Source organism: Malania oleifera, chromosome 13 (assembly GCF_029873635.1).
Source record: "Malania oleifera isolate guangnan ecotype guangnan chromosome 13, ASM2987363v1, whole genome shotgun sequence".
NCBI classification, from domain to species: domain Eukaryota; kingdom Viridiplantae; phylum Streptophyta; class Magnoliopsida; order Santalales; family Ximeniaceae; genus Malania; species Malania oleifera.
This window is the reverse complement of record NC_080429.1, coordinates 28,264,407-28,408,585: the sequence shown is the minus strand read 5'-3', so window position 1 is coordinate 28,408,585 and position 144,179 is coordinate 28,264,407. Positions and strand designations below refer to the sequence as shown.

The 144,179-nt window shown below is 36.1% G+C and overlaps 2 protein-coding genes and 1 non-coding gene across 4 annotated transcripts; all 3 read left to right on the top strand.

Annotated features, from left to right (window-relative positions):
- The first annotated feature begins 76,446 nt into the window (after positions 1-76,446).
- On the top strand, positions 76,447-116,157 carry LOC131146297 (FKBP12-interacting protein of 37 kDa). 2 transcript variants are annotated; one of them, XM_058095793.1, is made up of 14 exons: positions 76,447-76,682; positions 76,773-76,824; positions 76,908-76,969; positions 89,421-89,488; positions 89,598-89,634; positions 89,984-90,071; positions 90,249-90,313; positions 90,410-90,487; positions 91,066-91,113; positions 96,267-96,320; positions 112,127-112,288; positions 112,728-112,797; positions 114,705-114,760; positions 115,782-116,157. In XM_058095793.1, the coding sequence occupies exons 1-14, from the start codon at positions 76,656-76,658 to the stop codon at positions 115,941-115,943; spliced, it is 1,029 nt and encodes a 342-aa protein (XP_057951776.1). In that variant the 5' UTR covers positions 76,447-76,655; the 3' UTR covers positions 115,944-116,157. The 2 variants fall into 2 exon arrangements, with proteins under 2 accessions (XP_057951776.1, XP_057951777.1); XM_058095794.1 differs by lacking the exon at positions 115,782-116,157 and adding an exon at positions 114,946-115,049 and having other exon boundaries at positions 76,469-76,682.
- A 14,270-nt stretch (positions 116,158-130,427) lies between these two features.
- LOC131145772 (uncharacterized) lies at positions 130,428-141,035 on the top strand. The gene is made up of 3 exons (XM_058094961.1): positions 130,428-130,570; positions 140,444-140,606; positions 140,680-141,035. The coding sequence occupies exons 1-3, from the start codon at positions 130,428-130,430 to the stop codon at positions 140,836-140,838; spliced, it is 465 nt and encodes a 154-aa protein (XP_057950944.1). The 3' UTR covers positions 140,839-141,035.
- Positions 141,036-142,232: 1,197 nt separating this feature from the next.
- On the top strand, positions 142,233-142,428 carry LOC131147061 (U2 spliceosomal RNA). The gene has a single exon (XR_009134591.1). It is a non-coding gene; the product is annotated as a U2 spliceosomal RNA (small nuclear RNA).
- Positions 142,429-144,179: the final 1,751 nt, after the last annotated feature.

The following is a 144,179-nucleotide window of genomic DNA, read 5'->3' as shown; positions in this document are numbered from 1 at the left end:
GTCTGTAATAATTAAAACTCAATGGTCTGTAATAATTAATGCATTACATGCATGATAGGGTAGATAAGCTCAAGACCATAGATGGACATTAGGGATCACCTACGCCATATTTTTGGGTTAATTCTCAAATGCCTTAGACTAACCATAGAACCCCCCCTATACTACATAAAAATATGCCATATCTTCTTAAATTTAATCATCATATGAATAGGGTTTATATGCATAGGGGTTAGGACTGAAATGCACGTAAAATGCATCTTCGGTCGACCGAACCATAATGCATAAGGAGCATTCGGTTGACCGAACTAGTCCGTGGTCAACAGTTTGACCACACTACAGTCGACCAAACCTGACTAAGATAATATTGCTTGGTCGACCGAATCTCCCTGGGTCAAAAGTTGACCCTTCGGTCGATTGATCCAAAATGAGCTTCAATGCTCTGGTTGACCGAACATCCTCAGGAAAAGCCCCAACCTCCTGGTCGACCGAACTTCCTAGTTCAAAATGATACGGTCGACTGAACTGCACGGAATTGGAAATCGCCCTTAAACCATTTAAGTCCGGTCGACCGAACTCTTAATTCATTTTTTGCATGGTCGATCGAACTTTATCACTTGGTCAACCGAACCTCAAGTTCAATCGACCGGTGCTCTCGGGTTGGCTAATTTTACTGAGGTTAAAAATGTTTTTATTTTTTCTAACCTCACTTAAATTTTTCCTAAAATGACTAATATGTCATGTGCGGTTATAATTTTGGGGAATTCTATATATACCCCCTCATTTGCAAAAATTAGTCAAGGATTAGCAATCTTAATTAGCAAAAATCCTCTGAAATTCAAAAAATCCTACTTCGATTTTTAAGCCTCCTACACTCATTCTTACTCGATTTTATTACTTAAATCTCTTTGTAAGTGTGCTTGAGTGTTCATCTAAAAGGCTTAAGCTCTCTCTTGTTATTGATTGATTGAGGTTATTTTATTAGAGAGTAAAGCTTCAAGTTTCTTTATGAGACTTTGTTAATAAGTCTTCCTTAGGAATACTTCATTGAGCCTTTGAGTTTTGCATTGTCATTGCAATACTCAAGGAGTTCACATTGGATTTTGATTGTTATAATATTTTACAAATCATTTTCAAAATATCTCTTGTACTTATCTTTGAGAAATATAATTTAAGATATTTGCTTGAGTGCTAAAGATCTTTGTTGCTTTACATTTTGATTGAGATTATTATTTTAACACAAAGATCAAATCATTTTTATAAACTAAATCTGAATATCTCTTGAGGTTTATATTGTGAGAAAAATATTTGTTGAGATATTTATAGTGTGCTAAGGATCTTTGTTTGTGCATTGTGATTGAAATCATTATTTTGACACAAAGATCATATCATTTACACTCTCACGTACTAATTGCATTATTGGCATTATTTTTTAGAGTAGACACTAAGGCTACACTGAGCTTATCTTATCATATCATTTGGTAGTGTATTGATTACATTCGTACATAATCTTCTTAGTTGAGAAGCATATTTGTTGTACACAAATTTTATTGAGAAATATGTTGTATTCCAAGAGTGGTCTAAGGGGGCAGTAATCCAGCCCGGTAAGGATTGATTGTTAAAGGTTGAGGTCATCCCTATGTTAATTGACCTGATTGTAAAGGTTGATGTCAGCCCTATGCTAATTGACCTGGTTGTTTAGGTGCCGCTCCACCCATTAAGTGAGCTTATATTGGTAATCTTTGTGCTTGTTAGCTAAGGCGGGGGCGTAGGTAGTTTGCCGAACCTCGATAACATTTCTGGTGTCGTCTCCTTTACTGCTTGATTGTGCATGCTTGGTTAAATTTATATTGCAGTTTAAATTTTATTGTATATTTACATTAATTTATTTTATATGCACTAAATTAACCTTAGGCTTGTGTAATACTGATGTTAGTGGATTGACCTAGGGAATAAAATTTTTTTAATACCAATTCACCCCCCCTCTTGGGATTGCACCAAAGCTAACAATGAGATTTATGTTACGACTATATTACATGAATTGTATTATATGATATCAGAACCTCGATGGATCAATTATGTTTAGAGCACAGTACCGTTGCTTTTATGATATAGTTAGTGCCACCACACTTCTTAAATAGAGTGTAAGTGATTGGATGGTCAATTGGGCCATTGAAGAGTAGGATACCTTCCTGGGTTCGGAGCCAGGTAGGGGTGGCCAATCGTACTTATAGACGCGTTATGTTTGGCTTAACGTGGTAGGCCAGCCATTACTAAGTCCCACCTACGGGCTGCACAATCCGATCATGTAAGGTTATTACATGATACTATATGATTGTCCATCCAGGGAAAATCCTTTATGTATATATACAGGTATCAGATGATTTACATACACAGAAACTTATTACTATAAAGTATGTTTATGTTGAAAAGTATGTATTTTCAATATATATATATATAGGTGTGAGTACAGATTTACATGATATTATCAGTTAAAGTTAATTATTTGAAATATATATTCATGCTACATCAAAACTCATGTTGTCACACATTGATGATAATTTATTCCATCTTACTGAGAGGTGTCTCACCCTCATCATTATTTAATATTTTTCAGATGCCATGAGGAGCATAATAATAACCAGAGTAGCGCAATGGAAGCGTGGGTGGGGTAAAAGGTTTTATTTAAAATAAATATTTTATTAAATTAGGTTTTTTTTATGTATTTAGACTATTCTTTTAGCGATATGTAAATTGTGATGTTGAAAATGATATTGTTACTATATTGGAATAATTATTACTCTGGTAATTTGAATTTGAGGTCTTCCCCTATCTAAATCAGTGATTATTATAATATGAAATATTCAGCTTATTACAAGTTGTATAGTGGATTTTAGAATCCTTGAGTGTGTCTCAAGGTGTGGACGTAGGCAAGGAGTTGAACCACGTGAATATCGTTTGTTAAGCTTTTCTTCCCTACACTCTCTAATTTATATCTTGTGCATGGTTTACATTATATATACCGTGATATAATCATTTGCATCTTGCTAAGATTTTATATTTTGTAAAGAAAAATATAAATTCGCAAAAGAGTCCATTCACCCCCTCCTCTAGACTCGACTCTAGGGCCAATAAGTGGTATCAAAGCAAGGCACTTATATTATCAAAGTAACTTCTAGAGCAAAAAGATTAATGGCACACACAGTGGACACTTTTTTCCCATGGACAATCCATGTACATACCACTGATGTTCAATGACACCAACTATCCGTCATGGAAAAATCGTCTAACCATCTTCATTCAATCATACGACCTGGATATGTGGGAGATCGTCTCTAATAGAGACTTCTCATTCAAAAATAAAAGTGACATGGATGAAGACATTTCGAAGACAAGAATAGAACTATTAATGAATGAAAAGAGGTTAGTACAACTCAATTTTAAAACAAGAAATTGCCTTTACTGTGCTTTAAGTGATGATGAATATAATCATATTTGTGGATGTGAAACCGCAGAAGAAATATGGGATAAGCTTGAAGTCACATATGAAGGTACATCTCAAGTTAAATAGTCTAAAATATGTATATTAGTTAAATAATATGAGATGTTCAAAATCGATGAAGGTGAAACAATCACATCCATGTTCATTTTGTTCACATACATCATAAATAGTTTAAAAGCACTCAGTAGAACTTACTCAATGGAAAATAATGTATAAAAAGTTCTCCGATCTTTACCCAAGTCATGGCATACGAAATCAACAACTATTGAAGAAGTGAAAGATCTCGCCAAAGTCTCACTTGATGAATTAATTGGGTCACTTGTGACCTATGAAATTAAGAAAAACATGACTTTGGATCTTGAGAAGCCTAAGAAGGAACTAGGTATTGCCTTAAAATCATCTAGTTCTACTCACAACTTAAAGAGATGCTCAAAGAAGATGAAGATATAGAGGATGATAGAGCATCACTCACAAGGAAGTTTAAGAAATACTTAGTAAAGAGACAGCAGCTTGGAAGAGAAGAGTCAAGAAAAAATGATAGCATAAAGTGCTACAACTGAAAGAAGGCTGGGCATAAGATGACGAATTGTCCCTTAAGCAAGAACAAGGGGAAATTTCAACAAGGAGATTATAATTTCATGAATACTACTACTTGGGATGAAATCGATGGACTCTTCACCGATGACGAAGCAGAGGAAGAAGTACATTGTTGCCTCATGGCCAATCAACAAGATAAGGTAAGTTGTGATGATGATGATTATGCTCATGATGAATTAACAATTAAATGCATTGAATTATTTGATGAATTAGTTTTAGTCAAAAGAAAGAACAAAAATCTTGAAGAAAAATTGTCAAAAGGCAGACAAAAGGAACCTTGTCTTTGTCCCACCTTAAAAAAAGAAAATGTCTCATTTAAAAATAAAAATGAGGAGCTTGTTTCAAATGCTCAAAAAGACCATGTGATTTTTAAAGTAAAAGTAGAAAATTTAAAAGATCAAATTGAAAATATTTTAAAAGAAAATGTTCTTTTGAAAAAAAAAAATGAAGATTATGGTAAAACTATTCACGAATTCATGAGAGGAAAAGAAAACTTCAATTAACTCATAGGAGCCCAAAGAAATAGTCTTTACAAAAAAGGTTTGGGTCATAATTCCTCTTATAATTCCCTTGGTCATATTAACTTCTACGCCTCATTAAACAAAAATAGGGTAAATAAATCAAATCCTACACATGCAAACTTACCCCTTTAGAGGTGCTAGAGGTAAAGAAAGGAAACTAGAATGGGTAGTTAAAAAGACAAACCCTTTTGGGACCCAAGGAAGAATGGGTACCAAAATGAATTACCTAATTTTTTAGACTATTGCTTCTTTAGAACTTAGGATTAGTTAATTGATACAAATTAGGTAAATTTAACCATACCTAGGAAAAAGGGACAGTGATGACTAAGTGAACAAAATTAGAGACATTTACCATAATTTCTGTGGATAGGCGCCCAAGGTATCAAATCCCACTTTAGGCATGATAATTGCTTGACTACTATGTTGAGGACTTTAGAGAATTAAGCCAGTATGATGAGTTCATATGATAAATCCAATATGATCTTTAAACTGTATATATTCTTGTTGATTAGTTAACCTTTTATGAGTAAAAATATTGGCTATAGCTTATGGGATAAAGTAGCATGCACACCCTCACAAGCCCTATACTTGGGCTTGTTCTGTAGGACTAGAAATGAATGAAATAGTATCTGCTTTAGTGAGACATTAATCTCCACATGAATCCATAAGATATTATTCCTCCAAAATGTTCAAGTTACAAGTTAGGAACTTAACTAGCCTATTTTTGGGCGACAATAGAAATCTTGTAGTTCTGAAGTGTGAAATAAAACCACACAAACCTAAGTCATCTACTCTTGAATATAGCTCCAAAAGCATGCTCTAATGGACAAAAGGTGTCTTCCTTAGTCATATAAAATTGTATGATATCTAGTTTGGTATAACTTAAATATGCATAGTTGGTACATCTAAAGTATAACATATCTTATCCCTTGCATAGAATTGAGTCTTAGGGAAACTAATCATAACAACATAAGTATTGTGCACCATCCGACCCTAAACTCATCTTGGAACATTAATGTTGAATGCTTGATCAAAATTCAAGGGCATTCATAAGTTCATTCTTAAGGTATGAAAATCCAGTCATCACCTATGATCAGTATACGCAACTTTATTAGTGAAGCTTTCTCAATCATACATCTTTATACACGCACTCCCAATTAGAGATCACCCATTTTTCAAGGCTTGATGTAGGCTTAATATGTCTACCAACATCCTCTTATTCAAGGTATGAGCACTAATTATCATGATCAATTCTAAAGCAGACATCTACTTATTTATACTCAATTCTAAGCACCAATCAATCAACATTCAAATTGAGAAAATATAACCTCATTCTTCAATTAGATATATCTTTTGTTTAAACTAAAAATAGTTCATCTTTAACCTAAGAAGCATCCTTCCGTGCTCAATTAGAAGCATTTTACTATGGAATTCTTGTTTTCATCCATATTAACTCAAGATAGAATATTCCCTCTATGCCTGACCTGCAAGAAATTCCTTAACCATTGTTAATGCAAAAGCATTCTCTTCCATAGGAAAAGGTTTACCATATCACAATCAATTTGGTAAAGAGTTATCTATCCATAGTATCATATTCTTGCTCAAAATTGTGAGCATATTCTTAGTTTAAGGTACCTTCCCATTAGTGGTTACTTGGGAGAGTTTGTCTCCTATCACCAAGAGCATTCTTCCTTAAAGCTGCATATATTCATGAATGCTCATTACCTAGTAGTAAGGACATACTTGTCATGCTTAATCCACAAGCATGAAACTATTATTTTGAAAATGTCTACTTGTGATTACTCTAGAATTATAAACTGAATTGGCAAATAGCTCTCAGACTATATGTCACGACCTGCTATTTAACTGGGTTTTTATTTTATTTTATACTATAACATTTAAAATGCTCTGATACCAAACCGGATTAAACCCAATCATCAACCTAAGTAGTAAGAAGCAGAAATCAAATAAACATAACCATACGTAGTTATATAAAATACTAGAGTGCTAAAGTGTTTCCCAAAATATACATATATGTCTGTTTCCCAGAATATCCTCAACTGGCTAAGGCTATACAGAAATACTCCCAAAAATACTCACACTACTATCAGAGCAATACCAAGGCCCCTCTATTTGCGAGCCTGATCTGCTCGCCTACCTGAATCACCTAAAAAATGTTAAAGTAATTGGGATGAGCCAACGCTTAGTAAGACGAAATATGTTATTACTAGTGTGCGGAAAATGAGTTACAATACTATGAAAATCTGTTTCTATAAAATCAGGTGTAACTGGATCTGTAAATACAATACAAGTAATAGAAACCACCACCATTTCCATGTTGCTTAACATATCAGTATTTCTAGTTACTATTTAAAATACTTCTAATGTACATAAGTATATTCTCTGTCTCTATAAATCTGTATATACATAATAATAACTGAAAACTTCTATGTGGATAACTATGTGTTATGATTTAACCCCTCATGATAGGGTTGTGCGGCCCGTAGGCGGGATCTACCCTGGCTGGCCGACTAGGGTAAACCACTATACTCCCTCGGTCTGATCTGCTCTCTTAAACCCATATCTGATGGGGAGCCTGTCCACGTCAGGGCACTATACGATCAACCTACTACCACGTATTATCTAAATAGGTGGTTGCACTCTATAAACTGTATGTAGCTATGGTACCGTGCTTTGTAAACTGTATGGTCTAACAGGGTCTAATACTATATAATACATCTCTATAGACAACTATCTGTTTTACCATGATTCTGTAATAACTGTATAAACCATGACACTGTTGAAAATTGTATCTATATCAACCGTGTTTCTGTAATTAACTGTAAATTTTTATGTCATGGTACTGTAAAATTGTATAATCATGGTATTTCTGTAATTGCTGTAATATATATTCACTGTCTATATATTCTATAAAACACATTTCTAAAAAATACTGTAAAACATGTTTCTATACTATATCTATATTCTCAGGCCACACAGTAATTTTAAAACATATTAATCATACTTGATAAACTGTATAAATCTCTACTGTGAATAATACTCTGAGAGAACATTTATAATTTTATACTGAAATCATATTCAAATAACCTAGCATAACATATTTCCCTTACCTGATTCTTGCTAAAATCCCCCTACTGAGATGGGTCCTACACCTGCAGGGTTCTCCACTCAACACCCAGAAAACCATAAATCCCATAACAAAACATTACTATTTCTACGTCTATTACATTTCTTACAACTGCTGGAAACTTAAATTTTGAATAAAAGACCTTACCCTGGATTTGGGATGAATTCCGACTTCATTCCACCAACGATCCGCTCCTTCAAACTTGAAGAGAACTCCGCCAGGAACGTCGTGGTGGCCTCAGATCGTCGATCAGGGTGAATGACGAGGCCAGAATCGAAGAGAGAAGGGGGAAGGGCCATAGGAGAGAGAGAGAGAATAGGGTTTGCAGCTAAATTTCTGCGATTAAAATTAGTTTAGGGCTACTTATATTGCGGGATTCGTCAACGAGCCACGTCACCTCGTCGACAAGTCCTGTAGAAAGTTCGTCGATGAACCTGCACCTTCGTCGATGAATTTCAGACTTCTCAAAAATCCTTCTCGGTGTCTTCTCGTCGACGAGATAAGACCTCGTCGACGAGGTCTTGAAGAACCCTCATCAACGAGGCCTGGGGAAATTCCTTGGAATTATCACCTCCAAAATGCAATGTCGTCGACGAACGCTTTGGCTACCTCCTTCTGTTACTGATTCCATTTCCCTCTCTCTTTATTATTTAAATACCATTATTTTTCAGGTCGTTACACCATACTCAAATCTAATAAGCATCTCCTGCCAAGAAATATTTAACAGATTATTTGGATGCTGATCTGGAAGCAATACCAAAGTAATTCAATGAGAGGTTATCTTGACATATGACTAATCTGTCTCTGTATCTAGGATTAACTTTAGTATAATATAGGGTTGCTTTGAGAATCAAAAATTGAATCTTATATTCATTGGATCAAAAGAGATTTTCTCGATTATTATATTCATTTATGCCCAAAATTGAATAAACGGGCAATTCATCCTATCAAATATCTCAGAGCAATAATAGGTTCTCTAAATAAATATTTATGATTGACTAGGAACCTATTCATCCACACTCAACCATGAGCATCAATATGTTTGTGTAATGCGATTAGTTGTCAAGCATTCACCAATTTATTGTTGATTCAAAAAGAAGAAAAAATTCTTCTTATACTCTTACTTGTTCATTGTTGAAGTATCCTTCGTAAGAGTATCTATTCCATACTACAGTTAAAGAGATCCACTCATAAGCACTTAATCAAATATTTGATCAGCCAATTAGAATTATATACTCCTTGATATATTCTTCTAATTATTGCAAAATTATTCATGAGCATAGAATAAACTATGAAAGCCAATCTAGGACTACAGATGGTTTGGTTTTGCACCAAACCGTCGACAGTTTCAGGGTAAACCATTGACGGAAATCAACCAAGGCAAGTTGACGTTTTGGGTCAACACATATTCGCCTCGCCAACATGGAAAATGGTCTTAATAAGCCTTTAGAGCATTTTAGGCTAAATTAATATTTCCTCTCTTTTTTATGATGATCAAACGGGAAGAAGTAGGTTGGTGTATATTTTTTATTCTTTTGATGTATTAAGTACAAATCTATAGTGTTGCTTAAACTGTTCTAAATGGAAGATCAAATTTGTTACTTAAATTGTTATAAATGAAAGTTCAATTTGTCTTGCAATTTTGTGTTGAATGGAATGACCTTTCTAGTTAAATGTATTACATAGCTGCAATGGATATGAAATATCTAGTTAAATAAATTAATTATGCCCTATATGCATATAGTAAGGGGTAGCAAAATTTTATCTTATTCAACAATATGCATAAATTAAGGGGGAGCTTAAAATTATATCTAGTGAGAATGCCAATGGTTTGTCATTATAAAAAAGGGGAAGATTGTTAGCTAAGTAGCTACAGGATCCTAATTATCGTATTTTGATGTTATCAACCTATTAGTGGTTCTAAGTTAAACTAATCTTAGCATACCAAGTTATATAGTATAAGTGGCGAAATCATATAGATACAGGTTTAGATGCAAAGATCGAGTGGACATTCAATAGGCAAAGATCAAAGTGGACACTCACTTGGGAGATCTCAAGCACATCCGATGGAGCAAATGTAAAACCATATATAATGGGGAATGTTTGAGGTAGAACTGTTGTAACTCTTGCAGTACTGTTTCATGCAAATTTGTTGAGAAAAAGTTGAGCAAATTTATACACATATTAGTTCATAGAGTATGTAGAATATCACTTAATTGTTCAAATGAAAAATAAGTTTATACTTAGACTTTTCAAATACAAAACAATGAGTTTTATGAAAATATCATATACTCAACTTTGTGTTTAATATAGGACATGATCTACATATCATACATCTTAGTATACTTCGTTTGAATTGGGTTAAAATCATTCTGTGCACCTAAAGATACAAGAAAATTAAGTTTTTGAAGTAACAGGGCAAATCATTGCCAGTTTGACATAGGTGCATCGACGATTTCAGGCAAAAGCAAATTAGATTTTGGCCTGGAGGAAACCGTTAATGGGTTGGGGGAAACCGTCCATGGTTTGGTGAATCTGTCGACAGTTTTTGTCAGGATTCAGAACCCAATGGATATAAAATGACTAATTTTCAAAATATTAAATTGTTAAACTTATCCAATGGCCATAAAACGGCTAGAACTCAAGTTAGCCTATAAATAAAAGGCTTCTAACTTGTTCTAGCATGATTTTGAGTATATACATTTAGTTAATATCATTTATAGGCACTTTGTATTTTAGTTCATCATCTTAAGTGCTCACTATCTCTCTTACTCTTGAATCTTTGTTGTGATTCATTATTTTGAGAAATTAGTGTGAGGTTTTCATTGTACATAATTGACATCAGCTCATTTGAGGAGCATTGTCTACTGTTACATTGTGTAAATCATATTCAACTTGTAAGGGTTCTTTTTGAACTAAGTGATAAGTGATTTGTTGTCTTGCAAAGTCTTTGTGTGAGCAAAAGGGATTTGTTCTCGAGCAATAAGCTCTTTGTGTGTTAAGGGATTTGTTCAATTGGAAAGGCTCTTTGTGAGTGTTAAATGATTTGTTCCCTTGGAAAGGCTCTTTGTGAGTGTGAAGGAATTTTTTTCCTTGTGGTGTAAAGGCTTCTCCATCCTTGAAGGAATTTGTATAGTGGATTTGAGAATCCTTAAGTGTGTCTCAAGACGTGAACGTATGCAAGGGGCTAAACCACGTTAATATCGTTTGTTAAGTTTTTCATCCCTATACTCTCTAATTTATATCTTATGCATGGTTTACATTATATATACTATGATATAATCATTTGTATCTTACCAATATTTTATATTTTGTAGAAAAAATAAAAATTCACAAAAAGAGTCTATTCACCCCCCTCTAGACTCGACTATAGGGCCAACAATTAATCTCATCATCATCTCCTTAAAATATTTGCAAGATAGGAAAAAAATTAAATATTATATATATATATATATATGCATGTGCGAATGCGTGTACACTTATATATATATATATATATATATATATATGCATGTGCGAATGCGTGTACACTTCCACTTATATTCCACTTTTTGCTTTGGTTTTAAACTTTGTTGGTCTTAATGCTCTTATTGTTGTTATATTTTTGGGGGGGGGGGGGGGGGGAAGGAGGTAGAGAGTAGGGAAAACTAGCCTCAACTAGTTTTGTGCAAGTGACCATAGAAACCATTTTCTTTTTATTCAAAGATGAGCATTACATATAACAAACTTCAAAAGGAGTACATAGATATAATATAGGGATTCTACTTGACAAAAAGACAACAAAAGGATTAAAGGATCACATTTTTGTCAAGCCATGCTATGAAAGTTTGATCTCTAAATACCCCAATTTGGCCTATTTCTATACTAAGAAATTAGCATCCCCTAGAATGCAAACAAGTTCAACTAACTACTCCATCTTATCTATGATATTAGAAATGACTTTAGATGAATTTCTGAAGGCCCATGGTCCCTTAATTTCGATCTCTTGTGAGCCTAAGCTTCATTTTGCACCCCTAAACTAAATTATAGAGTAATATCTCTTAATAGCTTCTGTCTTTACAAAGTTAGAGTTTTTGATACTAGCCGGCTAACTTAGAGAAGATAGAGAACATCTCTTGTATGGTCTCTAAAGAACACCTCCTATGCTAGCTAGGTCATTTGATTTCCAATCCTCAAACTAGAGCTATTTGTGGTGATTGTTTTTTCAAATTTTTATATGGATGGAAACTATCTATCCAATTTATGATGATTTGTGCCACCCTATTTGCAGCTAGATATAAGAAACTTGTTAAAGATTAGGAGCACATAATTCAAGTTGGATTTACATCACCACGCAAGTATATATGATGATTGTTAAATCAAAAGTTTTCTCATCTATATACTCTTTGTTATTGAAGATGGACACTTTCCTTTCCTTCCAAATAGACTAAATTATTGCAAGGAACATGGTTTGCTTAAACCTCTTTGTGTTCGTAGAGCCTTGAAACATACCCATCCATCTATATATCAAGAGACTATTTAAAAGAATAAGGAAAAACCTATGATAACCTCCACCAATGGAGACAAGTTGACCAAATCTTCCAAGAACAGTTGCAACAAAGGAGTAAGTAATCAACAATTTTTGTGGTTTCTTTGCAAAAGGGGCATAAGGCGTGCAAGATAGGGGTAAGGCAATTCCTAGATTTCACTAAAGATTTATTAGAAATTTTATTATTTGAGGCCAATTGCTTGAAGATTTCCACGCTTTTTTGGGGGACAACTCCCCTTCAAAGAGATTTAGGATTGAAGGGTTCTTAAGATTTGTCCTTATGTTAGCTCTTCAACATTTGATAGAAAGACTTGGTTGAGAAGTACTCACCATTTGTACTATTAAATTTTCAAAATAACAACAATGTTTGGCACAAACTATCTTTAACAAAGTTGAGTGGCATGAAATTGAAATACTACTTTTGTAACGATCCAAAATTCATACCCTTTTTTTCTATATATATTAAAATTACTTTGATATGCCTGTATATAACATCATAGGCCCTAGGTAGGCACTGAGGAAAATTCATGTTCACAAGATAGCAATCCTATGCAGCGGAAAACATAAAGTCACACACCCATACTTACATTACCAGAATTTAGTACCTTCTCAAAACATTAATGCATACACATCTTTCCAAAAATCCCCCACCAGATCTCCACTAAGCTATTGATAAATACATCTCCCAAAACCACTTACCCTTCTAACAGGGCAGTATAACTATCCCCTTTACCTTTGAGCCTGATCTGCTTTTCTAGTTGGATAACCTGAAATATGTTAAATTACTGGGATGAGACAACTCTCAGTAAGACGAAATATGCTATTATCAGTGTGTGGCAACTGAGTTTACATGAATAATATTCTGATAAATAATTGAAACTAAGAGAGCATGTAAAATAATATACAATATAGCTCACACCTATGTGGCTTAAAATACAACTGTAATATTTGAGTTTTCTATTTATTTCTATAAATTTGTATACATAAAAATAACTGTAAAAACTTCCCTGAAAAACTGTATGTCATGATTTACCCTACATGACTGATTGTGTGACCTATAGGTGGGACTATACACTGGTTGGCCTAGCCTACTAGTGCTAGTCTAATTGTATGTATAAACATGCCTATAGCATGAAAGGCTCGTTCTACTTGGTCTGGACACCAGGGAGCACTTGACACTACTAGTGGCACAATCGGTTGTTCTATACTCTATCTGAGATGTATGGTTGCACTCCAAACTGAAATAGCTACAATACCATGCTTTGATGACTTATCTGATTTATCAGGGTTTGATATTATATAATACTATTCTATATATATGTATATCTTACTATTTCATCATGATTCTATATAACCACAACACTGTAAAACTAATCTGAATAAACTGTATTATCTGACCTTAAATATTTGTAATATCCGATCTGTATGATCTGTAATATCTAAACTGAATAAACTGAAATATCTAAGTGTTATGGTTTTGTAATTCTGGGAATCATGGTATTCTATGAATACTGTAAAATATCTATTTTTGTATATATTGTAAATCATAATTCTATAAATCTGGTAAAACATATTTTTGTGCATAAATGTTGTAGATCATGATATTCAGAAAACTGTATAAATACTGTACTAAACATATACTGACTCAAGTCACACAATTAATAAATAGAATTCGTATACTAAAATTTATATAACCGTATAATTTATACTCTGTATCTCATAATCAAATATTATAATTTACTGATAAAATTTCTGAATTTACTAGCATAGCATATTTCCCTTACCGAACTTCTTGAGAACTGTTTATTATTTTCCTGTTTCACGCTTGCAGGGTTCATAATTTCAGCGCCCTAAAATTACACTCACACACACATATATATATCCCCTATTAATCAAATGAATATCCAGAATAATTATCATACTCACATTTCTAAACTATAAACTATTTGTCATTTTACCTAGGTTCCTGAGATAACACCCAATGGGATCCCTAACCCATGCGTGCGGTGTTTGGAAACTCAAATCCTGAAATCACAACACCCTAGTTTAATCGTCCCAAACACTAGTATATCAACACCTAATACAAAATCTGGGTTAAGAAAGACTTGATAACTATGAAAACCCTAAAATATCCTACTTACCCTGATTTTTGGATGGTGCCTGAACTCCTCAAACCAAAATTTTGCTCTGGCTAAGTTGTAGAGAATCTTCCTAGGATCATCTTGGTAACTTCTGATCATAGAATCGAGGAGAAACAAAGCCGTAAACTTAGAGAAAAGTGGTAGAAATCGTAGGTAGAGAGAGAAATGTTTTCTTCGTTGGAAATGTGATTTTTGCACTTATATAGACGGATGGCCACGTGGCTTCATCGACGAGACACGTCGACACGTCAACCAACCAAAGAAGGTAGTTTGTCGACGAATGTGAAGAGCTCGTCGATGAACCAATGGGTCTGAATTACCCCCTCACGGTATCTCTTCATCAACAAGACACTAAAACTCGTCCACTAACACTACATGGGAGTTCGTTGATGAAATCAGGGCATTCATCCACGAACCCTACTTTGTCCCTTTTTAAATCTTCCTTCTCTCTATTGTTTAATAATTATAATTTGTGGATCTCTACATTCTCCTCTCCTTATGAAATTTCATCCTCGAAATTTACTATTTGCGCTATACACCATCCTCTAAGGAAAAATTCACTACTTATTTTATTAATTACCCTAACTTATGGCGGAGGAATACCGTGGTTACAATTATGATTCTAAGAGATTACAAATATACTCATAAAATAAAATTCTCCCAAAACCAAAACACTATCTATCCTATAACCTAAAATAAAACTTATATATTAATTACTATGTAATATATAAACGATATCAAACAAAACTTACTTTACATGAGCTATCGCTGTTTCTTTTCTGTCTAATACTGGTCTCCACTGAACAAATGTGAGTATTTCTATCATACCTCTTCCTTTAACTCCCATGAAGCCTCCGCCATCCTCCATAGGACTTTTACTAATGGTGTTTTCTTGGTACGCAACTTTTGTTCATTTCTATCTAAAATTAGCACTGGTGTTTCCTCATATGCTAATGTATCTCTAAGCTCTATCTCCTCGTAGTTGATCACGTGGGAGGGATCTGGGATGTATTTCCTCATTATGGAAATATGAAATACATCATGGATCCTGAATAAAGCTAGTAGTAAAGCTAGCCTATATGTGACTGAACTCACTCTCTCAAGTTTCTTGATTAGGCCAATAAACCTAGGGCTCAACTTACCCTTCTTTCCAAATCTCATAAATCCTCTCAACGATGCCACTCTTAAGAACACATGGTCTCCCACATCAAATTGCAACTTCCGGCGATGAGTATTTGCGTAGCTTTTTTGCCGACTCTGAGTTGCACTGATTTTATCTTTAATAAGTCATACTTTATCGTACGCTTGCTATACTAATTCTGGCCCTAGTACTCGTCTCTCACCCATTTCATCCTAGTATAGTGGATAACGACACCTCCTACCATATAATGCCTCATATGGTGTCATACCGATGTTGGCCTGGTAGCTATTATTACACGCGAACTTTACCAGCTGCAAATACTGGGTCCAACTACCCTCAAAATCCAGCACACATGCTCACAGCATATCCTCAAGAATCTGAATCGTCTTTTCTGTCTGCCCATCAATCTGAGGATGAAAGGTTGTGCTAAATGATAATTGAGACCTCAAAACTTCCTAAAAACTCCTCCAAAATCATGATATAAATCGTGGGTCTCGATATGAAACTACAGATACTGGCACACCATGAGATCGAACTATCTCCTGAATGTATAATTCTTCCAGTCTATTCATAAAATAACTAACTTTAATAGGAACAAAGTGGGTTATCTTCGTTAGCTAGCCTACAATCACCCAAATGGTGTTCTAACCATGCAGTGCCGGCGGCAACCCTGTAACAAAATCCATGGATATATGGTTCCATTTCTACTTGGGGATGTGGAGTGGTTGTAGCTGTCCTGTCGGCCTCTGGTGCTCAGCCTTCACCTACTGGCACGTCAAACATTGCTCCACAAATTCAGCTATCTCCCTCTTCATACCGCTCTACCAGAAAGATTCTCGAAGGTTCCGATACATTTTAGTGCTCCCAGGATGCACTGTATAAAGGGATCTATGTGCCTCTTCTAAGATAGCCCTCCTAATCTCAGCATATACAAGAACGCACAATTTGGTCCGAAATCATAGAGTTCCATCATCTGATATACTGAACTCCTCCCCCTGACCATCCCACACCTTATCTATCAGCTCTACTAATTCTACGTCATTTCTCTGAGCAACTTTAATCTTCTCCTGCAAGGTAGGCTGTAATACTAAACTAGGGATGAATGCCCAAGAATCGCCCTTTATTAGCTCCACACCGAACCTTTACAGATTCATTTGAATCGGATGTTGAACTTCTACCACTGATAATGTTGCATCCACTGATTTTCGGCTTAGTACATTAGTCACTAATTTTCGGCTTAGTACATTAGTCACCACGTTTGCTTTTCCTGGGTGGTAGCTAATTGTACAATCATAATCTTTAATGAGCTCCAACCACCTTCTTTGTCTCATATTCAATTCTTTTTTAGTGAAGAAATATTTCAAACTTTTATGGTTAGTGAAGATCTCACATCTCCCACTATAAAGATAATGCCTCCAAATTTTAAGAGCATACACCACTGCAGCTAATTCTAAATCATGTACCGGGTAGTTCTTTTCATACTCTTTAAGCTATCGAGATGCATAAGCAATAACCTTCCCGTGCTGCATCAACACAAACCCGAGTCCCCTCAATGATGCATCACTATATATAACAAATTCATCCTCTCCTAATGGCATAGATAATACCGGTGCAATGACCAACTACTACTTTAGCTCTTAGAAGCTCTGCTCACATTCGTCGGTCCATTCAAATCTCACATTTTCCCTCATGAATCGTGTCAATGGATTCGATAATCTGGAGAAGCCATCCACAAAATTTCTGTAGTATCCTGCCAGACCTAAGAAACTCCTGACCTTTTGAATGTTCCCCGGTCTCACCCAACTCACCACTGCTTCTATCTTTCTAGGGTCTACTGATATGTCGTCCCCCGAAATTACATGCAAGAGAAAAGTAACCTGCCTCAACCAGAATTCACATTTCTTAAATTTAGCGAATAGTTTCTTTTCCCTCAATACCTGTAATACCAGCCTTAGATGATTCTCGTGCTCTTTAAAACTTCTCGAGTAAACCAGTATATCATCAATAAAAACCACAACAAACAGGTTTGATTACTGATGGAACACCCGATTCATTAGATCCATAAACACTACTTGTGCATTAGTCAGTCCGAACAGCATCACCAAGAACTCATAATGCCCATACTTGGTTTGGAAAGCTGTTTTTAAAACATCCTCTACTTTAAATTTCACCTGGTGATATCCCGATCGTAGGTCAATCTTGGAGTAGACCTGGTCCCCTGGAGCTGATCAAATAAATCATCAATTCTGAGAAGAGTATATTTATTCTTAACTGTTACCTTATTTCTTTCTCTATAATCAATGCACATCCTCATAGTCCCGTCTTTCTTCTTTACAAACAGGACTAGTGCTCCCCCAAGGCGACATGCTAGGTCTAATAAACCCTTTATTCAAAAACTCCTACAGCTGGTTTTTCAATTCTTTTAGTTCAGTTGGAGCCATTCTGTAGGGTGCTTTAAATATCGGTACCAATCCTAGTAGTAGATCCACAGAAAACTCTATTTCTCGATTTGGTGGTAACCCAGGTAACTCCTCTAGAAAAACATATGAAAATTCCCTGACAACTGGGATATCAGTCTATTTCAATTCTTCTTTTGGCATCTCCTTTATATATCCAATATAACGACCCAAAAAATAATGATATTTAAATAATAAAGAGAGAGAGAAATGGAAACAGAAACAGAAGGAGGCAGTAGGCTTACATATGGCCTCGTCGACGAACACAAGGAATTCGTCGACGAGCACATAAGGGGACCTCGTCGACGAAGCCACGCCTCGTTGACGAGAAGATACCGAGAAGGGTTTTTTTTTGGACAGTCTGAAATTCGTCGACGAGGGGGGAAGTTCATTGACGAAATTATTGGAGGACTCGTCGACGATATGATGTGTCTCGTCGACGAATCCGACTCTATAAATAGTGAAAACCCGGATTTTTCAGCATTATTTGGCACAAATTCTTTCTTCTTTCTCTCTCTACATGCCTCCCTCCTTCTCTCTTCGGTTCCGGGCCCGTTTTACGCCAGATCGAAGATCTGAAGCCACCACGACGCTCCTTGCAAAGTTCTTTACAAGTCTGCTGGAACTAATCGTTGGTAGAGTTGGTTTGGATTTCGTCCCAATCTCAGGGTAAGAGATGTGGTTTTTAGGGTATTAAGTGGAGAACTCTGCGGGTATTGGGTTAGAGTACAGTAGGGGCTTTTCAAAGATAAGGTAAGGGAAATATGCTATACTAGGGTTTTAAGAATATTAACAGAGTTTTCATAGATGCATACATACCAGTTATTATGCAGTTTTTACAGAACGAATGTTTTAATGTTCTGTGGCTTGAGTAGATATTTACCTGATGTAAAATTTATATAGTACTTCAGCATATCATGTTATTTAGCATGTATATACAATTATTCACAGATGATTAACAGACAGATTTATATAGATTTTATTCAGTTCAGTATATCATAGTTTTTTACAGAATGCTATGTTTTCCTAAATACCATAACACACAGTTTATAAAGACCGATTATACAATTATAGCATCGAGATGCTACAGTTACTCAAATTTTACAGTATTTACAGTACAGAATTAGAGCGTTATGGTTATTTTGGAAACATAATGAAAACAACAAAGGTATATATATGTACTTATATAGTATCAGATCCCTGTGGAGATATTACAGACAGATACAGTTTACAGAGCACGGTACCGTTGCTATATACAATCACATATCTCAGATAGTGTGTGGGTACCGTCTAACCGTGCTCAAAGAGGATGCAGCTCCCCATTACGCTGGGTAGAGGGGGCTGGTGGTAGCAGCCAGTCCCGCGCTTAGGAGTGGATGTAGTTTGGCCGGGCTGAGATAGTATAGAGTATGATGATTTTCCTGGAGGGCCGACCAGGTTAAGTCCCGCCTACGGGCCACACAACCCTGTCATGAGGGGTCAAATCATGACATACAGAGTCCCAGGGAAAGAACACAGTTATATATATGTATACAGTTTTATAGTTTTTATTGTATGTAGTATGTTATAGCAGTATGAATGATAGAAAGCTCAGATGATACAAATGTTTTAAGCTTTTATACATGTGTTTTATAGATTTACCAAATCATGTAGTTTTAAATACTATTATTATAATTTTACGACTCGATCGCCACACACTAGTAATAACATATTTCCACTTACTGAGCGTTAACTCACCACATTACTTTAACATTTTTCAGGTGAACCAACTAGGCGAGCAGAGCAGGCTCGTGGATAAAGATCATTTAGTCACCCTAGTTATAGGGTAAGTTTTATGTAGGGTTTTGTATTTTTGGGTAGTTGACACTGGAGAGAGAGATGTATTATGTAGCTATGGTTGAAAATAATGAATTCTGGTATTGTATATACATGAATATGTGGTTATGTGATTTATGTTTTCCGTTGCATAGGGGTGCCCATTAGATTCAAATATTAGAGTAATTTGTTATAAAAAAAATAGAGAAATTTTGAGGATGTCACACGCAACATACCCCTAACAACCACCCTGAAGTAGCCTCCTCGCCTGAATAGCCAATACTAATTATGGTGAGGCGTGCACACGTGATCCCACGAATTTGAATTCTTGCTCACCCGGGGGTCTGAAGATCACTTCTTTTTTATGGCAGTTAATGCTAGCATAGTTAGGTGTCAGCTAGTCCATACCCAATATCATATCAAATCCTTGCATATCTAATACTACCAGGTTGGCTGGTAATACTTTTTCCTGAATACTTACTGAATAATTTTTAACTACTCTGCTATACCTCACTACTGACCTAGTTGGCGTGACAACTAAAAATTCAATATCTAACAACTGCGCCTCCACCCCAGATATTTTAACATATCCCGACGATACAAAGGAACCTGAGTCAAACAAAACAACAACTTTATATGGTAAAGCAGTAAGTGTACCTCTAATAATGTCTTTGGAAGCCTCGGCGTCTCTCGGCGTTAGTGCATAATCCCTCGCTGGAGCTGTGTTCCTGTGCTGGTGTAATGACCTGGAAAATTTTAATTAATAAAAATAATAAAAGAAGAGAAAAGGGGAAGAAAAAGAAATATTTTAAAGGGTGTTAGCAAGAACTCGTCGATGAACCAACTGGTCCCGTCAACAAGCGTTCTACCTTGACTCGTTGACGAGGCCATATGTCTTGTCGACGAAGAGTTACCAAGAGGGATTTCATATTACTAAAATTTGTCGATGAGTTTCTGGTTTCATTGACGAATGGTGCTCCTGAACTCGTTAACAAGTCCACATGTCTCGTCGACGAATCCCTGCCTATAAATAGAGATTCTTTTCATTTTCAGCGAGAAAAATCTGCATGTGGCCTCTCTCTCTCTCTCTCTCTCTAGAAAAATGGCCCTCTCACCTTCTCTTTAGGTTTCTGGCCCCGTTTCTTCTTGATTTGATGATCGGAAGCTACCACGAGACTTTTGGGAAGATTCTTTACAACATAAGCAGAGTAGAATTTTGATTTGAGAGGTTTGGGAAACATCCCAAAACCAGGGTAAGTGAGATAATTTAAGGTTTTATTATTATTTTGAGATATTTGGAACCTAAGAAGTGTTATATGAACGTTTTTCTGAGATTTGAGTAAGTTGGGGTTTTTAAAATATAGGGTCTCATTTTGTTCGGTTTAGGCAGGAAACCCGAGTAGGTAAGGGGAAATATTTTATAACAACATTTTTTATTAATTTTAAATTGGCTAATTTTGGGTATAAATTCTACATATTTAGGTAAAATTTTTTGAACTATGCTAGTATTGAAAATACTATTTTTAAACATATAATATATTGGGAAAAATTGTGTGGCATGAAAATAACTTTGAAAATTAAATGGTTACGAGTACTGTGGGATGATAATTTATTGTGATTGTGAATACTATTTGGGCTACGATTTCTACTTGGTTGAATATACCAGTTGATTGTGGATATTGGTTGTTGTGTATACTATGGTAAATCTGTGGATGTGTTGAGTGATTGGATTTGCTATTGATTTGTGTTGTGGTTCATGTAAATTGCGATATAGCGTTGACAGTAGTATGAGGAGGTCATTATATCATACCTGATATATACCGTCATATAACATTGACAGTGGTATAAGGAGGTCATTATATGGGCGTTATATTGGGAGGTAAACATTGGCAGTGGTATGAGGAGTTGGTTTACCTATTTACCATGAACAGGGTGGTTTGTGTTGCAGTCTGTGTGATTGATTAGTCCTATGTGGACCAGTCCTGTGTGGACATGTATGTGGTATGGTTGAAAGCCCTGTGTGGACCAATCCTGTGTGGACGTGTATGTTGTTTGTACTAGAGTCCTATGTGAACGTTACATTCTGTGTGGATATAGACCTTGTGTGGGTGAGAATGAATAATGTGTATATTCAGTGTGGAATGATTGTGATATGTGTGTAAATGTGGAACTTTGTGAAATGGTTATTATTGGTTGCGGGTGACTTTAATTAATTAAGTATTTTTTGGTAAAATTAAATTCTCCACCCGAGGGCTTGCTGAGGAAGGCGAGTACTTTGGTAATTAGTTGTGGATACTAGAGTAGAGGGAAGCCACTTGTATGGGTAGGTGACCTTCCCTATTCTCAAAAACTTTACCTGGATACATAACCCGAGGATTTACTGAGAAAGGTGAGTGCCCTAGTGTTAGCACTATAGCAGAGGGAATCTACTTGTATGGGCTGGTAGACTTCCCTATTCTTGGGAATTATCAGTAAAAATAATTGTGTTGGTGCGGATGTGATTAGGTGACAGAGAAGTTGACGATGGTGTGTTTATGAATGCGTTCACTTGGATGCTATGGATAGTGGTATACAACTGTATGTATATTTTGAAATTGTGTATTAAACACTTCAGTCACACACTATTATAACTTATTTCTTCCTTACTGAGAGGTGTCTCACCCTGATGATTTATCAATCTTTTTAGGTCTTCCAAGTGATCGAGCTTAGAAAGCTCCAGGGCGGGGTAGTTTTGTGAGTAAATAAAAAGAACGGATATGTATAGTTTTATGTTTAATTATTCTGGTCATGCAATATGGATAATGTGGTTGTACTTTATGGGTTTGCATGTGTAAATATAGAACTCTAGTATTTTTTGAATGGTATCAGAGACACGTGTTTGGTCTCTTAACACTCCGGGCCCCACATGGTGGGTCTGGGGCGTTACAGCTGGCCTCTTGTTAGCTTTGTTACAATCCCAAGAGGGGGGTGAATTGGTATTTGAAAATTTTATCCCCTAGGTCAATCCACTAACAGCAATATTACACAAGTCTAAGGTCAATCTAGTGCATATAAAATAAATCACTGTAAATATATGGCGGAATTTAAACTACAATAGAAATTTAACCAAGCATGCACAATAAAGCAGTAAAAGAGATGACACCAGAAATGTTATTGAGGTTTGGCAAACTGCCTACGTCCCCGCCTTAACTAACAAGCACAAGGATTACCACTGTAAGCTCATTTAACGAGTGGGGTGGCACCTAAACAACCAAGTCAATTAGCACAGGGCTAACCTCAACTTTTACAACCAGGTCAATTAACATAGGATTGACCTCAACCTTCACAACCAATCCTTACCAGGATGGATTACTGCCCCCTCAGGCCATGCCTAGAATACAATAGTATTTTTACAATATGACCGGTACAATGATTATGCTTCTCAATAAAGCTGATATGTACCAAATGTAATCAATCACATTCACATCAACAGTATAAAATATGTAAGCTCGGTGATGTGAATATTTGTGCAAACAACACTCAACAAGATGCAATCACTAGAATGTTCAAGAGTGTTCTAAACAAGCTATATCTTTGAAACAAATTATATCAAATCTCAATAACAAATCAAGGTTTCAAAGATGCTAATTAGATATTCAAACTAATTCAAAATATTTTCCTTCAATGAAATAAGCACAAGAGTAGTTTGAAAATATTATAACTTATAGAAAAATATTTTGCACAACAAAATCAAAGCTATAGGAATCTTGCAATGACAATGCAAAGATCTTTAAGCTTGTTAGTTTATCCCAACACAAGATTTATAATGTTCAAACCTGTGGGATAAACTTAAGTAATCTCCCCCAATATCAATATCAATAAACAATCAAGGCAATGGGAGTATTAGTAATATTTAACAAGCACTAGCACAATCAATATGTTCTCATAATACTAAAATGTATCAAGGGAATGAAGAACTGAGAGTATTTGGGCAAAATAGGATTTCAAAAATAGAGAGGATTTTTGCTAATGATTTTGCTAATTCATTACTAATCCTCACAAATGAGCTCATATATATAGACCAAGGCCTAATTATGACTGTTTAGGACATATAGGGTATTATTAGGAAGTTTTAAAACACATTAGAACTTTTAACCCAGTTTAACCCTTTTAATCTCGATAAATAATTAAGTAACCCGAGAGGATTCGGGTGGCTGAACTTTAGTTCAGTCACCCGAATAGACTCAGCTCAAAAAGGCCTTTTAAATGGTTTGGTCGCCCGAGGGCAACAGGGTCATTTTAGGTTCGATCGCCCAAAGCCTGGTCAAACCGCTAACTTCCCAGCGATTCGGGAGCTCGAGGTGTTTTGAACACTTGGGGTTCAGTCACCCGACCTCTCTCATTTTATGTCTATAATGTTCAATCCATTTCAATTTGATCCCCTGATTGAGCAAGTTATTATGGGGAGTGATTGTGCATTTGTGTTTGGGACCTAAGGTCTCACTAGGGTCTTACTAAGCTTACAGTATATCCTATATGTATGATATGCAGATAATTATTACAGACATTTTCTCCTAATTACTATTACAGACCCTCATTGAATTAAAATGAATTACAACATGAAAGAAGTCTTCAAGGTCTTCATGCTTTGTTTCAAGTGCCATTTCTTGATCTGCTAATAAAAACATGCACATACATTTGATAGCCATCAAATAGTAGAGTATTTGTCATTATCAAAATCGAGTGTGACCTATAAGGTCAACACCTCCACAGGGCACCTGATAACCACCCCAGAATGGTCTGTGTGTTAGTGTGTGGGTCGGCAGTCCCCAACATGATCGTGCCATATGGCCAAATCTCCCACATCAATAACAAATGTTCTCTCCCACTCTACATTCTCTCGGATGCCTCCAGCCACATCTAGGGCAGAGAGGATAAGACTGCCCACCCTGAGAACCACTGTGTCCCGTCATCTACCTCTGGCCTCCTCCATACTGATCTCCTCTCCATGAGCCCCGACTAGAACTCGCCTAAAAACCCAGAGGCGTAGGCCTCTTCCTCTGGCTCAGTACTCCCACATCTTTCTGTTCACTCTCCTCTACTACTGTGGCTTTGTCAACTAGCTCATAGAAATCTTGCATCTTCAGAATTGCCACTTGTTTATATATTTCTCACCTCAAGCCCCTCTCAAACATCCTTGCCTTCTTAACTTCATCTAGAATTACATAGGTGGCAAAGGGTGAGAGCTCAATGAACTTCGTTGCATACTGCTGAACTGTAAGATTTCCTTGGGACAAATTCAGAAACTCCACTACCTTATCCTCTCTGACAGTGGCAAGAAAATATCTATCAAAAAATACCTCCCTGAACCAGCTCCAAGTCATAGTCACTGGTATAAGTCTCTACTCCTCCAATAATCTCGTAATCGTCCACCATCTCTCGGCCCCGCCTGTCAACTTGTACGTGGCATAAAGGACCCTCTTCTCATCAATACAGTGGAGCACCGTTAGTATTTTCTCAATCTCTTACATCCAATTCTCTGCAACTGCGGGGTCAGCTCCTCTTGAAAATGCTTGAGGATTCATCTTCGTGAACTTTTCTATCATACACTCCTAAACTGCAGATGGGCCTCCCTGCTCCCTGAAGCTCTTTGCGGTCTTGGTCATAACCTGCTGAGCTACGCTGTGTAATACAACATCTGAATCCCTGCCTCCTATGCTAGAAGGCTCTACTCCATCATTGCCGCTAACATGAGCACTACTACCTCCAGGGTCCATCCTGCAATAACACCAAATTATTCTGAGAATCTGAACCTCACAATGCTATTCTTATAATTAATCTAACTAAGATACCCTCATACCTACTATTAAATCTAAGATTCTGAAGAATTATACATCCCCTAATTTGGAATGACATCTTTTTAGTTGTCTAGATTTGCTAAAATATCACAGCAATATTCAAAGTACATCCTATGATATTTCCATAACCAAATCATATTCACATTAGTTCTTTGCAAGACACATGTGACATAATCACTAAATTCTATCAAGGTTGTTTGTACAACCTTTTTATATATGTCATGAACACATGAATAGAGAAGTATATCATAATTCTAGGCTCTTCTGAGTGGAAAGGATTCAATCTAAAATTTTAAAATTATGTTAGCCAAGGGCATGCAAGATGTGACGCCCCGATTTTCGTACAATTTTTTTTTAATAATAAATAAATAATCACGTCATAAATCCACAACATCCACAAATCGGCCACGTCAACAATCCTACTACCATTTATACAACCTGACCCGCATTGGGTACCGAGTAAAAAGTATTTTATTATATTTAACCTAACAGCGGAAGACAATATACACATATCAGTCAGAATACAATACCCAGAGTATCAACATACATACAAATATTCACACTACCTTCCTATACTAAAAATTACTATTGAACTCTAGGGGAATTACATCTCCCCTAGTCCAAAAACTCACCCTGTGTATCAGGGTCTCAGCTCCCTACTATCACGGAGCTCTATCACCCGGTCGGTTTCTGTTCCCTAAAAAATTTAGATAAATTGAGTGAGACACATCTCAGTAAGAAGGAATAAATTATTTACAGTGTGTGGCCAAATGAGTACAATTATAATACACTTTACTTTTCAAATCACCATTTCATCTGAGAAAATACACTGATATTCACATACACATAATCATATAAATATACAACACAAGCTTTTATAAGCTTTAAAAATCATTTATCAAATTCAATGATTTCCAACACATATTTACCCGAGAAGTTCCTGAGAATAGGGAAGATTACCAGCCCATACAGGTAGCTTCCCTCTGTCTTAACATGTTATGTAGCCGGGTATGACCACATCTGATACCCATCAGGGCACTCACCTTACTCGGTAAGCCCTTAGGCGGAGAGTTTCACTTCGCCTTAATTATTTATATTATTAACTCACACTGTTCCACTTCTCAATTTTATCATTCTTTATTTCTCAATTTCCATTCTTTCTTTCATTTCTCATTTTAGCCAATTTAATCATTCTTTCACTTTTCATTTCCACTTTACTTTTTGGCTTATGAGTATCCTCGGTATCAAATACCAACATCGCGTCTGTAACTCATGGCCACCCTGAGGATCTTTCTATACACGGCATGCTTCCCCCCATGGTCAAGGTTGTGCGGTCCAAAGGCTGGATCTAACTACGGTTGGCCGACCCGGTTAGATCAAATATCATATCACATATCGCATCTGTAGTATGACTGGCCGACCTAATACCCTGATCCGAACTCAGGGGACCCAACAACCCTACATAATAGCATAGTCGAATGTCACGCCACACGCTCTAAGAGTCCGTGTGGTTGTACTAACACCACTCGCAACGGTACCGTGCTGAATATCATAACCATCCAACAAGGTTTACCACCACATACCCGCAATCATTATGCGGTATCGGCATTTCATCAATTATATTCTAGTATATCACAATTCAGTTCAATATAAATATTCTCATCATTTTTTGTGCACATTTCATCATCTCATAATATCATATATCATATTTCATGTATTTTTCACATTTTCCCAAAATACTCATTTCTCATGGAAATAATTTCCACTCACAAATAAATACTACATTTCATTATTTTCCAATATCAATAATTCACAAAATCCCATTTTCCAGGCAAAACATTTCTACTCATATAATAATACCATATTACATTATTTTTCACTAATCACATAAGTAATTCTCATCTCAATATTTTCTTAGAAATTACTTATCGTTATATTTTACACTCCAAAATACCACAATTTAACATCACTCAAATGCCACATAGTTTATCTGATATTTATATCATAATAATTTTCAGACAAAATATCATATGCTCATTTTCATATATTAATTCAAATAATAATTCTAAAAACACTGCTATAATTTATTCCCCTTATCAGGCTTACTGAGAGTCTCGCTAGAATCCAAAATTTCACGCCCTTGGCGCCCAAAATTTAACTCCTGCAATTTGCATTTTTCCCAAATTAATTAATCTATTCCTCCAAAATAATACCCATCTAGCCTTCCTTAGGCCCCATATACTTCAAATTAATACTTAAACTATTATTTAAAATGCCCACTAAATTTTCTAGATTTTGCCTGCGAGTCCCAAAATTGCACCCGCGGCGCTCACCCGGACCCTAAATTTCAGAAATCTTACTTCAACCCAAAATGCTCAATATTTTAGCATTTCTAAATTAATGCTAATTAATTAAAAATAAGCCCCTTAATAACCCCCATACCCCAAATTTGGGGTTTTGGCCCGACACCCCCACGAGAATTACGTCCCACTAGACTTGTAAAGAATCATCCCTAGATTCTCATGGTAGTGTCCGTTCGTCAATTGGGCTTATATTTTGTAAGAAATTAAAGAAAAAGGGAAAAATAACTTACCCTAAGGAATATGCCTACGCCGCTCCTACCACTGATCCGCTTCAGTAGAAATGACGGCAGCAGCGAATGGAGTCTAGTGGTATCTTCAAATTTTCGATCGGGCGAAAATCCGCCACGAATTCGAGCAGAGAGGGAGAGAGAACGTGGGGAGAGAGAATGAGCCTGCACGCGCACGAAAAAGAAAATAAAAGAAGAAGAAAAGAAAGAAGAAGAAGAAGAAGAAGAAAAATCTTGAAGAAGCCTGAAGCTTCCAGGCTTCAGGAAATAATAATAATAATAATAATAATAATAATAATAATAATAATAATAATAATAATAATATATTTAATTAATATTAATAATAATATATTTTTATTAAAAAAATAAAAATAAATTTTAATTAATTAATTTTTTTTCTTTTTCTTTTAAATCCTATTAATTAATTTATTATTATTTTTTATTTTTTATTTTTTTTTATTTTTTATTTTTGGAAATCAATCCACTAATCTTTTATATCTCTTTTTGAGGTTTTTACACAAGAGGTTTGTGTTGTTCTTGTATATGTGTTTGTATGTTTGAAGCTTAAGTTTTTATTTCCTTCTTTCATCATTTCTTTTGCATATAATCTAGAAAGATTGGATTGATGATTTTGGTCAGCGACATAGAAATATTAATTATGAGGGTTTAAGCTTTTTCATATTTATGTTATATTTAACTCATAAAAAAATAGACACGCAGAGTGTAACACCCAACCTGGGTCTGTCAGGGAGCACTGCATCTCTCCTCCTCTACCTGGACCAGACAACGGGAGAACGGGCCTTATCGGACTAATGACTGGCCCCACAGACCAACATGTCTCCTTTTCAGTGTGTTTTTTCCTCACTCACACACTTCCTAAGAAAACTTCTCAAAAGGTTACCCATCCCAAGATTATTCCAAGTCAAGCATGCTTAATCATGGAGTACTTATGGGAAGGCTCCCGAAAAGAAAGGTACACCTTATTGATATGGGTAGTAACATTAAATCCTTTTTAAGCCTTTCTTCCATGGGGTATCACATTCTCCCCCACTTACAGAACGCAACGTCCTCGTTGCAAACCCACATTTCCAAGCTCAGGCGATGTGAATCTCATCACACTTCCAACTAGATAATTGCTCTGATACCATTTTGTAACACCCCAACCTGGCTCTGCCTGGGATCACTATGTCTCTCCTCCTCCACCTAGACCAGACAACAGGGGGGCGAGCCTTATCGGACTAATGACTGACCCTACAAACCAACACGTGTCATTTTCAATGTGTTTTGTCCTCACTCACACTCTTTTGGAGAAAACTTCTCAGAAGGTCACTTATCTCAAGATTACTCAAAGTCAAGCACGCTTAATCGTGGAGTACTTATGGAAAGGCTCCCAAAAAAAAGGTGCACCTTATTGATATGGGTAGTAACATCAAATCCTTTTAAAGTCTTTTTTCTATGGGGTATCACACACGGTGTAAGAATGTAATAATTAACGAAAATGTGATGCTATTCTAATTAAGATAAAATTTAGGAATAGTTATTTCTAATTTTTTTTTAATACTAATTTTAGTAACCCAAATGTCTTGCTTTCTGATGACCCAAATGTTTTGCTTTTTAATTTGCCTTAAAATAGCATTGGTCTCCTTTATATATAATTGTTATTTTTATTATTATCTTTCACAAACCAAACATATCAGTTTGAGCTATAAGGAAGAAAACATATTCTCATCAAACTTGATAGCAAGTATTCATATTCAACTATTTAGCATGTTAATAACACATATATATATATATAGAGTAGGTTATGTACATGTTAGCATCTTGATTAGTTTATTTATTTGTTTATTATGAGAAGGAACTTAGGTCTCCGGGACCCTTTAGTCTCTTGCCTCCTTGCCAAATTTGGAGTGAATTGATTGCACTAATGGCACTCGGTATTCATGGACATTTTTGGGAGAGAGTTGAAACTAGGACCTTTTGATTAGTTTGAATATTAAGTCAATAATGAACAAGGAAAAGATAAATATGTGTGATTTATCATTGGACGTGCAAAATTTAAAGACGAAGAACATGATGTTATTACACCCTACAACCCACCCCACGCACACAGATAAAGAGACAACTAAGAAAGTTTAGAAGAGACATCTTGAAAAATCATGCTTTTAATGAAACTGACACTTGTCTACCCTTTCATATTTAAGAAAATATTATCCTGCTATGACCAAATTCAACTAAAAAACATAAGACTGTCTAGTGAAAAATCCCTTTAAGCATGTGATAAAGATTCTAAAGGATTAGAGCCACACATGCGGCCTTCTTGCATGTGTAGATCACCTTAACCTTTTCACCCTCTCGCTAAACTCTTTCTACATTGTTTTAAAATTTTTAACAAAAAAAAAAAAAAAAAAAAGAGACAAGTGTGGTTGCTACTTCTGTTTTCCTTCAATCTTTTTATTGTTTTTTATATTATTGATGTCGTTATAGGAAAATTAAAGCAAAATCAATGCAAAAAAGAACAAACCCAAAAGGAAAGTAGCTTCAATGCTTTTCATAACATGGTAGAAAGCATTCAATTTTTAAAATTTTAAAATTAAAACAAGAGATGACAAATTCAAACTCACTATTCTCATATTTTTCTATAATTTTTCTTGTCTACTTTTCCTACTTTCCCAAACCAACTTGACTGATGGGGCTTTGAAATGCTTCTATTCCTATTGCCTTTTAATTTTCTAACCACCCCACTAAATGGACATTAAAGGAACAAATAGATGCCCTGACATACCAATTGCTACCTCACCTAGCCAATGAAAATGTCATTTTCCCCTTTAATCAAATTCAACCACTCTATGGACAAACGTGTAAAAAGATGCATTATTTATTTTTATGAAAGGGAAAAGCTAAAATTGAATACCCAAAAAGCCTACCCACCTAAGCAATAGTGCAACACAATACCCATCCATGCCTTGCTTTACCAATGAACAAAATTCAGACCTGAATTGATTTTGCACATTCAACAAAGCTAAGGATTACCATAGCCGACAACCCCTCAAAGTCCCTCTCATTAATCATGTCCCCCCCTCCTTCCTTTTGCCTGCCCATCATAATTTTGAAAAGAAATGGAAAAATTCCTTCATGCCCATTCATGGTGGCCGCACGTGTGACCGGCAAATCGGGTAATGCCAAGTGTCCCCCAAACAGGGAGTGCTTGAAACCCTAGAGGCAATCACGGGGAGAGTGGACAGAAGAGATGAGGGTACTGTTTGGTCTTGTTTGATTCCATCATTGGTAATAAAATAGAATTGGGTCTCTTTGTTTTTCCCTTGCTTGGCCCCTTGGATGGTGAGGAGAGGAGTAAAGGTGTCTGTCTTTACCATATCTTGCCAAAAAGAAAAGAGGGGGTGGGGGTGGGAGTTGGAATTTTAAATTCCAAGTACAAGGAAAAGGAATTCCCACAGGGAAAATTGATCATGGTAGTGTAATATGGAAGGGGATTTGATTGAGCTTAAAGCCTTAAACATGGACATACCTCCCCATTAGCGACATCTGTTTGGAAACACATGGATTAAAGTCTTCTCTAAGTTGGGATAAAGGAAAACGAATTATTTAATTGGAGTTTGAATGGGGTAATGGGGACATGGAATATAGAGGAGGGGGAAAAATAATTCAAAGACAGTATTATTTGTTCTCCACTACTCCTAGGTGGTGGATAGTCCTTGGGGAGTGTACAAAGGCCTAATACCACTATTTGCTTGTCAAGGATTAGAGCTTCAAACCAATATTAATTTTTTTCTTTTCTAAAGGGAGATGATGGATATTTTGGTTTGGATTTTTTCTTTCTTTCTTTTCTTTTTGATTTTAAGGTTGTGGGTGATACAAAAATTTTGTGGAATGAAATTAATTTACATAGTGAGGAGTGAGATAATTTAAGAATGCACAATCGAAAAGAAAGAGGGAAAAAAAGAGAGGAGACAAATTTCATCTAATTTTTATGATGATTGATCTGTTCAGTAACACTTCACTTAATTATACTTTCTAAGGGCGTGCTCAAGATTAATTTTTTTTACTCTTTGGCTCGTGTTATCAAAATAATATATTCTTCTAAATAAAATATACCACCTAAAATAAGGCTAAAAGTAAGCCTGAGAGTTACGATAGAGTTCAGCCTCCCTATGTACATGTTATGATGGCTTTTTAGGCTCTGAGATGAAATTTATCTGTTATCAGTATTGTCACGGCAAGTTCACACAAAAGTATGTTAAATAATCCAATCATCACTATACACATTATGTTATATATATATATATATATATATATATATATAATAATTTTAATTAAAATCCTTAGGTAGTGTTTGGGAGCACAAATTTCACGCTTCAGATTTGAATTTATGCAAATTTGGATGAAACCCAATACAACTTTTATTGTACTTTGTCCAAATTCACAATCTAAATCATGAAATTCATGTTCCCAAAATATTATGTAAGAGTTTATATTTGTATTTGTACGAAAGTTCAACATTTGCATTATTAATTTTTAAATTTTTACTTTTTATTGAAATAATTCAGCATTTAAATTATAGAAAATTGCCCTTAATAATTCAGCATAGGATTGTTCTATTCTCTATCACTTCAATGTTTGGTTGCTTTGTAATTTGTATGAAGTCACAAACTAGCCCCCTTGATTTCAAAAATGGAGCAGGTCTTATTCTTCCTTCCACTAGTAATATAATCATGTTTTCTTCTACAAAACATTTACAGTTAAAAATGACTTAATAAAAAAAAATATACAAGATTTAATTAGAATATTATCTAGACAATTCTCAATTAAAGTCCTTAAATCAAGACTTATTTATAATATTAACTAGACAAGTCTTAATTATAGGCCTTAAATTAATGAATATGATACAATCTATTTTGTCAAAAGTAAAAAAGCCTTTAAAGTCAAACTAAAATATTCCAACAAAATATTCTATCTTATTAAAAAGAAGGTCCAACAAATATTTAAATTTTAAAGATGTTTCCAATATTTAACAATTATTATTTAAGAGAATGAATTATCCTATTTTGTTCGGTCACAAGTCTGTCTTAAAAAAAATTTTGGTTGACATAGATTCAATTATAAAATGTCATGGGAATGGATTTAGTATATTTATGTGATGTTGTGGTGGATCTAATCAATGTTGATGTGATCATTAGAATTTTGGTAGTTACTCATATGTGAATGAAAATATTTCAAAGACAATATTTTTTAGAAAACACCAAGTGAGCAGCTTATCTTCCCCGATATCCTATTGGGTGCTGTTAAGATTTGGAGAAAGACAATTTTCTATTTTATTATTCAGCATTACATGGGTGTATATATATACATGAGTCAAGGAAACAAGATCCCCAAATTACTCCTAAATATCTGCTCTATAATAATTACACAATAATTGGAAAATGGAAAGTGTAGATATTTCTCTAATACTCCCCTTCAAGTTGGAGCATGGAAATCCGTAATGCCCAACTTGCATGATAAGTCTTGGAAATGTTTACGACCCAAAGCTTTGGTAAAGATATCGGTAAGCTAACTGTGGGTAGGAATATGCTTAGTGAAGAAGAGGTCAACCCTTAACTTTTCACGAACAATATGACAATCGATTTCTATATGTTTTGTACATTCGTGGAAAACAAGATTCTAGACAATGTAAAGAGCCACTTGGTTGTCATGATATAAGAGCATAGGCTGGGAATGCCGTACACCAAGATCATATAAAAGAGTTTTGAGTCACGTAAGTTCATAGGTAGTGGAAGCAAGTGCCTAGTACTCAGTTTCGGCGGAAGAGCGAGATAATGTAGTTTGTTTCTTAGTGCACCAGGAAATTGGACTGGTGCCTAGCTGAATGAAAAATCAGTGGTGGAGCGGTGAGTGAGGGGACAACTAGCCTAATCCGAATCAGAATATGCTGAGACTTGAAGAGTGTTGGCAGTAGAAAAAAATAAGTCTTGTCCTAAAGATGCCTTAATGTATCGAAGAACACGTATAGTAGCATCATAATGTGGTTGTCTGGGCTCGTGCATAAATTGACTGAGAATATTGACTGGAAATACAATGTCGGGATGAGTGATGGTGAGATATATCAAACGTCAAACGAGTCGCCGAAACGAGCTTGAATCGGAGAGAAGATCACCATCAATATTATTGAACTTCAGATTTTGTTCCATGGGAAAGTGGGCAGGACGAGCACCAAGATGATCGCTATCAGTGAGGATGTCAAGAGCATATTTTCGTTGATTAAGAAATATGCTAGTGGGAGAGCGAGCAACTTTGAGGCCAAGAAAATATTTCAATTCGTCAAGATCCTTTAGTTTGAATTTTTGAGCTAGTATGACTTTGAATGTGCTAATATCGGATAGATCATTGTCTGCCATGAGAATGTTATCAATATAAACAAGTATAAGAGTAAAAGACTGACCTCGAGAGCAGGTGAAAAGAGAGTGATCGGCCTGAGATTAAGTGAAGCCCTCAACAAGTAAAATAGAAGATAATTTAGAGAACCAATTGCGAGAGGCTTGCTTAAGGCCATGAAGGGATTCTTGAAGACAACAAATATGAGTCTCCCCCTGTTTGCAATAACTTGGTGGAGGGATTATATAAACATTCTCATTAAGGTCACCATGGAGAAAAGCGTTGTTGACATCAAATTGAAGGAGATGCAAATTCCGAGTTGCAGCCACTACAAGAACACATCTAATAGTAACGATTTTAGCAACAATAGCAAAAGTATCATGACAATCCAAACCTTCTACCTAAGTGTAGCCCTTGGCCACCAAGCGAGCTTTGTGTCGTTCTATGGATCCGTAGGCCCAAAGTTTTGTTTTGAACACCCATTTACAGTCAATTGGTTTTTTTCCCAAGTGGAAGGTGTTGAAGAACCCATGTATTATTGGTTTCTAAAGTTTGGATTTCAGAAGCCATGACATCACGCCAATAGGAGTGGAACACAACCTGAGAATATGAGGTGGGTTCGGGATGTTGGGACATAAAAGAAAGAAAAGTCAAATGTTAAGTAGAGAAACGATGGTAAAATAAAAAAGAGGAGAGACAATGAACCATAACTGAGGGACATCTTGAAACCTGTGAATCCATGGAGGACTGTGGTAAAGTAGGGCAGAGATAATCATCCAAGTAAAGGGATGTGTGACAGCTCGTTTGGGCCGTGAAGAGGTGGGTGGAGGGAGTAGTGGGGAAAGGGGTGAGGGTGGCGGTGAGAAGGCCAAGTAAGAAGGATGGAGATATAAGGGGCTAGGTTCAGGTGTGGTTGATGGAGTAGGTAAAGTGTAGGAACGATGTATATCAAGAATGGGAATGGGAAGGATTGGAGGAGATGTAAGAGTTAGAGATATGAGATGATAGGAAAAAACATTCTCTTCAAAAGTGACATCATGGGAGAAATTTTTTTGTTTTTTTGTTTTCAAGATCGTAGACATGATAAGCCTTATGATGAGCAAGATAACCTAAGAAAACACATCAAAGAGCACGGGGAGAGAATTTATCGCGGTGTTGGCGAGCAATTTGGGCCTAGCACAAGCACCCAAACACTCGCAAGTGTGTATATGATGGTGGTTTCTGAAAAATAAGTTCATAAGGGGACTTAGGATTGAGGTTGGGTGAAGGGGTGCGGTTAATTAAATAAGTGGTTGTGAGAATGCATCCACCCCAAAAAGAGATAGGAAGATTAGCTTGACAACGTAAACACCAAGCCACATTAAGAAGATGACGATGTTTACGCTCGGCAACACTATTTTGTTGAGGTGTATCCACACATGTGTGTCTATGAAAAATGTCGTGATCATGGAAAAAGGTTTGAAGTAGAGTGAATAGAAATTCTCTACCATTATCAGTGCGCACTTGCTTAGCAGTGCAATTGAATTGATTTTTAACCATAGCGCAAAAATTCGTAAGGCAAGAGAAAGTATCAAATTTCATGCGCATAAGATAAACCCATGTAACATGCGAGTAGTCGTCCATGATTGTTAAAAAATAATGTGCACCAAAAAGTGAAGCTATAGGATAACCACCCTTTATATCACAATAAATCCAATTAAAACAAAATGTGCTCTTATTTGTATTTAAAGAAAAAGGTAAACGAGTGTGCTTTGCTCTAGCACAAACATCACAAGGCAAATGAGAAGAAGAAATATTTAAGGTTTTTGGAAAGACTTTGATGTCAAAGAGTAATGTCAGAAACACATTGAGAGTGGAAAATTGAGGCGAAGGGAGGTTTATAGTGGTACAACCCATCTCGTACTTCACACGTTCCAATCAGCCTCCTCGTTGATAGGTCCTGAAAGACACAAAAGGTGGGAAAAAATATAGTAACACAATTGAGATCCTTGGTAAGTTTGCTAATGGATAATAAATTAAATTTAATTGAATGCGTATAAGAACATTAGAAAGAGAGAAAGTAGGAGAAAACCGCATAGTGTCAATATGAGTTACAGAAACAATGTCACCATTTGGAAGCTTAATGGGGCATGGCTGATTGAGAAGCTGAATATTATCAAGATAAGACAAATTGGAAGTCATGTGATCAGAGGCATCTGAATCAACAATCCATTCAGTGTTAGAAAAAGAATAAGAATGACAAGAGGCAAGGTTACCGGCAAAATTGGCAGAGTTGGTATTCAAGGGCGATAAAAGATCCAGTTGACGGTATTGTTCGCTGGTGAGACCATGGATAGCAATCTCAGAAGAGGTTGAAGAACCTATGACAGTATTTGTAGCCATTGAAGAACCAGATGCATCCATAACGATAGATCAGTTCAGATGAATCAAACCACCGAAACGAGTCAAATTTGATCTTTGTGCCGACCAAAAATAAACCTTCGATTTGAAAATTTTGTTGTAAGAACTTGTAACTTAGAGATGAGAGAGAGCCAAAGGCCAAAGATCTGCTGGACTGACTATTGCTTCGCCGGACTGAGAGAGTCAACTGAGACGAGACTTCATCAGACTAAGATAATGCCAGAGATGATGACGCTGGAGAGCTAAACTGATACTGGATCATTAGAGAAGATGGCCGGAGTAGCTAGTTGCAGAGGACGAAGATGATGCCGGGAACTGAGAATAGCCGAAAAACTAAGAGATGATGAACCGACAAACACCGAAGATTCCAAAAACTTAGAAATCAAAAAGTGTGATTTTTGGGCTCCCCAAACCCAAACCGAATGTGATATCCATGGAGAACCGAAGATTTGACGATTCAGTGAAGATTTTTTTTTTTTAATCGAAGGGGCAGAGTCGGATAAGGGAGGGAGGCAGAGCCATAGAGGTTGGCCCAGCTACACGTTGCCCGCATAGAGGGCAGAGGCGAGAACTGAGAAGGCGACTAGTGAACTTCTCAGCGATCTCGTGAAGACAAAGAGTGAAAGTCGAGAGACGGTCCAGACGGAGAGAGACTAAGAGAGAATAAGAGAGGCAGATGGACGAATGCTAGTGAATGCGTGTAAATCTGAGATGTGCCAGAGACGACTGAGATAAAGAGAGAGAAATCTAAGAGCTGCAGGATAAACTGAGAGACAGTCAGACGATCACCGAAGACGCGCTGGAGAAGATGAACGCTGCTGATTCCTGAAATGGGATAGTCGAAGACAACTAACGCCTGAGAGGATGAACTGAGCTACGCCGGAGAATATGTAAAATTGAGTGGGAGAATGGTGTTGAAGATGTCGTCAGGGTTGGAAGAGAGAACTGCTGCTACTGCTACTCTTCATCGGAGAAGACGACCCGAAAGCAGGAGCTCGCAGATCGGCTGCTGGAAATGGAGTTCGAGGTGGAGAAGGTCATTGCTGCAGTCTGCTGTTACCAAAAACAGATAGACGTAGGGCTTAAGCGGATGGCGGTGGCTGCAAAGAAAAAGATAAAAAAATAGGTTAAGAAACCCTAGAGCTCTGATACCATGTTAAAATTTGGAGAAAAATAATTTTCTATATTATTATTCAGCATTACATGGGTGTATATATATACATGAGTGTAACAAGATTCCCAAATTACTCCTAAATATCTACTCTATAATAATTATACAATAATTGAAAAATGAAAAGTGTAGATATTTCTATAATAGGTGCTCATTAAGTACCTTGAGAAGAGCATATAGGCATGCTTTTGACATCCTTGAGGGACATCTTGGGCTTTCATGTTGGATTAATTCTTATGGATCATTCATTTGAAATGAACAGTACTCTCAACTCACATTTGGTAAAGAAACGATGAAATTGTAAGAATTGGGGAAAAAAAGAAAATGTAAACAACACAAGAAATTTTACATGATTTCACACTAGGCCTACATTTACAGGAAATCCGATAAGAATTTACTATCAAGATGTAAATAAAAATACAATATGAGAGCTTAATACTCCTCTCCCCACAATTGTGAAAAACACATCATAACCCTTTCTTAACATAAGAAAAAAAGATTTTGTTCGAGGAAAAACTTAAGGTGAAGCCCTTTTATGATTCATTCTCTTTTAAGCTTATACTCACTCTATCAGCAGATAGTGAGACCCACTCCTTATATAGACCAATATGTATATAATGTTCAACCACTCAATAAATAATCATTGCCGCAATTGCCAAGACAATTATCCTTAAAGTCAAAACATGACTTTGAAAAGTTACTCTTGTATATTTGGGAATCTTAGTTATACACATCATATAAGAAGTCTTTGATTCAAAGAAGAATGCACCAATTTGCAAAGTCAACACGCAGACAAATGAAAGATATGCCTTGACTTATTATAACTGATTAATCAACCTTGGAAACAAGTTTATCATGAAAATCAAACATTATCCAACACCCTTATTATTCATATCATTTTTATTTTATTTAATCATTTGCATTAGTTTAGTTCCACCACATGGGTGAGACCAACCTAGGATATTTTGATAATAAAGTTGCCTTTGAAGCCAACATGAATATGATGCTCATTATGTTATTGCCATTTAGATTTCATCTCAACGCTAACTCTAAAATCTTTCATGTAATTCTCATTATATTGGGTTTTTAGGTATCTTCTTCATGTGTTGGCACTCCTTCATATATATCATACTTATAGTTCTAGTGGAATTGGCAATATTGATCTAGCTTTTGCTTGTTCCTACCTTCCAACATAAGCACTAGCTACTAGTTAGTGAACTAAAAAATTAACCTTAATTTAGATTATAGGATCTACCCCTAAATGTATTAAGGGTATAAAGTTCTTAAATCTTCTCTGAGGACTATTGGACTTGCACATTTAATCCTTGTTGTTGTCCTTTTGCTTACCCTTTGAGGGCTCTCATTAGAGTAGTCCTACCTAGCTTTCCCATTTTTTTTTTTTTTTTTCTACACTAGGCCTCTGATCTCGTGTCAAATCCTCTATGTTTCTATATTTCTTTGCACACTCAACAGAAAAGCTTTACAATGACTGCGGGAGCTTCTTGAAGATGGTGAAGCTAAAGATAAACAACTTTAGTTAGTGCATTGGTCTGCTATTGCTATAATATGGTCCATATTTTCTATCTCAAATACTTTTGCATTAATGTAGTTTACATGTTCTTTTAGAAACTCTTTGAGCTTTTTCTTGACCTCTATAAAATTAGTGAAGGTTTTGCGAAACCTCTTACAATAAATAAAGTGTTAATAGAAATTGATTTTAAATGCTTAAAATAACTTACTAAACCTACCTTAAGATCAAAATACCATGTGTTTAGGCCCTTTTTTTTTTGGGATCATATATGGGCAAATTCTCTACACATTGGGGCATTTAAGGCTCTATGAAGATCATCGATGTTATAAATGTATTTAGCTATTCTATTTGATTCATGTTAACATTACATGTCTCCATTTGGGGCATTTCGAAGCTACACGACATCAACTCCTATACAATACCCCCTTAACAAAATGGAAACCCTCCTTATAAATGCACAGTTAAAATTATCCTTTGGGTGGGCCCTTTTTTCTACATCTTTGTGTTAGGAACCTATGAGCAACCAGAAAGATGTGACACCATAAATTTAATGTGGTGCAGTCAATATTGAACTACGTCCACGGAGCATACACCACAAATTCACTATTCGCTAGAAAATTACAACTCTCACTCTCTCTCTCTCCCTCTCTTCCTCCTCTCTTTCTCCTCTCTACTCTCTGAGCTTCTCACTTGTGCCTATTACATTCCTCAACTCTCTATTTATAGAGCTGATATTTAAATCACAATTAAATACATTAAATAAAAAATTTGGGAGGTTTACAATCACGAGATAAATGAAGATAAATGGTGGATAAATGTCCAGCTTGCAACTCTCCTCACGCGTGTCTCCAGCTCAGTAGCTTTATCTCCACACGTGTGTCTCCAGCTCAACATCTCTTGGCTCTAGCAACAACAATCTCCCACTTGGAGACGGAGACACCTCCTCAACCAGTATCATGAATAAATGATGTGCTCAAAATATATTTTCGGGCATAAAAACCAACTGAAGTTGAACACAACTTTAGTTTCAAGGTAGTCACCACCTTAGTTAACATATCTGCCAGATTTCTGCTACCTTGGATTTTTTCAAGTATCAACACGTTGTCCTCTATCAGAGATCTAATGAAGTGGTAATGCAATCCAATATGCTTAGTTCTGGAATGACATGCTGAGTTCTTTGCCAGATGTATCGCACTCTGATTGTCACTGTACAAAACATTCCTATCCTGCTTTAATCCAAGCTCTGTTAACAAACCTTGAAGCCAAATCATCTCTTTACTGGCTTCTGTCACTGCTATATATTCAGCTTCTGTAGTGGATAAAATAACAATCTTCTGTATCTGTGACATCCAACTAACAGCTGTTAAGCCAACAATGAATATGTACTCGGTGGTGCTTCTGCGATGATCAATCTCACTTGCAAAATCAGCATCTACAAATCCTTGAATTTTCAGATCACTTTTTTCGAAACATAGGCACTTATCAATAGTGCCACGAAGATATCTCAAAATCCACTTCACTGCTTCCCAGTGTGTCTTCCCTAGATTTGACATGTACCTGCTGACAGCTCCCACTGCTTGGACAATATCTAGTCTAGTTCCAACCATAGCATACATTAGATTTCCAACGACTAAGGCATATGGAACCTTAGCCATGAAGTCTTTCTCTTCATCTGTCTGGGGAGACTGATCCTTTGAGAGATGGAAATGACTTGCCAATAGTGTATTTACAGCCTTATCGCTGCTCATGTTGAACCTCTGTAAAACATGGCTGATGTACTCTAACTGAGATAACTACAATGTGCCTTATTGCTTATCTCTAGAGATCCACTTCCCAAGAATCTACTTTACAGGACCCAAGTCTTTCATATCAAATTCCTCTGACAGTTGTTGCTTTAATTTTCTGATCTCTTTTATATCTGATCCTGCGACTAGCATATCATCAACATATAACAGTAGAATAATATAGTTAGCACGATACCTTTTAAAGTAGCAACAGTGGTTGGCATTGCATTTCTAAAAATTGTTCCTCTGCATACAGCTGTCGAATTTCTTGTACCGCTATCTAGGAGCTTGTTTGAGACCATACAAACTCTTTTTCAATTTGCATACAAGATTCTCTTTACCTTTTTCTGAGAAACCTTCTGGCTGTTGCATAGAGATTTCCTCATCAAGATCACCGTGAAGAAATGTCGTCTTCACATCCAACTGTTCAAGATGTAAACCCTCTGAGGCAACAATAATCATAACAGATCTGATGGTTGTCAGGTTCACAACTGGTGCAAAAATGTCGGTGCAGTCAATTCCTTCCTTCTACTCGAAGTCTTTAACTACCAACCAAGCCTTGAACCTCTTGGAGCCGTCATGCTCCTCTTTGATTTTATAAACCCATTTATTGTGAAGAGCCTTCTTACCATTGAACATTTCAATTTTTGAGCTCTTTTCGTTCGACATCTCGATTTGCTGGTCAAACTGGTCAACTATGCTAACATGGCAAGCTGACATGGCAACTAACGTGGCAGGCTGACATGGTGGGCTGACATGGCAGCTGACATGGCAAGGCTGGCGTGGCAGTGGGGTCTACCTGCTGCCATGTCAGTGGGGCCTACCTGCTTACGTGGTTGTTGACGTGGCACCCTAAATGATGTGGCACTCTGCTGACATGGCGCCCCCGATCTGGATCGATTTAGGTCGGATACGGATCCGTGAATCGAGTCGCAGGTTGATCCGATCTGAGAGAGGCTCCGAGTCGAATCAAGTGGATTCCGGGTCGGGTTAAGGCGGTACGGGCGAGGAAGACGCGTGTTGTGCATGACCGGCAAGTGTCGAAGCGTCTTGCTCCTGCGAGGCGTGTAAAGGCGGGTGTGGCTTCATCCTAACTCCTTTCGAGCTCCAGATTGCACGGTTGGCTTTGTCTTGACGAGTTGAATGTGATGGTGGCCTCAAAAATCAGTTTCGAGCCACTAGATAGAGCTCTGATTTTGGGCTCACTTCTGATCTGACTTTCCTGCTCCAACCGGGCTCTGATACCACTTGTTAGGAACTTGTGAGCAACTAGAAAGATGTGACACCAGAAATTTAACGTGATTCGGTCAATATCGACTTACGTCTACAGAGCACACACCACAAATTCACTATTCGCTGGAAAATTACAACTCTCACTCTCTCTCTCTCTCTCCCTCTCTTCCTCTCTCTTTCTCCTCTCTACTCTCTGAGCTTCTCACTTGTGCCTATTACATTCCTTAGCTCTCAATTTATAGGGCTGATATAAATCACAATAAAATACATTAAATAAAAAATTTAGGAGGTTTACAATCATGAGATAAATGAAGATAAATGGTGGATAAATTTCCAGCTTGCAACTCTCCTCATACATGTCTCCAGCTCAGCAGCTTTATCTCCTCATGTGTGTCTCCAGCTCAGCGTCTCTTGGTTCCAACAACAACACTTTGTAGTTGTAGCTCTTTTCTTCAAAGGCCTAATGTAAAGACCTGAAAATTTAAAAGGATTAAAATAATTTGAAAAAAAAATAAAGAAAATAACAAATAAATAAATAAAAGGAATGGCATAGGAAAAAGAAAAAAAATTAAAAATAAAGAAAGTAAATTAAATTAAGATAAATTAAATAATTAAATAATTAGTTATTAAATTAAACATTATTACATTGGATTTAAAAAAAAAAAAACTAATTGAAATAAGATATGTGTGTGTGTGTATATATATATATATATATATATATATATATACGTGTGTGTATATAGGTTAATTATTATAATATATAAATATATATATATATATATATATAATAAGTATAAGTTAAAGATATATATATAAAGTAAAAGTTAAAGTAAAAGAAGAAGAAGAAGAAGAAGAAGAAGCCTGAGACGTCAACCCCCCCTGTGAAATTTCCTGCACCAACCACCTCCGCTTCTGTCTCTCCTTCTCTCAATTTCTCAACAAGTTTATGGCGGATCTAAAAACGGAAGGTGTCGTTGAATTCCAAAATCTGCCACCGACATTTCTATTGGAGCAGATTTGTCGCGGGAACGGCTTAGACACTGTTCCTGGGAAAAGGTAATTTTTTCTTATTTTTTCAATTTTGCTTTAAATCTGCTGTTAAATCGACAATTAGGCACCACCACCGGGTCCTTGTCGTCGATATCATCATTTTGGCGTAGGTAATTTTTCAATTGGGATTTTCTAGGCCCCACTCCAAAGCGAAAGTGGGATTTGGGAAATTTGGTAATTTGGCTATATTTAAGGGTATATTTATTTATTGGGTATTTAAGGGCCTAGGAAGTATTAAAATAATATTTTATTTAAGATTAATTTAATGGAATTAGGATTTTTGATTTAGGGTCCGGGTGAGCGCCGCGGGTATTTTTCGGAGTCCCTGTTGGCATAGTTTAAGAAACCAAGTAAGGGAGAAAATATATATTAAACCAGAATTTTTATGAATTTAATGGAAAAAGAAATTGTGCTATATATATGTGTATATGTTTCGATATGGGTAAAATGCCAACTGTTTAAATTATATTTTTTTCTAGTTTAGGGTTGTTTATTAGATATGTATATGCGAAAATGAACTGATGAAAGTGAGAAATATTTTCAAGATAACTATGTAAAAAATGATAGGTGTTTTCAGTATATAAACATTAAATGTTGGTTGACTTATTTTACAAGCAATGTATGAATTTTACTGCTAAATTGTGTGGCATGAGATACTGTACAAATATATGTTAAATGTACAAGATGCAGGTCAAGTAAGTAAAGCAATGAGAATAAAATGTGATATGGATAATGTTGTCTGTGTATGTTAAATGCAACCATGTAAATGTAAGACTGCTGAAAGACAGCCATGCTAACAAATCTAACTCATTTCTATGTGGACTAACTGATGACAGTTAAAAGGAGCTGTGTTAGATTCTAGCGCAATTCTATATGGACTAACTGATGATGTCTAAAGAGCGGCTGTAGTACAAAGAAATGAAATGAAAATATTATGCAATGAAATGACAAGGAATGACAATGTAATGAAATGATATGTGAAAGGTGATTGATACAAATGGGAAAGAGTCACTTAAAGTGAAACATAAAGAAATGTTAAGTTATGAACATGAAAGAATGTGAATGATTGAATAATGATGAAAAGAATGATGTATTATGATATTAGAGGTATGTATGTATGTAGAACATGTGACGTTTGGGCAGGGCGGACTCTTCGCTTGAGGGCTTGTTGAGTCAGGCGAGTGCACTAGTAGCTTCAAATGTGGCAGTGTACTAGGGCAGAGGGAACCTACTTGTATGGGCGGATAGAATTCCCTATTCTTAAGGCCTTTTCCGGTAAACTATTGTTGAAGTGTGTGAGTACGAGATTAATCTTACACTTGAGGGCTTACTGAGTAAGTGAGTGCTCTGATATGTTTTAATTGTGACCTTAGGGTTACTTAAGTATCAGAGTGGAGGGGTGCTACTTGTATGGGCGGGTAATCACCCCTATCCTTGGGTAATCTCGTGGGTAAACCTTTGCATGTGATTGTTAGGTTCAGAAAATGACTTTCAGTATTATGTTAATGATTTACAAATATTATAAAATGATATGTATAATCTCATGATTGTCACACGCTGAGTTTAATATATTGTTTCTTCCCATACTGAGATGTGTCTCACCCGAATATGATTATTATCTTTTTCAGGATTTCCTTGAGATCGAACTTAGAGAGTTCGAGATTGTATAGCATTTTTGGTAAATAGAAAGAGAAAATGATATATTTTTATGTTAATTTTGATATGTATATTTTATGTTTTATGATTTATGTTTTAAGTTTTATAAGATATGGATGGTTATGAAACATACTGGTATTTGTAGATAATGTTTTGGAGACATGTATATATTTGAATACAGGTGGATGATTAATTATTATGGTTGGTAGTTAGAATTAGTAAACTCTGGTATTATGTTATATGGAGATTATGTTTATATTTTCCGTTGCGTATATATTGATTATGGATTATCAAGATATTATCAGGTATAACGCGCCGGACCCAGGTTTAAAGGTTCGGGGTGTTACACCTAAGCTCTACCTCTAGCTTTTTCTAGGCTAACACCTAAGAAGACATTCCATGCAGGATGTTAAATTTGATATAACAATTTTTAGCCTGGAAAATACTTTGTGTCACAAACACATGACATTGTGGGCACATGTATGCACAAGTAGAGAGAAGCACGCAGTATAGGACCTGTTTGTCTTCTCCTCTCTACTTGTGCAACACGAGCCCAGATGGTCATTGGCCTATAAGATATAGTATTCCTCTTTCTAGCCTAGGGACCCTTGCATTGAGCTTTAGTGTCACTTTGTTCACAATAGTAACTAGAACTTTCTTTCTTTCTTTCTTTCTTTCTTTCTTTCTTTCTTTTTGAAAATAAAAGAGCATTTATATCCTTCTCCACATTTATGCAAAACCATTCAGGCACACATTTTATAATAAAAATGAGCATATTAGTGGTTGCACTCATTAGTTGTCATGTAATATATATATATATATATATATATATATATATATATATATATATATATATATATAGCATAGATGCTCCTATAAGGTTGTGATCTTATTCATATCATTTGTATTTAGATACAAACACTCATGTCACTCTCAATCAACACACATTTGACAGTTTGAAAAATTCCAAACCTTTAAAATATACTAATAAATATATTATGTATCTTGCATGTGAATAATCTTAAACACAAGCTATTTAACTTGTTTATTTTTCAAAATAAAAACTAAAGGTTATATTTAGATAAGTTTCAATACAATTTAAATGTATTATAAACTAATCAATAATAGTCACAAATTATAAATTAGAAGATAACTTGGCAATTTTCATAAGAAGGTAAGCACTTATATAACAGATTAAAAGGGTTACACACAAGAAAGTAAGAAAGCAAAACTAGCCAAAATAATTAAATCTCTTTACCAAAGAGATACAACATTGAATGTCACTATAGTACAAACAATCTCGAATTTTTAAAAGCTATTTGATTTGTATTTTTCCGAATATGATAGCCACAAGTTGCTAGAGCAAGATTGCAAGGATTGTTAGCTTTGGTGTATTCCCAAGAGTGGGGGTGAATTGGAATTTAAAAATTTTTCCCAGATTTGACCTAAATAGCAGCAGTACATTCACAACCTAAGGTTTGTTTATGCAATTCCAAATGCGCATATAAATATAACGTGCGGAAATTAAAATCATACGCAACATTCACCAACTATAACATATATGTGCAGGAATGTAAATTGTAGAAAAAAAAAAACAGTGCACACAAGATGTGTTATCGGGGTTTGGCCAACTGTGCCTACGTCCCTGCCTCTAGCTCGCAAGCCCGAGGAGTCCACTACTGCTCACTTAACGAATGGAGTGGCACCTAATACAATCAAGTCAATTAGCACAAAGCTGACCTCAACCTTTACAAACTCTCCTTACGGGGTAGAGAATGCCCTAAGTCAAATTCACAAGGCTAGCGCCAATCTGATCCTTCCGGGCTAGATCAAACCCCCTCAAGCAATGCCTAGAAATACAACAGTATTTTTCACAAAGTAACCGATATAGTGATTATACTTCTCAAGTAAAGCAAATATGTACCCAATACGCACAGTATAATCAATCAACCACGCATCAATAATATAGGTAAATGTAAGCTCAGTGATGTGTATTTTTGTGCAAACTACACTCAACAAGATATGATCGTTAATATGCTCAAGAGTTTTTTAATCAAATTATTTCTTTGAAACAGTATATATCAAATCTCAATAATAATCAGGGTTTCAAAGATGCTGCAAATATTCAAAACAACTCGAAATATTTTCTTCAATGTAATATGCTCAAAAGTAGTTTGAAAAATATAATAGCTTGTAGAAAATGTTTTTGCACAACAAAATCAAGCTATAGGAATTTATGTAATGACAATGCAAAGATCCTTAAGTTACTAGGGTTTTCCCAACACAAGATTTATTAAATAAAATTTGTGGGAAAAGCTTGCTTAACTCTCCAAAATCAATACCAATCAATCAAGCAAAGTAATGGGAGTATGAGAGTATGAGCAATACTACTAAGCAATAACCCAAGCAAGAACTTTCACAAAGCTAAAAATAATCAATGGAATGAAGGTGTGAGAGTGTTTGGAAGTATTATAGGCAAAATGGGATTTGGGTTTAAGAGAATTTTGGCTAATGATTTTTCTTAATCTCTTGCTAATCCACACAAATGAACCCATATTTATAATCTAGGTCAAAAATATAACCGTTTGGGACATATTGAGTATTATTAGAAAAGTTCAAAAATGCTTAAGCACATTTAACTCAAATTAACTCAATTTTACCGCAATTAAATAATTTTTAACCCGCAGAGGTTCGGGTGACTGAACCTTGGTGCGGTCGCTCGAAAAAACATAGATTAAAAAGGTATTGAAATAAGTTCGGTTGCCTGTGTCATGCTTCGGCAACTCGAATCAAAGTCAGTAGCCTTTGTTCGTGACTTCGGGTGCCTGGTCCTTCAGTCGGTGACCCGAATCTGTGTGTTCGGTCACGCAAGGTTCTGTTTGAACTAAAACAGTCAGTCACCCGAGTTGGTGGACTGTCCCTTTCGAGGGGTTCGGGGGCCTGTGGAAGATAAGCACATTATTGGTCTGTCGCCCAAGAGCCCAAGTCAACTATTGACTCGACAATAGTTCGGGCGCCCGAGGAGTTTTGAACTCTAGGGGTTCGGTCGCCTAAGCTCTCTCAATTTATCTAATAATGTTCCATTTAAGCACATATTTAACACTCCTATATATTATATGATATGTGTGTGAGTGTTGGGACCTAAGGTCTTTTCAAGTATGCCAAAAAACCTACCGTCGGTTGACCGAAGGGTGCCCTAAGGTCATTCGGTCCTTATGGTCATTTTATGGCATTTCTAAGCTTACAAACCTACATGCATGACATGCAGAGATTATTACAAATCATATTCCTAGTTACTATAACAAACCCATATTACAATAATTGACTTTACAATATGAAATAAAATCTTCAGGGTCTTTGGGTTTCACTTCAGGTTGCTGCATGCCATTATATGAGTATTTGCCAATAAGAACCTGCACACAAACTTGGCATCTATTAAATACTTGAGTATTTGTGATAATCAAAACATGGTATGACCCATGGGGTCAACAAAGATCAACAGAGGGACTCCCTATCTAGCTTTATTAATCTTTCTAGCTCCTTCACATAAGAAATACCAATTAGGACTTAGGGTAGAAGAGTAGATACTAGCCAAAGTATAACACCATGTATGGGAATATGTCCTTTCAACCAAACCACATTGTACTATGTAACAACTTTCCTTTTAACTCCAATAATCTCTGAAACAAAACTACAATTCTCAAATAAAATTATAGCTATTTAGAGAAAAGTTGGTGCGTAATTCTTGCTTAAACAACAAAACATGGTCTTGATAAATTAGGGACAAACATAATAGCTTCTTTAATTTTAGAGACTTTAGTAGGGAGCTGGCCTTCCAACACCAATTGCCATCCTTTGTAATGCTTGAAACTTTGCCTCAAGAATTAGGAACAAGTCACTACCAATATTCAATCCATACTTCATATTTAGAGGTCCAAGACAAGTAGGAAGTTCTTTATAGGAATTTATATTTTCTTTGCAATGCTAAAAATATGATACTTTTAAAATATATTTTAAATGCTTTTAAATAATTTGATAATATATTGTCGTAGTTATGCTTCTTTTTATCAGTTATTTAGTATATACTAAAATATCTTATTATTCTTAAAATTGGGCTATTATGTGATAGACATGCGTAAATGCTATGAATTAATAAGCTAGTATACAAATACAATACTTTAAAGTTGCGTTTGGGAGCATAAATTTCGGATCTTGAACGTGAATTTGAGTGGATTTGGACAAATTTCAATATAACTTTATATTATATTTTATCCAAATCTAATACAAATTAAAATCCGAAGTCTCTCCAAATATAGGGTAAAAACATTATGTATGATAGATTGTGTTTATTTATTAATTAATTATTTTGGGTTATGGGGAGGGATTTGGATCTAAGACATCTTATTACTGACTCATCCTTCGTACGCTTGGCCTAGTTTGTAAGTGTTGCTATGTTATGTACATATATAAAAATATTATATTAAAAAGAATGTATCATTAACTACATACTATACTTAGATATTTTTAGCATCATTTTGTGTAAATGGTGATTTTTAACCTAAAAATTTACTCTATATATAGTTTTTATTTAATGGTCAATTAGTGACAAAAAAATTTGACAGTAATTTTTTATTCAAAGGGTGCATGATTCTAGGTGTATGATTTCACTTATTTATAATACTCATCCTCCAAAATATAAGTTCATTGTTCATCTAAATAATGTTGACATTTTATTATAGTTTTAAAAGGTGTTAGTGGGGTTTAATTAGTCATTTTTTTTTCAATAAATAACTACTATATTCGACATTTTATTATTGCTATTTTCATTCAATTTTACAAACAAAAAAATATTTTTACACCAATTATTTAAATTAATATTTTGATTAATAATAATAAATTATGATAATCACATGTCTATCAATTGAAGGTAAATATTAATTGAAGTTTTGTAATGTATTAGGACATCCCATTAGCAAGTCAGCTCGGTCTGAATTATCATATTTTGACATTATTGATCGATTTTGGTGTATATGTAAAAATCTTTTTCATTACTATAGTGGATCCTAAAAAAAAAAGTGTTTGTATCGACTAAAGCATATATGACAACTTTCTTATGCTAGAACTCAGTGGCAGAGCTGTCGGCTGTTAACTGACTGGTCGTAGATTCGAATCCTACTTGGGTTTATATAAATTGTCAAAAATTTTACAAAAATTAGTTCAATCTCTGAAGGAGAAACATGATCCTTGTTAATTTGAAGCAAATAGAAGTCCTGCACAATTTTTTTTTAGGTTCAAATATAATTACTCTAGATATAGCTTTATTTCATTTTAATTAAGCTTGATTGTTGGGATTTTTTTGTTTTATTTAAAAATATATGGCACTTTTTTGCCCATAAAATAGTTTATATCATTCACATATTTGTATATAGCTAGTATAGATGTCAAACTTGTAATACCATTCATTCTTTTGAAGTTTCTTGGACATTATTCTAACACATTTAAAATATATTTTAGGCATATAAGAACACATTATAATTTGGCTTTCTTTTTTATATCTCAAAAAACTTAAAAATACAAAAGAAGAACAACTGCAATATTTATCTTGGGTAAAATCCACCAACACACTGTACTTTTATGGAAATGATATTACACAATCGTGTTCTTGAAAACTAATTATTAGACCCACAAAAAAATGTTGGTGAACAAAAAACCAAATTTTTTAGAAAATTTTGCCTAACTTATAAATTATATCATTCCTTTATGTAGGTAGACTTTTTATTTTTAGAGTCCAAGGTAAGTAAAAGATAAACTTAGCCGAAAAAAATAAAAAAGAATGAAAAGCTCAAAAAATTTTATGTTAACTAGCTAGAACATGCAGGTTGTGAATGTGTAGTATTTTCTTGTACTTTTGTGAGTATTTATGATTGCACTTATGCCTTAATTAATTTATTATGATAATGGAATATATATTTTGGTGTTATATGAATTGGATAAGCATTTTTAACCGTATAAATCACTGCTAACACATTAAGGGGCATTTCTGTCAGCAAAAATTATAAAGAAAAGGTGTTCGATCGTAGTTTTTAAAAACGCGTTTTCAGAAAAATCAAGAATGTTGGTTATTTTATCCTTTATTTTTTAGAAAAAAGTATAATAAACTTGTCGACACAACTAATAGAAAAGGCAATATTGAAAAATTTCATATACAAAAAAAAAAGACTGAAAATGCTTGTGCATTTATCTTAGATTCTTTTATGTTGTATCATATATATCAAAGTAAAATCTCTATGTGTTAACTTCTATATTTCATAGATTTTGAGTGTAGTCTTTTATGTTGTATCATATATATCAAAGTAAAATCTCTATGTGTTAACTTCTATATTTCATAGATTTTGAGTGTAGTAATGATCATTATAAGCCCGAATTCAAAACCTCTATATGTTGGCCTCTCCCATCTTAGATGCAATGTGATAATTTGTTGTGTTTGTGGTTGATTTGTTTGTCCAGTGGCTTGTGAATTTCTTTTGTTCAATATGATTCCACAACAAAAGGGTTGAAAAGAATGTGATGTGATGGCACTACTAGCTAGTGTTGGTGTTGCTTCCATCTCATGTCTCTATTTATGCTAGCATATATAATAAAGGTGCACAAGATTTTCAACCCCCATGTGTATTTGCTTAGCATCATCTGCCTTTTTGAATTGTGCTTGGCATGAAAATGACAGCATTTTGCTGTTTATGAGATTCTCACATCCACAAGTGTTATATTTCTTTCCATGGGCATTATTAGAGTTCATACCTATAGTGGGTAGCTTGGGATATCTATGTACAACTCAAACCACCAAAGATTTCCACTTGACATAAATATGAAAGACATTTATGTCTTATTAGTGTTTTGCTTATTTCGTTTTGGACAAAATATTCTTTCATTGAATTAATGGGAATGTTGTCACCATAGAATCGAAAAATCTTGAGAAGGAGAGGGATTAGTCCACAGGTACAATCATCCTCGTCTTGTTTTTTTTTTTTTTTTTCCAATCCTTTGATTTGACTTATCTCATCGGCTCAGTACTTTTTTGATCCGTCGTTGTAACTCCCAAAAAATCATAAAATTTACTCTTTTATAAGCACGTGTCTCTTCTACTAAGAGTAAAATCATAAGTCAGCTTTTGTACTAAATTAATATAATTAAAGACTTGTACTTAATGACTTCATGTAATTGTTTTAGTCATCCTGATTAAATCTAAAAATGTCATTAAAAATCTTAATAAAATTGGTTATGAACATAAATTATTGAATTGATATTACACATTGTATCACTATTATTCGTAATAAGTCTATCGTTAAAAAAAATCTCAAGAAATTTTATTTGTAATGAAGTAATTATACTTTAAATGATAATTAGAACAAACTAATTAAAAAATAAAATATTTTTCTTAACTAATAACATCCAGGTCCCAAATGAGCCAACTAATCTCCAAGGATGGAAAAGTTCTCTATTAATTTCAATTCTCCCATTCGTATCCATTAAATTAGTTTTGATAATAACTTTAATCGAATTAAACTTATAAGTGTAAGTCCTTAATTGTGTAAATTAAAAATGTAGAAATTACAATAGATTTTAGTGTTGAGATATGGATCGAATAAAAAAAAATGCACAGCAAAATAAATACAACAAGTAAATGAAACACAACCAGAACAAGAACAACAACAAGATTTACATGATTCGGCAAAACCTACATCCACGGAAGTAATGATACACAAATTTCACTATGAAAACACAAAGTACTCAATACACTTCTCAGATGATCACTCTCTCTATAAATATATGCCCAAAATGACATATACAATAGTCCCTCAAAGGTTTCTCTCCGATTACCCAACCACCCCAACGTTCAAATTGATGGGTGGAGGGGACTCACTCAATCACTAGTTGTGATTGAAACTCAGTGAGGGATTGCACTCAATTGATTTCAATCTAAAAAAAAAATATTACAGAGGAAAAACCTCAAAACTCTCACTCACTGGTTATTCACCCTCACTTCACCACACTTTACACTGCACACACACACACATCTATCTATAGCAAATCATAGAACAGTATAATCAACAATGGTGGGAATTAATCTTCAATGGAGGTGGGATGGTAGGTGGAGTAGGTTGCTTGCCGACTCTAGAAAATTCAACAGTGGTGGGCTACCGACCATCTCCAATCAAATTTAATTTCCAATACCCCCCCCCCTTAAACTTGACTCTTCTGGTTTTGTCATTCAAAGCATTGTCTTCAGTCTTGAAAAAATATCATACTTGAGTGGCTTCGTAAAAATGTCAGCATTCTGATCATATGTTCTGCAAGATATCAACTCCACTTCTTTCTTCCTGTAGCCCATGGCGACAACTCTTGCTTTGTATCTCTGGACTTCTCCTTGAGTGTTATTCTTAGTCTTATAGACCCATTTTACACCAATTGTTTTGCGGCCCTTCGGTAGATTTGTCAACTCCCAAGTCTTGTTCTTCTCGATGGATTGAATCTTCTCATCCGTCGTTTTTCTCCATTTTTTTTCATTATTAGCCTTCTTAAAGCTAATCAGGTCGCTAGTTAGCCACAGACAGTTTAGAGCAACATACTCTTCCATTGATTCTGTATTTTCATACAGATCAGCTAGGTTACGGGCACCTCTAGGCCTCATGTCTAAGATTTCACGTTCAATTGGTGATGAAGCTCCATTCCTCTATGGTGAATGGTAACTATGTGGAGGTGTATGCACTTCGGGAACTTGTGACTCGATAGCCACTTCTCTTGTCTATGTGGGTTCTTTTCCTTCAAGCGTTAATTCTGCATCTTTGGAAGTTTCAACCTGGTCCCACTTCCAGGATTCATTTTCTTCAAAAATGACATCCCTACTCTGAATAACTTTCTTGTTGATTGGATTGTATAGTCGATACCCCATGGTACTGTCACCGTATCCAACAAGGATACACTTCTCTCCTTTATCTTCCAGTTTTGTCCTTCTCGCTTCTGGGATCTTGGCGTAGGCTATGGAGCCAAACACACTAAGATGACTCACACTAGGCTTGTGAGTACTCCAAGCTTCATGTGGTGTCTTTGTATCAAGACTCTTCGTACGACACCTGTTAAGAAGATAAACTGCACATGATACTACTTCTATCCAAAAACTCTTGGGCACATTCTTATCCTTTAACATGCTCCTGGTCATGTTAAGGATTGTGTGGTTTTTCCTTTCAGTTACACCGTTTGACTGGGGAGTGTAGGTCGGTGTGAACGGTTTTTGAATCCCTTGCTGCCTAAGGAATTTTAGGAAAGTTTCATCCTTGTACTCTCCTCCCTAGTATTATCGGAGTGACTTGATGCGATAGCCACTCTGTTTCTCCACAAGAGCTTTGAACTCTTTGAACTTGTCGAACACCTCTGACTTTCTTTTCATAAAGTAGACCCAAGTCTTCCTACTGTAATCGTTGATGAAGGTGAGGAAGTATCAATTTTGTCTATTTGAAAAAGGCCTCAATGAATGACACATGTCTGTGTGTACTAGTTGGAGCGGCAAGGTAGATCTCCAATCGGCTTGCTTTCCAAAACTGTTTCTATGTTGCTTGCTTAGAACATAGCTTTCACATATCATATTTTGGTGGTCGATGTTGGGTAAGCATTTCACCATCTTTTTGCTTCCCAACTTTTTCAAACTTTCAAAATTCAAATGTCTATACCTGAGATACCATAGCCAGCATTTGTTTTTAATGATGGCTCTCAAACACCTTGGCGTATCATTTTGAATGGCGAGTGGAAATATTCGATTCTTTGCCATTTGTACTTGAATAACCAACTTTCCTCGAGCGTCTGTTATCACTATCTGCTTATCACTAAGGCTAATTCAATAGCCTTTCTTGACAAGTTGTCCAAGACTCAAGATGTTAGTCTTCATATCTAGCACGTAATAGACATTGGAGATGTAAGCATGATCTTCGAACTTCTGTTTAATCAAAACATCTCCTCTCCCTTAGACTGGAATTTTAGAATTATCGCCAAAAGAGATCTCCCCCTGAACTTTCTCATCAAATTCAAAGAATAGGTTCTTTCTGCCAGTCATATGGTTATTGGCTCCAAAATCAAGGTACCAAACACATTGGTCCTAGGGAGTTGAATTGTGTGCCATCAGCATCAACGACTCTCCATCGGCATGTTCAATTTCGGCAAGGTTAGCCTCCTCGCTAAACTTTTCTTGTTGTCACCCCCAACACTCATTGCTATAGTGTCTGTACTTATGACAGTTGTAGCACTGAACGTTTCTTTGTCTACGTTCAGGCGGTTATTGTATCCCCCTCTTCTTCCTTGTCCTCTGCTTTGTGGAACATAGTTTCGTTGATTGGGTCCTCCTCTAGTGGGACCTCTTCCGCCTCTACCACCTTCTCTAGATTCAAAATTTCCATAATTTCTTCCATAAGATCCTTGGTCTCGTCCTTTTCCTCGCTGTGACATCCCCCTTTGTCGTATCTATCTGTAGTAAGGGATAACTTCGTTTGGAGAGCTTGCTCCAGTGCTTTATCATCACTCCTTCAATTGACTTTCTGCTTATGGGATTGGAGTGAGCCCATAAGTTCTTCTACGGACATGGTTTCCAGATCTTTTGTTTCTTTCATGGTCACAGCTAGATAATCAAATTTTGGATCCAAAGATCGCAAGATTTTCTCACAAATTCTCTCATCATTGAGAGTCTCTCCATTTTTTCTCAATTGATTTGATACTACCATAACTCATGTATAGTAATTAGCAATAGATTCAGTAGACTTCATTCTTAAAGATTCGAAATCACCTCGCAATGTTTAAATACGAATCTTCTTCACTTTGTCTGCACCTTTGTGTGTTTGATGGAGAGAGTCCCAAACTTCTTTGGATGTCTTGGCGGAGGCGATGATTTTGAATGTGGCCTCATCAAGGCTTTGGTAGATTATGGACTTCGCTTTACAATATTTCTTTCGATCAGCTCACAAGATCGTTCTTTAAGCATCAGACATAGTTGCTTCAACTTATTTTGATGGGCCTTCTCTGTACCCATCTTCAATGATGTCCATGACATCCTGAGCACCTGGAAGGTCTCTCATTTGAATAGATCAGTTGTCATAATTCTCTCAAGTCAACTTTGGAATGACCGTTTGTGTAGTACCATTAGCCATCTGATTTAATATATAAAAAACATCGTGATGGGGATAGATTTTGGCAAATTTGATGCCACCAATGTGTTTAGAAGGATGAAAAACCTTAGGAACCAATTTTAGGTTGCAAAGAACCGATCCAAAAGTTACTAAACCGGCCAAAAATTCTAAACTGGTTTTTTTTTTAAAAAAAAAGTGGTTTGACTTAACAGAGATAACAGGGTTAATATTTACCATTATGGCCACGTGGCGGTGTCTGCGTGTGCCGCGTGTCGGCAACAAGAGGCAGGTCGGTCAACGGGGTTGGGTTGTGTTCGCGGGACTGGTGTCGGGTTTTTGGTTGCTAGGTCGGGTCACAGATCGGGTCTTTGGGTTGGATCTCACCATTCGGGTGAGGAAGACGCGTTCGGGCAGTTAGTGTCCTTGCCGGCATGTGCGGCATGTGTGGCAGACGTTGTGTCGTCTGTCGGTGAGTGGGAGCACGTACGGGGGCTCCCTGACTCCGTTTGAAGCACGGTTTTCACCGTTGGAATTGTCTCAACACGAATTTCACAATGGTATACTCAATTTTGGATTTTGAGCAGCTTCAAATTTAGGAGAAATTTTGAATTTCTCTCTGTTCGCCTCTATTTGGCAAATTTCAACGAACCTGGATGCTCTGATACCACTGATGGGTGGAGGGGACATTCAGTCACTAGTTGTGACTGAAACTCAGTGAGAATCAATTGCACAATAAAAACTTTTAATTTATTTCAAACTGAATTACAAAGGAGAATTAAAATCACTCTCGCTCACTAGTTATTCACCCTCTCTATACCACACTTTACATTACACACACACACATCTATTTATAGCAAATCATTGAACAGTATAATCAACAATGGTGGGAATTAATCTTTAACGAAGGTGGGCTGATAGGTGGAGTAGGTTGCCTGCCGACTCCAGAAAATTCAAGAGCGGTGGGCTGCCGGCCATCTCCAGTCAAGTTTAATTTCCAACACAAATTCAAAATTCAAAAAACTGCTCATAGCCCAAAACTTCTCGTCGACAAGAACAGGCGATTCATCGACGAGACCAAGAAGAACACTTGTCGATGAATCATTCCACTCATCGATGAACCCATTTTTCTACTCTTGGTATCTCAGAAACTCTGAACTTTTGGGCCTCTCGGGATCTTCTCATCGATGAGCACAGGACACTCGTCGAAGAGTCCTTGCTGTCTCCTCGTCGATGATCACAGGGCACTCGTCGATGAGCCCCTGTTGTGCTACCCCTTCATATTTTTATTTCTTCTTTGTTTATGAAATCCGAAGTATAAGAGTCACACCACAAACAACAATCTCCACCTTGGTGATTATACACCCCTTAGGAGAATCCCGAAAAAACATGTCTAACTACTCCACCTTGAACTTGAAATGCTTGGTTGGGTATGTCTCCCTTCTATCACTTGAAGACATGGAGTAAGTCCAAGCAATGCTTGAACTTCTCAGAAGTAACTGATTTCGTCGGAATATCCGCTACATTTTCAAACGTGTGAACTTTCTCCAACACAAGTTCACTCGAAGTAATCAATTCCCAAACCCTGTGGAACCTCACATCAATGTGCTTGGTTCTAGCATGATATATATGATTCTTTGCGAAGTAAATGGTACTTTGACTATCACAATGCAACACTGCTCTATCTTGTTGTAATCCTAACTCTCTGATTAAACCAGTAAGCAATAAGGCTTCCTTTGCAGTTTCGGCAACTGTCATATATTCCGTCTTAGTCGTGGATAATGCTACGAGAGATTGTACCATGGATCTCCAACACACTGGTCCTCTTACAAAGGTAAACACATATCCCGTTGTAGACCTTCTTTCATCCATATCTTCAGCATAATTAGCATCAACAAACCCCATAACTGAAGGACAACCTTATTGCTTGCCAAACATGATGTCATATCCCGATGTACCCTATAAGTATCTAAGTATCCATTTGATGGCTTCCTAATGCTATCTTTCTGGATTAAAAAGAAACTTACTTACCACGCTCACCACATGGCCCAAATCTGGCCTCGTACACACTACGACATACATCAAACTCCCCACAATACTAGCATAGGGGACCTTTGACATGTCCTAGATTTTCTCATCCATACTTGGGCAATCTGCGGTAGAAAACTTGAAATGATTCGCTAAAGGTGTACACACAGGTCTTGCATCAGTCATGCTAAACCTCTCCAACGCCTTTTGTAGATAACTGCCCTAAGATAACCATAACCTCCTTGCAGTTTTGTCATGGCGAATCTCCATCCCAAGTATTTTCTTGGCTGGGCCAAGATCCTTCATGTCAAATTCCTTATACAATAGGTCCTTTAACTGACTCACTTCAGTTAAATACAATAACAAGAAAATAAAAGAACCACCCTCAAGCTTGTTCACATATACGTAGCAGCCATACTCACACCTCTTGTAGCCAATCTTGATCATGTAAGAATCAAACTGTTCATACCATTGCCTTGGAGACTGTTTTAGCTTATAAAGAGATTTTTTCAACCTAAAAATAAATTTTTTTTTTCCCGGTTCAATGAATCCCTCCAGCTGTACCATGTAAATTTGTTCCTCTAAGTCACCATGAAGAAACGACGTCTTCACATTTATTTGTTCGAAATGAAGATCATAATGGGCTACCAACCCCAACACAATTTTGATAGAAGTATGTTAGACCACTAAAGAAAAGATCTCATCATAATCTATCCCCTTTTTTCTATGATTATCCTTTTGCCACCAATCGTGCCTTGAACTTCTCTCATTCCTTTTCTGAAATTGCTTCCTTCTTCCTATATACCCATTTGCAACCTATCGGTCTCTTCCCATCTGGAAGCTCCACCAAATCCCAAGTTTGGTTCTTATGTAGTGATTCCATCTCCTCAATCATCGCACTCATCCACCTATCTTTCTTTTGGTCGTGCACTGCCTCTTGAAATGTAGTTGGATCGTTGCAGCTAGTAAGGAAAGCATAAGATACTAACTCTTCAAATCCAAACCTTAATGGAGGCCTAATAGTGCGTCTGGATCTCCATATTGGAATATCGTTGACTTGCTAGTTTCCCGAGCTAGAACTCCCTGCAACCATAGGACCATGATCATTTCTGTTGCCCTGAGCCTCCAACTCCACCTGCATAACATGTTTATCACTGTCCCAACTTTCTGGCTCTTGTTTTTGTTCATCATACTCTTAAGTGCGCTTCACCATAGTCTTTTCATCAAAGACTACATACTTGCTGATCACCACCTTATTTGCCATTGGGTCTCATAGCTTGTACCCCTTCACACCCTCTAGATATCCCAAAAAGATGCAACGACAAGACTTTGGCTCAAGCTTAGACCTCTCATCACTAGATACAGGAAGATAGGCTAGACACCTGAATACCTTCAATCCGGAGTAGTCTACTGCATTTCCTGTCCAAACCTCTTCTGCCACTCTACCCTCTAGTGACGCTCTTGGTGATCGGTTTATCAGAAAATAAGCCATATTTACTGCCTCGGCCCAAAATTTTCAATAACCCTACATCTAATCTGAGAGACTAGACCCTTTCATTAAGAGTCTGGTTCATCCATTCTGCCACACTATTTTTGCTGAGGTGTCCAACGAACTATAAAGTGTCTCTTGATGCTTTGCTCTGTACAAAACTCCATAAACCGAGAATAAGCATACTCAGTCCCATTATCCGACCTTAAGTGTTTGATTCTCCTCCCTATTAGGTTTTCCATTTCATTTTTCCAAATCTTAAACTTGGCAAACGTACTTGATTTGTGGCGTGAAGTAAACTCAGACGTTTCATGAGTAATCATCAATGAAACTCACATAATACATATGTCTGCCCTTTGATGCAACTCTAACCAGATCCCAAACATCTGAATGCACATAATCAAAAATACCCTTTGTCTTGTGTTTAGCTGATCTGAACTTTGTCCTGTTTTGTTTTCCAAGAACACAAATCCTACAAAATTCCAGCTGACATGATTTCAAGCCCTTCAAAAGTTTCCTCTTGTGTAGTTCTTTCATGTCATGTTCCCCCATATGCCTAAGGCGCATATGCCACAAGACAGTCTCATCTGATTCAACATCTATGGTTGCAGCTCCACCTACAATGGTAGTTCCCTGTAATGTGTGGATATTCCCCTCCAGTTTCTGCTATTTCATTATAGTCAGATTACCTTTCCATACCGTCAGAATTCCACCTTTGGACTTTTAATTAAAGTCATTACAATCCAAAGTACCGAATGATATCAAACTCTTCCTTAACTCTGGTATATGTCTTATATTACACAACGTTCTTACAGCACCATCAAACATATTTATCTTTACATTTTCTATGCCAATGATCTTGCAAGAAGCATCATTACCCAAAAGAACTGATCCAAAATTCACTAACCTGTAAGTGCTAAATCACTCCTTGTTCGGAGTCATGTGATAAGAACATGCCGAATCAAGTATCCAAGAATCCGTTAGATTATCCAATCCCACTAAAACTGATAGAACATCACCATCACTACACACCGAACCTCCTTCTTAAACAACATTCATAGATTTTGAAGTACCCTCATGTTTCTCAAAATTTCCCTTCTTCCAATTCTGACACTCCTGTTTCACATGCCCCTTTTTACCACATTTATAATACCGGATTTCTTTCTTCTTCTTGGATTGATTTTGGGATTTTTGACTTGATCCATGTTTGGATTTTCCCTTGCCTCGCTCATTATTACCCTTTATCACAAGTCCTTCTCCTTCATCATATATTTTCAATCTTTGATGAAAATTTAGTAAAACACTTGTTTCTAGATCGAGAGTTTCTTTTCCCCACATAAGAGTGGTCACAAGATTTTCATAGGTATGAGTAGAGGGCAAAGAGTTTAACAACATCAAAGCTTTGTCATCCTCATCAAACTTAACATCAACTCTCATTAAATCACTAATAATTTGATTGAAAGCATTAATATGTTTATCTAAGTTTGATCCTTCAACCATCTTAAGCCAATACAAACGTTGTTTAATAAAAAGTTTATTATTAAGAGATTTGGACATGTACCGACTCTCTAACTTTCGTTATATAGCCGTTGGAGAATCCTCCTCCATCACCCGATAAAGTACTTTGTCGGCAAAACACAAGCGTATTGTAGAAGTGGCCTTTGCTTTCAAATCTACCATGTTACCTCATCCATTCCTTCCGTTTGAGTATCAAGTAGAGCCTTAGTCATTTCTTGTTGCACAAGAATGTCCTTCATTCTCCTCTACCATAAACCAAAGTTCCCGGTTCCATCAAATTTGACGATGTCAAATCTTGTAGAAGACGATCCCGATGCCATAACAACAATGGCTCTGATACCAATTTGTTGAGATATGAATCGTATAAAAAAAATGCACAATGGAATAAATACAACAAGTAAATGAAATACAACCAGAACAAGAACCACAATAAGATTTACATGGTTCGGTACAACCTACATCCACGAAAGCAATGACACATAAATTTTACTATGAAAACACAAAGTACACAATACACTTCTCAAATGATCACTCTCTTTATGAATATATGCCCATAATGACATATATAATAGTCCTTCGAAGGTTTCCCTCCGATTATCCAACCACCCAAACATTCAAATTCAAAATTCAAAAAATTGCTCGCAGCCTAAAACTTCTCGTTGACAAGAACAGGGGATTCGTCGACGAGATCAAGAAGAACACTCGTCAACGAATCATTCCACTCGTCGACGATCCCATTTTTCTACTCTCGGTATCTCAGAAACTCTAAACTTTTGGGCCTCTCAGGATATTCTCGTCGACGAGCATAGAACACTCGTCGATGAGTCATTGTTGTCTCCTTATCGACGATCATAGGGCACTCGTCGACAAGCCCATGTTGTGTTGTCCCTTCATGTTTTTCTTTTTTCTTTGTTTATGAAATCTAAAGTATAAGAGTCACACCACAAACAATATTTAGCTAAAAGTATAAAGACTAATTTGTTGTTTTACTCCATCTATTAATCATGAGAACTTTGAATCTATAATTCTACTTGATACAAACATGAAATGCAATTATTTCTAGATAGTGGCCTTTGTCCATTCCACCTTAGGCAAGAAATATTCATCATTGAAGGGGGATTTTTTTCTTTTTTGGCTAGGTGCATTGAATGGGAATGTTGTCACTGTAGAATTGAAAGAATCTTAAGGAGAGGAATTAAGTTACAAGTGTGATTATCCAAATTTTGTTTTCGTTGGAATTTAGATTCTAATTATGCGATTGAGTTTTTTTTTTTTTTCTTAATTCCATTGTAACCCCCTCCAAAAAAATATATATAAATTTGATAATTTTATGAACACAAAGCTCTTCTATAAATTAAGAGGGAGAGTGGTGTTCGATCAATATTTTCATCTTCATTATTTTTAAAATTCCCTTAACCTTACTATCTAATCGAGACATTTACAAATCGTAGGTAGATAAGTCATTTTAATATATAATTTTAATCATAAATTTCTAAAATATTACGATAACTTCTTTGTATCTCCATAAATTTTATTTTTATTTTTATTTTAAAAAATAAAAGACTGTCGTTCCATATTACTATCAAAAATTATAAAGACGAAATCAAAAATGAAAACTAAAAATCAAAAATAGAAATTAAGAATCGAAAATCAAACACTTGTTTGTTTAGTATTCTTAAATATAAAATAAATTAAAAGCTTGATTGAGCAAGTACTCATTTTTGTCCTTAAATCAAATAACAATTAAAATTATGAGTAAAACAATAAAAGCACAAAATAATATGAATTATAAATATTATAAAAATAAAATATTAAAATTATTTTAGTTGATTTTATATTTTAGAATCCACTTTATAAAAATAATCTTAGTGTACATGATAATTGAAAAATAATAAAAATATTTTTAAAATGGCTTTATCATCTTTTAATTTTTTTGAAATTTTATGGAATTTTTATTTCAGTTATATTTTAAATTATTATGATTGTCTAATTTTAATTTTAGTTAATATTTATGTATAAAAGAAATGATTTATCCTCAAAAGTTTGCATATTAAATTATTTAAGTAAGATTTTGCCAAAAATAATTGAAAATTATAATTTTTAATTTTTAATTTTTTCAAAAACAAACTGAATACTGACAAAAGGAACAAAAAACTAGTAATGTAAGTAATCACTTTTCATAATTTATGTCTTTACTGCACCAAAAAGAAAACAAATAATGAAAACAAAAATTATACCTATCACGACATCTCGGAGAGGGGTCCCCGGGACCATGAGGGGATAAAATATGAAGTTGCAAATTTTGATTTGGAATCGCCACTAACTTATTTTCCCAGGTGCAGTTAGAACACCTAATTACTACTTATTTGGTTAGTCCTTAGTCTAAAACTTAAGCTAAAGAACCAGTAATATTGGTCTACTTATCTCAGAATCGGGATTGAGAGTTCAGTTATGCGAGGAGAAGGTATTTGCACCTCATACACATCTGTTTAACGAACGGTACTGAATTAATTATGAATTATCTCCAAATTAAATTTAATAATCGTCAATTAACTCCTTTTAAAATCAACAAATAAATAAATAAATAAATTAACAAAAGATTAAAAATCTTAGTCTGATTTAGGAATGTCTAATAAGACCTCCAATTAAGGGGATCTTATTAGATAAACCCTCATCAGAACTAATACAGATAAGGTTTAAAATACTTTATTGTCCTTTTTTAAATCATAGTGACACACACACACAAAACAAGAAAAATCATCAAATTTTAAGCAAAATAATCTTTAAAAAAATACCTAAACTTTTTTTTAAATAAATTTTATGGGATTTTTAAAGGCTTTTCCTTACCTGAAGCTGTTGTGGTAATGAGATTGTTGTCTAAGTCATGAAGCCGAAGTTACAAAGTTCCAAATGACAATCCGACCAACCAAAAAGAGTTAGTATGAGTCATATGAACAATCTCTCAAAATTTTAGCTCAATTAGACGAGATATTACCATCGTTTAGATCAAGCTGACTGCGTAGACACTTCTAATCCTGAAGTTGTTGCTGCAAATGGGCTACTGTCTAAACCACGAAACTAAAGTTACAAAACTCCAAATGACAATTCGACTAATCAAAATGAAGAATGATGAGTCAAAACAATTTGTTAAAGTTTCAACTCAATCAGACAAGAAATCACCATCCGTTCGTCAATATCACGTTGACTGCGTGGAGGCACCTCCAATCCTAAATTTTCGGCAAACAATTTTCTTCTCTCCTTCAGTCTTTCTTAGTTGTCTCCAGGATGCATGAAGCTCTCTTTTTCTTTTCTTTTTTCTCTTCCTCCGTCTTCTCTTCAAAAACCTTTATTTATAAGTTTAGATGCATTGGTCATGACATTTAAATTCAAACATACAATTAACCACCTATTTATTATCAATCTCCCAACCGCCAACTACCTTTTTATTGCTAATCTCCCAACACCGTATTTAATTTTAACATTCAATCACCTTTTTGTTTGTATTTATTTCTACCGTATTGAACTGCATAAGTATTATATATATATATATATATATATATATATATAGATATATTCCAAACATTAAGGGTCTTTTTGGTAGCATTGTTGTTTTTTGTTTTCAATTTTCAGTTTCTATTTTCTGCAGAGTGAAAAAACATATTATAAAAATGTATTAATTTAAATTATCTGTTTTTTGTTTCTATTATCAATTTTCAATTGTTTGTAAAAAAAATGAAAATCATATTTTATGGTTTTCTTATGCTTTGACAACCTATTGTTAAAAAATTTAATATCCAAAAATAGTTCTTTTAGATTAAATAATTCAATTTATACGCTTTTTGATCAAAAATAAAATAAAATGGTCATATAGCTCTCAGTTTGGGCTTTGGCCCTGAACTTGATTTGGGAATTGGACTTTAGGAAAAATCAATTAGGCTGGGTCCAATTCATTTTGGGATACTAGGCTTATGACAAACTAATTGGGCTGGACCCAATTTAGTTTGAGATAATAGGCTAAGTATTGGGTCAACGGACCCAAATTGAATCTGGGCTTTCGGATCAAGGATTGATGAGCCGGATCCAGGTCATGGATTGAACACAGGTCAATGGATCAGATCCAGATAGTGAATCGGATTTGGGTTAAAGAGTCGGATCCAAGCCTTTTAATTTAAATGGAATTTTACATTTTAGACCGCTGGATTATCATTTTGTGCAGATTTATAAAAATAAATAAATAAATAGAACAAAAATCAAATGGAACCAACCTTAGTCTTCACACTTCTTCTATCTTCACACTAACCCTCAATTATTCTCTGACTCTGGCCCTTCAAATCCCTTTTCTGCAATTCAATGCTCTAAATGCCTCAATTCTTTTTTTCCTGTTATAGCCTGAAACTTTTTGAATTCCCAAATCTTCACTCTACAACTTGAGGTTCTATGAATTTTTCAGTTCTTCTAAAATCTGAACTCTCTCAAATTTTAACTTTGCTATGGATTTTCTATGTGATTCTTTGTATGCCTGAATGTCTATCTCTGTGACTGTGTGAATATTTATCTTATCGCTCTCAGAAAGCCTCTATTTATAGGTTGAGGGGTATTAATCAGTATTAAATTTGATAAATAAATCAACATTTAAACTGATCAATCAAATTCAAAATGGATCAATCAAACTTTACTACTAATTTCGACTTCTTCCGTTTTTTTATGTGTATGTGCAGGTGTTAGCGTGGAGAATTGAAGAACCTAGACCCCCCTCTTTATTATTTTTTTTTTTTTTTGTTTCTATTTTTGCTTTCAATGTAAAATTTAATCCTATATTTCAATTTTTTCTTTTTCTATATTTTCTTCATTTTATTAGAATAAAATTTGTACAATTTAGTTATATTGGTCCCGAACAAAATAGGGTGTCTACAACATTTACAAATTATTATTTAACTATGAATCTATAATTCTACTCGATACAAACATGAAATGCAATTTATTTCTAGATAAAGTTCTTTGTCCATTCATCCTTAGACAAGAAATATTCTTCATTGAATGAGAATTTTTTTTTTTTCCTTCTCTCTTTTTGCTAGGTGCATTGAATGGGAATGTTGTCACTTTAGAATTGAAAGAATCTTGAGGAGAGGAATTAAGTTACAAGTACGATTATCCTAGTTTTGTTATTTTTTTGGGATTTAGATTCGAATTATGTAGTCGAGTGTTTTTTTTTTAATTCCATTGTAACCCCCTCCGAAGAAAAAACATAAATTTTATAATTTTATGAACACACAGCTCTTCTATAAATCAAGAGGGAGAGCGGTGTTGCCCCTGGGCATATGGTCAGGTGGTAAGGGCTTGTCCTAGAAGGCCGCTTACAATGGTGGATTTGGGGTTCGAAACCTGCCACTTGTACCACATATTCGGATTTACCTCCTACGTATTGACTATGGGCACGGCTGACGTAGGCATGAGATCAGTCTGGTGCGTAAACCCAAGACACCCGGTGGTATATAAAAAAAAAAAAGAGAGAATAGTATTCAATCAATATTTTTCACCTTCGTTATTTTTAAAATGCCCTTAGCCTTTCGAGTTATAATCGAATTGTAACATTTACAAATTGTAGGTAGATAAGTCATTTTAAAAAATAATTTAAACCTTAAATTTCTAAAATATTACCATAACTTCTCTATATCCCCTTAATTTTTATTTTTACTTAAAAATTAATAAGGGACCGTTTCATATTACTATAAAAAATTATAAAGATGAAAAGGAAAATCAAATTTAAAAACTAAAAATAAAAATTTAAAATAAAAAATCAACAACTTGTTTGTTTAATACTCTTAAATCTAAAATAACTTAAAAACTTGATTGAACAAGTACTCATTTTTGTCCTTAAATCAAATCACAATTAAATTATGACTAAAACAATAAAAATACAAAATGATATGAATTATAAATCTTATAAAAATGAAAATACTAAAATTATTTTAGTTAATTTTATATTTTATAATTCACTTTATGAAAATAATCTTAGCGTACATGATAATTGAAAAATAGTAAAAATATTTTTAAAATGGCTTTATCATCTTTTAATTATTTTTGAAATTTTATGGAATTTTTATTTCAATTATATTTTAAATTAATATGATTGTCTAATTTTAATTTTAATTAAAATTTAAGTATAAAAGAAATTATTTATCCTCAAATGTTTGCATATTAAATTATTTTAGTAATAGTTTGTCAAAAATAAATGAAAATTATAAAATTTAATTTTTAATATTTTCAAAAATAATTGAATACGGACAAAAGGAACAAAAAACTAGTAATGTAAGTACACGCTTTTCATAATATATGTCTATACTACACCAAAAAAAGGAACAAATAATGAAAACAAAAATGATACCAACATATAATATCTCACTAAATATCAAATTGAGAACATGACAATACTAACTACACGCTCCGTACATAAAAGTTAAATTGGATAGAATTTAATTGAATTTATCACTTGATTTCTTTATATTTTTATTTAAATTTTTATTCAATTTTGCAAATCAAATGCGACGTAAGTATAATATATACATAAAAGATATGTTCCAAATATTAAGGATCTTTTTGGTAGCATTGTTGTTTTTTGTTTTTTATTTTGTTTCTATTCTCTGTGCTTTGCAACTTGTTGCCAAAAATTTTAATATCCAAAAATAGTTCTTTTAGATTAAATCGTTCAATTTGCACAATTTTTGATTAAAATAAAAATAATATGGTCATATTAATTTAAATATATTTAAAATAAAAATATACATAAATTGAAAAGAGAGAGAGAGAGAAAGAGAGAGAGAGAGAGAGAGAGAGAGAGAGACAATTACAAAGTATTTTACTATTTTTCAATTGTCATGTCCAATAAAATTTTTATTGTAAAACAAAATTTGAAAGTATAACAGTTAAGTAAAAAAATTAAAATAATTTTTATTTTTATTATATTATTTTTAAATATGTATTATTTTGTAATTTTATTATTTTAATCATATTTTTATAACATTACATGATTTAAAGATGAAAATGAGCATTTTTAATTAAATTTTTTATTTGCCTTAGTTTTATAAATATTAAGCAAACAAGTTGTTGATTTATAATATTTAGTTTTTGTTTCTTGTTTTTTATTTTCATTTTTTTTATTTCTGTAATTTTTAATAAATACGACCCCTAAAGTTTTCATTCATTGAGCAAGTGTTCTTTACAAACTATTAAAATTATAGCATGTAAGATACTATATTACCATTGATAAAATACTTTAAATAATACATACACAAACATTAAATAAAATCAAGAATATAGGAACTCTATTTCCCTTTTATCTCCTATTTTTTATGATCTTCTAGTTTAAATCTGTTCACCTTCCTATCTTTCCGTCTCCTCATACAATTTTTACAAATTTTACAATTTTGTCCCTATCCTTGCACCTCTAATGCCGATTAGCATAACAAGTTTATTTCATCCCATCTAAATCTCACCGTAACAGTTATGATTCTCATGAATTCGCCCCTATTATATTCCTTGAAGACTTGATTGTGATACAATAATAACCTCAAATTACTATTATTTTCGAATGAATTAATCGCCAGATGCTTCCCTTACGATTTGTTTAGTAAATAAAAAATAAAATAAATGCACTAGAACTAGTTGTTATCTTTTATATTTAACTTATAAATATATTAAATATGCTACTTTCAATTTATAGTTGCATTTATAGATGCTTATTCCTTAAGTTAAAAAATGTCGTATGATTTTCTCATATTCCCGTTAAACGAACTTTGTCATTCCAAATCTGCTTATGCCACATTTGGGAGCATGATTTCAGGTTCTGAATTTAGATTTCGATAAGTGTGGACAAATTTCAGTATAATTTTATATTATATCTTATTCAAATTTAATTTAAATCCAAAATTCATGTTAAGATAAAAATAATAAACTATATTTATTTTCTAATAGATTAACACGTGCTTCTTAAAATTGTCTAAATTAATTGTATAGTAATTGAGATTAAGTTATGTTGCGAATTTAAAGTAAAAAATATAGTTGTATTTTATTTTTAACTAGTGTATAAAATTATATTTTTTCAATATATCATGTTCATTTTTTAGATGTGGTTGGGTTTGTTGATCCAAATGATCTTCAACAAAGTTATGCCTGAACCAATAATTCATTTTATTTTTTATTTTGAAAATTTCAAACATTTATAAAAATGTCACCGTATTTTTCTTTTCAAATTTATATATATAAATTGAAAAAAAATTTCATTATTTTTTTGAAATTTTCAACTCTTATTTTGCATATGAGAGCATGAAATTTAGATCTATAAACTTTAATTTGTGTGAATTATGTATAAAATTTTTTCTAAACCTTTACAAAATCAAATTCAAGCTCCAAAGTCCGCGGTTTCAAATATTACTTACAAAAAATTTAAAAAATTGAAAAACAAGTTATATTTTACTGATTATTTTCAAATTTAAAAAAAATTATTTTGTAAACTTAATTTTTTTATTTTCTACTTTTTTTAATACGAATCTTAAAAAAGTTACATATAAGTTAAAATTTTTATAATTCTTTAGAAAACTAAAAAATTGAAATATGAAAAATATTTTCCATAATTAAACGGGCCTTTAGTGATTTGACAAAAATAATAAAGTCTTGTATGGAACTTAACAAACATTAAGAAAAGGAAAGGAAAATGCAAAGAAATTTTTTCATATTTGATTATCAAGAAGAGTAAATAAGAAAATAAAAAAGTATACACAATCAATAATAATAAAAAAAAGGTAGCCCGGTGCACAAAATGCAAAATCAATAAACCAAAAAAAAATAATTTTGCACATCTTTCACACATGATTTTTCTTAATCCTTGATCAAATTAATTTGCGACAATAATAATAATTAATATAAAGAAAAAGACATAATAGAAAATAATTTTTTTCAATTTTCTTTTTCTTTTCTTTTCAAAAATAAAATTCATGACGTAGGAAAACCCACTGTTTATATAAAAAAATATTTTTCATCATATGGAAATATTATGAAAATAAATACTTATTTCAATATAACTAAAAATTTAAAAATATAAAATATTTAAAATAATTGTAAATTAATAATGTAAAAATTAAATTTTTTTGTTAATTTATTATATATATATATTTAAAAAAAAAAACCAAATATAAAAAATAGAGTTCCTTCACACTATATATATTTTAAAAATAACCAAATATAAAAAATAGAGTTCCTTCACACTAAATTTTCATCATCCTAAAATCTTGCAAGTTCCAAACAATTATTATCACTGACTACTATCAACATAAAATTTTAATTAGGCTAAAGGGCATTATTGACATTATAAGAAAATCAAGGGTTATATTAGAACAAAGGACTTAAATTTCGGTCGAAATGTCGAAATTTCGACCGAAATTTCGGATTTCGAGGGGTCCCGAAAGGAAATTGAGAGACAGATTTGATTTTGTAAAAATTCGACCGAAATTTCGAGCTTTCGGCAAATTTCGTTCAAAATTTCGAAAATTTCGAAAATTTCGGCTGTTCTTCCGAAATTTCCTGGAATTCATGTGGAAGAAAAAAAAAATAAATTGGAGGGAGGAATTTCAGCACTATTCTGAGTATTCTCAGATTTTTTTTTGCCTTTTCCCACGTGATTGTACACGTTGTGAAACCCGTGAGCTTATACAGTGAAAAAAAAAATCTCGCAGAGATACTCTGCACTCTGCAGATCCATTATTCAAACAAATAATTCCATCGACCACTACACAAATTATTTCTATAAATTAACATGCATTCGGATACATACTTCAAGCTCAAACTCTCAAAAGCCTTCTTCTTCTTCTTCCATCTTCAAACTTCAAAAAAAAAACCCCAGATTCCAAATTTCTGCTGCCTCCTGCATCCACTTTTGAAGTTTGAACTCCGAAAAGCCCTAACCTTAGAATCCCCTCCTGCCAGCCCTTCGAGCCTCTGCCTCTAGCCTTCGGCTTCACCTTCCACCTCCATCGTTGTCGGCGTCACACACAGTCGCAGCCAGCCACAAGAACTCCAGCCTGCACTCTTCCTTTCTGCCGAGGCCCTCGCTGAGCTGCGAGCAAGAAACCAAGAGAAGAGAAACGAGGGACGAGAATTGGAGCCTCTGTCGTCCCTCCCTCCACGAGCAGCAGCAGCCAGCAGCTCCACAAAATAAAAAGGCTGCCTTAAAGGCTGGTTTATATTTTAAATTAGATGTCTTAACTCTTAAGTTTTTACATTTACTCAAAATCCCACTTTCCCCCAATATATTTACAGCAATGCCCTCCTCTCTCATTTACTATTTACCCCTTAGTTAATGTTACTAACTTACTAGTTACTAACTTACTACTTACTACTTTACTAGTATACTAAATAATAAGTTAGTATAAATGTATAATAAATAATTAGTTAATAACTAGTAAATTTAATAATTAAATAAAATTAGAATAATTTACTATTATTGTCTTATTATAGTATAAATTAAAAAATTATTTCATTTATTTAAATATATTCATTTTAAAAATTTATTACTTAATAATAATTTTCTAAAAATTATCATTAATTTTGTAATTTTAATTTAATAATTTAATATTTCTCTTAGTAATTAATTTATCTTTATTTAGCATCGAAATATTTTTATTTTAAAATTATAGAGTAACATCCAAATAATTTTTTTTTTTTTTACAAATTTAGAGTAATTTAACATCTAATCAATATAGCCTAGTAATTAAATAAATTAAAGTACTTATTAGCTTAATATAGTTTAAATTATTTCATTTATTTGACTAATTTAATTTTCATAATTTATTGGTAATTTTGTACATTATCATTAAATTTTGTAAATTTAATTTAATATTTTAATGTTTGTCTTATTTATTGATATTATATTGATAATAAAACATCTCAAATAATTTTCTTTTAAAATTGTTGACTAATTTAACACCTAATTTTTGATTCATTGTTACCTTGTAGGAAAGTAAAATTATCTACAAAAATGTCTGAAGGAAGAAAACAAGATCCAGCATGGGAACATGGATACCCGATGCCCAATGTCAAGAATGGATTTATTTGCAAATACTGCGGAATACAAATGAAAAGTGGTGGTGCAACAAGATTAAAAATGCACCTAGCAAATTACGACCCGCAGCATAATATAAAATTCTGCGACAAAGTACCTTCAGAAGTTAAGCAGGAAATGAGAATTGTTTTAGAAAGAAAAATAACAGCTAAGGCCAAAAAAATAGAAAGAATGGATCAAATAAAAAATGAATTGCGTGGGAACTTGATGCAATCACAACAAATTGATGAAGTTGATGATGTTGACGATATTGCATACCCGCCTGACATTTCTTCCTATGAAAGGTCTGCATATCGTCAAGCATTCTATGCTTCAAAACAGACGGAATGGGAAAGAGACCAATCTCGTAGGTTTGCAGGTAGGCAACAAGGAGGCAGTTCAGGGGCTGATAGTAGTGCAGGGCAACCTCAGATGAGGCGATCTCAAAGTGTGAGAGAGCCAGAAATAGAGCCATATATTTCAAAGCCTTCTCAACATTACAAGTCAGATGCAGCAAAACAAAGAAACTTGAAAAATTTATTCAAAAGAGGTAAAATAAAAGAAGAAATGAATAGGTTGATTTCGAAGTTTTTTATATATGATAATGTTCCACCTGAGAAGGCAAAATCACCTCATTTTAAAAACATGGTATGGGGTTGCCAATCAGCTGGAACGGGAGTCGATCCACCGACACCCTATGAAATCAGAACAAAATACCTTGATTTAGAGGTAAAAGAAATGGAAGACCACGTATAAGAAGTGAAGAAAAAGTGGGCCACGTATGGCTGCACTATAATGTGTGATGGATGGACAGGCCCTACAAAATTATCCATCATAAATTTCATGGTTTACTCGAAAGGAAGCACAATTTTTCTAAAGTCGGTAGATGCTTCTGACAAAATAAAAGACCATGAATACATATATTCCTTATTAAAACATGTTGTGCAAGAGGTAGGAAAGCAACATGTTGTCCAAGTGGTAACCGATAATGGTAGTGCCTACAAGAAAGAGAGTTTAAAATTAATGAAAAAATTCAACTTGTATTGGACTCCTTGCGCCGCTCATTGTATTGATCTCATTTTTGAAGAGATCGGAAAAAGAGAGGCAATAAGCATAGTGATCTTGCAGGGGAGACATATCACTAATTTTATATATAATCATGGATGGTTGCTTGCTAAAATGAGGGAGCACTGTCGAGGGGATATTGTGCGTCCAGGGGCCACACGATTTGCTACAAACTACATTGCACTTGATAGCCTACAAAAAAAAAGAGTAGGTTTAAAATCTCTATTCACATCTGATGAATGGCTGAGCATGCTCTTAGTCGAACAAAAATGGGTAGAGAAATTGAAAGTACAGTTCTTAACCATCAATTTTGGGATAGAGTGGCAAAAGTTTGTAACATTTATGAGCCTATATATCGAGTATTGCGTATAGTTGACAGTGAAGTGTGGCCAACATTAGGAGTTGTGTTTGAAGCAATAAGGGTGATGAAAGAGGCCATTGAAATAGGTGCAAGAAGTGCAAGATGGGTTCTCAAAGTCATCAATGACCGGTGGGAAAGAACCCTTGAACATCCTCTTCATGCAGCAGGTATAAAATATTTATAAATTTCAAGAAATTCATATATCAAAATACTTATTACATATTTATATTTTACTTTATTTAATTGACAGCTTATTTCTTAAATCCAAAATGTCAATACAAAGAAGGTGTTGGGGAAGATCCTTATTTTCTTGATGCAGTTCACAAAGTTTTTAACACCCTTGAGCCACATTCCTCGGGCCTGGATCAAATTGGAAATGAGGTATATTTTTAAATAAAATAAGTCTTAATCCATGTTTAATTATTCAATAACAATATTTTTTTTTAGATTATTATATTTAGAGATGCTAAAAGAAGCTTTGGAGAAGCAGCTGCTAAAGCAGCTAGGGCAACCATGGCACCTGGTAAGTATTTTTATATAAATGTACAATACAAAGTTACAAACTTCAAGTATAATCTACTAAGTAGTAAATACTAACTTGTGTTCTTAAAACACCTTACACAGCTGATTGGTGGATGATGTATGGATCAAGTGCTCCAATCCTAAGAAAGCTAGCATTGCGCATTTTGTCACAAACCGCATCTTCATCAGCTTGTGAACGAAATTGGAGCACATTTGCACTCATTCACACAAAGCAAAGAAATAGACTAGCCTACAGCAGACTTCAGCAGCTTGTTTTTTGTTATTACAACATGAAGCTTCGAATAAGAGATATGGAGGCCGAAATGGACAAAGTGGCTGAACAAGATCCCCTGGACCTTCTTGACATATCAGTTGAATTGGGTGATAAGGATGAGTATCCACTTTTTCAATGGATTAGGCCATCTCATCTTGATGAACGAGACGGAAGTCCCCATCCACAAATGGCCAAGCATGCACAAGATGACTTTGGCATCGATGTTAATCAGGTAATGGTAGAAGAAGTAATATCTAGTAGTGATGATTCTCAAATGAATCTTGAATCTAGATATGGAACTTCATCTATGCCCTCTGGTGGTGATGATGATAATGACGACGACGATGCTGGTGGTGACGGATCTAACCCCGGCGATAGCAGTGGGCAAGGTGGTGATGGTGGGGACTATGGAGGAAATGAAGGATGGCAAGATTATAGACCAGAAGTGGAATATACACGTCCTTCCCAACTAGAAGATGAGGGTCCACAAAGAGAAACACGTCTAGTTGATAGGCAGTACAGTCGTAGAAAAGGAAAAGGGAAGATGCATCAAATAGAAGAGGATACCTTTTCCCTTAGTATGGAATCTATGAGTATAGGAACAGAGCACGACTCTAATAGTTATGGTAGTTATGAATCTACACAGAACAGCTCCTCACAATCTACATATGGCCAATCGTTTTCACATGCAAATGAGCAGGCACAACAATATGGAAATTGGCAATCACATGTCTATGGGTATGGACAAACACGTCAAGAATATGGGTATGAGTATGACCAGTATGTAAATGCAAAACAATCCTATGGACATACACAACAAGTAGAACATGCAAGAAGAAATCCTAGCACACGAAGATCTTCTGACCGAGTAGAAACTGCCATGAACCAGATGACTACGGAGGAGTATGAATAACACATGTACACCTATACTAAATATTTTGGAAATTATATGACATGGAGTGATTATTGTAAACAATATATGTCATCTCGAAATCCTAATGATAGGGATAGGAGAGATGACTTTGAGCCACCAAGAAAGTCCACGTGGTATTAGATCATTAAATGTATAATTTTTATTGAAAATGTAGTTGTTTAAATGATAATTTGTTGCCTTAAATTTTAAAGGAATAGCTTCAAAACTTTATAATCATTTGAATGTTCTTCAGTTCATAGTTTGTTTCGCGATATGCAGTTTAATATCCTACACACTAGAAACTTGTCATATATGCATTTTTTTAATGTATTTTGATACCATATTAAGCATAATCATCTATTCTAATATTTCCTAAAGTTTTATTTTAAATTTCCATTATTTACTATAAATTTCTGTAATTTCTTTAAATCGAAATCGAAATCGAAATCGAAATTGAAATCGAAATTTTCGTAAATTGAGACCATCGAAATTTCCATCGAAATCGAAATTTAAGTCCTTGATTAGTACTTAAACGGACCGTCTGGAATTCCAAATCGGCAGACGGCGGTCAGTACTGAACAATGACATCATCACATCTGTCGACTGTAAAATGATTTCCTGAATCCGCTTACGGGCGATCTGTGATTCTTCTCTTCTCCCGCGTGGTCACTGGGCTTTCGCTTCTCTATCGACGCCCGGAGAAGTACTTTGACGGCATACCTAGGGTTTTACAGACCTGCTACATGGCTTCTCATCCCCATCTCGACGATGTAAGTTCTCGATTACACTCTCTCTTTTTATCTATCTCTCGCTCATGCGTTGCTTGATTTGTTGATTTTGAATGCGTTTGTGGAACTCAGGATGACGATTTTGGAGGAGATTTTCCCGGGAGTCATAGTGGCAGACGTGCAGGTTTGGATTCTGGCCAGAGTTTCATGGTTTGATCTTGATTGATTTTGTTTGTTGTTTTTAAGCTGCAAACGTTGCAATGTCAGGCAATAAGAGAAGTTTTGGGGATCTTGAAGATGACGAAGATGATTTCTTTGGCTCCAAGAAGGTTTTTTTTTTCTTTCTCCGTAATACAATGTTCTTTTGTTTTAATTAGCAAAAGCGTGCCCGTGTAGAAATATTAAATGGTTGGTGCGATTGCTTTCGTTTGTGCCTTACGGTGTCCTCTTGTAATGGCAATCGAATTGGATGGTGAATATTTCCGTCTGTAGACTTTGTTGTAGCCGTCAGTTTTGAGCATATTGATCTGAGCTAGTCGTGAATGTGGGCACTGAGAGCTGTTTATGGAAGTTTTGAAGCAAGGAGTCCCAATTGTGGAACTGAGAACTGTTTATGGATGTTAAAAGCAAGGGCTAAGGGAATGGTCAAGTGGGTATTGAATAGGACATGCCAGGAATTCCCTTAAAAATTTGTATGAGAATTTTACAAACAATTAGTAATGAAACCTACAATAGTCACCTTTAAAGTTTCCTGTACAAGTGATAAGAAATAATACGAGGGCTATAAAACATTGAATTTAAATTGTAAATACTGATTAATAATAGTTAACTAAGTTTTGAGTTTTTTCTATTCTTAAAGTTTGCAAGCGTTTGAAGCTTCTTGATGATGGGCAATCCTAATAAACTCCTTTAGTAACCATTCATTGATGACGCGATCCATAAAATATTGTAGTAAAATTGAAGGATATAGAGCATTCTCCATAGGAATTTTGTAGGCTTTTTAAGGGTCGGGGGACATTGTACAATAGATTCGTTTGGTACAAGAAGAAATTTATTCAGAGATGATAGAATTTACAAAATGGAGGATTAGGCATCCTTGATCGAAGAGAAAAACAGAAAAAAAGAAGAAGGAAGAAATATCTACACCACACAGTTAATACATCAAACCTCTCCAATCTATTTGCAAATTAGGGATGCATATATCTTTGAGAAAGCCATTACAAAAGACCAAAGTGACGCGACAATGACATCTATAAATTGCCTACACAATTGATAAGCAATAATAGTAAGAGCTATAAAACTATAATAGTTTAATTTGTAAATGCTGATTAATAATATTTAACCAAGTGCTGACTTGTTGCCCATCCTCAAATAGGTTTGCAAGTATCTGAAACTTCTTGATGATGGGTGACTCCTTCGGTGACCATTCATTCATGGGGTCATTCAAAAAGATTTGTAATAAAGTGGAAGGATATAAAACATTCCCCATAGGATTTTTTTAGAATTTTAAAGGGTCAAGGGACATTCTTTTCATAAAAAAAGAAATTTATTGAGAGAAGAAAGAAAGGAAATCCACAACATGTAGGGTTCGTAATCCTCAATCAAATAGAAAAACTAAAAGGAAAAAATAAGAATTGTCAACTATACCACAAGGTTAATACATCAACTCTGCAATCTATTTGCAGATCAACAAGATATATCCGCCTTTGTAAAAGCCAATGCAAACACCAAGGTGATGTGACAAAGATGTCTTAAAAATTGCATATGTAAGTGCTAAGCAATAATGATGGAGCTATAAAAGTTACAATATTTTAATTTGTAAACACTTATTAATAGTTAACTAAGTGCTGACTTGTTTCCTATCTTTAAAGAACTTTGCAAGCATCTGAAACTTCTTGATGATTGGTGATCCTACCAGCTATAGGCTTCTTTGGTAACCGTTCATCCATGAGGTCATCTATAAAAATTTGTAGCAAGATAACCCATTCCTTGTAGGAATTTTGTAGGCTAAGGGCTGAGGGACATTGTACAGTAAATTCCTTTGGTAAATGGAGAAATGCATGGAGAGCAGAAAGAAAGAAAATGCAACATGGCGGATTAGGCATCCTCAATCAAATAGAAGAACAAAAAAAAAAAAAAAGAGAGATAAAAATCAACCACACCATGAGTTTATACATCAAAGCTCTTCAATCTATTTGCAAAGCAGCAATACATATCCCTTTGTAAAAGTCATGACATACCCCTTCGAAAATGCTATTAGCAAACATCAAGGTGCCATGACGAAGACCAGCCTATCCCAAACCAAACTAGCACTAGTAATAGGACATTGCATTGTTACCAAATAACGCTGCTTTTAGAAAAAAAAATGATTTAGTTGACGTCAAAGGCTGTAGGAAAAGTAGAGTTAGACCCAGAATAAGGATTTGGGAGCATTTCAACATTCTGAGGATGTTGGCCTAAATTGTGTTGAATGGCAGAAAATATTTCCTATAGCCAACCTCACATAGTAGAACCTAAGGTTTCGTTGTTGTGTTGTTATTGTTCTTAGGGGTTGTGGCTTTCGAATTTTTTTTTTGTTTTTGCAAGATCCTTAGTAAGAGATGGTCCACCTATCTGCTTATTTATACTGTTGAGAGCTAGAAATGCTCTCATCATTGTTTTGAACTAGGTAACTGCTATTCTGTCCTGGAATTTCATTATTTTGAAAGTAAGTTCATCATTTTTTTTATTCCACTTCTCTAGATCTTAGACATAATGAGACTCTTTTTTGCTTTTGCTACTTTGGGAAACTGCATATCATGCATATTCCTTTGGCATAAAAAATTGGTGAAAAGTTCCAATTTCCAACTAAGATTGGCCCCTAGCATTGTCTTGGCATTGTGAGGTGTATTTATAGCCTTCTTATGTTACCATGTTGACTTCATCATCACAAGGCTTCATGTGTTCCTTGTCAAACTTCATCATCATCATCAACACCACCGCCACCATCAACTTTTTTTTCTTCGTCTTCCTCCTAAATAGGATAATTTAAGTTTCTATAGCCAACCATAACATGCTATTCTTTTTTGCATGTTTTGAATGGCATAATTTTTCTTGACATTAGGGACCATTCCTCGGCATATCTCTTCTATGTTGTAGTCATTTTTTCTTGGCTGTTGGTTTGCAAATGTGCTATTCTTAGTGTTACTTAGTTGGCGTTTGTTTGATTTGAGTGGCCTCTGAATAGAGGCAATGTCTGAACTGGTTCTCTAAATAAGTGAATCGATTAGACATCTGAGTGTTTGATGGCAGCTTTGAATTGTCTTAAAGTTCCTCTAATAGAACCAAACATGGAAACTTGTCTAATTTGGAGAGTTCTCTTTTTTTCAAATTTTTATCTCTTATAAAAAATGAAAATGACAAAAAAAGAAGAAGAAGAAAAAACTCAATAACCAAGTGATACAATGCTGAAATTGGTGCTCTGATACCAATTGTTGATGTGAATGCGCAGCGAAAGATCTCGCAAACTCGAAAACAATTCGGAACAAGTAATGCAAGCACTCAACGATGAATATACGGAACAAGCAATCACTCACAATGAGATTAAGGAAAGCAAACAAAACCAAAACACAAGAATTTACGTGATTCGGTAATTTGCCTATGTCCACGGGAGCAAGCGACTGTTTTTCACTATCACATGTGAAGCTTACATCAAGGGTTACAAAATATGGTTTATATACTACCCCTATGCATACAGAAGACTTATACTATAACTAAAACACTTTTGTAGCCATCCCTGGAGGAAAAACCTCTGAAATCTCTCAATCTACTTATCTCCAATTCAAAAATATCTGACTTACGTCGAATGAAATCTTCGACGATTTCAGCAAACTATCGCCGGTTTGATGCCGAGAGTTGTTCCTGCTGCAGTCTGAAACCGTTGACGGTTTGATACTGAGAGCAAACCGTCTCTCATATCGTCGATCAATCCGTCGACGGTTTGATCCTACAACTAGCCTCCTTGTTCTTTTCATCACTATGTTTTCCCCGGTGCATGCGTTCCACTCAAATATGAGCCACATTTCCAACAATGTCCACCTTGGCGAATATTCACTGCTTAGGAGAAAATTGAAACCATAATCTCGTTGCTCCACCCGGGTCAGTAGATTGGGACCGCCTCCCGTCTAGCACTTGGAGACGTAAACCAAGTCCAAGCAACGCTTGAACTTGTCCGTGGTAACAGGAACTCCACCTAGTTGAACACCCTACTCCTTGAACGATCCTTTAAACCACAATGCTACCTTGGCAGCATTAGCCACTGCCAAGTACTCCAACTCAGTTGTTGAAAGTACAACCCTGTGACTGTACCCTGGACTTTCAACAATTAGGCCTTCTCACAACATACCCTGTTGTAGATCTCCCGTCGTCCAAGTTCCCTGGGTAGTCTGCATCCGCGAATCTCGTAATTGACGAATCACTTTGTTGTATGCTGAAACATCTTACCGCACTACTGTAGGGGACCTTTGACATGATCCGAACATCATCGTCCGTCCTTGGGTATTGAGCGGTAGATAGTTTATATTGATTCGCCACTGGTGTACCACCCTGAGATAACCACAATCTCCATGCGGTTATGTCTACAAAGCCACCTTGAGATTACTCCAATCTCCCTGTAGCTTTATACTTGCGAATTTCCAACCCAAGAATATTCTTGGCCGTACCCAAAACCTTAATGTAAAATTCCTTTCTCAATAGAGTTTTCGACTGATTAACCTCAGTTGAAATCTTCCCAAAAACTAACGTATCATTCACATAAAATAACAAAATAATTACCCACTTGCATCCTATCACCCGCTTCCTCTCTGGAAGCTCCACCAACTCCCGCACCTGATTCTTATGTAATAACTCCATCTCCTCTACCATAGCACTCGTCCATCTACTTTTCCTTTGCTGTGCACCGCATCTTAAAAAATAGTAGGAACTTTGCTAGTAGTGATGAATGCATAAGACATCAGGTCATCAAACTTATACCTGGGGGTGGCCTAATAGTGCACCTGGGCCCATTGTGATCCTGCTGGTTTCTCGAGTTAGAACTACTTGCAATATGAACAATGTCATCTCTGCCCTGAGTCTGTAACCCCACCTGCATCACAATCTCCTTTCTGCTCCAGTTTATACTGTGATACTGCAGGTCTCTTGAGCTAGAATTCCCTGCATTTCTGTCCTGAGTCTCCAACTCCACCTGCACAATATGCTCGTTGTCACTGCAGCTTTTTGACACCCGTTTTTCTTCATCTACCTCGAGTACGCAGCACCATGATTTTAATATCAAAAACCATGTCTCCATCGATCACCACCCTGTTTGCCATTGGATCACATTGCTTGAACCTATCTTTCTTATACCGCAAAAAGATGTATCGTCCGGACATTACACCAAGCTTAGATCTCACCTCACTAAAAACGTGCATGGCTGGACCTTCAAACTTTGTCAAACCAGAGAAGTCTGTTGCATAACTTGTCTAAACCTCTTTTGCAACTCTCCCATCTAGTGATACCATTGGCTATCAATTAATCGAGAAACACGCCATACTCGCTGACTTTACCAAGAAGTTCCTTGCAAGCCCTGCATACAACCTGCCATGCTCACAAAACTCCTTGAACATTAGCGTACTCAGCTTCAATGTCTGACTTGAGGAACTTTCTCCCGGTCTGGTACTCCACCTCAGTCACAAGTTAAATTTGACAAACGTCTCCAACTTGTGCTGCATGAAATACCCCCAGACCTTTCGTGATAAACTCTCGAAGTGCCCATGTCCAACCCGTGATGCTACCCTCACCGATAACCAAACATCCAAAACACTGTAGTTAAGAATACCCTCCGTTTTGTGTGTGGCTGTTTTACACAAAATGGTATTATCTGACTCAGAACTTTTAGCTGCAGCTCTACTAACAACTGTGTTACCCAGCAGTGTATAGAGATTCCCTGCTAACTTCTGTCCCTTCATTACCATCAAGACGCCTGTACACACCTTCATTGTCCCACTTTCAGACTTATAACTATACTCGTTACAATCCAAAGTGCCCAATGATATCACATTCTTCTGTAGTTCAGGTACATGTCTTACACCACATAACGTCCTTACCACAACATCATACATCTTGATTCTGATATCCCCAATTCCGACAACTTTGCAGACAACATCGTTTCCTATCAGAGCAAAACCAGAACCCACCAATCTGTAAGTGGTGAACTAGGCTTTGTTGGGCGTCATGTGAAAAAAACATCCCGAGTCTAGGATCCAAGAATTCGTGAGGCGTTTTGAACCTGATGAAACAAAAAGCATATCACAATCACTGCTCCGTGAGTCTCCTTCTTTCACTACATTCGCTGATTTTGATGAACCCTTGAGTTTCTGCATTCCCCTTCTTCCACTCCAGACACTCCGGTTCTATGTGCCCTATTTTCCTGCACTTAAAACAGCGAACGTCCTTCCTCCTGGACTTGCCTCCCTCACGATCCTGATTACCCTTCGCCACGAGCCCTTCTCATTATGAACTCTCATCGTTGGCCTTTCGCCTTTGCTGGAACTCCAACAATGCACTCATGATATCCTCCAACTCCAAGGTTTCTTTCCCCTATGTTAGAGCCGTAATCAGATTCTCGTACGTAGGAGACGTAGGTAGGGAATTAAACAACATCAACGCTTTGTCTTCTTTTTTGAACTTTACATCAACTCGCTTTAGATCACTAATGATCTGATTGAATACGTTGATGTGTTGAGTCAAGTCGGAACCCACTGCCATCTTAAGCCTATATAGTTTTTGCTTAAGATACAATTTGTTCGTCAATGACTTGGACATGTATCGGCTCTCTAGTTTCAGCCAAACCACCGCCAGCAATTCCCCATCCATGACGTGATACATCACTTCATCGGTCAGACAATGCCTGATAGTAGACATAACTTTCGCTTCCAACTCCTTCCAACTCGTGTCGTCCATGTCTTCCGGCTTCTTTCCGTATAGTGCCTTCACCATACCTTGCTGCACCAGCAAGTCCTTAACCTTCCTCTGCCAAAGTCCGAAATTTCCTGTTCTATCGAACTTACTAAAATCGAACTTCACCGAAGATATCCCAGCCATTGCAACCTGGTTTTGATACCAATTGTTGAAATTTGCGCTCTGATACCAATTGTTGATGCGAATGCGCAGCAGAAGACCTTGCAAACTCAAAAACAATCTGGAACAAGTAATGCTAGCACTTAACGATGAATATACGGAATAAACAATCACTCACAATGAGAATAAGGAAAACAAACAAAACCAAAATACAAGAATTTACGTGGTTTGGAAATTTGCCTACGCCCATGAGAGCAAGCGGTTGTTTTTCACTATCACATGTGGAGCTTGCATTAAGGGTTACAAAATATGGTTTATAAAGAATTTCTACCCTATTAGCTTTGTGGGGAGCATTTATAAAAATCATTGCCAAAGTCCTAGATGAGAGGATCAAAGAAGCAATACTGGAAATCATTGGTCACTATCAACATGCTTTTGTGTCCGGAAAACAGATTATGGATGCTGCCCTTATTGCTAATGAGGTGGTGGATTGCCTATCTGAAGGAGGGAAAAGGGAGTAGTGTGCAAACTGGATATGGAGAAGCATTTGATCATGTCAATTGGAACTTCCTTCTTTATCTCCTCAGAAAAATGGGTTTGGGGAGCTTTGGTGTAGTTGGATTGCTTAATGCATCAAAATTCCAAGCTTCTAAGTGCTCATAAATGGCTGGCCTTTTGATTTCTTTCGCTCCTCAAGAGGCTTGAGACTATTGGATCCCTTGTCCTCTTTTTTGTTTATTTTGTTTCTAAGGTGCTAAGCCTCATGTTGATGAAGGCTACTGAATTTAGAGGTCTCAAGGTTGGGGAAAACGGAAGGCAAGGCTTACAAGTTCTCATCTCCTTTTCGCAGATGATACTATCATTTTTTGTGAAGGTGATCCTTTTCTGTTTATTATGGTTATGAATGCGCTAAGCCTCATGTTGATAAAAGCTACTGAAGAAGGGATCTTTAGAGGTCTCAATGTTGGGAAAAATGGAAGACAAGGCTTACAGCAGTTTCTCATCTCCTTTCTTAGATGACACTATCATTTTTTGTGAAGAATATCTTCTTAATATCCTCAACCTTTGATGCATTTTGTTAGGGTTTGAGGCCGTCTCTAGCTGGAAAGTGAATCTTGGTAAAAGTGAGCTTATTTCAATTGGAGAGAACATGGGGAGCCTTCCTTGCTGGTCTTTTGGGTTGCAAGATGGGATTCTTCATGTTAATTACCTCGGTCCCCGCCTTAGAGTCAAATTCGAAGAAAAGGAGTATGGGACCCTATTGTCGAGAAGTTTGAAAGGAGACTAGCAAGATGAAAAGAAATTTCTTATCAAAAGGAGGCAAACTCACCCTTATCAAGAGCACTTTAAAGAATGTTCCAGTCTAGGAGATTGGAGGGAATAAAAAGAAGATTTCTTTGGAGAAGCTTAGGGGAGGAGTTTAAATATCACCTTGCTAGATGGAGAGTGGTTAAACAACCTATATGTTCAGGAGGTTTGAATCCCTACTCACTTTCATTAAAGCCCTTCCCGGGAAGTGGTTAGGGAGGTTCATGAAGGAGAAAGACCACTTTTGGTGGGACATTATTGTTTATAAACATGGGCTTGAGCATAATGGTTGGATAACACACAATGGTAGGGGACCCTATGGAGTGGGAGTTTGGAAATTCATCAGGAAAGGATGGGATGATTTTTCCAATTTGTGAGATTTCAAGTGGGAAATGGGGCCAACATTTACTTTTGGCATGATGTGTGGTGTGAAAACATTAATCTTAGAGCTGCCTTTCCTTCCATCTACAGCTTGGCTTGTGACCAAAATGCCCTTATCAATCATCATCTCCAAATCACTAATTAGGGAATTTTTTGCTCATTCCTTTTACTTAGAATGTCGCAGATTAGGAACCTCATGCACTCTCTGACTTCTACAAAAATCTCTATAATTTCTGGTACCAACCCAATGAACCAAAATGGACTTTGAACAAAAATGGTGTTTTCACAGTTAAATCTATCTACAAGAAGTTCTCCTCGATGGGAAAAAATTGCAACAACTACCTTGGATTCATATTTGGAGGACAGCAGCTCCTTCAAAGGTTGGCTTTTTTATGTGGGAGTCCATACATGGAAATATTTTAACCCTTGACATTCTGCAGAAATGGGGGCTTACAATTGTAAATAGATGTTTTCTTTGTATGGCTGATGCAGTATCAGTCGACCACATTCTTCTCCACTGCCCCTAGAAAGGACCTTGTGGAGCATGGTTCTATCCTTGACTGGATATCAATGGGTTACTGCAATTTCAGTTGGAGGGGAGATTTGGGCTTGGAAAGGCATCAGAGCCACCAAGGAGAAGTGAAAGGCTTTGAATCTCATCCCTCTTGCTATCTATTGGTGTGTTTGGAAAGAACGAAATAAGAGAGCTTTCAAAGATATAGCTACTCTGCTTCAGACTTGCAAAGAGTAGTGGATTGCTGTTGTTTCCAGTTAGCTTAGTGGGCAAATTGTTAATGATCTTACTGTAATCCTTGATGTTTGCTACACTCTACAGAGTGGTTGATTTTTCTATACCATTGAGATGGCATCCCCTTGATGCCCTGCTAATATAAATTTCTATTCACTGATAAAAAAATTGTGTTAATAAATTAGTTAACCATATAATTCCATTATCACCTAGGCATTTTCAAACTTAAATTGGGATGTTATCCGGTTCTATAGGTTTTTCATTTTCATATTTTTTGATACAAATTTAACTTCATTAAGTCTAATTTTGCAAATAAATCTCATATTTTAGCCTTTTTCTTGGCAATTCTAAATTTGAGCCTTTTACTTGGTTCTCATTAACTAGCTTACTATAATAACTTCACCACCTTTCTTTTATGTCTTCTTCATCAACCAAGATAATATAATCCTCATTTTTTGATACATTTTACATTACCTAAGCCCTTGCTCTTTCTTTCTCTAGCTCTAGCAAGTTTAAATATGTTTCTTTCCCCTTTTTTTTTATCTAATCTAGCATATAAATTATTAAATGATTATGTTTAGCTTTACTAATGGCCTTCTTTGCATCTTTTCTCGCCTCTTTATACTTTTCAAAGATTTTCATATTTCTACATTTTTGCCATGTTTTATACCATATTGTTTTTGTCTTTACAGTTTTTTGGACGTCTTGATTCCACCACCAACTTCCTTTGCTATATGAGAATCTTCCTCTTGATTCGCCTAAAATCTCTTTCGCATTTTAATAGAGCTAGCTAGCTATCCTACTCCAATAAGTGTTTGTATCTACACAATCCTCCATTGTTCAATTACTATCTTTGATCACTTTTATCTTTAAATTTTAATATATTTTCTCCCTTTACGTTCCACCACCTAGTTTCTATTGCACTGATTTATATTGTCCTTTCTCTTCCAGTTTTAATTTATATATGAAATGCTAAATCTCTATGTTGTGTAGTTAAGCTTTCACCTGGGATAACTTTACAATCCCTACATGATAAACAATTTACCCTCCTTGTTATGAGAAAATCCATTTGATTTTTATTTTGTCCATTCTTGTAGGTTATTTAGTGTTCTTTTTCTTACGGCAAGTATTCATTGTAACAAAATCATTTGACGTGGCAAAGTCTAAGATCATATCCTTAGATTCATTTTTATCTTCGCATCTCAATACCCAAGTGATCAAAATTAAAATAATAAATTTTATTTTTGTCCAACAATAAATATATTATTTTTTATTTATAATTATTAATTACATATATGACAAGAAAATATTGTTTGTTAAGTTAAAAACTTTAGCTTATGTAATTGCTTATTAATTTTGTCAAATATTTACGCTCCTAAGCTTTAAGGAGGTTAGAAAATTGAAAAACAACACATACTCATGTATTAGATACCAAATATAGTTAAAATAGTTGAGATTTTAGATTCAGTGATTGGTTCAAGTTCAATTCAAAATTGGTTCACAAAATTAGATTTGAATTCAGTGTTGAGTGCTTAACACTTAATTTTATTTTACCAATCCTGCCCTTAGCTTCATTTAGATGGAGATAACAATGGTTGATGTCTGGAAAAAAAAAAAAAAAAACACTAAATCTTGAATTATATTTGGAAAAAAGTTTCAATCTGAAAAATATTGTTGGCAGCGAATACTAAGGAGTTTATAGGATTCTGATTTATCTAATTTTAAGGTAAGGGACTGTCAGAGTCTCCACTATCCTACTTAGACGATTAAGTTTGATATAAGTGGGAGTTTCTTCAGGAAACCTTGTCAAATGGGGTCTAGTGGAATTTTTAGAATTGTTATTTTGTTTTTGAAAAATATTTAGCTTCATTAAGCCTTTGCTATTACAAATTTGGATTGGCTATTATTACTGTGAACATGAAAATGACCTGTTAATTGTTTTCAATCGGGCAAATAGATGGGTTTGATGCCTTATTAAAAGAAAAAAAAACTACTGGTCCTTGCCCGTGGCAACCAGAGACTTCTTACTTCCGAGAAATATTGGATTCTTCCTTTAAGGTGCAGTCTACTTTTGTGTGGATGCATTGGTCAACCAACATCTAAAGTCTAAACTGACTTCTTGGCAGATAAGAATTTTAGAGGAGTTTAGGTAGCACTCTATCATTTATGGCTGCTGTGGATCTTGGCTCTGCTATTCGGTAGTCCCTTCTTACTTTATTTTATTTTTGAGTGGGGGTTTTTGTATTTTTTGTGTTCCTTGTTTTTTGCTTTTGCTTGTTTTTTGGATTTCTTTTGGCATTTTCCCCCTTAAGCTAATGGAGAAAATTTTCTTCTGTTCATTGTTCTCTCGGCTGCTCTTTATTGACTCTAAATGAATAACAAATTGAACAGTTCACAATTGAAATCAATTTTTTAAGGAGGCATTCTTGTTTTTGATGATATCTCTTAATTTTTCTTTGATAAACAACTCTTTAACTCTTATAGTTACTTGTTAGATCTGTATTTAATACTTGCAGCTAATGTAGGTTTCAGATTGAAATACAAGAAAAGAGATTTGAATGATACTTTTGAATGTAATATGTGCTAGTTTAAATCATAGATCATTATACATTTGAGTTATGAAACTGAAATTTTGGAAGCACCTATCACCTGTTGCTCTTTGTTCCATGAGGCGGGTAAGAGTTCAATCTTACCCATCACACTGTCAGAACAGATAAATCTTGATACTGTCGTATAAAATATGTGTAGCTCAAGGCTTCTTAACCAAATTCAGTACCTTTGGATGTTCTTCTGACCATGAATTGTGAAGATTTATCACTGTAACCTTCACATTTTGAATAAGAGCTATTAGCTTGCGTTGAACATGATTTAGCATCGCCTCACCTGTCTTTTAAATTTGGACTCTTTTTTTCTTGACAGATTCACTGCTTGGCAGACTTAAAATCTGCCTAAGTCATGTTTCTAATCTTTTCTTAAACCCAGTATATTTCAAGCCTAGAGAAAAAGGAGGGGGGGGGGGGGATGCATTTGGTTGGCAGCTAGACTGAAATGTATTGACTAACCTTTAACATGTACAGTTGTCGGGCTCGATCTACTGCATATGCTTCATGTTCTCTACTCATATGGTGCCTTTGTGGCAGCAAGTTTGAATTTTCTTCTCATGTCATATTTGCAACTAATAAATGATTGACTTTCTGAGTCTCAAAGGGACTTCTTTTTAATTTTAATTTTAATTTTTGATTGTTCAGGGTAACTCAAAACTTGAAGAAACTGCCCCTGGTGTGGCAACAGGAATGATTTTGTCTCTTCGAGAAAGGTATTGCCAGATGCAGAGTGATCCGAAGCAATTTTATGTTTTTGTTAATTTCCGTAAAATTTTATGTGGGGCTTAATTATTTCCCTTTTATTGTGCGTTTCTTTTGCAGTCTTCAAAACTGTAAGGATACACTTGCAGCATGCCAAGTGCGTATTAATTTGCTAACTGATACAATTTTATTTCTTTATTGTTTCTCTATCCAGTATAACAATGTTGGTTGAACTATGTTTATTTAGTTTTTAAATATTCTTTGCAGAATCCTTGGGAAATTGTTATTTATTTATTTTAATATGTTTGAATGATGCGACAGTTGTATATGTATTATTTTGTTGAATGGTTTGGTTGTTATCCTCTTTAATCTCGAATTTTTTAAAAATTTTCCTCTACCTCTTGAAAGCATGTATACTATTTATGCATTTAATATAGTTCTGCCATCCTGCCAATTGTTTTTAGTTAAATTGTTTACTGGTTGTATTATGATACTGTTGGTTCCAGATAGAACTTGAGTCTGCAAAATCTGAGATTCAGAAGTGGCATTCTTCGTTTCAGAATGAGTCCTTCATACCTGCTGGCACATCTCCTGGTGATCTTTTTCGTGCTTCACCCTATCGAATCATTTCATCGTATTTTAATGTATTTGATACATAATTATTCTTGCCATCTGGAAAAATTGGAAAATAAACTCAGCTGATGATCTTGTGATGTCTCTATCGTGTATGTTTATTTTCCAAAACAATTGACATTCTATTTATCTTTGTAGAACCTAAATTGGTGGTCAGTTATCTTCAGACCCTGAAATCATCCGAGGAGTCATTGAAAGAACAGGTTTTCTTGCACCTCCACCTCTTCCTCCCTCCTTTTCTGTCCTATAGCTGCGTAGGAGTTAACAGGTTTTTATTCATGTTTTGTTTTCATCACCAGCTAGAGAAGGCAAAGAAAAAGGAAGCTGCATTCATTGTCACATTTGCAAAACGGGAGCAGGAGATAGCAGAGTTGAAGGTGAGCCCTTCTCAATCTGCATGTCTGTTCCTTGTCACTCGTTCTGTTTTTACAAGTTTAATGCCATTTTGTGTCAGTTTGGTGCTTTCTCTTCTCCATAATCATCTCTAGGGGAAAGCAAATATTTTGAGATGGACAATAGGACCACAATAAAGGATGTTAATTATAGTTATAGTTAAACCGAACTAAAGCGACATTGAGTTATCTTGTTAATTAGTTTGGGAGTCTGCTTTGACATTTAGGTCTTTCTTTCTCAGAGAATCTGATATCATAATATATGTCATGCATTATTCAACATTTTTTTTTGAGGAAGATTATTTAAAGGCAAGGTTTAAAGTTTAAACAAAATCTGCAGTGGGTTATCTCTAGAACCAATCACTCCCCCCTCCCCGCCAAAAAAAAGGGTGAGCATGTGGATTGTGATCATCTTTCTATATCAAGAAAATTATATTAAACAGCATTCGTTTCAAGTTGTATGCAGCTTTCCATTCAACAGTATTTGCTAGGTGGATCTAGCTTTGATAATATTTTGTTGCACATTTCTGACAACTATTTTTTCCCTTTATTCAAATCTTCAGTCTGCAGTCCGGGATCTGAAAGCGCAATTGAAGCCACCATCAATGCAGGTATAATAAATTGTTGTCACTTTGCAAAATCTGCCATTGGATATGTATTTACTGTGGAATTGAAAGATCATAGGCTAGCTTATGAATTCATAATTCTGATCACAAAGAATAGTTGCAACAAAGCAAGATATAAAATCGTATCAGTTAACAATTCATAGTTCTTGCTTTGTGGTAACTATTCTTTGGGAACTGAATTATGAATTTTTGTAACAAAGGGACTCTATCCTCTTTTCTTGGCTATTTATAGTTTAGAGGTTTGCTTGCATTGTGTTACAGTCAGCATTTGTATTTTTATATTTTATGCATTCATTTATTGATGAATACAAACAAAATTGGGAAAAAAAAAACTCCATACTGGTGGTTATTTCTTGCTACATCCACCATCTTAGATGTTGTTAAAAAATTAAAATTTTTAAATAAAAGAAGCTAGCTATTAAGAAGAGACTAGGTGAACAATAAGGATGAGACATTCCCCTAATAAATGAAAAAAATAAGATAAAAAAAGAAGCATAAATAAGCTAATGATGTATTTATCAAAAAAAGAAATAAATGAACTAATGAAGTAAAGACTTCCAGGTTGTGTTTGTTTTGTTTTGTAGCTTATGGTTACTGACTTGCTAGGCCTGGTTAACTTATTTATAGCCATGCTTGGTGCAACCAAAACATGAGATTGGACAGGCTAAGGGAGGGATTCTTAGTCCATGCTCATGGGTTAAAGCTTAGTGGTCCACCCTATGCGCTGTCCTTGGCCAGCTTAGGCTAAGGCATCTTGTAGTATAAGAATCAAATAAAAAGAGAAATCCATCCATATCCTTATCCTATCCCTTATACATGGTAGACAAACATGGGATAAGATAATTATCATAGCAGGTTTAGTCCTGTGAGACATTAGCATATGCCTCTTTGCATATATGTCAAAGACACTCCTCTAAAAGCTCAAGATGCCACACACTAAAATGAGTCTAAGTAAACCATCTTGCATGGAGATTGGGTCGCATCACTCTTCCTTCGAGAATTCTTGCTTAATCACTTGAACCAAATACATGAAAAGCACAAAACAGCTGCAACAAGAGCACAACAGTGGCCTGGAGCTTATGGTATAAGTTTTTTGGTCTTGTTAGTGAGTGTTGGGTGCGCCGAAGCTTGTTGGAGATTTTTTTGACTTTCTTATAGGGGCTTTGGGAGCCGCAATGATGCTAGTAGGTTGTTGTTTTGTGCAGTCTATGCGATACTGTGGTGTTTTAGGACATATGATTGGAGAGGATTTCCTTGTATTTTTAGAGGTTATTCTATGCCTGCTCATTTAATTTGGAACAAAATGTTTTTCTTTACTTTCTTGTGGGTTACTGTTCTGGTTGCTTTAATGGGCTCTCTTTTTCCAATGACAGCCCTGCTAATTTGAGTTTCTTCTTGTCCTTTTGGGGGTTTTCTTCTCTTGTATCTGTATTTTACACTAGTGGGCGATCTATCATTTTGTTGGTTCAAAGCACTTGTATGTGTGGAGCCACACCCGTTTTTACAAGCTTTCAAAATGCACCCAATCAATGAATTATAGGAAAGTGGTCATGATTTGCTAACAAGCCTGAGTTGCAATCTGGAAAGGGAAGTGGTCATGATTTGTGAAATCTTCATTCAGTGATTGGTGCTGGAGTAGTTTATTTAAAAGGATCAGGCAAAACAGAATCTTAGGGTCTCTGTGATATATTTCTTATTTCTGTTTTCTGTTTTCATTTCTGTATATTGAAGAAATAGATTATGACAATGTGTTTGTTTACGTTGCCAGTTTTCTGTACTGTTAGTCAATTTTCAGCTATTTTCCGAAAAAAAAAAACTAAAAACCAGATTTTATGGTTTTCAGTTTCAGCATCCTGTTTCCAGAAAATTGTAATAGCCATAAACTTTTGTGGATTAAATTATTCATTTTATACATTTCACTAAAATTGAAATAGAATGACCATCTGAATTTAAAATATAAATAAAATAAAAATATCCATAAATTTCCAAAAAAATTGAAAAAATAAGAAAAATCATTTTAAAAACTGTACACATCTTCAATTGTCATGTGCAATAAAATTGTTCTTGTAGCGCTAAACAGTGACTTTTGAAAGATAATAATAATTGTGTCTGATAATTATACTAATTTCTATTTTATTATAATATTTTTTTAATTTTTATTCTTTTTTAATTTTTATTATTTTAATTATATTTTAAATTTTTGTTTGGTTTAAAGACAAAAATGATCATTTATTCAGCCAAGTTTTTATTTTGTTTTAGTTTTAGAAATATGAGAATTTTGTTTCTGGATTTTAGTTTTCATTTTCATAATTTTTGATGGTGATTCCAAACATCCCTTAATGGTTAGTTGTGTGTATGAGATGTTAAGAGCACAAATGCAGATGCAATGGATAGAACTGGGATTTCTTTAGTGGGAAATGATGGTGGAGATAAATCTCTAAACGCTGGAAAGAGATCTGATAGAGCTGATTCTACAAAGGTTCTTGTTCTTTGGGTGGCAATGCAGGTGGGGTTGGAAATGACGAATTCTTTTGATGAAGACGACAAATGCATGTAAAGGATAGAACTGGGATTTCATGATTGGGAAATGATGGTGGAGATAAATGTCTTAATTCTGGAAAGAAATCTGAGAGGGCTGATTCTGCCAAGGTTCATGCTCTTTGGGTGGCAATGCAGGTGGGTTTGAAATGAGGAATTCTTTTGATGATAATCAAATTAATTTTGATGTGTGGGTTAGTTTATTTTTTGAAAGAAATACTGAAGGTATTTTTAGCATCAAGGGAACTTCAAATGCTTTTCATGTAGTCAGGTGTGAGGGTTAACGAAGAAGGTTGTGTCAAGGGAAAAAGGAAATGGGGCATTGAGTCTGATATTGAGATTGATTTTTATAATCAGTTTGCTTGTAATGGTGGTTTATTATTGGATGAGTTTCTTGAGCAAAATGGGTATGTTCTAGATTCCCCTGATTCATGTATTAGGGATCCACTTGAAGGTTTATAGGCGTTCCAAATTTTTGAGGATGATGGTGTGGGTAAGAGTAGCAGGTGAACCATCAGATTAAGGATGGTATTTTGCTCATCCCTGTCTCTCTTGTGGTTAGTAGACAGGATATTCAAGCTCAAAAACTTACGGACAAGATGTGCTTGTGGTATCTGATTGACAAGAAGTTCAGTTGGATGGGGGTAAGATTAAAAGGTCAAGCATGAGGTTGCTAATTTGAGGTGATTAACTATGGTCTAAAAAGTTTAAGAAGGGTTTTTCTTATTTATATTTTTTTTTAAAGAAAAGTTTGTCCTTTTGTGTTTTTTGTTTGGTTTATTTTTTTTTTCTTCTTTTGAGGACTACTTGTCTTCTAGGTTGTAATTCCTTTTTCTTCTCTCTTAATATGTTTCTTACTTTATTTAATAAATAAACAAATAAAGGTGAAAAATATTTTTTAACTAACTGAGCAGTTTATTGTTATTCAGGCTGTCCATTTCACTTTTGACACGTGACCTTACTGATTCATTGTACAAAGTTTGCTGATTTTAGTGTTTTTAACCCTTGGAATTTATTGTTATTACTGTTGTTGATTTTGCAGTGTTCTTAGGTTTGCTATTTTTGTCATCATACACTGGATACCAAATTTCACTCCTTAAGGGATGACTCAACTTATATATATCACACACAACGGAGGCACATTAGCCTTGTTCCATGTCCATAGAGTGCCGGGTAGCATTCTTGTGAACACACTCGACTCCTCAAGCAAGTTGATGTTCCCCTCCCTACGTTAGAGTTGAAGTGGCACAGTAATGTTTTTGTGAGGGAGTGAATGATCTCCTTGTCTTTGTTGCCCTAAATAAGCATGCCCCAGAGACATGCTAAAGACCATATAAAGTGACATCCTGATTCTTCATAGGTGCTGAATGCTCTATAAATGGTGCCACAGAAGGGCCCTTGGGGCTATTGCCATGCACCACTTCCTAGCCAAGGGCTACTTACTGGATATTTAGTAGACAGACCTTGTGTCCCATTTTTTATATTGTCCACATTAGCACTAAAGACCTTGGAAACTCTTATGGTTTGGGCTTAGCCTCAGCTTTGTGTGGTTGGGTACTGGTATGCTGCACTGTTGTCCTCTTAGTGGCCTAGAGTGAACATGGGATTTAGGCCTTTAACCCATTGTTAGGAACTTCTTCTGTGAGACAATGGTGGGGCTATGGCACATTGGCACCGTGCTTCTTTGTTGCCTTGGATATGGGTAAGCAAACAGAAGCTATTTGTGCTTGGGGGCTGTTAATAAGGACAGTTTCAATTGAGGAACTCCGGTGGTTATCAAATTCAATTCCTTTGAAAATGCCTGGTTCTTTCCTATGTTGCAGGCTTGGACAATCAATTTCCTAGCGTTTGAGCTTGAAATCTTGTGGGAACAGTGAGCAAGTGGGTTGATTCAAGTTGGCATTGCAATGACAGTGTTCTTTGCAGCTGGGCCTAAGAAGGTCATCACCCAGCCCTTTTCCTGATTCAATATGATGCTTGTTGCACCACTACCAAGCTTAGATTTTCAACCAAGCCCAACCCATGGACTGGAATTCCTGCTATATTAAACTATACGTCAGGAGATACTCAAAATCAGCTTTGGCTAGTATTGACCCCTATCCACTAACCTCATCTGCCTTAGTTCACAAGCAGAGAGATTCAAACTGATGCACCATTCTATGTAAATTGTGGCATTATGTGAAAATTATTATTATTATTATTATTATTTTGTTGCAGATGTTGATGTTGTCTATCAGAAACTGCTGTTCCAAGTCAGCGCATTTCTTTTTTCCTTGTCAAGTGTAGAAATATGTTTTGTTCGTGGTAACAAAATACTGCCTTTTATGCTATCTTGTGCTGCAATTTGTAAATTCTAGTTGATTTATTGCTTCTGCTCGCTTGCTCTCCCTCTCTCTTTCTTAAAAGATTAAAACCTCCAAAAACTAAAAAAAGGTGGTTAACGTAGCTTTTGTTGTAGGTTCATGGTTTGACTATTTAGTTCCCGTGCACTGACTGTTTTAAAAAACCACCCAATATTTTTTGCAGTAAATGCTCTTCTGCATTATCTCTCTTAATTAGATTGTCAGTGACTTAGTTTTCTGTTGTGTGGAACCTGACAGGCAAGGAGGCTATTACTAGATCCAGCAATTCATGAAGAGTTTACTCGTTTAAAGGTGCTTGCTCCAGACTCATGATTGCTAGTTGAGTTCTGCCTAAGTTGATTATTGGCATGATATTCTCTTTAGTTGAGCCAGTTGGATCTTATAGTTAATTTTTAACACCACATTTTGAAGTGCTTTGGTAGGATAGGCTTGTACTACACCTTAGGTAAGACAATGCAAGGTTACATGCTTAGAAATGGCTTTCGAAGTGTGAAAGCTTTTGTATTTTGGGTTGACATTTGTACTTTACAAAAAGAAATTAGAAGTTTAAGTTATTCTAAATTTTGATATAATCAAGTTTATGCTTCAGAAAATTTCTGGAATCTAATAATGAACTATTCATGGCTGTTGAGGAATTATTTAATTGGAGTTTGTTCTTGGACTGAATAATCTGCTATGTGTTTATATTTTTTTAAAACAACCACCACTAGTTAGCCTTATTCCAACTAGATAGCATGTGCTATACAAATCTATTTCCACTATTCTGCACCACTCTAGGGAAATATCCTTATTGAAGTACCAAATGGTTCAGTCATTTAATTAGGAAGACAAACAGAATAACCGTGCTCATGAAACTTGGTGGTGGGTTGCAGAAGCAGTTGTAGTGGTTTCGACTTCAGTGGCAAGAGCTGCCATGTTGCTATTGTATTAAGCACAACAAAGATGACGTGGTAGAGTTGCAGTGCTGATGATGTGGCCTGTCGTTATAGCATTAGTTATAGAATCTGTGACAACGATTGTGATGGTGAGTGGCATGTGATGGGAGTTATGGCAGCAATATTGAATTTGGGTATCTGGGAACAGCATTGGCAGTGGTTTGCCCTCATAGAATCAATTTGGTAACACTGAGTTTTTGATGGGTTTTAATTTAGTTTTGAAGGAAGGATGGTTTTTATTTAACTAATAAATGATTGGTTTCGCAAGTCATATTCATAATGCTCAAAAATCAGTCATTGCCAAAAAAAAGTTATGGAATACAGCATAAATTTGTGATTTTATGTTCAATGAATTGGATCATTAGACTATGTTTGATTCATAGGACACTTTTTATTATGGCCTAATAAAGAAAAAGCAATATTGAATCTTATTCATTTAAAAAGAAGCCATATTTTTGAAGTTCAATTTATGGTTGATACAGAAACATTGGGTGATGATGATTGAATAGTGCTTAAAACAAGAACAAGCATTATTCAAAATTTTTTTTGGTTTTATGCCTGGAAGATCCATCTATGAGGATTCCTTCTATAGATGGAAATTTATAGGGAGAAAAAGAAAACTAGGAAAAATATGGGATTTTTCAACTTAGAAAAATCACAACTCTCTTTTGCAATTCTTCATGTTCTTTGGCGAGGGAGCAATAATTGAACCTTTGAAGGGGCAGAATCATCTTGTGAGAAGCTTAGATGGTGGACAAGCAACATTAGATATGTGTGAGGGGGTCTATGTTCATCCTTGTGATGCTTTCTTGGGTTTTTGATTGATTCTTTGTACACATGGAAATTTATAGGGAGAAAAAGAAAAATAGGAAAAGTATGGGATTTTCCAACTTAGAAAAATCACAACTCTCAGGCAATTGTGCATGTTCTTTGACGAAGGAGCAATAATTGAACCTTTGAAGGGGCAGAATCATCTTGTGAGAAGCTTAGATGGTGGGCTTGGAACATTATATATGTGGTGGAGGGGGTCTATGTTCATCTTCGTGATGCTCTCTTGGGTTTTTGATTGATTTGTTTTCCTTTGCTTTTGTTTTCCACAAGTGTTTACTTTTTTGCATCCATCAATTCTGTTCATGCGTATTCATGGTTGAGAGACTTTGACTTGTATGGTGAATATACTTACCAACTTATCGATAAAAAAGGTTATGTATAATAGATTAGTGGTTAGCAGGAGAACAATAAGGTTCAAAAATCTGCATTAAAGTAATTTTTGTGAAGTAAACTCACTAGCATGTTGCATTTATCATGTACAAATTATGGATGTCCTATGATGTATGTTGTTTGGATGTTATTATTTTGGTTGATGGATTTAAAATAGGTGTAAAAATTAAGCCTGAAGCATGGAGGAAAAACTTTAGAATCTAAAAGTTTAAGTAGGACTCGTTTATATGAAAATGGTAGAATTAGAAATAAAACTGATGGTACAGTGAACATCGGCCACTATTTCTTTATGATGGATTGTTTATAACAATGTGAAATTGAAGAGAATGATGCAACTCATAGAATTAGGAGCTGCAACTGGAAAAGTGCCTTTGGAGGGTTTGTGATCATAGAGTTCTGCTTAATTTGAAGGGCAAATTTTGGGGAAGAGTAAGAAAGTAAGAGTGCCCTTTGGAGATTTGCAGTTTTTGTTTTGGACTGTGGATTGAAAGTAACACAAAGGATCTTCAAAGACAAAACCAGTCCCTTAACTGTTCTTTGGGGTAGAGTTATTTTTTTGACTTCCTTTTGGGTTCATTCTTTTGGGGTTTTTTTCCCCCCAAAAGGAATGTTGTTATTAGACATCCAGTGGGATTGGAAAGGGGCTTTCATGTAAAAAAGTCTGTTTTTATTTTTATTTTTATTTTTTTTAATGTTTTTGTTTTTTATGAGCATTACTTATCCTCCACCTCTTGTATTCTTCTTTTCTTCCTCTTAATCAACTTCTTTTTCTTTAGAATTTTTATTTCGAAGGGCAATTTTTCATTTGAGTTGCTTACGAGGTTACCTGTGCTTATGTCAGTATGTTGGGGGGTTAATCTAAATGTAATATCAAGATTGGTGAATGGTAAGTGAAGAAAAGATAAAACAAATGGAATGATTGTTTTGGAAAAATGTAGGGTGGGCCCAGAAGAGGAGGATAAGGGTCTTTTAAGATGGTCCTGGCACATATAGCGAATACTGATTAATGCATTGTATGCATGAATGGCTTGATCTATGTTGAAGTTGTCAAAAGGGTAAGAAGGTTAAAAATAACATTCTTGTGACAGTAATAAGGTCACATGTGTTGGATGATTTATGAGAACCCGTTAAGAATTTTTTATAACCAACCCAAGTAGCTAGGATTAAGTCTTGTTTGAGTTTTAACCTTTTTAAGTTGGTACGAAACATGTGTTGAAGTTGAGAAAAAAGGTTTTTGGCTTGGTAGAGAAGAAGCAAAGGAAAAGGTTTTAAAGCTGGTCCAGACACTCAAAACAGGTGACCTTTAGTAGAGCTGACTGGTGGTTAGAATTTAATCCAACATGAGTCGTTGAGTCTAAGATTTATATGGGGTTTGGCATTTGTAGTTTGTACAGAACTTGTGAAGAAGTTGACTTATTTACATTGGTATTTAAAAAAAAAAATTAAAAAAAGAAAAAAAAATTGAAGTTATGGAAATGCCAAAACTTCAAAACAGAGAATCAACAAGAATTGAACAAATAGGAAGCAAGATGCAAACTTTTATGCAAGATGCATAATTGAAACAAAAAAGTTCGTTTTGTGTTCTGGTTAGAGTGAAAGTGTTTGAGAGTTTCTAGTGATAACGAGTACTCTTTGTAGGCTTTGCCTGTTTGGTAACTTGGTGTTATTTTAGAGGAGGGTGTTTTAACTTGGTTTGTGGATATGGCAAGGTTTGTTCATAGTTGGCCTATTTCTTACTCAAGTGTTCTGCTAGGAGGAAACCCTAGTCTTTTGTTTCGGAATCCACTTTTAGAGAAAGAGTGGTGGGGCTAGGGTCCAATCTAGGGCATGTTACTTTGTTGCAGCCTACTTATCCTTTTTTATCTGTCTTTAATTTTGTTTTTTCTTTCGAATCCCTGTGCTGATTTTTCATTGTTTATAGAAATTGATTTGTTTTGTGATCTAGGGTGTGTCCCTCTAACCTGCTTCATTCCCTCCAGAATCACATCTGTTATTCCATTTTATTTTAATAGATCTTGAGCTTCTAAATCCTTCCTAGGAATCTCCTCCATGAGTGTAGGCAGAATTCCGTCCTTACACTGTAGTTTATTAACCAAACCATCATCTTCAAAAATAGAAACCCCCTCCAATCCTTCCAGCGGGGATGGGTGTGCATATGATAAATCCCCTAGTACTTCTCAAGAATCAGAAACATATCCTAATTGTTCTGGAATCACATTCAAAAGCAACCCCCCATCTAAATCAAACTTACTAAGGTTTCACTATCATTATCTGAAAGGTTCCCCCATTTCTTTACTTCCTTTCTTCTCATTTGGCTACTCCATGACGAAGTAGTAGTGTCATTCCTTCATCATGCTGAAATGGTTCACTCCTTTTTTGAGTGAAAAAAGGATTCAGTTTTCCCCCTTCAGATGCTGCTGCTCTACTGTTATTTTTATCTAATAAAAAAAAAAAAAAAAAAAAAAGCACTTAACTCTCCTTTTAGATCTGTCCTCAATATCTTTGGCACTGTCTCACCAGAGTGCTCTCTTTGTATAATTCCTCATTTCTGCACCTATTGGAGCCGCCATTAAACAAGCACAACCTTATGAGTTATGGCCCTTAAATTTATCAGAATTGATACATGAGCCACCACATTTCCCCCTCCAAACCAACATCTTCTCTATTATTCATGTATACTCCAGCTTCTGGTCCCTCTACGAAACCAAAATCATCTACCGATCTGAAAGTGTTGTTTTTATCATCTTTGCCGCCTCAAACCTGTGTAGAAACCAAGCTAATAGTGTCTTGAATTTGCTCCAAAGCTTGATCAGTTCCATGCATGTCTTGGAGAACTGGAGAAAGAATTTGGGTTGAAAATCCACTTTCCAAGTGCCTCTACTTCTGTGATTTAAGATTAGGAATTTGGGTCTGCCCATTAACACGGTCCAGCAAGGAAACAACTAGGTCACCATTATTTGAATAACGGGCATGTTTAAAAGGATGGTCTATCTGCGAATGACCCAAATGAGAAGAACCATCCTTTGAATCCAAAGAATGGCTTGGAAAATTATTACCAAAGCTATGGGCCTGTTCAATAAATGGCCCAACTTAGTTAAAAAAGAAACTCCTCTTTTCCAATTACCCGACCTAGGTCCAAAACAAGGAGCAAATATGCCAACCTAATTTTCTTTGCCTCCTCTTCCCCAAGCTCAACCCTAGCCGCCTCAGTCAGTACTGCAGCACCTTCCAGAACGCTTGGTATCTTCACTGTAAGAACATTCAACTCGGATCAGGCCGTAGTGGTTTCTAGCAACAAAACCTTGGATTCCTTCAATTGCAACTCACTCCCACACTTTGAAGACGCAACTTTTCTTTCCTATACACCACACCTTGATTAACCAATAGGATTCGATTTCTACAACATTCGCCTTCGCCTTTCTTCTGTTTCGTCACCACCTGAATCCACAATCTAGGAGCTGAAGGGCTTGCTTCACCTATATGTCTAGATTAGTGACAAAATTCCTTAGCTAACTTGCAGAAGTTGTTCACAAAGCTTCCCCATCCACCACCTTTTGCACCACTAGGGATAAACACTAAAAATTTCTCACATTTCCACCCAGACCTAACTCCAGATACTTCCCCACCTTTGTCCACCTCATTGACATCTAGTACTGCAAATTTCCCAGACGAACAGTTCAGGAACCCCTTCCCATCCAACTGAAACTGATAAACCATCAGCAAATCAAATAATTGCCTCTTTATAGAATCTTACCCATCTATTACAAGTAATATTATTCTTGAACATGAACAGAAGAGGAATTTCCCCCAACTTGATCAATCTCAGATTGAAGGTCTTTCCATCAATCTGAATTGAACTATTTAACATCGCCTGGTTCTTTCAAAGCCATAGTACTGCCCGCGAGAGAGAGGGTGGGAGGGAGAAGAGCCTTGACAATCTCTCTCTTTAGAAGATGTATAATCTACACACATGCATTGAGAGAGGGCATGGATGGAAAATCTCTCTCTTTAGAAGACGTAAAATCTATAGACTCACATGTATTGAAAGAGGGGAGGGAGGGAGAAGCCCCTTGAACATCTCTCTCTTTAATAGATGTAAAATCTACACATATGCATGCATTGAGAATTTGAGAGAGGGGAGCGGGGAGGGAGGGAGAAGAGCCTTGAACATCTCTCTCTTTAGAGATGTAAAGTCTACGCACACACGTGCATTGAGAGAGAGAGTCATAGAGAGAAAGAACAAACTGTGCCTCCACAATTGTCTACTTGGCGATCACCTTCTTTGCAGTTGACCACCAACTCATAATCATGGGTTTCTACCTGTTGTGGTCCTAATCGCATTAGTACCAGTGATTTGCTTGAGGTTAGAAGATTGTATGTTGCTTCATCTCCAAAAGTTTTTGTGGAAGCTTTTTGGTGTTTTTGGGGAGCATTGAGTGTCTTTTAGATTCTTGTTTTCCCCTTTTGAAGGAAAAAGGGCATTGGTTGTAGGCATGGTCTTAAATTTCCACGAAATTGTTGAAATTTCCGATTTCCGTCACCCTAGAAATTGAAATGGCGGTCGATTTTTGTCTTGCATAATTTCCATCAAAATATCAACAAATCATCATCTTGAAACTTATCGAAATCTTGAAATTTCAACGAAACTTATCAAAATTTTAACTATACAATGAAATCCTTGAAATTCAAATAAGAGATTTAGGAGTAAAGTGAAATTTATCTCTTAATTTATTTTATTTATTTTTATCGAAACAAAATATTTTTACAAATGCTTTTGAAATTATGTGAAAAAATAAACTTACAACAGCATTTTATTTAACCATTTATGTCTAAATTATCATTATTTGTATAATAAATAATATTTACACAACATAGATGAATTTAACTTGTAATATATTATTCTTAAAACTTACATTATTATGTTTGTTAACCATTTCTAAAGTTTCACAAAGAATTCCATGCTTTACTACTGATTTATGTTATTTTTTAAAATCGAAATTGAAATTGAAATCAAAATCGAAATTTTCGTAATATTGGAGCTTTGAAATTTGAGTCGAAATCGAAATTTAAGACCTTGGTTGTAGGAAGGAGGGAAAGATACTTTGGACATGTGCCACCCTTGCTATGATCTGGTGTATTTTGTCCAAGTGTAGCTCTAGAATCTTCAATGGGTAGGTGATGTTTTTTGACTTGGTTTGGAGTAGGGTTCTCTTTCTAGCTTTATAGTGGTGCTGATTTGGTTTGTTTAAGGGAAAAAATAACAACCTAAACCAACTTATCAAGAAGCCTTTCTTCAAGCCTCTTTGATCTTAATTTATAGAATAATTTAAAATTCTCTCTTTGAACTTTTCACCTTGCCCTTCCTGCAATCCTACTGAATTTGTAACGCCTCGGTCCCAACTTACGGCCCGGGTGTTACTGTAGTGACGTCTGTGTACCTGATATACTTTTCAACAGATATATACGCAGTGGAAAACATAAAAATCCATCAAACTATTACCAGAGTTCTAACTGCCTAATAGATACATACATCTATTCCAACATCCATATACAATATTGTATGATACTTTACACATCCTTGAGTCTTACAGCATTTTACAAGTTCTGAAAACCTATAACATGACCTACAAAATCGAGCTCGTGGAGACACTCACTCAAAAATAGATTGCTACCCTGCCCCAGTCCTTGCTAATCTCAACCTCGATAAGGACCTGAAAAGACAGTTTGTATGATAGGGTGAGACACCTCTCAGTAAGGGACGATTAAACTAATAACAATGTGTGGCCATCATGCTTTAAGTGTTTAACAAAAACATGAACATATATAATCATCGTTTCTGTAATTGTAAAATACGTAGCCCATTTTTATCATATGAACAGCCCCATAGTATATAACAACAATTACTTAAATGTACAGATATGCAGGATAGGACACGCCCTCAAACTCTATACCATGTATAAATCCCCACGATCGGGGTTGACCGCCCCTACTGTCTCAATATAGCCTGGGTACACGATCAAGAGGCAAACTCACGCTAAGACCGCCCCTACTGTCTCAATATAGCTTGTGTTCATATAAATCAAAAGTATGGTGCCCTCACTGGCAACAGATCCGTGCCTACACTATCAGTCCCCAGGGTTCCTAAAGCATATTGTGCAATTTAAGCAATTTAAACACTTTGAAATCATTTCACAAAACACATCATTACGTGAAATCCTACCCGTAGCCGTCAAATAAACTTCCTACATTTTCGCAATAGTTCCAGTATTTCACAACATCAACACCTGCCACACAGTTTTCCTCATTCGAAAACAACCTAAAAGTAAATATAAACAATTAATATCACAGTACGGGTTTTAAACAAGGAAAACAATATTTCCAATCGGTGAAAAGGTTCAGAATGACAAGTACAATATTCTAAAAATATAACATTTGAATTTGATCTGTTGGTTTTGAAAATAAAGCTGGTTTACCGAACTGAAGCCCGGAAACCCTAAAACCGCCGTAACTCGATATCTAAAAGTTATTTCAACTTTTCAATCGATTCATATTGTATAAATCACTGTATTAACATAACTCCCTTACTTGCGTGTGAATCGGAGTCCGAAACGACCCTGAACTCTAGCCCTAGCTTTCCGAACCCCTGAACCTAAATGGTTCAAAACAACGACACGAAAATCCCGAAACCTAATACTTGAAGAACAACACTTTAGTATAATCTCGTGTACTACAGATCTACCGGACCAAAAGCAAAAACCGACCCTTACCTCGATTTTCGGGAAAAACTTGAAAATCTCCAAAATGAAATTCTGATCCATAGAACCTGTAGAGATTCCTTCCCTGATCCACGTAGCGACGTCAGATCGTCGATTCTGGCAACACCTAGCCCGGAAATCTTAGAGAGAGAGAGAGAGAGAGAGAGAGAGAGAGAGAGAGAGAGTTTATAAAGAAAAACCTAACTTAGCCTTTAAGTAATCAAAATAAACATCTCTAAAATATTTATATATAAATATCTCAAAATATCTCCTCCAAAATATCTCTTTATTTATTTATTTATTTTATATATATATATATATATATATATTTTTTTGATCGGGTTACTACAGAATTTCTTGCCCTTTAGAAGCAGATAACCTCAAGCCCATTTTATTCAGAACATTTGGTGCTTCAATACCCTCCTCACCAACCTCCTTTTTTAGAAAGATGGAAATGGGCATACCATCCCCTTCAAGATCATTCTCCAGTTCCTCAATTATTTCTTTCATCTTTGACAATAGGCACCCCTTCCAAATCTAGGAGTCTCTGACACAGGATACAACATCTATAGAGTTGGATGAGCCCCGACAACCATGCTGATCAAGAAATTCATCTAACAATAGAACAGCATCACTATCAAACTCATTCTCTTCGTCTGACTCATCTCCCCATTTTATTTTCTTTTGAAGGTCCATCCTCCCAACCCTTGGGACTGCTAGATATATCAATCTTGCTTTCCACCACCAACACCTTTTTCTCTTTATTACTTTTTTAGTACCAACCTTGGATGAAGGCATGTGTTTTCAAAGATCAACTGAAAACATACCTTAAGTGCATTGTTCCCATCCAAGAATCTGCCTTGTTAGATCCAGCTGTGCGAACCTGCTGATTAGCATCCATTCAATTAACTGGTCTACACACTTAATACCAATTTTAGAGGTAGCTTGCTTATTCGTAAGGTCAGCCACCCTTACCAAAGACTCAAATAAAACCCCATGACTGGAAGAAGGATGTAAAGCATCCTCTTTAGCTTTGGTGATAATTTGTGATTTCTGTCACGATGGTTGGCCCCTCTTGCTGCAGTAGATTTCAAATTGGAGGAACCCTGGTGCCGAAAACCATAAGTGTACATCATGTCTCAATTAGTCTGGATTCAACCCCTTGTTGCTGCGTCAACGAAAAAATTGTATCTTGGACCTGCCTAGCTACCAATTTCATGGAGTTCATGGACTAATTCAATTGGGCTTGGGCCACACTAGAATTATGGCTTAGCAAACTATGGGCTTTGTCCAACTGCTCTAAAAGTTCATGGGCTGAAAGGGCCGAAGAGACAATTTCGGGCTGAGCTGTCTGAAACATTAAAGGAAGACAAAAGCTGGCTCAAATCTGAAGAATTCTTGGATCTGGTCCCATCTTGCTGATCCTGACCCTTGAAGCTTTCTCCTTCTGCTGCGACAGGCTACTGCTGCAAACCCATCTCTCGTAGGACTGTTGCCTTAAGTCCTTGAGAATAACCTCAACTAGTCATTTGACTGCCACATGAATTCCAACACCATTCTTCTCTCTTTGATTTCCTCCAGCTATTGTGAACTTGATTTGTACCTGATGACACTGTTGAATTCTTGGACTGCATATTTCTAAATCTACTGCAAACTAGGGCCCTTGATCCCATTTGTGCCGCCTAGCGGAAATATTGAATTTCCTTTTCCTCTTAAACTTAGGTTGTCATCAAGAGATATACCTCGATCATTGCAGCGCTCTTTTACCCTATTGTAAAACTTCCAAAAATTTTTTTTTTCATAATGTTCCAGCCCTAGAAATGCAAATGGCTAACATTTGCATAAGCATTGGGCTGTTGATGCTGGTAAAGTGATAGAGAGGGAGGGAGGGAGGGAATGCATGCTATGCATGTAAACCAAAGCCTTAAATTTTGGTAATTTCACCTAAATTCGGTTGAAATTTTAGATTTCAAAGGGAGGGAGGGAAACCAAAGCCTTAAATTTTGGTAATTTCGCTAAAATTTTGGTTGAAATTTTAGATTTCGGAGGGTTTGCAATGAAATCATTTTTTTTGCAAAATTTCAGACTCAGGAATTTCACCGAATTTTTGAAATACCCGCATTCGTGAAATTTGTCCAAAAATTTTTAGGGTACCAGCCGAAATTTTTGATATTTAAAACGGACATTGGAAAAATGAGCAAAATTTGATTTTTTTTTTTTTTTTGGTTTATTGGCAATCATCTGTTTTTGATATTTTTCACAGTTTCATTTATATTTTCCATAATTTATTCGATTTTCTAATATTTATTCATATCAAATTTGAAATTTCCATAAATTTTGACCCTCAAAGTTTTTGTTAAAATTGAAATTTTAGTCCTTTACAGTGTAGTGGACACGTGTTAAGTACTGCCCTCATTTTCACACAAAATTTATCTTTTAGAATTTACACAATTTTATATGTTTATACAAATTGATATTACAATATGTGCAAATCCACACTATTCCTAATTTTCAGTCCCAAGTTAGTTTTTCCAAGCACAATTTAAAGAAATGATATAGTTATGTTGATCCAATTTTACAGTCAATTTTTCCAATTCATTCAATTCCAAATTTAGAGTCCCAAAATAATTTTTCCAAACACAACATAAAATGAGCAATACAGTACTGAGGGCTTGGCCTAGTGGTACAGTGGGTGGTGTTTGAACATAGGTCTTGAGCTTGAGATTTCTAGTTTATCGAGTAAAGGTGAAAAAAATCAATATATTGAAATTGAGCATTAAAAACGTGAAGCGTGGAGAATAAATATTTGAATCAAATGAAGATGGAAAGCTAAAAATGCACCAGCCGCCAACACTGTCATGCTGCCTTCCAAAGACCTAACGTGCAAAGCAACATCATCTATCCAATAGACAAACAACGGAAGTCAATTTCTAACATCTTTGGCAAAACCTGTCAACACTAAGCACTCAGTTTACCCTTATATCTCCAATTGCTTGAGGCTTTATTTGTGTTCCTATTATTTGTGGTGGTAGGATGAACTGGACGACACCAACCATCAACTGCAAAGCTTAGCTTTGTATATTCATATTTCCAGGAACAAATCTAGCAGTTGGAGAAAAAATATTAAATTGCACATAAGGTTGGCTCTTAAATTCTTATTGCAGCACAAAAAAGTCATCTGTTGGAAAAAGGAAAATTGCGAGTCTTTTAAGAAAGATTACAGAGAAAGAACAAAATGATGTGAGGTGCTAACCCGGGTAAATCTTTACAGAACTTGGTAATCTTTGATTTGATTAAGAAATCTGCTTATTCATTTGATCTTTTTTACATTATTTTCATCCTCAATATTCTCCATTTCTTTTCTTCTTGTGAATGCCAGGCAAAGTGATACTCTGGGCACAAGTGTCCATGAAGTTCTGTCGGAACTGGTTCTTCCTTGAATGTCTATCGCTTGTTGAAACAACTTTGTTTTTTCCCTTCCCATTCCATGTCCTGTTGACAAGATAGGCAGGTTTAAAAAATAATAATAATACTGGGGAGCACCGAAACAGAGACGAGACAAGGATGCAACACAATACTGGCAGGATAATATGATGATTTCAGAAAAATGAGGATATGACACCGCAGGGATATGTTAATTAATTAATATAAGAATATATTTAAGCATGTTTACACATGTTGCAATAATTTTGATTTAAAATGAAATATAAGGACCAATCATGCAAAATTATCAATTACACATTTTACAAACTAGTACAATCAACTGCATTCATATTATAGAATATTGGTCCAACGACAAAAAAGAAGAAGAAAAGAAAACAACTCAAGGGCATGGCTGGTGGTAGGCAATGGTTATGGCTCATAAAAAACTTAAGAAAAAAGAAATACTAACAAAGAGTGACTAAGTGGTGATGGCTTTAGAGAGAGAAAGAGAGAGGGGGGTTGGGGGCTGGGAGGTTCAATAGTGCTCTACTGGGCTAGCGGTGGTGACAGGGCTCTAAAGTCCAGTTACTCCCATGTCAAAGAACCTCTTGACCCTCCATCTCTGGAATTCTCAATTTTTGGGGGATTTGTTAACATAATTAAAGGCGGGCAACAGAATGTAGCATTATGGTGCAAGAAGTGCCCCATAGTTGTCAATGCCATGTTAGAAAGCGAGAGGAAATGTCTTAGCCATGTCCAAAACTAAAAATAAATTAATAATTTCCGTATGTGCTGGATAAGCGTTGAGGAGTGTCGGGCAGGTTTCAGACACTGACACTTCAAGCCTCCTTAGCAACAAATGCTTGCTGTTGTAATTCAAATTTTGAAAACCACTTATTTCCCAAAATTGAGTCAGTGTTAAAGGCTTCACCCTGCTTTTCTGATTTTGCTAAAAAATATGTATCTCCTTGCAAATTCATACTTAAAAATGTCTTCCAAGAGTTGCCATATTTATGGGAATTTCAAAAATCAGCCATTAAAGTAACACAACAGGTAGCGAGTCTGTGTGTGGTGATAAGAGGGAAAGAAGTACAATAAAGGAAGGATGAGAGAGAAAGAGAGAGACCCAAGGTTTACTTCTCTTGCAAGTCATGCAAGAGATCAAATCTTGCAGAATTCCAAATGGGTATACTGGAAGGCAACCAGGACCATTCGGACATACTAGAAGGTAGCCTTGGGGAGGAAGAAGCTTGTTCCATGGATCAGAGTTCCTCATCAATCTATGGTGTTTACTTTGATGAAGCTCTCAAATATTGGAAACTGGGTTTTTCCAGGATGATGTCTATCCTGGAAAAAATATGTAGGCAATATAAAAGGCTTTTGCTAGATCAAATAAATAGCAAAGAATCAAACACCAACAGTATTTGATGACTATCCACATAAACCTAGTTTGGTTTAGCTGATTCTTCCACTGAAATAGGTAACTTCTTTGTTATTCAGTTCACTGGAGGGGTTATTTGATCTAGGGCATCTTTGTTCGCGACATCCTGAAGAAGGGAAGTCTGACAAAATTTGGGAAGACCTACAAAGAGAGTTGATTAATCAAACTCATAAATTTCAAATATGACATAAATTTGTTGATAGAAAACAATTCCATGATACCGAAAGGACATTGATACTTATAAAGAGGCTTATAAAAAGAGTTGATTAATCAAACTTCTAAAATTTCAAGGACAGCATAAATTTGTTGATAGAGACAATTCTGTGATACCGAAAGGCCATCGATACCAATTGGTATTTAGCAATTTTTTTCTGCCGTTCCCAGTTGAAGAGAAGATCAAGAGTTCATATTTGAAGTGCAAGATTTGTCATGAGTGAGTTAAGGCTTAAATGTATGATGCAGTGTGTCAATTTTATGCATTGAGAAAAGGAGAGAGGGCGGAGAGGATTGTTTGATGCTCCAATTGATCATGGCAAGTTTGATTGGAACTCAAGGATGAGTCTCTCTCCACCTAGAGGAATTGATGCAGGAGCAGAAGTCTGAATTCTTTTAAGTTTCTGTGTGTCGCTGTGGCAGTTACTGCAGTACTATTTGCACTACTGTTTATGTTACTGTACCAGAGTTTCTTTAAGCATCTTTATGTCTTTCCAATTCTCATGGGTTGTTGATATTTAACCTATTTTGATGGTTGGATTTGTCCTTCTGTTAGAATTGTTAGATTACCACTTTACCTAAAAGCTTAAGCTATTAGGTTGTGGGCCAACAATGTATATTAAGCTTTAACACTCCCCCACATGCAACCTGACAGCATGTGGAGAGATACACACATGATAGATAACACCCATTACAGGGAATATAATAATTTTTTTTTTAAAGACCACATAATAAACGTGGGCAACGAGACTAGAACCCAGAACCTTTTGGTAACCAGCTTTAATACCATGTTATATACCACTTTATCTAAAAGCTTAAGCTATTAGGTTGTGGGCCAACAATGTTTGTCAAGCTTTAACAAGAATTTTATGCTATATAAGGTTTTCTAATTGATGTAATAAAGCAGTGCATACTCCTTAAATAAAATTCCAGAAATATATATTCTTTCTCTTTTCCTAGATTTAGACTCCAGAACACCAGGCCCATTGTTGAGTATTTGTTCTCTCTCTCTCTTTCAATTTTCTTGCAATAAAATCCTTGTTTGTGTGCGCTTCATCACTGACCTGCAATTTCAAAGACTTAGTTTTGCTGCATTGATGCCAGCAATGAACTCCAGCGCCTGTTGCTGTGAATTGATCCTATCAGTGTTTGCAATATCAAGTTTTGCAATTGTAGAGGTTTTAAGTTCTGAATATGGGTGGAGTTGCAGTTTTTTAGGTGGAGATGTTAAGTTGGAGACAGTAACTGCTTTGAAAGAATTTGGGAATGGTGGAAACTGTATATCTGTGACCCACGTGTACAATATTTAATGCTGTAATGCCATTAGTTGAGAAAACCTCTAATGGCTAAACTTCAGAAATTTATCAAGGTATATTTTAAAAGAGAGAAAAAATATTTGTTTTTTTTATTAAAGGAAGATACCTTGTCCTCCAATTTGTGTGCTTTTCTTTCTGTTTTAATCAATGTTTCTTCTTTGTCAGAAAAATATGAAAATTGATAAGAGTAAAAAAATTAGTTGAACCAAGAGAAACAAGTTTGGTCTCTGCGGTCAGTTTGGTTGAAATTATTGGGCCAGTCAGTTTAGGGCCCGATGAACCAACCAACTAGATCAAAGTAATTCATATAAACTACTACTAGTTGTATGATTGGCGTCCAAGAAGGCAGTCTCAGGTGGTAAAGATTGCCCTTAAGAGTAAATTCATTCAATAATTACATTTTTATGATAACTTTGTCTGGTTTGGTTTATCGACAAACTGAGTTGAACTGAACAGCTCCGTTTCAACTCTGTTTGGATTGCAGCATCTGGATTTATTTGTTTAATGATTTGTGTTGTGGATATGTCAAAACATCAAAATGGAAATTTTAGTTTAAAATTATTAGATGCACAAGATGCTCATGTCTAAAGCTCACTTTAGTGATTGTGCCAAGAATTTTTTGAAGCATCTAGTTTTCTGCTCTTATTTTGACAATTCTTCATCGTACCTCAACTTTTAGCCTTCCCCAAATTGATGTTTCTTCTGATACTGGAATAAATATTTTAACACATGCAACTTACCTGCTAGGTCTGGATAAGGCTATTCATGTTTTTGGTTGCTTCCTTAATGGCAGAATTTGGTTGAGGAGAAGGACAAGAAAGTAAAGGAGTTGCAGGATAATGTAGCTGCAGTCAACTTTACTCCCCAAAGTAAAATGGGGAAAATGTTAATGGCCAAGTGTAGGACCCTGCAGGAGGAAAATGAAGAAATTGGAAATCAAGCTTCTGAAGGCAAGGTGCTGTCTCTGCATTTGCATTATACAAGTTGTTGCTTATGTACCATATGTTAGATTACTTCAGCTGAACACTTCATTTAGTGAATCTTTTTCTTTAAAGAATATATTTTGTTAATCTCTGCTTTCTATGAGGAAATAATGGAGGTATTGTGTGTGTGTGTCTTACGAGTAGGTTTTGTCTCTGAGAATTTGATTTTGTGCTTTTATATAATTAGAAAAGTTGGCAAAGGATGGTCAGAAAAAAAATCATTTGAAAAGTTGAACTTTATTTTTTGAAGAGAGAGAATCTTGAATGGATGAGAAATATTTGTAGTGTGGAATATGGGTCATAGATTTTAGATGCAATTAACTGTTATCTGACATGAATCAGAAAAACTATTATTCCTGTGATTATGGAACCAGTTTTTTTTTTTAATGAATTTTGTTGTTCGATCAGCAGATGCATGAATTAGCAATGAAACTTGCATTACAGAAATCTCAAAATGCAGAACTCAGAAATCAATTTGAAGGTTAGTGAATTATGAATGGCCTTTTGATTTATCAACTGGATCAATTTTCTTTTGTCCTGTGCTTTTATTTTTTCAGTGTTCTCGGACAGACTATGCTTGACTTTTATCAGCTGAATTATCAGGCTGATTTGCCCCAAAAGTTGACAAAACTGGATGTCGGGCTGGTCCAACAGTCTTTTGTCCTCATCCCCTACCATTTTTGTTTTCCCTATTGCTTGCTTTCTTTTCCTCATTTCTGTGATTCTAGAACACATCCTAACCCACGAAAGCTCCGTCTTTTCATTTTTGCTCATGTTTGTTTATTCCGTTTTTTTTTTCCATCTGTCTTTTTATTCATATGTCGTGCAGAAACACGCCTCTTTTTTGTTTTCTGTATTCTGTTTTCACCTGCTGTCTTTTTAGTAATACACAAGAAACTCATACTTCTTCTTCACTGTTGACATAGGATTTACATTCATGATGTTGCTTTTCCCCTCATTTGTCCTCTCCTCTCGCCCTACCCCTCTCTTTCTCACAATCCCCTCACTTTGTTATTTTTGGATTTTTGGAGGCTACTTTTGGCTGAGGGTTGATGGCAATTGACAAGAAGGCAGATTTGGACCAGTTTAGCTATTTTGATACATCCGTTTTCGGGGTTAAGTGAGGTGTTTATAAAGGAATTTTGGAACTGAGAACTTTTGGGAGAGATGGAGATGAGCCACTGCAGCTAGGCGGGGGGATCTGGGTGAGGGGTGGTTACTGACAGTGGTTGGGAGCAGTTTCTAAGTGGTTCAGGGGTGAATGGGTGCTTAGAGTTGGAGTCAGATATTCTGATTATCGCTTTCTGTTGGATTTTTTAATGTAGTTACCACGTGTTGTGTTAAAAGCCACTCATGCAGCATGCTGAGGAAACCAAATTTTATTTCGATGATATTGTATCAATTAGAAATCATTTTAGTTCATTGTCACAGTTTTAGAGTTGTACTTCAAATGATCTGTCCTTGAACCAAATATTTTTTCGTTGATATTGTATCAATTAGAAATCATTACTGGTTCATTGCCACAGTTTTAGAGCTGTACTTCAAATGATCTGTCCTTGCTCTAATAAAGATTCAATGTGCCACATGATCAGTCCACTCTGATAAATATACAATGTGTCATTGTCTGCTATGACCAGAGTACTTTTTGTTTTTGGAATAGTAAAGGGCATTACTCTTGAACGATGATACATTGTAACTGTCTGCATTCTGTGATGCCCAGAATGATTTCATTATTTTCGAAAGTCAAGTGTTAATAATTTGTCATTCAATTGCTTGAATTTAAAATATACTTTTTGTTTTTGGAATAGTAATGGGCGTTACTCTTGAACGATGATACATTGTAACTGTCTGCATTCTGTGATGCCCAGAATGATTTCATTATCTTCGAAAGTCAAATGTTAATAATTTGTCATTCAATTACTTGAATTTAAAATTTACATCAATCCCAATTGATCAATTTAATATTAGAATTGGAATTGAAATTGCAAGTTCAATGCTGTACCCAAATTCTTGTCTAGTGTCTGAATTCATGATTGAGGATGTACAGTCATCAGCCATTCATCCTGAAAAAGTTTTGTTAGTATCATCATTGGTTTTAGATTTTATATTAGTTATTCTTTAACCTCTGCTGACTGCTCATCAAGGATTAAAGGGCAAATAATCAATATTAGACTTTTTATCTCTTGGAAGTAGGGCAAATAATCAATATTGGACTTTTTATCTCTTGGAATAATATTACTTCATACTTTTCACCTTAAATTGTTACACTATTGCTGCGTCAACAAGTCATCATCATGCAACATATTATATTATATTATATTATATCATCCTTATAATTTGTGTTATTGGTTCATGCAAATCCGATCCTTTCTATGTTGCCAAATGCAGGGCTCTATAAACATGTGGATGGACTAACAAGTGATGTGGAAAAATCAAACGAAATGGTTTTCATCTATCCATGCCTCTTTTTATTTCATTTAGTATTTGTTTTTTTGTTTATTTGGAGTGAAGCATGTTATCATTATGGCTTTCTAGTGTTTGGAGATTAATGCTCCTCTTGGCTGGCTAAATAGACAGAAAAGGTGATAGTTTTCTGATTTTGCTGTCAAATTATTTTGACATGAAATAGCTGCAGTGGAAAATTTTCATTTTCATTGATAGTCTACAAAACCAAATGGAGAATAATGGGAAACAGCAGAAGTTGCAGCCCTAGTGATTTTATAACCCTAAGGTTCAGATCTCTCTTCATTTGAGTCTTTCAAGTAATTGTGCATGTTTAGGATTTTTTTTTCCCTTGGGTTTTAGATTGGTACTTGATGCGGTTGGGAGGCCTATTGATGCTGATCCAGCTTAATTCTGTTAAATGGATTAATGCACTATTGCAGTACCTTTAAGATTGAATGCTCCTTTTCGATTTTAAGATTATCCACTCAGATTGAATTTTGACCCGTATTATATTTTTAATCCAAGGTTGATAGCAGGCATGTTACTGAACTTGAGACAACTTCATTGATGTATCGACCCCTTTTAATAAGACTTCTTGAGTAGCGATGGGCCCATTTCCCAAGTGTTGAAAGTGTTCATAGGAGTCATTTTGGTCAAAGCATGAAAAGACGAGAAGCGTGTAAATTTGGATTTCAAACCGTAACAGATTGGGTATAGGATGAGATATTGTCTTACAATTAAAAAAAAAATCCCAAGTTAAATGGATGACTCCAACAAGTTTGGACATTTATGGTTTTATTTATTTTATAGCTGGGCTTCTACTTGCTAGCGGTGAATGTGTGATTCGGCTCTGGTGGTTGATTTCTAGACCAGGATGGTGAACGTGATGTTGAGCCAATGTGCATAAAATTACTGTGTGCCTGGCAAGATAAAAAATCAGAATAGAAAATCAGTGTGCGCGCATGTTTAACTTAATTGTGGTTACGATAATATTCCCTAAAAGAAAATCAATGGGTGCAGGTGCTGATATTACAGGAGCAGCTAGAAGGGAGGGATTCTGAGATCAGAAGACTGAAGCATGAGCTTCAACAGAAGAGCGCAAGTGAAGAGGAGAAAACAGATTCAGCTTCCAATAAGAAAGTTAGTGATGAAGCTATGGTGTCTGCTGAAGCTGGGAACTGAAGTTTTAACTGTATCTACTGGACTGTATTTTTTCTTCTGTACATTAACTATTAATTTTGAGAATTATTTTAAACTTTTTTTAGTGGGTTAATATTAGAAACTGTTGCAGGTGAGGATAAGGACGCCTCTCGTTCTTGTTACAGAGGTTTCCATCCTCTTCTTAACTAGGGAATTAAAAAAGAAAAAATAAAAATGTGTTTCTGTCCGTTGGAAATTTATCCTCTAGGTGATAAAAATTAAAATATCAATTTTGTCCTTTATGTTTTAATTAAATTAAAAAACAATTTCGCTCATATCCTAAAATGTAAAAGTTATTCTTCCATTCTTACATTCATTTGTTTGGCGATTCAATTGCTTACATGGTCTTCCATTTTCATTCGGTCACTAGTTCTAGCTTTGTCTTCCTCCACCCATTATGTTTTTACTTTGTCTTCCTCGACGACTGATCTACTCGCATACCCTTTTAACACTTGTAATTGTTTGCAAGACCTACCGTCTTTTTTTGAGTGTCATATTTTCATAAATTACCTTCATTCAATCAAGTATTCTAAGTAGATGTGAAGGAAGTCTCCTCTTTCCACGAAGAAAGTGTGTGAAAGGTTTCTTTAGATGAAGAAATACATTCCTGGTTAACTCAAATTTTAAGTTTCAATTTTATAACTCCCTATAGCCTCTTGTATGGATTTAGGTAGGAAATAATTTTGGTAGTAACCATGCATGATATCGAAGACATGAAAACATATATTGTTGTTTTTGTACCTGTAGTATGAATATTAGCTTTGTAATGAGAGCGTATTATATTTTCACTATGAAATTTGTCATTATATATCTACAACATTTATCATATTTGGGAATGAAGAAATACATGGTGTTTGATAAAATGTTTGTGAGAGGTGGTATGAATGACTATATATGAAATGCAGTTAGAAATGCTTAAATTTAAAATGCCCCAAAGTCAAGTTCCTTAGGAATTGATACTTGATTATATCCATCAAAGTATAGTGGTTGTTGGTCTCTTTTTGTATTTAGATTACCTATGGTTATCTCTGGAAATTATAATGTTTCATAGTTCTTAGGAATATGTGGTGAAAAATTTTGTAATCTTGTAATTTTGATTTAAAAAAAAAATAGTTTTTGTACAAATTTAGAGAAATTTATTGCTAGTTCAATTTATGTAAGTCTAAAGAATTTATAATTTTTCCATAGTTGTATTTTCGTGTGTGTGTGCGTATCCAAAGAATAGGAAAGAATTTTCATTATTTCATCAGTCATTCTTGGTTTTCAATAGAAGGAGATTTTCCTATTTTTTTAGTATTTTGGATTGTGTTCATAAGCAATGGCTAGGAATATTATCTAGTATGCTATCACAGTTTCTTGATGATTTTAGGAAGTTGCTGTATGGGAAGTGAAAATGTACTTGTCATTTTGAGCTTTATTTAAAGGTACAATCACAAGAATATGTAAATAATATCTTCCCAATTTATATAAATCTGCTGTCATCTTCTTTCTTTTCTCATTTTTCTTCTCTGAACTTCAAATGACAATATTAAGTTGATCCATACTACAACTCCATTCCAACAAAAAAATTTTGAATTTTTTTTTAAAAGTTTGTTCTCCCATCTTAAAAACAGTTTGTTACTACGTGATTACTTTTTCTGTCCTGTTCTTATTGACTAGGATTTTAGAAGAACAAATTTTCTTAAATGAGTTTGGAACTATTCCACTTAAAAACAATCTGTGAAATTGATAAAGATCTTTTAGTTTGTCGTCGGTTATCTTGTTAAGTTAATTATGTCCCCAGATAATGAGGTTGATAATAACATATTTATTCGTAGTGTGCCTTTTCTTTCTAGGTTATGTTTAATATTTTCTTTTAATTTGTGGGGCAACTAGAAACTGCTATCATAAATAAATTGAGTTTATATTGGTAGTTCTTTTGAATAATTTTTTCTTATACTGTTTTGAACTTTTTAAAGCATTATTTGCTAATTTAACATAACATACTAATTTACCTAATTCCTCATTTTTAGAGTTTTCATTTGTAATGTCCCCAAAAATTATAGGCATGGAAATGTAAAAAAAAAAATTAAAATAAAAATTAATTATTAATTATTAATTAATTAAAATTTATTAAATTGAATTAATTAAATTAAGTATATGATATATATATATATATATATATATATATATATATTTGTGTGTGTGTGTGTGTATGAGATTGAAATTGAATTTCAATTTCTGTAGAGAAGCTGCGCCTACGCCCCTCACGTTTCAGTCACACATTTGTCTCTCTTCCTTTTTCTCTTCAATTTCTCGACGGATATTTGGCCGATCGAAAAACAGAAGGTACCGTTGGATTTCTAGATTTGCCACTGACATTTCTTTTGGAGCAGATTTGTCGTGAGAGCGACGTAGACACCATTCTTGGGGCAAGGTAATTTTTTCCTATTTTCTCAATTTTCCCTTAAATCTGCCACTAAATTGACAATCGGGCACCACCACGGGATCCTAGTCACGATCGTCGTCATGTTGGTTGGAGTAAATTTTTAATTTAGGTTTCCTAGATCCCACTCCAAAGCGAGTATGAGATTTGAGGAATTAAGTAAATTGATTATATTTGAGAGTATAATTATTTATTGGGAATTTATGAGCTTAGGAAATATTAAAATAGTATTTTATTTAGGGTTGATTTAATAGAATTATGATTTTTGATTCAAGGTTAGGGTGAGCGCCGCATGCATCAGTTTGAGATTCCTATTGGCATAGTTCAAGAAACCAGATAAGGGGAAAAATATATATTAAACTAGAATTTTTATGAATTTAATGAAAAATGAATTGTATTATATATACGTATATATGTTTCAATATGAGTTTAAAATGTCAACCCTTTGAATTATGCTTTCTGAGCCTAGTGCTGTTTTATTAGATACGTATATGTGAAATTTAACCGATGAAAGTGAAATATTTTTCAGAATAATTATGTAAGAAATTAAAGGTATTTTTCTAGTATGTGAATGTTAAATGTGGGTTGACTTATTTTATAGGAAATATATATATGAATTTTACTGCTAAATAGTGACATGAGTAAATAAGAATACTGTGTGGAAATATGTTATATGTATGAGATGTAGGATATATAGGAAATGAACTGAGTATGAAAATGTTATATGAAATATGCTGCATGTGAGTGTTAATGTAATCATGTACAACAACTGAAAGATGTTGGGTAAAACAGTTGAAAGATGTTAGGTAAAACAGCTGAAGGATGCTGGATAAAACAGTTAAAAAATGTTGGATAAAACAATTGAAATATACTGGTATGAAATGAAATGAAATGAAAATGGAAATGAATGAAAAGGAAATGAAATGTGAAATGTGAACAATGTAAAATGGAAATGAATTAAGTAAAGTGAAATGAAATGAAAAGTAAAAGATGAAAACATGAACAATTCATCATACATTCCAGCTCAGCAGGTCACAATCCACTTGAGCCCGTGGGCACCAGGGATATAACAAAACATACAGCAGTAGCCTACGCAGCAGAAAGTATAAAATCATATACATCTCATCATAATGTGCATAACACATACCAGAGTCACTACAATTACTATCTCACAGTATATACATCTCAAAAATGAAATCTAGGGACAATCCCCACAAAACCTAACTGTCCCTACCAAAAACTTATCTTTCTAAAGAGGGCAAACAACTGATCTAGATCAGCGGGGCTTTTCCCGCTCTCCTATCAGGGGTTCCTGAAAAATGTATAAAATTTAGGGGTGAGACACCTCTCAGTAAGGGAAATAAACTAATACCAGTGTGTGGCAACATGAGTATTCTGTGTTCTACTTATACCATACATAACATGTTCAATATTGTTTATCAAATCTGGGAAAACATATGCATATCAAAACATGGCAGAACATACTGCATTTTCATAAACATTTCTCATCTCATATCATAATAATAATAACATAAAAACAATCCTGGTAGGTTAGCTGGCTGTTGTCATGTATTACCCCCACATGACTGGGTTGTGTGGCCCGAAGGCGGGACCTGACAATGGTTGGCTGACCACTGCCAAGTCAAACAGTAGTCTGTATGTCCGATGGGTCTACCCAGATTGGTCCGTACACCACGGGCGATAACAGCACACTTCTTGAAAATAACCACATCGACCATTCAATCTCACACTATTCCGTACAGCGGTGTTAACACAGATATCATGATCACGAGGACCATGGACACATAGCAATGGTACCGTGCAAGTGCTAGCCTAGACCAAGCCAACCAGGTTCTGATATCATATACATATACTAAAACCTTGATACATAAATATCTCATATCATTTATTTTCACATCAATCATATCATTTCACATATATACGTGTATCATAAAAATCATCGGCCCATACGTCGGTATTACACATTTTAATATAGCACGGCCCGTACGCCGGCAAATCACATAGCACAGCCCGTACGCTGGCAAATCACATAACACAGCCCGTACGCTGGCAAATCACATAGCACGGCCCGTACGCCGGCAAATCTCATCCACATAGCACGGTCCATACGCCGGTAAATCACATATACATATAAAAATATCTTGGCCCGTACGTCGGTTTTCCATCATAGAAATCCATATCGTCCCCATTCCAAAAAGAAAACAGTATTTCACAACATTTTTATACTCATGCCACACTAAACAAATTTTCTACGTATTCAACATATCATCATTTAAACAGTATTTTCCATATATAAATCATATATATAAATATATTTATTTTTCCTGAAACCAGATGCTATATATATATACATACATTTTCTCAAAACAAAACTAGTTTAGTTTATCTCCTTACTTGATTCTTGAAAAGCCCCTAAGAAAATCTTCCCCGTACCCACAAGGTTCTCAACTCAACACCCTGAAAATAAAAATTCGCAGAATTAAAGTTTAGTATTTTCGTACGTACAACATTTTCTATAACTACCACTAAGTCAAATTCGACTTAAAAAAGTCTTACCTCAACTTAGGGATGATTCCCTACATTCTCAATCAACACCTTGGAACTGAAAATTTCTAGTAATAAAGTTCAGTATTTTTACGTGTATATCACTTTTTTCAACTGTCAAAAATCCAAATATTGAATATAAAGCCTTACCTTGGATTTGGGATGAAATCCAATTTCGTTTTCCTGACGATCCGTTCCGGCAGACTTGTAGAGAATTTCGCCAGAAGCGTCGTGGTGGTTTCGGTTTGTCGATCCGGCGTAAAACTAGCCCGGAATCGAAGAGAGAGAGAGTTGTAGGAGAGAGAGAGAGAGAGAAGAGAGAGAGTGAGAGAGAAGAGAGAGCACGCCCACCAAAATCCAAAATTTGATTTCCAAAGCTTCTTAAAGAAGCTTGTGCTAATTTAATAATATATATATATATATATATATAAAATAAACCTTAAGTAAAGTAAAGTAAAGTAAAGCTTCTTTAAGAAGCTTTCATACCTTTTATATATATATATATATATATATACACACACACACACACACACACACATATATATATATATATATATATATATACATGCTTTAATATTTATATATAGATATATATATTTGTTCCTTATCATACTGTTCATTTTACTTATTAATTTAATTAATTAATTTTATTTTATTATTTTATTATTATTATTATTATTATATTTTTTTTTTCGGTTACTACATTCCTCCCCCCTTAAAAGAATTTCGTCCTCGAAATTTACTGTTTCCGTACTCGCCATCCTTTAATCAGGAAAAAGGGTCTACTCATTTTATTACCTATCCTCACTTATGGCGGAGGAATACCGTGGTTACATCTCGAGTCTTGGAAGATTACATATATAAAAGAAAACCATTCTTCCAAAACTAAAGTACTACACTATTCAACCATTACATGTACCTGCAACAGAAAACTACTTAACTATTTACATTTATTCACTCAGACTTCTTGAAATAAATGCGGATACCTCTGCTTCATCTGCTCCTCAGACTCCCAAGAGGCCTCTTCTACTGCATGATTCCTCCACAAGACTTTTACTTGAGGAATCATCCTGTTACGTAGCTCTTGCACTTTCCTATCCAGAATCTGTATTGATACCTCCTCATATCCCAGTGAATCACTAAGCTCTAACTCATCATAATTGATGACATGAGAAGGGTCTGAGACGTATTTTCTCAACATAACAACATGAAATACGTTGTGAATCCTGGACAATACAGGTGGCAAAGCTAGCCTGTAGGCTACCGGTCCCACTTTATCTAGAATCTCAAATGGACCGATAAACCTAGGACTAAGTTTACCCTTCCTCCCAAATTGCATAACCCCTTTCATCGGAGCTATCTTCAAAAATACGTGATCACCTACGTCAAACTCTAAATTCCTGCGGCGATGGTCGGCATGACTCTTCTGTCGGCTCTGAGCTGCACTGATCCTGTCCCTGATAAGACGAACTTTATCACACGCCTGCTGAACCAGCTCTGGTCCCACTACTCGCCGCTCACCCACTTCATCCCAAAACAAAGGAGAACGACATCTCCTACCGTACAGAGCCTCAAATGGGGTCATGCCAATGCTAGATTGATAACTGTTATTATACGCAAATTCTACTAATGACATGAACTGAGTCCAACTACCCCCAAAGTCTAGTACACACGCTCTGAGCATGTCCTCTAATATCTGTATCGTCCTCTCAGTCTGCCCGTCTGACTGAGGATGGAATGTCGTACTAAACGATAACTGAGACCCCAGAGCCTCCTACAGACTCCTCCAAAATCGTGATGTGAATCGTGGGTCTCGATCCGACACAATAGATACAGGCACCCCATGAGAACGTACTATCTCCTGAATGTAAATCTCTGCTAAACGGCTGAGAGAGTAGCTGATCTTGATGGGAATAAAGTGGGCGGTCTTTGTCAATCGATCAACAATCACCCAGATGGTATTATGACCATGTAACGTCATCGGCAGTCCTGACACGAAGTCCATCGATATGTGATCCCACTTCCACTCCGGGATGAATAACGGTTGCAACTGCCCTGCCGGTCTCTGGTGCTCAGCCTTTACCTGCTAGCACGTCAAACACTGCGCTACATACTCAGCAATCTCTCTCTTCATACCACTCCACCAGTATAACTCTCGCAGATCTCTGTACATCTTCGTACTACCGGGATGAACTGTATACAAGGATCTGTGAGCCTCCTCTAGAATAGTCTTCCTGATCTCAGTACCGGCAGGAACACATAATCTGGAACGGAACCGCAAAACTCCGTCATCTGCGATACTGAACTCCTCCCCCTGCCCACTCTGTACTCTGTCTATCACCTCCACTAGCTCTGGATCTTCCTTCTGGGCAGCTTTAATTCTCTCCTGCAGGGTAGGCTGTACCACTAGGCTGGCAATACATACTAGGAGATCACTCTCCACCAACTCTATGCCGAGTCTCTCCAGATCCATTATGATCGGATGCTGGATCCCCATAGCATTCTAAACACCGGCTCCCTGGATTTCCTGCTCAACGCATCAGCTACCACGTTTGCTTTCCCTGGGTGATAACTGATGGTACAATCAAAATCCTTAATCAGCTCCAACCACCTTCTCTGCCTCATATTCAGTTCTTTCTGCGTAAAGAAATACTTCAAACTTTTATGGTCGGAGAAGATCTCACACTGCTCACCGTACAGGTAATGCCTCCAAATCTTCAGTGCGTGTACCACTACAGCCAACTCAAGATCATGGGTAGGGTAGTTCTTCTCATATTCTTTCAACTGCATGGATGCATACGCCACTACCCTGCCATGCTGCATTAATACACAGCCAAGTCCCTTCAAGGACGCATCACTGTAAATGGTATACCCTTCACCCCCACATGGGATGATCAACACTGGTGCTGTGACTAGTCTCTGCTTCAGCTCCTGAAAACTCTGCTCACAACTATCGTCCCCCTCAAATCTAACATTCTTCCTCGTTAGTCATGTCAAGGGCCCTGACAAAGCTGAGAATCCCTCAACAAAACGACGGTAATAGCCTGCTAGCCCCAAGAAACTCCTGATCTCGTGGACATTTCTCGGTCTAGCCCAATTCACTACAGCCTCAATCTTGCTAGGATCCACAGAAATACCGCCTCCAGATACAACATGCCCCAAGAACACGACCTTCTCTAGCCAAAATTCACATTTACTGAACTTGGCGTACAACTTCTTTTCCCGAAGTGTCTGCAAAACTTGCCTCAAGTGTGTCTCATGCTCCTCATAGTTCCTAGAATAGACCAGTACATCATCAATAAAAACAACAACAAATTGGTCTAGGTATTGGTGGAAGACTCTATTCATCAAGTCCATAAATACCGCAGGAGCATTCGTCAAACCAAACGGCATCACTAAAAACTTGTAATGCCCATACCTAGTCCTGAAGGCCGTCTTTGAGACGTCTTTTGCTTTCACCTTCACCTGATGGTAGCCAGATCTGAGGTCAATCTTCGAATACACCCGTGTACCCTGGAGCTGGTCAAACAAATCATCGATATGGGGTAGAGGATACCTATTCTTGATTGTCACTTTATTTATCTCCCTATAGTCTATACACATCCTCATAGTCCCGTCTTTCTTTTTCACAAATAAAACTGGAGCTCCCCACGGAGATACACTGGGCCGTATGAAGCCATTATCTAGCAGATCTTGTAACTGATTCTTCAATTCTAACTCCACTGGCGCCATTCGATAAGGTACTTTAGAAATCGGTGCTGTACCGGGAGGTAGATCAATAGAGAAATCCACCTTACGGTCGGGTGGCAAGCCTGGTAACTCATCTGGAAAAACATCCACAAACTCCTTCACTATAAGCTTGCTAGCAAGTTTCGACTCATTCTCTGACATCTCTTTCACAACCGCCACAAACCCCTGACAACCACTCAGCAGTAGTCTCCTGGCCTGAATAGCTGAAACTAGCTGAGGCGGGGATTGTACATGCGACCCTACAAACTTGAATTCTGCTTCCCCCGGGGGTCTAAATATCACCTCTCGTGCACGACAATCTATGCTGGCAAAATTAGCTGCTAACCAATCCATGCCAAATATAATGTCAAACCCATGCATGTCTAACACTATCAAATCAGCAAACAATGTTTTCCCCTGAATCTCTACTGGGCAGTCGCGGAGTACCCTACCACACCTCACTACTGACCCAGTCGGTGTAGATACCAACAGTTCAACATCTAATGATTGTGTTTCAGCCTCACATAATTTAATACACCCCAAGGACACAAACGAGCGTGTAGCTCCTGAATTAAATAATGCAATAATTTTAAAAGAAAACATAATGACCATACCTGTCATCACGTCACCTGACGCCTCAGCCTCACCTGGCGTCAGAGTAAACACCCTGGCTGGAGCCGTATTCCTCTGCTGGCCCCCCCGTGGTGCTTGATAACCTCCCTGGTATGGTCTAGGAGCTGGAACTGCATCTGGTGGAGTAGGGCAGTCTCGTACCATGTGCCCCGATCTACGGCAGCGATAGCACACCGGAGCTGCATCTGGCGGGATAGGACAATCTCGCACTATATGTCCCGATCTACCGCAGCGGTAGCACACTACACCACCAGCTCGACACTCTCCCTAGTGCCTCCTACCACAAGTCTGACAAACTGGAGGACCCTGCCCTGTCTGCACCTCGCGTCCTCCTGTCTCCTGTCTCCGCCCTCTACCATGATTACCTCTCCTCCACTGACCCGGCCTGTGACCCTGCTGGTAGCTCGTAGATGCAGATCTCTTCCTCTGTCCCTGCTCATTTGCATCAAGACGCTTACCAATCTCTGCCAAGGACGCCCTGTCGACCAACTCAGCGAAGTCCTGGATCCGCAACACCACCATCTGCCTAAATATACTCCACCTCAAGCCTCTCTCAAACTGCCTCGCCTTCTTCACCTCATCAGGAACAATGTATGGGGCGAATCGAGAGAGCTCGATAAAACGTGCTGCATATTGCTGGACGGATAGCTGTCCCTGCTTCAGATTCAGGAACTCTTCTACCTTAGCCTTCCTCACAGTAGTTGGAAAATATCTGTCAAAGAACAGATCTTTAAACCGGTCCCATGTCATAGCTATTGGAGTAACCCTCTGTTGCTCTAATAGTCTCACCGCAGTCTACCACCTCTCAGCCTCTCCTGTCAATTTATAGGTGGCAAAGAGGACCCTCTGTTCCTCAGTACATTGCAGCACAGCCAAGATTTTCTCAATCTCCTGTATCCAGTTCTCAGCGGCTACAGGATCAACTCCACCTGAGAACGCCGGAGGATTCATCTTCGTAAATTTCTCTATAGTGCACCCATGGCCTATAGATAGACCACTCTACTCCCTCGAGCTCCTATCAATCTCAGCCATAACTTGCTGAGCCACGCTACGTAATACCGCATCAGAGTCGGTCCTAGCCGCACCTGATGGTCCTGCTCCATCACTGCCACTCGCATGGGCACTATGTCCTTCTGGATCCATCCTGGAAAATAGCAGTTGCAATTCAGTAATCCTATCCTCATAATTTACCCACCTATCCTCACCACTCATCTCAACATTTCTAATTCATTGTTAATCCCCAGTCCTACATTCTAGAAACACAACCCGACAATAGCTTATTATGGTTTTCCTGAAATCGTCACCCCAGGAAAAACACAGAAACTACCACGGAAGTCCTGCTTCTAGACTGTAGAACAAAACCTCAAATCATTTCCTAAACTCTGGTATTATTCCTACTGCACTCTAAAGTCTACAGAACCTAGCAACCTAGGCTCTGATACCAACTGTAACGACCTGCTCCTTTTTCGCATATATTTTTTTTTATATAAATAAATTATCATCACATCATACATTCCAGCTTAGCAGGTCACAATCCACCTGGGCCCGTGGGCACCAGGGATATAACAAAAAATACAGCAGAAGCCTACGCAGCAGAAAGTATAAAATCATATACATCTCATCATAATGTGCATAACACATACCAGAGTCACTACAATTACTATCTCACAGTATATACATCTCAAAAATGAAATCTAGGGACAATCCCCACAAAACCTAACTTTCCCTACCAAAAACTTACCCTTCCAAAGAGGGCAAACAACTGATCTAGATCAGCGGGGCTTTTCCCGCTCTCCTATCAGGGGCTCCTGAAAAATGTATAAAATTTAGGGGTGAGACACCTCTCAGTAAGGGAAATAAACTAATACCAGTGTGTGGCAACATGAGTATTATGTGTTCTACATATACCATACATAACATATTCAATACTGTTTATTAAATCTGAGAAAACATATGCATATCAAAACATGGCAGAATATACTGCATTTTCATAAACATTTCTCATCTCATATAATAATAATAATAACATAAAAACAATCCTGGTAGGTTAGCTGGCTGTTGTCATGTATTACCCCCACATGACTGGGTTGTGTGGCCCGAAGGCGAGACCTGACAATGGTTGGCCGACCACTGCCAAGTCAAACAGTAGTCTGTAGGTCCGATGGGTCTACCCAGATTGGTCCGTACACCAGGGGCGATAACAGCACACTTCTTGAAAATAACCACATCGACCATCCAATCTCACACCACTCCGTACAGCGGCGTTAACACAGATATCATGATCACGAGGACCATGGACACATAGCAACGGTACCGTGCAAGTGCTAGCCTAGACCAAGCCAACCAGGTTCTGATATCATATACATATACTAAAACCGTGATACATAAATATCTCATATCATTTATTTTCATATCAATCATATCATTTCACATATATATGTGTATCATAAAAATCATCGGCCCGTACGCCGGTATTACACATTTTAACATAGCACGGCCCGTACGCTAGCAAATCACATAGCACAGCCCGTACGCTGGCAAATCACATAGCACAGCCCGTACGCTGGCAAATCACATAGCACGGCCCGTACGCCGGCAAATCTCATCCACATAGCACGGCCCATACGCCGGCAAATCACATATACATATAAAAATATCTTGGCCCGTACGCCGGTTTTCCATCATAGAAATCCATATCGTCCCCATTCAAAAAAAAAACAGTATTTCACAACATTTTTATACTCATGCCACACTAAACAAATTTTCTACGTATTCAACATATCATCATTTAAACAGTATTTTTCAAATATAAATCATATATATAAATATATTTATTTTTCCTGAAACCAGATGCTATATATATATATACATACATTTTCTCAAAACAAAACTAGTTTAGTTTATCCCCTTACTTGATTCCTGAAAAGCCCCTAAGAAAATCTTCCCCGTACCCACAAGGTTCTCAACTCAACACCCTGAAAATGAAAACTCGCAGAATTAAAGTTTATTATTTTCGTACGTACAACATTTTCTATAACTACCACTAAGTCAAATTCGACTTAAAAAAGTCTTACCTCAACTTAGGGATGATTCCCTACGTTCCCAATCAACACCCTGGAACTGAAAATTTCTAGTATTAAAGTTCTGTATTTTTATGCGTATATCACTTTCTTCAACTGTCAAAAATCCAAATATTGAATATAAAGCCTTACCTTGGATTTGGGATGAAATCCAATTTCGTTTTCCTGACGATCCGTTCCGGCAGCCTTGTGAAGAATTTCGCCAGGAGCGTCGTGGTGGTTTCGGTTTGTCGATCCGGCGTAAAACTAGCTCGGAATCGAAGAGAGAGAGAGTTGTAGGAGAGAGAGAGAGAGAAGAGAGAGAGTGAGAGAGAAGAGAGAGCACGCCCACCAAAATCCAAAATTTGATTTCGAAAGCTTCTTAAAGAAGCTTGTGCTAATTTAATAATATATATATATATATATGTATATAATAAACCTTAAGTAAAGTAAAGTAAAGTAAAGCTTCTTTAAGAAGCTTTCATACCTTTTATACACACACACACACACACACACACACATATATATATATATATATATATATATACATGCTTTAATATTTATATATATATATATTTGTTCCTTATCATACTGTTCATTTTACTTATTAATTTAATTAATTAATTTTATTTTATTATTTTATTATTATTATTATTATTATTATTATATTTTTTTTTCCGGTTACTACAGTATCGGGTGTAGCAGTAGGCTGCATAACATGCTAGGGCAGAGGGAAACTATTTGTATGAGTGGGTAGATTTCCCTATTCTTAGGAGCCTTCGCTGGTAAACTTTTGTATGAACTGTGTAAATACGAGATTAATCTATCACTTGAGGGTTTGTTAAGTAAGGTGAGTGCCTTGGTATGCTTCAACTATAACCTTTGGGTTGCCTAATGTATCAGAGCAGAGGGGGTGCTACTTATATGGATGAGTAATCACCTCTATCTTTAGGTAATCTTGTGAGTAAAATACCTTACATGTGTTTGAATAGGATCAAAAAATGATTTCAGAAATTATGTTAATGATTTGCAAATGATGTATAATATGTTATTTACAAACCTCATGTTAGTCACACGTTGTTTTAATATATTGTTTCTTCCCTTACTAAGATGTGTTTCACCCGAATATGAACTTATTTTTTTCAGGACCTCCACGAGATTGAGTTTAGAGAGCTCGAGGTTATTGCAATATTTTTTTTTTGGGTTATAAAAGGGAAAAAGGTATAGTTTTGATGATATTTTTGGGATATATATATATTAAGTTAGGCTTTATGTTATATGTTTTAAGTTTTCTGAGATATGAATGATTGTGAATACTGGATGCGTATATATGAGAATACATGTGATGAATAGTTATTTTGGATTATAGATAGAAATAGTAAACTTTGCTATTATATTTGTGGAAATTATATTTATGTTTTCCGCTGCATACATGATATTAGAATGTAGATTATCAAGTAAATGAATAGATTAATAGCACTCCGGACCCATGTAGAGGGTCGGGGCGTTACATCATCGATATATGTACTCGACGGTGTTGTGGTAAAATAGAGGCTTATTGATGAATTTTTATTTTATTTTTTGGTTATAATGTTAAAATAATACATTTCTAATCTCGAGGTTGTGAATATATTTGATTGTGAAATTACATTATTATACTTGTTTATATGTATGCTTTTAGATTAATGAAGTAACATAAGAATTATGGTTGTGAAAATTATAAGTTATATACAAAATTTTATAGGTAACTCTAAACTTTCAAAAAAGAAAAAAAGAAACCAAAAGATTATTAGCGATCCATGAAAACCTATCACAAATAAGTGATATCAGGAGTTGCGTATATTAGGAGTAGCGATAAGTGACTCATGGAATTTGTCACTAATAGTTAGTATTAGTGATGATTTCCTTCCCTCCAAAAACCAAATTGTTGTTTATCCATCACTAATGGTGACTAATAGTGACAAATTTTGAAAATTGTCTCTAACTAATTATAGTGGCGTGTGTATTAGTGGTCATTTTTTATGAATCAAAAAACATAACTAAAATTTATTAGTAATGATTCAATTCCAGGTAGATACACTCACGGAGTCAGCAGTACCTGTGAATGGTGAGAATTTACTCTATGAGCTAGCGGGGACCGTCGATGATGAGAGTTTACTCTATGAGCTAGCGGGGACTGTGGATGGTGAGAGTTCTCTGTGAGCTAGTAGGGATCGTGGATAATAATAGAGATGTGTCCCGGGGGTTGGGTTGGTCGAACGTCCAACTGATGCACAGAAGCCGTGTCTGCATTTCGGACTTTACCTGATCAGTGAGACCTAGGGGGAGGACGCCGATCCGTAGGTTTGGTGCCACACCAGGGGGTCCGAAAGGCTTGTTGGTGGTTGGAGCTCCTATGTAATAAAAAAAACAAAAACAAAAGGAGGAATGCAAAAGCGACAATACAAAGAAAATGCCAAAAAAAAAAAAAAAAAAAACAACAACACTCTATAGAGAGTTTCCATGGAGTTTACGATTAAAATTCAATATAATTTTGTTTACTACCATTTGTACATTTATATCCTCTTTACCATATACAAGATAATTTTGGGCATTAATAGGATATGTTGCAGTATTCTAAAAAAGTTTATATTCCAATTTTATAGAGCATGGTAAAGATAATGAAGATAATTACTTATCCCAACTTAAGCAGTTCCTTGCCAGATTTATAAAAGAGAAAATTTTCAAATAAATTTTGTCTGAGAATTCACAATTGAAGAACAAGTATTTTCTATCCTCTAAGAAATTATTCCATAGCATATGAGTGGAATATTAGACCTTACCCCACGATTTTAACTTTTCCAAAGTATTCAATCTATTGAAAGCGGCAAGTGTCAAACGGTTTAATTAATTTAACTATTTATTATTTATTTTATTTTTATTTATTTATGTACTTATTTGAGATTATAATTCTATACATACATAAATTGGAATCATTTTTTTTTTGAGTCATATGAGGATAAAACTTCCTATATATTTCTAGGGGAGTATTGTTTATCTACCCCAATGAGTTGTCTATTAATTATTGCAATTGATGTTCAATCCCGATCTAAACCTGATCACGTTGCACTAGCTTATTTTTGGATTTTTCATTTTAGTGTAATTCCAAGTTGAATTAAAAGAATTCTGCTAAAGAACTGTGTCTTCTTTGTCCGAGTTGGAGTGTAAGAAATCATGTTTTTGAAACTTTCAACCCTACTTGAAAGCCTTCTTGGTCATTTACGAGTACAATTGATTATAATGTCACTAACTATGACATCAAACTAAATTCCAAGATCAGAAAAGAGAAGACAATTTTTATTGGTGACAATTTTTTGGGTAATTAATAGTCAAGTTTATTACAATGTTAAAAAAGGTAATAATGTCAATAAAAATATTTTGATTTAACTAGGAAATGTGAAAATAAGTATGAATAAAATGATAAATTATATTATAATTATATGTGAGTTGGAAGTTAAAATTGTAGATTAAAATTGTATGGTTCATACAAAAAAATGTTAAAATTAATAGGACTTGAACGATAGGATTATACTAATACATTGGATCTTTTGCTAAACAAAGCAATACTACAAAGGGGTCAAATTTATAATTTTTATTTTAAATTTAGATTTCATGATTCTTTTTATGGAAAATGAACATATATATATATATATATATATATATTTAATTTCGTGAAAATATATTCATGCTATACTTGCAGTATCTAGGTTTATGGGCAAAACCATTTCATGTGAAGATCCTACTATTATTAACCTTTGGTTTTCTTCCTATAGTGCTCTATTTTGCATCTCAATTTATAGGCGAGAAAAATTATTTATCAAATATCAATGTAACCATTACCAAATAAATTTTTTATCTATTTTTTTAAAATTTCAAATGAGTACATGTGTGTGTATATATATAAAATATATATATATATATATATATATTATTTCTTTGCTCCTATTTGCTTTGAAATTTCTTTGAAATTTGATATTAACAACTGAAATTATATATATGTGTGTGTGTGTGCGCGCGCGCGTCTGTGTAACGAGTAGTCTTCATGCAACTTCATGCAACATACTATGTTTTCCTTGTAATTGTAGTGTTGGTTCATATGTGAGTTGGATCTTTTCTGTGTTGCCACATGAAGGGCATCATAATTAACAAGCGATGGAAAAATCAAATGAAATGGTTTTCAACTATCCATGCCTCTTTTATTAACAAAAACAAGGTTAAATTTTCTGATTTTGAGGCTGCTACTATTTTATCGTGAAATGGTGGTACTGTTGCAAGACTTTATTTATGCTAATAGTGTTAGAGCTGGAGCTAGAAGACAGCCAGGAGCTGGAGCTCAGTTGGAGACGCGAACCATTCATGGAGCTGAGTTGGAAAACGCATTGAAATTAGTGCAATTTTGTTGGGAGAGATATCAATAAACAACTACAGCGGAATAATTCTTCTCTCTATATGTAAGCAAATATAGCGTATCTCTGTTAAGAACTTGTGAGCATCTAGATCAAAGTGACACCAAAGATTTAACGTAGTTTGGTCAATAACGACCTACGTCCACGGAACACACACCAAGTATTCACTGTCTCGCAGTATAATATTACAATTTTCTCTCTCTCTCTCTCTCTCTCTCTCTCTCTCTCTCTCTCTCTTCCTCTCAGCTCTCTCTCTGAGCTTCTCACGCTTCTCTCTGCACTCTCTCTGTGTTGTAGTATCTTACATCTTCCACAGCCCTCTATTTATAGGGCTTGGATTAAATTACAATTAAGATAAAAATTAATCAAGAATGAGAGTTACAATGGGGAGGATAATGGAGAAATAAATTGCACTTAATTTCAACGCGCTTTTCTAACTCATCTCCATGAATGATACGCGTCTCCAACTCATCTCCTAGCTGTCTTCTGGCTCCATCTTTAACAATCTCCCACTTGGAGACAGAGACGCCTCCTCAACCAGAGTATCATGAATAAATGATGTGCTCATAATATGTGTCTTCAAGCATGAAGACCAATTGAAGTTGAACACAACTTCAATTTCTTTGTAGTCACCATCTTCCTGTCTGCTTGATTCCTGGGGACTAATCTGATTGCTGTCATCTTCACAACTGGTGCAAAAATGCCGGTGTAGTCAATCCCTTCCTTCTGCTCAAAGCCTTTGACTACCAACTGAGACTTGTACCTTCTGGAGCCGTCATGCTCCTCTTCAATTCTGTACACCCACTTTTTGTGAAAGCCTTTGGGTAACTTCCACGTTCAGTTGGAGGTGAGGGATTTCATCTCATCCTTCATCGTAAGCTCCTACTTGCTCGTATCTGCCACTTGGCATGCTTTATCATAGCATTCGGACTCTCCTCCATCTGTAGGAAGTAAGTAATCAATATACCTTCTGTTTGGTATATGGGATCGAGTAGATCTCCTAAGCTCCGGAGCTGGAGTAAGAGATGGTGGTGTGACGATCTGCTCCACTAGTTCCTCTACCTAAGGATTCTCGGTATTCTGCTGATGTGTCTGGACCAGTTCTAGTCCCTTCTTCTTTAGGGCGCGAGTGTTTATCTGGAAACTAACCCTCTTCTGTTTCCTGACTATACAATCCTCACACATGTCAATCTGCACTGACTGTAGACCACTCAATTTTTCCTTTGAGTGCATCACCCTGAGTCCATTCTCACTCATGTGACCAAGTCGTTGGTTCCAGATGTTGCTAGCATCATTTCCTGCAGCAACTGAAATAGACATGGAGGCATTGGAGGTTAGAAAAAGTGTTCCGCTTTTCTTATCTCACGCAATCATTAGTACACCCTTTGAAACTTTCCATTCATTGCTAATGAATTTCGTTGTCTATCCCTCATCTGTCAGCTGACCAACTGAGATCAATTTCTTTCTTAGGTCTGGAATATACCTGACATCCTTCAGCTTCCATACTTACCCGTTTATATTGATTTTCATAACTCCCTTACCGGTTACGTCGAAAGGTTGATCATTGCCAAGGTACACCTTACCAAAATTACCTGGTGTGTACTCCTCTAGGCAATCTCTGCAGCATGTGGCATGAAATGAGGCTCCAGAGTCTAAGACCCAAGACTCCTGCTTGCTTTCCAAAGAGTAGATCAACATCTCATCATTCTCGGAAGCAATATTTGCTTCTGTCTTTACCCCCTTCTCGAATTATTTTTTCTGACTCCTGCATTGGTTCTTGTAATGACTAGTCTTTCCACAATTCTAGCACTCAATAACTTTAGTGCTCTAGGAACCTGTGTCCTGAGTACCTCTGGGATTTCTAGATTTAGACCGTCTGGGCCTAGATCTGCTGCGATTGTTTGATCGTCCATGCCTGTTTCCTCTGCTTCGACTCTCTATGTTCAAGGTTGAACTCGAATTGGAGCTATGGTTCGGCTGCATTCTTATTTCTTCCGTCAAAATCATGCTGACGACCTCATCGTATATAAGTTTCGATTTTCCTGCGGAGCTACTGATGGCAGTGACAACACCATTCCAATTTTCAGGAAACTGACTGAGAATCAGTAGAGCCCGAATCTCATTATCAAACGTTATCCTGACTAAGGTGAGTTGATTAGACAACTCATTGAAGTTATTCAAATGCCTGCTGAAGCTCTCACCTGCAGACATGTTCATCGTAAATAGTCTTTTCATAAGATGTACCTTGTTTTCGGCTAAAGGCTGCTCATACATATTAGAGAGCGCATCCATCAGAGACTTGGTGGATGTTATATGCTTGATATTGAATGCCACAGATTTCGACAACGTCATTCTGATGGCTTCGAGGGCTTTTTGATCAAGCAACTCTCACTCGTCCTCGTCTGTGGATGTTGGCTTACCCTTCAACGGTAAGTGTAATTTCTTTCCAAACAAATAATCTTCTATCTGCATCTTCCAAAAACCAAAATTGTTCTCGTTGAACATTTCGATTTTTGAGCTCTTTTCATTTGACATCTTGATTCGCTAATCTAGAGATGGAATTAGTTCAAATCGATAGTGTGGTTGGATTTGGAATGATCGAAAACCTTAGAAATGGTTCAAGTTGCTGGAAAAACGGACCCAAAACGACTTTGAAAAGCTCAGTCAAAGTTTCAGTCAACCTAATCAAACTTGTTGACGTGGCAGGCTGACGTGGCACCTGCTGACGTGGTGCTGCCGTGGCAATACTGACGTGACAGGGTTGACGTGGCTGAGGTGGGGCCCACTGGATGCCGTGGTAGTGGGGTCTTGCTGACGTGGTACCTCCAGCTGACGTGGCAGAGCTTGTGTGGCCGGTTATGAAATGGCGGGTCGGATCCGGGTCGTGAAGCCGGATCTCGGGTTAACTCGGGTATGAGTCACCTTCTGGGTCAGGTCTGAGAGTGAATCGAGTCAGGTTGAGACCTAACGAGTGAAGAAGACGCGTGCGGCGTGTTGCCGGCGCGTGGAAAGGCATCTTGCTCTGGCAAGACACGTGTGGGTGCGTAAGCGTTCGTCTGAGCTCCTTTGGAGCTCCGGATGGCATGCTTCTCTTCGTCTCGGCGAGTTGAATGCGATGGTGGCCTCAAAACGCAGTTTTGATCTACTGGACAGAGTTCTAAATTTCGGGATCACTTCCAATCTGGCTTTTCTGCTCCAACCGGGCTCTGTTACCACTTGTTAGGAACCTGTGAGCATCCAAATCAAAGTGACACCAAAGATTTAACGTGGTTCGGTCAATAACGACCTACGTCCACGGAACACACACCAAGTATTCACTATCCCGTCGGAAAATATTACAACTCTCTCTCTCTCTCTCTCTCTCTCTCTCTCTCTATCTTTCTCTCTCTCTCTCTCTCTCTCTCTCTCTCTCTCTCTCTTTCTCTCTCTCTCTCTCTCTCTCTCTCTCTCTCTCTCTCTCTCTCTTCCTCTCAACTCTCTCTCTGAGCTTCTCATGCTTCTCTCTGCACTCTCTTTGTGCTGTAGTATCTTACATCTTCCACAACCCTCTATTTATAGGGCTTGGATTAAATTACAATTAAGATAAAAATTAATCAAGAATGAGAGTTACAATGGGGAGGATAATGAAGAGATAAATTGCACTTAATTTCAATGCATTTTTCCAACTCATCTCCATGAATGATGCACGTCTCCAACTCCGCTCCTGGCTGTCTTTTGGCTCCATCTCTAACAATCTCTACTTTTATACGTGCTGAAAATAATAAGAGAAATAATCAATCACACCAAGCCACAAGAACACAAGTAATTTTTTACGTGGAAAAATTCTCCAGTGTGAGAAAGAAAAACCACGGGACCTAGTCCGGTTAAAATCTCCACTATCAATCAAATAATGGGTACACAAAGTCTTCTCTAATCGTAATCAGAGGATACAAATATCTCTCATCAAGATATCAACAATCTTGGCAAATACAAAGAAAATTGGAGAGAATATACCAAATTCGCGGTTACTGTTCACAGAAAAAAACCCCAACTCTCGAGCTCCAAATCTGATCTCCACCGTTCAAATTGTAGCTCCTTGAGTCATGAACCTCTCCTCCAAATTTCAGTTCGATCGGACCACAGATGAAGTAGGATCGAAGTCTTAATGAAATCTGGGTAGCATGAGAAAAATCACGTTTTTCTCTCTATCTTTTGAGAAGTGACGGGTCCTCTCTTCTCTCCTCTCTTTTTTATAACTTCCTTTAGGTTTTCACACTAAAAGGGCTGAACTTTTGGTTTTGAATAAAGCCCACTTGGGCTTTACTCCACATAGAAGGAAATAACCCAACAAATTTATCTCTCCATTAACCTCTTCATTGTAACTTCCATTCATGATTGATTTTATTTTAATTGTGATTTAAATTCCAAGCCCTATAAATAGAGGGTTGTGGAAGATGTAATTGTGTGTGCAGATAGAGTGAGAAACTCTGAGAGAGCAGAGAGGAAGAAGGAGGAAGAGAGAGAGTGAGTGTGTAAGAGTTGTAATTTTTCCGGCGATAGTGAATATTTGGTGTGTGCTCCATGGACACAGGTCAATATTGATCGAACCACATTAAAATTTTGGTGTCACTTTGATCTGGATGCTCACAAGTTCCTAACAAGTGGTATCAGAGTCTGGTTGGAGTAGAAAAGTTAGATCGAAAGTGATCCCGAAATCAGAGCTCTGTCTAGTTGATCAAAATTGCGTTTTGAGGCCACCATCGCATTCAGCTCGCTGAGACGAAGAGGAGGGTGCAACTCGGAGCTCCAACGGAGTTCATACGAAGGCTCAAGCGCCATCACGCGCCCCACCGGAGCAGGACGCTCATGCTCCGGTGACCAGTCCCTCACGCGCTGCATGTGTTGCACGCATCTTTCTCGCCCTATTCGCCTTGACCCGACCCGGAAGGAACCCGCCTGACCCGGAATCTGACTCATACCAGATCAACCCAAGATTCGGTTCCTAACCCGGGTCTGGCCCTCTACCACAGCGCCACGTCAACGCACCACGTCAACTGTGAGTGCCATGTTAGCAGGTGGACCCCACGGCCACGTCAACTGACACGGCATTAGGTGGGACCCATGACTGCCACGTAACCGTGCCACGTCAATGCCACGTCAGCAGAGTTGACCAATTTTGACTAGGTTTGACCAAACTTTGACTGAGCTTTTCGGAGTTGTTTTGGGTCCGTTTTTCAAGCGACTTGAACCATTTTTAGGGTTTTCGATCATTTCAAATCCAATCACGCTATCTATTTAAGCTAATTCCATCTCTAGATTAGTGAATCGAGATGTCGAATGAAAAGAGCTCAAAAATCGAAATGTTCAATGGAAACAATTTCGGTTTTTGGAAGATGCAGATTGAAGATTATTTGTTTGGAAAGGAATTGCACTTACTATTGAAGGGTAAGCCAACATCCATGAACGAGGACGAGTGGGAGTTGCTTGATCGAAAAGCCCTTGGAGCCATCAAAATGACGTTGTCGAAATCTGTGGCGTTCAATATCAAGCATATAACGTCCACCAAGTCTCTAATGGATGCGTTTTCTAATATGTATGAGCAGTCTTCAGCCGCAAATAAGGTACATCTCATGAAAAGACTATTTACGATGAACATGTCTATAGGTGAGAGTTTCAGCAGGCATTTGAATAACTTCAATGAGTTGTCTGATCAACTTGCCTCAGTTGGGATAACGTTTGATAATGATATTCGGGCCCTACTGTTTCTCAGTCAGTTGCTTGAAAGTTGGAATGATGTAGTCACTGCCATCAGTAGCTCCGCAGGAAAATCGAAACATATATATGATGAGGTCGTCAGCATGATTTTGACGGAAGAAATAAGAATGTAGCCGAACCATAGCTCCAATTCGAGTTCAACCTTGAACATAGAGAGTCGAGGCAGAGGAAACAGGCATGGACGATCAAACAACAGCGTAGATCTAGGCCCAGACGGTCTAAATCTGGAAATCCTAGAGGTACTCAGGACACAGGTTCCTAGAGCACTAAAGTTATTAAGTGCTGGAACTGTGGAAAGACTGGTCATTACAAGAACCACTGCAGGAGTCAGAAGAAAGAATTTGAGACGAGGGCAAAGACAGAAGCAAATATTGCTTTCGAGAATGATGAGATGTTGATCTGCTCTTTGGAAAGCAAGCAGTAGTCTTGGGTCTTAGACTTCGGAGCCTCATTTCATGCCACATGCTGCAAAGATTGTTTAAAGGAGTACATACCAGATAATTTTGGTAAGGTGTACCTTGGTAGTGATCAACCTTGCGACGTAACCGGCAAGGGAGTTGTGAAGATCAATATAAACGGGTCAGTATGGAAGCTGAAGGATGTTAGGTATATTCCAGACCTGAGAAAGAATTTGATCTCAGTTGGTCAGCTGGCAAATGAGGGATATATGATGAAATTCATTAGCGATGAATGGAAAGTTTCAAAGGGTGTACTAATGATTGCGCGAGGTAAGAAAATCGGAACATTTTTTCTAACCTCCAATGCCTCCATGTCTATTTCAGTACAGATTGACATGTGTGATGATTGTATAGTCGGGAAACAGAAGAGAGTTAGTTTCCAGATAAACACCCATGCCCCAAAGAAGAAGGGACTAGAACTGGTCCACTCAGAATGTATCGGGACATATCAGTAGAATACTGAGAATCCTCAGGTGGAGGAACCAGTGGAGCAGATCGTCGCACCACCGTCTCCTACTCCAGCTCTGGAGTTTAGGAGATCTACTCGGTCTCATGTACCAAACAGAAGGTATATTGATTATTTACTTCCAACAGATGGAGGAGAGCCCAAATGCCATGATGAAGCATGTTAGGTGCCAGATATAAGCAAGTGAGAGCTTGCAATGAAGGATGAGATGAAGTCCCTCACCTTCAACAGAACGTAGAAGTTGCCCAAAGGCCTTCACAACAAGTGGGTGTACAGAATTGAAGAGGAGCATGACAGCTCCACGGTTGGTAGTCAAAGGCTTTGAGCAGAAGGAAGGGATTGACTACACCGGCATCTTTACACCAGTTGTGAAACTGACAACCATCAGATTAGTCCGCATAAATCGAGCAGACAGGAAGGTGGCGACTACAGAGAAACTGAAGATGTGTTTAACTTCAGTTGGTCTTCATACTTGAAGACATATGTTTTGAGCACATCATTTATTCATGATACTGGTTGAGGAAGCGTCTTTGTCTCTAAGTGGGAGATTGTTAGAGTTGGAGTCAGAAGACAGTCAGGAGCTAGAGCTGAGTTGGAGACGCGGACCATTCATGGAGCTGAGTTAGAAAACAAGTTGAAATTAGTGCAATTTATCTCTCCATTAACCTCTCCGTTGTAACTTCCATTCATGATTGATTTTATTTTAATTGTGATTTAAATTCCAAGCCCTATAAATAGAGGGTTGTGGAAGATGTAATTGTGTGTGCAGATAGAGTGAGAAGCTCAGAGAGAGCAGAGAGGAAGAAGGGAGGAAGAGAGAGAGTGAGTGTGTGAGAGTTGTAATTTTTCCAGCGATAGTGAATATTTGGTGTGTGCTCTGTGGACGTAAATCGATATTGACTGAACCATGTTAAAATTTTGGTGTCACTTTGATCTGGATGCTCACAGGTTCCTAACAGATAGTCGACAGAACCGCCAAATGGAGAACAATGGGAAACTGCAGAAGTTGCAGCCCCAGTGGTTTAACTACCCTAGGGTTCAAGTCTGTCTTCACTTTGTGACGCTGATCCAGCCTCTAATTCTGTTAAACGGATTAATGTTTTCTAGCGCGGTAACGAGTTTTGAGTTCCTGTAATAGACTTAGTTGATGTATTCCCAAACTAATGGAAAATCAATGGGAGCAGGTGCGTGATCTTACTGGTCTGGAGCGGGTGGGCGAGAGGGATTCTGAGATCGGAATGCTGCTGAGGCGTGAGCTGTACAGCAGAAGAAGAGCCCTAGTGAAGGGTGAAAAACAGATTCAGCTTCTAATAAGAAAGTTAATAATGTCTTCTTTACAATAATGATATCTGCGGCTGAAGCTGGGAACTGACTGGAGTTTTTTAACTGAAAACTGTTTTTCGTTTTTCTTGCGTACGTTAAATAAACAAATGATTGGTATATATATCTCGTTCAAACGGAGAGCATAAGGGACATATGATGCATCATTAGTTTTGTGGAGTGTGCACTCGATTGGAATAAAATTCATAATTGATCAATTTCCAGAAGAACAGTTTAATATTGGGTAATGGCAGATGCATGGATTTTTCAATCAGAAGAACAGACGACACGAGGGGCACGATGCGTCCAATTCTCAGATGAGCTTACTGGCCGATTTGAGATTATTATTCTGGGGTCACTTGGAATTATGGTTTGAAAAGTCTCGTTTCTATAAATGGATTTAGTAAAATGTCCACCTCCACTACTTCCAAATCCATAAACGGCATAGATTTAATGAAAAAAAAAAACATGTCTTCCCTAGCCTTCTTGAGAAGGTTTGTTGATTAAAGTTCATGAGAATGAAATGCCTTTGGAGTTTCCATCCCTAGGATGCTGGCGAATATGTTCGGAAAAATGTAGGGGGGAATTTTTGCATAAGTTGGCCCAATTAAAGACTGTAATGGAGGAGGTTTCAGTAGCCAGAATCCCGAAATCTGATATGTTTCATGAGTGAAGGCCATCGTTAAAACTGACAATAAAATACGCGAATTCCATCCCAGACCTCCTGCCCCTGATGAAGTTGGTGCACATACTGCATAACATACATACATACAAAGTTTTCCTTTTCTCCTCTGGAATTTCTGGATCCCCCACCAGATGGAACAGAAGTTGCTACATAAATATTAGGATCACTCAGCGTCACCATCATCATCATCGACTGCCCTTTGGAAGTTTGAAATCAACAGAAAAACAGAATAAGGCTATAATTTGTAATTTGAAAGCAATGCAATGCGGCTCCGGAGTTGAGGGCAGCAGCGCAGCAGCCGCCCATATATGCGAGAGATATCCCCAACATGCACGGAGGCTGGAGCTCAGGATCAAGAGTATCCTTTCTACATCGTCAACGCAGTAGCTTTCTCAGGCGCTAGCTGGCTGCTGCTCTTACGTTACAAAGCCCAAAACATTCTTCGTCTTCTTCCTCTGGCAGCGGCTGGTATATATGCTTACTGAATCTGTGTTTGACGGAGCCGGAGGCAAGTGTAGGAGATAGAGAGAGAGCTCATTCTCCAACTCCTTCTCCTTCTCCTTCTCCTTCTTCTGGCGGTGGTTGATATGTATGCCTACTGAATCTGTGTTTGACGGAGCCGGAGTTGAGCGTAAGAGATCGGAGCTGCTTTTACGTCCCACATTGGGAGCGCAACAGATGGGAAGAAGCGTAGCTCTCAGATAAAACGGAATGCGGATTCGTTGGCAAAGCATACCTTTCTCGGCCTTTTGGCTAAGATCAAGTGTAGTATCTGTTCTTATCAGTTTAATATCTGATACGTGGGCTACTAGTCCACATGATATTAAATTAATTTTTTAAAGGGGAGAGTCTATCACAGTAGCTTGCTATTGAGGCTCTCTTGCGTCGCCTTAGCGCTGCACTGCAGCTTTGGCCTGGCGCGCCCCACCAATGCTAGGCTAAACTTATAATTTCTTCCTCCCAAGGAAAATGGATGCCATCTCTTTTAAATAAATTACGTGAGAAGTCAGAGAATCCTTCAATGCCAGGACGTCTCTATTCTCATCTTTTTATTAGAATAGAGATGGACCACTTGGCCTTTTTAAGAAGGAAAATATGAAATTAATTACTTTGTCTTGTTTTCATCTAATCGCTAAGGTTTAGAAAACAAATCCCTCTATTTCAATTTTTAATTTTCCATTTTCATGTCTCTATTTTTCCAATCATAATTCTTTTCGCCATATTTGTGTTGTAATCTATAGAAGCATCCTCAGCGACGGACCAGGGGCCCAAGTATTTTTTTTTTTTATCTTTTCTTTTCATTCTTGACTTCCCATTATCATGATTACTTTCTTTCTCAAGCCGTGATGTTAATACAAGTTATTTAAGAAACTATAGGGTTTGATTTTTCACAAATCATTGGGAATTGAGTGCTTGAAGGTGCATTTACATATGCAAAATTAATTATAATAGCTAATTGTCAAATTAGGTACTTGTGTAGAAGCCGAAGTACAGAAGTTTTGTTCGTAAAAATATGTACATATATAGATGGATGTGTCGCGACATCCCGGAAGCAAGGGTGCCTTGGGTGGGTGAATAAAAAATAGATTAAATTCTTTGCTTGCAAAATAGTTTTATTCTTCATTTCTAATTTTAAAATGATATCTTATTTTTAAATTTTACATATTTGAATAAAAAAATTAAAAAATATTTTAAAAATATTTTCCATGTATGACTTCTTAGTTTTCATCTGGGAGCACGAAATTTAGTTTCTTTACTTCAGTTTGTGTAAATTATATAAAAATTCATACAAATTTAATCGATTCATAAAAGTCTATTGTAAATATACCCTCGTACAAATTTTCAAAAAGATTACAAAAAATATAAATATTTTAAAATATAAACATTGAAAACTAAAAAGCTATTTGTATTTTCACCAATTGGTTCACAAAAAACCTTTTACAAGAGGAAGATGAATTACAAAATGAAGTTCCTCAAATGAGCTGATATCAAGTACAAAACAATCCTCGCACTATTCTCTCAAGTAAGTGAATCAAACAAGATGTGGGAGATCGGGCAGAGTGTTAGGAGACGCAAACGCTCTCCTATGTCTGCAGGGTGCACCATTGAGAGGTTCACACGCATGCACCTTCCGACGTTCTCAGGAGGACATGATCCGATGATAGCAGAGGACTGGGTCGAGAAGACCGAGAGAATCTTGGAGGTCTTACATTGCATAGATAGGCAGAGAGTCCTCTATGCTACCTTCCAGCTGTCTGGGGAGGCAGGGCAATGGTGGACTATGGTGAGTCTGCTGGAGAAGCAGAGAGTTGGTCCTGTGGAGACGACCTGGAGTTGTTTCAAGGAGGTGTTCTTTGAAAGATATTTCCCGGCTTCCACTCGTGATGCTAAAGCGGATGAGTTTTCTACTCAAACTCAGGGGAATATGACGGTGCATGGGCATGCTGCTCAGTATATAGAGCTATCCCGTTTTGCGCCGTGTTTGATCTCAAACGAGTACAAGAAGACTCGAAGGTTTGAGAAGGGCCTGAGGAAGGACATCCGCAGATTAGTGGGTATGCTTCAAATTCGTGAATTTTCAATTTTGGTGGATAAGGCCATTGTGATCAAGACCGGTATTCGAGAGGATGAGGTGGATCAGGAGCCCAAGAAGAGGCCAACACCTTCTAGTTCTCAGTT

Bases quoted from the DNA above. Each gene is read 5' to 3' on its own strand.
- LOC131146297 (XM_058095793.1), top strand. From the start codon at position 76,656: ATGGCTTCTCATCCCCATCTCGACGAT. The intron at 76,970-89,420 runs GTTTTTTTTTTC...TTGATTGTTCAG, and splicing joins ATTTCTTTGGCTCCAAGAAG to GGTAACTCAAAACTTGAAGA. The intron at 112,289-112,727 runs GTGCTGTCTCTG...TTCGATCAGCAG, and splicing joins ATCAAGCTTCTGAAGGCAAG to ATGCATGAATTAGCAATGAA.
- LOC131145772 (XM_058094961.1), top strand. From the start codon at position 130,428: ATGATTCAATTCCAGGTAGATACACTCACGGAGTCAGCAGTACCTGTG. The intron at 130,571-140,443 runs GTGAGCTAGTAG...GGATGCTCACAG, and splicing joins GTGGATGGTGAGAGTTCTCT to GTTCCTAACAGATAGTCGAC. The intron at 140,607-140,679 runs GTAACGAGTTTT...CAATGGGAGCAG, and splicing joins GATTAATGTTTTCTAGCGCG to GTGCGTGATCTTACTGGTCT.